The sequence below is a fragment of the Ictalurus furcatus genome, chromosome 5 (genome assembly GCF_023375685.1).
Source record: "Ictalurus furcatus strain D&B chromosome 5, Billie_1.0, whole genome shotgun sequence".
Classification (NCBI taxonomy): Eukaryota; Metazoa; Chordata; class Actinopteri; order Siluriformes; family Ictaluridae; genus Ictalurus; species Ictalurus furcatus.
Genome location: NC_071259.1, coordinates 7980396 through 8124574, shown reverse-complemented (window position 1 = coordinate 8124574; position 144179 = coordinate 7980396). Strand labels below are relative to the sequence as shown.

General features: G+C 38.6%; 7 protein-coding genes and 1 pseudogene across 13 annotated transcripts; 5 read left to right on the top strand and 3 right to left on the bottom strand.

Moving 5' to 3' along the window:
- Positions 1-28018: 28018 nt before the first annotated feature.
- Positions 28019-45333, top strand: trh (thyrotropin-releasing hormone). Of its 6 annotated transcripts, XR_008385918.1 has the most exons (4): positions 28019-28203; positions 28990-29140; positions 33486-33518; positions 35230-35720. XR_008385918.1 is itself a non-coding variant. In XM_053624585.1 (3 exons), the coding sequence occupies exons 1-3, from the start codon at positions 28151-28153 to the stop codon at positions 42599-42601; spliced, it is 813 nt and encodes a 270-aa protein (XP_053480560.1). In that variant the 5' UTR covers positions 28019-28150; the 3' UTR covers positions 42602-45333. The 6 variants fall into 6 exon arrangements, 2 of the variants coding, with proteins under 2 accessions (XP_053480560.1, XP_053480561.1); XR_008385919.1 differs by lacking the exons at positions 33486-33518; positions 35230-35720 and adding an exon at positions 33441-33465; XM_053624585.1 differs by lacking the exons at positions 28990-29140; positions 33486-33518; positions 35230-35720 and adding exons at positions 40974-41167; positions 42036-45333.
- A 4567-nt stretch (positions 45334-49900) lies between these two features.
- LOC128607602 (rabenosyn-5) lies at positions 49901-68431 on the top strand. Its single transcript, XM_053624583.1, has 12 exons — positions 49901-50354; positions 53796-54105; positions 54858-54989; positions 55157-55257; positions 55457-55502; positions 55599-55760; positions 55877-56139; positions 57962-58032; positions 58350-58436; positions 59948-60050; positions 62225-62329; positions 64021-68431. Exons 2-12 carry the CDS (start codon positions 53943-53945, stop codon positions 65068-65070), a joined length of 2283 nt encoding a protein of 760 aa, XP_053480558.1. The 5' UTR covers positions 49901-50354; positions 53796-53942; the 3' UTR covers positions 65071-68431.
- mrps25 (mitochondrial ribosomal protein S25) lies at positions 68417-72079 on the bottom strand. Its single transcript, XM_053624584.1, has 4 exons — positions 71475-72079; positions 71032-71138; positions 70142-70229; positions 68417-68857 (listed from the first exon to the last, which is right to left on the bottom strand). The coding sequence occupies exons 1-4, from the start codon at positions 71606-71608 to the stop codon at positions 68665-68667; spliced, it is 522 nt and encodes a 173-aa protein (XP_053480559.1). The 5' UTR covers positions 71609-72079; the 3' UTR covers positions 68417-68664.
- A 5753-nt stretch (positions 72080-77832) lies between these two features.
- Positions 77833-99675, bottom strand: nr2c2 (nuclear receptor subfamily 2, group C, member 2). 2 transcript variants are annotated; one of them, XM_053624581.1, is made up of 15 exons: positions 99520-99608; positions 95738-95868; positions 94041-94142; positions 90395-90595; positions 89828-89933; positions 89543-89722; positions 87949-88096; positions 87286-87376; positions 86983-87119; positions 86671-86845; positions 84432-84553; positions 81577-81716; positions 81293-81430; positions 78706-78811; positions 77833-78622 (listed from the first exon to the last, which is right to left on the bottom strand). In XM_053624581.1, the coding sequence occupies exons 2-15, from the start codon at positions 95795-95797 to the stop codon at positions 78448-78450; spliced, it is 1881 nt and encodes a 626-aa protein (XP_053480556.1). In that variant the 5' UTR covers positions 95798-95868; positions 99520-99608; the 3' UTR covers positions 77833-78447. The 2 variants fall into 2 exon arrangements, with proteins under 2 accessions (XP_053480556.1, XP_053480557.1); XM_053624582.1 differs by lacking the exon at positions 95738-95868 and having other exon boundaries at positions 99520-99675.
- Positions 99676-100733: 1058 nt separating this feature from the next.
- b3galt4 (UDP-Gal:betaGlcNAc beta 1,3-galactosyltransferase, polypeptide 4) lies at positions 100734-105587 on the top strand. Its single transcript, XM_053624580.1, has 2 exons — positions 100734-101046; positions 101669-105587. Exon 2 carries the CDS (start codon positions 101854-101856, stop codon positions 102952-102954), a length of 1101 nt encoding a protein of 366 aa, XP_053480555.1. The 5' UTR covers positions 100734-101046; positions 101669-101853; the 3' UTR covers positions 102955-105587.
- Positions 105588-108005: 2418 nt separating this feature from the next.
- On the bottom strand, positions 108006-117194 carry wdr46 (WD repeat domain 46). Its single transcript, XM_053624579.1, has 14 exons — positions 117094-117194; positions 116487-116648; positions 115590-115670; positions 115241-115353; positions 114592-114679; positions 114362-114423; positions 114164-114268; positions 112670-112820; positions 112305-112540; positions 111959-112112; positions 111694-111844; positions 110790-110980; positions 108553-108666; positions 108006-108459 (listed from the first exon to the last, which is right to left on the bottom strand). Exons 1-14 carry the CDS (start codon positions 117148-117150, stop codon positions 108343-108345), a joined length of 1782 nt encoding a protein of 593 aa, XP_053480554.1. The 5' UTR covers positions 117151-117194; the 3' UTR covers positions 108006-108342.
- A 3042-nt stretch (positions 117195-120236) lies between these two features.
- Positions 120237-124855, top strand: LOC128607598 (cytosolic sulfotransferase 3-like; annotated as a pseudogene).
- Positions 124856-130061: 5206 nt separating this feature from the next.
- On the top strand, positions 130062-140940 carry LOC128607597 (cytosolic sulfotransferase 3-like). The gene is made up of 8 exons (XM_053624576.1): positions 130062-130215; positions 130656-130794; positions 133239-133367; positions 134539-134639; positions 137832-137958; positions 138036-138133; positions 138475-138649; positions 140501-140940. Exons 1-8 carry the CDS (start codon positions 130192-130194, stop codon positions 140611-140613), a joined length of 906 nt encoding a protein of 301 aa, XP_053480551.1. The 5' UTR covers positions 130062-130191; the 3' UTR covers positions 140614-140940.
- Positions 140941-144179: the final 3239 nt, after the last annotated feature.

The following is a 144179-nucleotide window of genomic DNA, read 5'->3' as shown; positions in this document are numbered from 1 at the left end:
GCTGTTCTGTTTCACACCTGTTTCAACTGCCTGGGGCGGTGATACCTTCTTGTGCATGTACACACACCTGCCATGACCTTCTAAAGCTATCTAAATCTAGAAATGACTGTATGTCATAGTATTTTATATAAATACTAGCCGTCGTTTCACCTTCTTCCTCATACTTGGCGACATAAAAAGTCGTTGACCTCGCGATATAAAAAGTGCATACAACCCTGTTAAATGTGCAGGCTCTTCTTATTCGGAAAATGAACCCAAGATAAATCATGGCAGATTTTTTCCCCACCTGTGAAAAATCAAAGAGAAATGTGTTTTTTTTTGTTTGTTTTTTTTTGTTTTTTTTGGGGGGGGGGAGGGGGGGGTAGTCAGGGAGGGAGGAAAAAGAAAAAAACTTACAATAACCTGGTTGCATAAGTGTGCACAATCCTTAACTAATATTTTGTTAAAGCACCTTTTGCTTGAAATACAGCACTTGGGCTTTTTGGGTAAGTGTCTACCAACTTAGCACATCTTGATTTGGCAATTTTATTCCACTCTTCCTTGCAAAATGCTCCAGATCTATCAAATTGTAAGGGGATCTCCTGTGCACAGCCTCTTTCAGGTCATTCCAAAGGTGTTTGATAGGATTTGGTCTGGGCTCTGACTGGGCACATTGATCTTCTTCTTCTGAAGCCATTCTTTTGTTGACTTGGATTTGTGCTTTGGGTTATTATTATGCTAGAAGGTGACATTTTACTTCATCTTCAACTGCAACAGAGGTTTTGTGCCAGAATAGATTGGTATTTCGAGCTGTCCATGATTCCCTCTATCTAGTCCAGAAAGGTTCTGGCTGCTGTCCAGTGCACATTTTTTCCCTCTCACAATGTTGAAATCATGCCATGGTGTGGAGTTTTCACTATTTATTTTGGTTAAAGATAACTTGACAGTTAAAGATTGGAAAAGCATCTCCAGTGATAGCTGGTGTGTGATGGGCGTTTTGACACACTATGGCTGCCGTCGCATCATCCAGGTGGATGCTACACACTGGTGGTGGTTGAGTAGATTACCTCCCCATACAATGTAAAGTGCTTTGAGTGCCTAGAAAAGCGCTATATAAAACTAAGGCATTATTATTATGATTATTATTATTATTATTATTATTATTATTATTTATTGTTAATATAAATATTATTATTACAACCCCACTTCCAAAAAAGTTGGGACACTGTGTAAAATTTTAAAAAACCCAGAATGCAATGATTTTCAAATGTCATACACCCATATGTTATTCACAGTAGAACATAGAAAACATATCATTTTGAATTAGATTTCCGCAACATGTCCCAAAAAAGTTGGGACGGGGGCAACATAAGGCTAGAAAAATAAGTGTTACTAAAAAGAAACAGCTGGAGGAATATTTTGCAACTAATTAGCTTAATTGGCAACAGGTCAGTAACATGATTGGATATAAAAAGAGTATCTTAGAGAGGCAGCGTTTCTTAGAAGTAAATATGAGATGGAATCTGGATAGAACCATATGTTGCTCTAAAACCTACTGAGGTACAATTCCTCAGTTTAAACATTTGATATGTTTTCTATGTTCTATTGTGAATAACATATGGGTTCTGTTTTTATTTACATTTAAAATAGCGTCCCAACGTTTTTGGAATTGGGGTTGTATTAAATGACTAAACCATCTGTTTTGATATCTAGTGTGCAAATTTCGAATATGTGGTATGAGTTGGTTATGAATAAGACAGTCCCCTTTTAATTCAACTTTTCCCATTCTTATTTCCGCCCTCTTCCCAACTCTGTATGCATTCAGCATCTCATCAGTTCCTAGCCATAACTTTTTTCAGTTTTACTATGGCGTTTCATCTCTTTGGTACACTGCTTACCTCCACTTTCTTTGTTCTCGTGTTTATCTTTGTGAAAAGGTGTCATCTCCATCTGTACAGAGACAACACCTTCCTATAGTTTCCATCTCCACATCGTCTTCCATCTCTATTTGTTTCTGACCCTGTTTTCAGTGGTAAATGTGCTCAAGTATGTTTTGTGTGATCTCTCAGTTCGTGCTCGAGGATAAACAAGTGCGTCATTCCAAGGTGCAGGGCCTGAAAAAAACTGCAAAAGATACTCACGAAAACCACCAGGAAAGGACAGAAATGGAGACATTAACAACTGCTTAGCAGCTCAAAAAAAAGAAACACACATTGCAGCAAAAAATCGAATGAGTTGATGACAAACAGCCCCCTCATCTCATCCGTTCCCTGACATACACATCTACGCACTGGCACACTTGGAAGCCATATCCATACTCACACTCCAACAGGCTGTTTTTCTCTCCCACATTGAAGAAAGATAATGGAAAACATTAGTGTGAGTGGATGTTTCTCAATCTCCTTCTATGCTCAGCTCACACACACACACACACACCCCACATGCACACACTCCCCATGGCTCACGCCAATTACACTTGCCCGTCTGGCCACAGCGCGCTAATGGAGAACAGGCGCACACACAGGATCTGTGACCAGGCCATCCACTCAGGAAAGCCTGAGGACTCTAAGAGTTCTCTCTCTCCCTCTCACACACACACATATACATTCACACACAAATTAAACACATATTCAATGACTCATATCAAAATCGCACACTCTCGGATACTACTTGAGAAAAGATGAAGTAGAGTACTGAGTACAATAGCTTAATTAAAGCAGAACTAGGGATACACATAACCGCATTGAGAGTGTCCCATACCAATAATAGAGTATCACACTCATGAATGCATGTACACACACCAAAACAAAGATACACCAAAGTGAAACCTGTCTGTAAGTACATTCATAACACCTTTGACCTGCTGTAATATGCAACCATTTTAGATTTGAGAGCTTAAAAGATGCATTTGCTCAATCTTCAAGGAGAGAGAGAGAGAGACGGAGAAGGAGAGAGCAGATACATAACCAGCAGGAAAAGTAGGAAGGTAAAAGGACAGGCAGGGAAGACTGCCGATGCGGTCTCCCAGGGTGCCATCAATATGGAAGCAGCAATTAAAGCTGAGTAAACTCTTCTCTGAAGAGAACACACAGACAAACTGCTGGGTTCTTTTTTTAGCACCGTTTTTTTTTTTTGTCTGGCAAAGGGTTATTGTTTTGTCTTGATAGCTTATTAACAAAGAAGAAGCTAATAATTATGCATAATAATAAGCCTACTGATAAGACACATGCATGTACTCAAACACACACACACACACACACACACACCCCAAGCTATTGAAAAGTGAAAATCCACTGGGAGAATAGAAAAGAACCTGTTTCAAAAATACCATACTTTATGTCTTGTAATAATTATTATCTGCAATTAATACAATTACACATATTACACTTGAAATTTTTCTTGAAGTTAGATGTCATTAGATAGCTATAAATAATTATTTCAGTAAATTTTTCGAAAACCTTTCAGGCAGATACTTCCAATTCATGGTAGAACATGTAAGTTTCTTGATAGGTGTTCCTCAGGGAGCTCTTCGTTGCCACTGTCACCTCTGGCTTGTTCAGGGATCTAGATCTACATCTGAATTTCTGTTGGTAAAAGTGCTATACAAGCTCCCGAGTGGTGTAAGAGAAATAGGATGGTATACTCTTTCCCCTGTCAATCACAAGGACACCCGCCTCACTGTTTAAAAAACACACAATGTTGGGTCCCTGTTCCTCACAACAGTATTACAATATGACCAGAGTAAATGAGACGATCACAGATAAGTCAGTCATGAAGAAATCCAGAACTTTCCAAAGGGTTTGCAAATATTTTTCACACAGCTCCAGACAGCTCCCTGTTGTATGCTTCATTTTGTTTGCTCTCTAGATCAGTATTCAGCATGTGCTAAGTGCAGTCATAGATTGAAAAGATCAGGACCTCCTCACACTGGGCTGAGGTGACACTGTCATGGTGGTCAGCATGCTAATTAGGCTATTTGTTGTGCAAAGCAGCTAGGGTGATGGAATCTCCCAGAATCAATGCTGACGCTGTAGACAGACGCATCCTAATTAAATATTGCAAAGGAAACAGGCTGTCACCGAGGCAATGTTGATAGCTTTCTGATAGGAATCCTGTGAGGTCCTGTGAGATATAGTGTATAAATATGCACACAGAACCTCACAGGATTTCCATCAGAGAGAACCGAACAGCCATAACATTAAAACCACTGACAGGTGAAATAAATAACATTGATTATCTCATTACAATGCCACCTGTAAAATAGTGAGATATATTAGGTAGCAAGTGAACAGTGGCTTCTCAAAGTTGATGTGTTGGAAGCAGGAAAAATGGGCAAGCGTATGTATGTGAGCAACTTTGACAAGGGACAAATTGTAAGGGCTGGATGGCAGGTGTTGTGGGTTAGGTCTTGTGGGGTGTTCCCAGTATGCAGTGGTTCTTACTTACCAAATGTGGTCTGTGAAAGGACAGCTGGTAAACTGGTGACAGGGTCACGGGTGCCAAAGGCTCATTGATGTGTGTGGGGAGTGAAGGCTAGCCCATCTGGTCCGATCCGTCAGAAGAGCTACTGTAGCACAAATTGCTGAAAAAGTTAATGGTGGCTGTAATTGAAAGATGTGAGAACACAAAGTGCATTGCAACTTGTTGCGTATGGGGCTGCCTAGCTGCAGACCAGTCAGAGTGGCCATACTGACCCCTGTCCACTGCCGAAAGAATCCTACAGTGGGCATGTGAGCATCAGAACTGGACCATGGAGCAATGGAAGAAGGTGGCCTGGTCTTATAAACCACATTTTCTTTTACATCATGTGGATAGCTGGGTGCGTGTGCGTCGCTAACTTGGGGAAGAGATGGCACCAGGTTGCACTATGGGAAGAAGGCAAGTCAGCAGAGGCAGTGTTCTGCTGGGAAACCTTGGGTCCTGGCATTCATGTTGATGTTACTTTGGTGCCTACCTAAACATTGCTGCAGAACATGTACACCCCTTCATGGACCTTCATGACAACACTATTGACTAATGGCAGTGGCATCTTTCAGTAGATTAATTCGCCCTGATGCACTGCAAAAATTGTTCAGGAATGGTTTGAGGAACATGACAAAGAGTTCAAGGTTTTCCTAATTCCCTAGATCTCAAGCATCTGTGGGCTGTGCTGGGCAAATAGGTCCAAACCACAGAGGCTCCACCTCATACAACTTACAGGTCTTAAAGTGTCAGCTGCTAAAGTCTTGGTGCTAGAAATAACACAAAATAAAACATAAAACAAAGGCAACCTGAGTAAACACATAATACAGTTTTTACACATAATTAAATAGATTTTTTTATTGAAGCAAAAAACGTTATCCAACCCCTACCACCCATGTGAAAAACTAATTGCCCCCTTAAACTTAAAATCTGTTTGTACCACTTTTAGCAACAATAACTGCAACCAAACACTTCCAATAACTGCAGATCAGTCTTTCATTTCTAAGACTAGGACTTACTCCTATGATTTGGATCATTGTCTTGCTGCATAATCCAGTTGTGCTTGAGTTTCAATTTACGGATTGAAGAACGCACATTCTCATTTAGGATTTTCTGGTAGAGAACAGAATTCATGTTTCCGTCAATTATTGTAAGTTGCCCAGGCCCTGAAGCAGCAAAGAATCCCCACATCATCACATTTCCACCACCATGCTTGACCGTAGGTATGATGTTCTTTTTGTGGAATTCGGTGTTTGGCTTACGCCAGATGTAATGGGACCCCTGTCTTCCAAACAGTTCCACTTTCGACTCATCAATGCACAAAACATTCTCCCAAAAGGTTTGTTTGAGTATCATCAAGGTGTGTTTTGGCAAAATTCAGATGAGTCTTAATGTTTTTCTGGGTTAGTAGTGATTTTTGCTTTGTCACTCTTCCATGGATGCCAGTTTTGCACAGTAAATATATTTTCACACAGGCCCAGTTCGTATTGGATAACATTTTTGCTTAAATAAAGAAGACTATCATTTAAAAACTGTATTTTGTGTATACTCAGGTTGCCTTTGCCTTTATTATCATTTTTGAAACAATTTAGTAGGAGATATACACAAAAAACCTTTTCACAGCACTGCATATATTTGAGTACCCCCACTCCATGTTCAATACTTCAATCATTCTTTAAACACCCTTTTAAGTTGAAAGTGTTTCAAAATAAAGAAGAAGAGAAACTCCTTTGTTGAGGAATGGAAGAAATGGAAATCGATTTTACACTCCACTGAAGAGTTTGCCCTAAAGGCACAATGGTGCTTAGATATTTGGATTGAAAAGGCCATGACAACATTAGACTGGTGTTTATGAAACCAGTCCTGAATTTGTTTACCAGTGAGTATGGGTGCATAATCGTCTAAACACATTTTAAACCTTCCTGTGAAATGATTTCATATTCTTTGAGCATTATATGAGCATGAAGTAAAAGGATAAAACATAATGACTCCCCCAAAATGATCCAGTGGATATTGTGGGCTAGAGATATACTATGGAAATATACTCTAAACTTAAATATATATAGATATTGGGAAATGGTTGAAAGGTAAGCATTTTTATGCACCTTTTTATACTGCGTAACACTCCAACTAACAATTTTGAGCAGATAGTTTTCTGAATGCTACAGTTGTAGGAACTTTCGGTTCCTGGTACTGTGTGTTCAATCTCAGATGTTTTCTTTGTGTTTTTTTCCTTTTGTTTTTTTTTTTTTTTAAGAAACATTGCTGAAACATATTCAATCTCTTACCGAAAAGATACATGGAATAATCACATGTGGGGATCGCACCACAAACACACACCACTGATAGCTGCAGTGGTTTTGGTCTTGTCTGTGAGACAGTAATAATGAAGCTCAAATTCTAACCGTGTATAGGATAAGCAGTATAGAAAATGGATGGATGGGAGGATGGGATATCTAATACTTTTTAGCCTTGTTAATTAGTTTTCCTGGCAACAAAAACATAAGACAAGAAAGCACACTGCTTCCACTTCCACTTACCCAGTGATCATGCCCCATGAGGTTCTTAGATTCGTTGCCTCTGTTCAATTCAATTCAATTCAATTTTATTTGTATGGCACTTTTAACAATGGACATTGTCTCAAAGCAGCTTTACAGAAATATATAAACACAGGAGACAGATTTTAAATGTGTGAATTTATTCCTAATGAGCAAGCTGGTGGCGATGGTGGCAAGGAAAACTCCCTAAGATGATATGAGGAAGAAACCTTGAGAGGAAGCAGACTCAAAAGAGAACCCATCCTCATATGGGTAACAACGGATAGTGTGAAAGTAAAGGGAAGTTCATTATGGTTTTTATATGAAGTCTGTTTTGTTGAACGAATCCACTGTTCACTAAAGGAGACAAGTGCAAAATTGTATGTGGTAATTGCAGTCCTAAGGCCATAGCAGCAACCACACTATAGTTCCAGCACCAAGCACAACTGTTCTTGTGAAATTGAGGTCCAAAACCATTTCCATGGTACTTCAAGCGGCACCATCCTCAGCAATCTCCAGGCTGCACCGCTTGGGGTCGTCCTCAGTAGCAGGACGTAGTCTTCAGTTGGTGAGACACACCTACACACTGTGCACAAATGAGAGAATGGTGTATTGAAAATTCAGTCTTGCTAATTAGACACTCCACTCTAGCACTTTTTAAACTTTTTACCTTGTTAAGGTGCTCCCTTAATACCAGCAGTTTGAAAAAAGAATTATATATATATATATATATATATATATATATATATATATATATATATATATATATATATATATATATATATAATAGATAGATAGATAGATAGATAGATATGATCACTGTCAGAATCAGTTCACACTTTTATGGAGCTCCCAACTAGGAGTTTTACACACCTTTTTAAAATGCTATATATCCTAAATTACAGAGAAATGTCAGCAGATGCCATGCATCTTAATGTTTTTGTGCAAATCTAATTAATTAGTTATAACTATTACCTTTTAGGTTACTATCAATTTTGGTTGAATAAACATTAATATCTACTGTATCTCACTAATATTGATCTGACTTTACATTTTCTCTCAGTGCGCACTCATATCCATTGCTTTCTACCATTCGATGTGTAAGAGAGAGAGAGTGAGTGAGAGAGAGAGAGAGAGAGAGAGAGAGAGAGAGAGAGAGAGGCGAGAGGGGATTTGTAGAGCAGATGACACACATCACACTTAATTATCCCAGCTGGTGCAAGAGAGACTAAAGCTTGTTAGACTATTGATTTTCTTATAGTCCTTAAACATTCAGTCCAAAGCCCTCACTCTAGACAATACACCTCGTATTTAATTTCTAAAGGCAGCATGGTTAAAACCTCGAAGAGCCACATAAATGTATTACAAGGATCTATAATCTCTGTAAACCATTACCAAAATTACAATAGCATGGATGAATGAAAATGGAATGTGGATTAGTTAGACGTTTTCCCTCCACCGTAATTAAAATACCATTTAACCGAATGTAAAACAGAGCGATATCCCTGAGGGATACCCCTCTAATTAATATGGATTAAACTGGGGGACATCCTTTGCAGACTAAATATAAACACATATTGCCTATGTGACCACACGTAATGTTTAAAGTTATAGATCCTCCCTATACGTTATAGATTTTCTCTTATACGAGCTACACTGCAAAACAGTCAAATGTATCTAGTATTCCCTCTTATAAGATTACAATAAACCAAACAAAAGATTATTAAGCCTATTTCTCTACTTTTTTTGACTAATTTTGAGCTTGAAATAGACTTGTTCTATTAGATAATTTTGCTAACTTTAAGCACTTATTTCTAGAAAGAAACAAAATCCAATAGTATAAGAAATTTGAACACTTGAATTTATTAATAAATAAATAAATAAAGTGTCTTGAAATTTGTTTAATAATCTTATATTTTGTTTATGGCAATCCATGTCATAGGAAATACTAGATACATTTGACTATATTAAAGAATATTTGTATTGAACCAGGATCAAATAAATATTTCATATATTTCATGGCTTTCAAAAATACTTTATTTAAAGCATTAGGAAAACAGTGATACTTTATCAGTCATATGGTGTTGGGTGAAAAAATGATATTAACAGACTAACAGTAAAATTTTTATTATTAACTAGACAGTTATACAATTCTACATATTTAGGCCTGCTTATTTTAAATACATAAACCAGAATCTTCCGTGAATTTAAACTGAATAAAATCATTTATTTGAAGGGAGATTATGTTTTCATATCTAACATCTAATACAACAATCAGCTATATCATTAAAACCACCTGTCTAATATTGTGCAGGTCCCCCTTGTGCCACCAAAACAACTCTGATCCGTCGAGACATGGACTCCACAAGACCTCTGAAGGTATGCTGTGGTATCTGGCACCAAGATGTTAGCAGCAGATCCTTTAAGTCCTGTAAGTTGTGAGGTGGGGCCTTCATGGATCGGACTTGTTTGTCCAGCACATCCCACAGATGCTTGATCGGATTGAGATCTGGGGAATTTGGAGGCCAAGTCAACATCTTGAGCTCTTTGTCACGTACCACCTATCAAACCATTCCTGAACAAGTTTTGCAGTGTAGCAGGGTGCATTATCCTGCCAAAAGAGCCCACTGCTATTAAGGAATACCGTTGCCATGAAGGGGTGTACTTGGTCTGCAACAATGTTTAGGTAGGTGGTACGTGTCAAAGTAACATCCACATGAATGCCAGGACCCAAGTTACCCAGTAGAACATTGCCCAGAGCATCACTGAGGAACACCCCATAAGACCTGCTGTTTTGAAGATGCTCTGACCCAGTCTTCTATAGCCAACACAATATGGTACTCGACAAGCTTGCTCAGATCCTTACATGTACCCATTTTTTCCTGCTTCCAACACATCAACTTTGAGAACTGACTGTTCACTTGCTGCCTAATATATCCAACCCCTTGACAGGTGGCACTGTAATGAAATCAATGTTATTCACTTCACCTATCAGTGGTTTTAATGTTAAGGCTGACCGATGTTTATTTACGATATGTTGTGCTGTAGAGATATTTTACATCATTGTTATGTCCCCCCCCCCCACCCAACCACACACACATCTGTAACTATAAGCCCTGACCCCAGTTTTTTTTTTTTCTTCTTTTATGGAAAATATCAACATGCTCTGTTGCACAAATTCAATGTGATTTTGGGTCTAAACTGATTCTGCATGGGCCAAAACACCCCATCTCTGTTTCTATGAAAACCTCACATTTCCTCACGTTCAGTGAAATGTAAATACTCACTGATTTGAACAAGCCACCTTAATGTGGTTGACATACACTGCCAGTAAAAATGTTTGGACATTATTTTAGTATTTTCAGTTATTTTATAATATAAATAATAACATTAATGCTCTAAAATGCCATTTATTGAATTATTCATTGACAAAGAGAAGTGTTAAAGACATTTAAAAATATATATTTTAAGTTCTTAACAGTATTTCTGATACTGGGGAGCAAGTCTGTTGCATTCATTCATCTTTTTTTAATTAATATTGAATTATTTTTAATTGTTTTTACTTTTTTTTCTTTTAGCACACATTCTATAAGTCTAGAAATCAAATATTCATGAATCCAAATCTGAAAAAAATGCCTACTGCAGTACAGTTCACTCGAAATACAAGTAGGCTTCTCTACAGGCTGTTCTCTAGAACTTTATTCCATTTTAATAAAAGATTTTTTAAAAAAGGATCAACATATGGAGAAATACATTTTGGGTAATTAAAATATTCTTAAATTGCAGCACCTATCTGCAATAGTAATTAGCTACCCAATAATTGCTGATACAGTACACATCTGTTGTTCATTTTAACCCCAACATGAATTTGAAATAATAATCAAACAAAGGAGAAATATGAGAGCTTTTTGTAATATTTATTGTTTTAAAGACAAAAACCTTAGTGTGTTTTACCTCTCATTTTCAAGGAAAGAGTTTAATTTTAAAGAAGATGTACTTGTTTTAAATAAACTACATTTGATTCAGAAATACATGTATAAATGTATACATTTGTTGATATTTATCTTAGAAACAAATTTCAACTTTAAGCTTCTATCAAAATGTCTTTAAGACAATGGAAATATATTCAATCTTCTGTGTTAATAAAATTATGAGAATTTGAAAAAATGAAGTGTTCCAATGACTTGCTGCCTATTTTGCTCTGTGTGTGTGTGTGTGTGTGTGTGTGTGTGTGTGTGTGTGTGTGCATGTGTGAGATAACTTTTAACATTAAATTCTTTCTGAAATCATTCCCTCTCATATCACACTAGTGTAGAATGATATTTTGCTACGCGGGATTGGAAAGACGATGAAGAGAAGAAGAAAGACAGGCAGAGAGAAGAGTAATAGTTATAAGAAAAGAGAGAAAAGGTGAAAGAATTTCAGAGATATGGGGAGATATATGTTGTTGAACACAATATTCCGAAAGCACAGACAAGTAGAAGAAGCCAGGTGAATCCACCATATGCTCAAGACGGAGAGAAATAGCTCAACTTTGCACTAACTAAATAACAAGGCTATGTATGGTTAACATTCCTCACAGAAACCTCATTCGTGTTCAGTACAGTCATCTCTGGTATGCATCATCTGCAGCAGATTGAATCACTGTGTGATGGCTCGTATCTTTCAACCAGTTAGAGATTAGTCCAGGCTGTTCAGACAGGTTGATCTTAGGTCTGATTCATCCAACACTCCTAAATGTGAGGCTTCCCTCACACGCTCAAACTCAATTTCTAAACAGCATGACATCACACCCATGCAGGCACAGAAATATTAGTTGCATATGAACTTTGGATAAGGCTGAGTATGTTACAGTGGATTGAGTTGAGAGAGCAGATTATCAGATTCATGGGCCATCTATTCAAGGATAGGAATATTTATCATTTTTATCCTAATGAGGAAAAGTGCATCTGTTTTAAGACTTAAAAATTTCAAACCCCACTCTTTACGAGCGGGGTTAGGGTTAGGGTTAGGGCTCAAAATGCACAACATGCTGGACCTTGAGATGCATGGGTTACAACAGCAGAAAACCACATACGGTTCCATTCCTGTCAGCCAAGTCCGGTGCACAGTAAAAAAGGTTTCGGCTCACCAAAACTACGTAGACCGTTAAAGATTGGGAAAAGACCTGGCAATGTTTTTCCAGTCATTAATTGTCCAATTTCAGTAGCCTCAGATTACTGTCCTGGGCTGACAAGAGTAGAACCTCATGTGGCCATCAAATATGGCCTACCTGCCTCAAGGTTAGTCACTTTCTGCATTTTGAGATGCCTTTCTGCTCAGCATGGTTGTAAAGAGTGGTTATTTGTGCTACATTTGGTCCCCACAAGGAAAACTGCCCCCCCCCCTTTCAGTTTCTAAAGTTTCAGGTTAGAGTTAGGTATAGCATAGCATTAAGTAACTACATTAATGATTATGTAAATGAAGGGGCCTCACAAGTATAGTAAGATACACATCTGTGTATCCTGAAACCATCATAACATGTTCCTAAGATACCCATCATACCAGTGATACTGGCATTCTACGGTACGGCTGCTATTCATACCCAAGCAGATGTGCAACCATCTGTCTATCTTTTGTGTTGCCGTCTCTATCTGTTCCCTACTGACATCGCTGCAAATCCCTATTGAGGGGGCGCGTTCTCTGTGCGTTGTCTTGAAGAAAGGTCTCAGATCAAGCTCGGCCTACGCTGCCACGAGTTGTCTTCAAGGCACAATCACCCCAATTAAGCTAAATCAGGTCTATTCACGGAAGGCATGGAGGTTGTTAAAACAGGCTACTGCCTCCACCTCAGTGGGATTTTGTGTGTTTGTGTGTTAAACAGAGAGAGAGCGAGAGAGAGAGCGAGAGAGAAAGAGAGAGAGAGCAAGAAAGAGAGAGAAAGAGAATGAGAATGAGAGAGAGAAAGAAAGAGAGAGAGCAAGAGAGAGAGAGAGAGAGAGAGAGAGAGAGAGAGAGAGAAAGGCTACTACACACTGCATATGATATCCAGTTTACAGGGGAAAAAATGAATCCATTTAGCATTATTTATTAGTCAAGAATGTTAAATTATTTTACATTTTTATTCTGTTTACTCTCAGAAACGTTTACCACAAAAGGTTCTTTGGCTCATCCTCTGCGGGGTCTAGGTAGAACTTGATGGTTGTTTGGATAATTCAATGTTCTTTTCTTCCTAGAAGCATTTGACTTTGAACATTTTTCTGATAGGACAAAACAAAAACAGGACCTGAAGGACCTAAGAGCCAGAAGACCTTTTAATGGTTCTAGAGATTTAACCTTTTATACAAGAGTACATTTCACATTGTATAACAAGCTGGGTGTGTGCGCTTGCTATTTTATTGCCAGCCACACTACACCAGGTCTAAGAAAACATGAATTCTCCTTGGAAAATAACCCCCAAAAATGGAAATGAATTCACTTTTTGACAGTGCACACGTAGATTTATCCTCTGATTCTCTTTTAGTGATTTTTCCCCTCCAAACACTACCCATAATTCCTTCTTCCAGCGCATGGTACCTGATAGAAAGCAGTTTAACCAGTCGGGGGTGGCTGAAGCAGGTGTGTTAAGCTGTTGCTTATTTGTGGGATGTGGGACGGAGCACGATCAGCTGGTTATGGTGGTGGTCGATTTGACGTACAACCAGAGCCGAGGCCTGCAGAGAGGAGAAGAGCTGACAGATCACCCTTTCTCCGGCACACACTAACACCATGCAAAACACACACACACACACACACACACACACACACACGTCTGAAATGCTCCAGAGCAAGCTGGTACACAAATACTTTCTTCCAAATGTATACTGGAGCACATACAGGGTGAGGCCAGGCATCACAACAACATAAAAAAATTCCAATCTGAATAAATCAATACACATATATACAACCCCAATTCCAAAAAAGTTGGGACACTGTGTAAAACATAAATAAAAACAGAATGCATTGATTTAAAAATCTCATAAACCCATATGTTATTCACAATAGAACCTAGAAAACATATCAAATGTTTAAACTGAGGAAATGTACCATTTTAAGGTAAAAATAAGGTAAAAAAATAAGGTACTTTTGAATTTGATGGCCACAACACGTCTCAAAAATGTTGGGACGGGGCAACAAAAGGCTGGAAATGTAAGTGTTACTAAAAAGAAACAGCTGGAGGAACATTTTCAACTATTTATGTTAATTGGCAACAGGTCAATAACATAATTGGGTATAAAAAGAATATCTTAGAGAGGCAGAGTCTCTCTGTAGATGATGAGATATTCATAGTCATAATTTTACGTTGAGGAATATTATTCCAAAATTGTTCCACAAATCGCAGACACAGTTTTTCGCAGATTGCTGAACCTCTGTTCATCTTTACTTCTGCAAGACTCTGCCTCTCTAAGATACTCTTTTTACACCCAATCATACTGACCTGTTGCCAATTAACCTACAGCTTGTTTCTTTTTCGCAACACTTACTTTTCCAGCCTTTTGTTGCCCCGTCCCAACATTTTTGAGACATGTTGCAGCCATAAAATTCAAAATTACCTTATTTTTTCCTTAAAATTTCCTCAGTTTAAACATTTGATATGTTTTTCGATGTTGTGTTGTGAATAACATATGGGTTTATGAGAGTCCCAACTTTTTTGGAATTGGGGGTTGTACAGAACACTGTGGGCCTGGCTATGGCAATCTGTCTCCAGTTACTTCATGGGAAAACTACTCAGACCTGAAGAAAAATGACTCACTTGGGTCATTTCCATCAACCATAAATGCTCACAAAATGTCCATTTGATCAGTTCCCCAAACATCTGTCACTTCTATAGCAATAATAGCTTTAAAACTTTTATCAAGAAACCTTCAACAGTGCCTGGTATTTGTTTAGAAGCATTTTGCAAGTATAATTGTCGAAAGTTAGACATTTTAGACGTCTTTCTCTCACATAACACTTTATTGCTATGACATTTACTTTGCTTTTTATTCCAAAAGAAGGATTGAAAACGCTAACGGAGGTAACTGCTGTAAAACAATGACAATGATTGTGCCTTGCTTCAATCTTTGTCCAGATTACGCACACAGTCACTTGCGACAAAGGCAGCAGCTGCGAACAGATTTTATACTATGACAGTCTGAATGTGGTTTATAACTCAATGCCACCTGACCGGGCCATGAGGAAATTCTTAAAACATCCAGAAACTATAACACAAGTCTTGTTTCAAGGCTTTTGGATAGACCTGTGGTTTAGTGGATAATAACAGTGAGTTACGCTGATGAATTCAAGAACAACAATAAAGGCTGATGACCAAAGGACTGCTCATTCAGTTGTATAGAGTTTGAGCAAAAAAGGATGATAGGACACTCTAACTCCAATATTCACATGGTAATAGATAGATAGATAGATAGATAGATGGATGGATAGATAGTGTTAGAAGTATACTAAAAGTAATTTAACATCATAAATGAAACAAAATAAGAATGTGTATAAAAACAGAAATGAATACAGTGTAAGAGTGTGATGTGGTAGTGCAGTGAGTGTAAACGCTGTAGATACAAGCAACAGACTTGAGTGGAATTATAGTGGCAGTGCAGTGCAAACAGTGTTAAGACAGAAAAATGAATGGACATAAAGTGAGTATATTGAGTGTTCTCTTTTCCACCACCACCTCGAAACCATCCAGAGAGCAGCCCAAGACTTAGCCGGCCTTCTTGATCAGTTTGTTGAGGTTTTTTGCTTCTCCAGATCTGTCGCCACCACCCCAGCATATTGCTGCAAAGAAGACTGCACTGGCTACCAAAGACTGGTAGAAGATCTCTAACATCTTGCTGCACACATTAAAAAGACCTGAGCTTCCTCAGAAAGTAGCTGACCAGGTCCCTGTAGTCCTCTTCCTGTCCATCCCTGATGTACCCAGAGTCATGAAAAGATTTCTGAAGGTGGCAGAGATCCGACCTGTACTGAAAATCTGCGGTGTACAGGGTGAAAGGACCCCTTCCTTCAGAGCATGGTTTCCTGTGGTGCTCCAGTGCTGCACAGCAGGTGCTCAGACAGGCAGGTTCCCAGCCACACAGCCTGGGGTCTGTCCAACAGGTAGTCAGTGACCCAGGAGATCATGGACACGTCCACCAGCATACTTCTCATCTTCTCTCTCAACAGGAGAGGGTGGATGGTGTTAAATGCACTAGACAATTCAAAGAAAGTGATTCTCACTGTTGTATTGTTGTAGTCCAGATTGGAGTGAGCCTTTTGCAGTAGATATATGACTGCATGTCCATGCTTACCTGTGGCTGGTAGGTAAACCACAGGGGAGCCAGAAAAGAGCTGACCTGAAGTCTGAGTTGGAACAGCACAAGTCTCTCCAGGACCATCATGACATGTGACGTGAGGTTCTACTTTTCTTATATTCACAGGAAACCCAACTGAATCGTTCATATTAATTGGAAGTCATATGAATTATGTGAAATCAGGTTGGTTTTACATTTAAAGTGAACACAGCAAATGTGTTAGCACGTTCATACTTACTCACAATTTACATTGTTAAAATGTCCATTCTCTATGGAATTGTGTAAATACCATGTGTAAAAAGAAATAAGTAATGCATAAAAGTTACACGTGAAAATACGTAAAAATACACACTATATGTAGAAAGTCCATTACATGTAAAAATAATAATAATAATAACAAATTTAATTAAAGTGTTTAAAATGACACATGAAGTATCTAAAAACCACATGTGATTCACATGATTATTGACATGTGAAGGTCATGTGATTTTTTTGTAAGGGAGTACAGCATTTTGAATTGAAAATAAAACACTATGACTATGATATTGGAGTACCTCAGCTTTAATATAAGGGCATTTACATTTATATTTGGTGAAACAGGCAGAAATCATAGCCCTTGAATCCTCAGGCTCTGTATTTTAAAGGATCATAAATGATCGTCCTCTGTCGTGCATTTGTATTTAAGAAATAAAAGGTGATGCAGGTAGGCTCGCTTTAGTATATAAATATACACGGTCTGTCAGCATAAATTGTCAATAGTTGTGTGTTTACATTCTGTGTACCTGAATTTATACTGGGAGGCAGAATGCAGTAAAATGTATCATACCACAGTGCTATTGAATTCTTGAATTTGACTGGTTAGAAGTTGTTGTTTACTTTTCTAAAACAGCAGCTCTGATAATATTGTCGACTGTAATTCAAATCACAGGTGTATATTAATGCACTCATTCTAATATGTTATGTTTCTATAGTAACAACTCATTCACAGGGACTTGTATTGAGGATGGTTCACGCACTCTAAAAATAATGATGAATGAATTTAAAATAACCACAATATTTAACGAGGAAAAGCATATAATCATTGATACAGTGAAGTTTTCTGTGAGGAGATGTTTATTAGCATGTATGGAACAAGATTCTACTGTCAACGCTTTGAAATGGTGAATAGGTTTTTCACTATGATTTCTCCATAACATGATAATGTGTTTTTTGTCTTCTTAAGAGAAATAATAGAGGGTGCTAAGGGAAATATAGCCATAATGATTAAAAAGCATGATGTATCATTCATTAAAGTAATGTCAAAACGGTTGCTAACAATCAAAGAGTTCAAGTTGTACTGTTTATTTATTTCTATAGCTTTTTGTGTACATTCTGTCAAACTGAAGTTATCTTGTGAGACAGAATAGAATAAAATGTAATATTGAGTGATTGTTATAATTGCACTGTAAGGATACAGATCCTTTACGAAAGTCAAAAATCTCTTTGCCTCTTTCTTTCTGGTGTATGCGCATGCCAAAGTTATTTTCTGGTAAGAACAATGCATGTGCCTGTCATGCTCTGAAATCTTCCATGCCATCATCCTCTGTTCCTTGTATTTATTTCTCTCTGTAATATTATAATCAAGGCTTGGCTTCATCATCTGTAACCTCTTCATACAAACTGTCATGGCAGCCATATTGCAAAGAGCAGAGTTGACAGCCTATTGTTTTAGAGTGAGATGGGAATGTTTGATAGATGTCTGTAAATGTTCTAAAGGTCAGACACAAAAAAAGGTTAATAGACAGTTGAGGCTTTTGTGTTTATTCGATAATGAAAACCTTTCAAACAAGGGACTGCCTCACATTATTTCAGTCATTATTAAAATGCCAGTAAGACTTAAAGCAGCAGTATGTAGGTTTGCAGAAAATTGACAGGAATTTGAGGAAAAAAAATCACAGCACCCTTCCATGGCTGCCATTTTACTCCATCTATCCATCAATTTTCCGTACCACTTATCCTTCACAGGGTTGCAGTGGGGAAAACCCTGGATGCTGTGCCAACCCATTGCAGGGCACAATCACACACACATTTACACACCCATCAGCCTACAATATATGCTTTTGGACTTGATTAGGAAACCAGAGTACCCAGAGGAAACCCCTGAAGCATATTGAGAGCATGCTTCGAACCCCCAACCCCGAAGATGTGAAGCAGCTGTGCTAAGCAGTAAGCGACCGTGCCACCCAACTTTATACTCTTGCCTCAAATTTGACATTTTCATCTTCAGCAACTGCTTTATCCTAGTCAAGGTCATGGTAGATCCTGACCCAATCCCCAGGAACACTGGGTATGTGGCGGAGACACTCCCAGAGTGGGACACCTGTCCAATGCATTCACTAACCTGAGTTTAGAAACAAACCAGGGACCCCGAAGCTATGAGAAGGCATCACTGCTGCAACATTTATATGCACACTATATGTACATTGTTTTCACATGTAGTGCATGTGTTTTCATTTGAATTTTTTGACATGTAATTTTCTCACGATTCGTTTATTTTCACATGTTCATTACTCACAAGTGTGCTTTTATATTTTTCATGTGATCACATATTTTTCACCTGGTATCACATCAAATCAAAATGAGCAATTTCAGGGCGTAACATGGTGCGATGCACCTTCATGTGTTTTTCACACCTCATCACATCACTCCCATAATCTCATGTAAAAAAAACATTGAGTATGATCGTGTGTGAAATGCATGTGATAAGATAATAATAATAATAATAATAATAATAATAATAATAATAATAATAATGTGGCTAACAGCACACAAAGGATGCAAGAGGACTTTAATGTTTATAATGTTGACAACCTGAACCTAAGAGATGTTCACACAAAGTTGTAAGCAAGTATACTAATACGTTCAGAGAGACCAAGAGGTCCACATTATGTAATGTCCAATTATATCCAATTAATGTCCAAGCTTTACATCAGTGCCTGTTTGACCAGTATATTTCCATGGTAAATTGTTTCAGTAAAAAAAAATGACTTTATGTGCACCTGTGGGTTGTCTATTTTATGATTTGCTCACACATCAGCCCAACACTGGCACATACATTTTTAATGAAAGTGATGTATAATCCTGCCAGTGTTGTTTTATTGCTTCTGAACGTATGCAAAATGTCTTAGCCTGTGTTGAACGGCAAAATATGCCTTCATATATCATCTGCTTCCCTCTAATCTTTCTGACACCCTCTTGCAAATACCCGAGCGCTGAAATAAAAAACGTAAATCTTTGCATTATTTATGTGCTAAATGCCATCTGTGCTAAACTCTTGCTGCACACACTACATCTCCCAGGACATTATCTTTCAATAACTCACACAATCTGTTTTGTCACTGTAGTTTAAGTCTGTGATTACAGCACAGCCCCACCACACATTGCACTGCTTATACAGCTCATACACACAGTGTGAGCATCTTTTCTCTCAGCCTGTCTTTACAGTCTCTGTGTCATATTCTTGCAAGCTCATAAACAAGTTTTTTACTCACATAAAACTATACACAAACACACCTCTCTCTTCATTTCTCTTCTTTTAATCTCTCTTCCCTCTCTTTATGTTTCTCTTGTGCTTTCATTTGTTTTCTCTCTCTCCAACCCTCCTACCATTCCACTATTACTGGCTGGGTCTGTGTGCAATAGTGCCAGATTGATCTGATAGTTCTGTATCAACGCTAGAGTTCAGCCTTCACCGCTGCCACAATTTAACTTCATTCCCATGAGTGACCAACCAGAAAGTCTGGTAATTTAGGGTTTCACAAACTGAAATAGCTTTAAAGAGACTTTAATGTCATTTTTCACTGAGCTAAACTCATCACAATCTATATTTTGTGAAACTGCAAGTACCCCTGAGTATAAATCAAAATCAGTAGCATGCATGGCACAAAGACATTGAACAGCCAAGAAAGCACCAGGGCTTAATTATGCCATGACCTAGCTGTTATCATGGAAATATAACATGATTAGTTATTTAGTTAAGAGGTGTTATGCCAAACTGGGTTCATAGAAAATTCAAAGATGTGAGAATGGTTTTATTGAACTCCATAGGAATGAAGTGGTAAGAGGAATGAAAAGTGCTAAACCCTGACCTTCACCCTATCCTTAACCATTCAAAACTTTTTAAACCAGTCGGCTTGAGTGAATTCACACACATTTGCAATGATGAGACCGTGTTGGGATTTCACTGCGTATAAAAAATTGTGGAAAAATCTATGTAACACCATACTGTGTGTTGTAGTTTCAAACTAATAGCAGTAATAAAATAGAACTAGCGAAACATTAGTGAAAATACATCAATTGGTTGGGCCAATTGTTGGGGCCACTAGGGCTGACAGACTTAGAGCTACCTTTAATTCTACCTTGCCAGTCAAACATTGTGTGGCCCAACATTATCCCAACATTGTCAGTATTGTTATGCAAAATGTGCTTTTGGCAACATTGGCCCAACATTGGCAGTGTGGCCCAACATTGGCAGAGTTGTTATGAAAAGTGTCCCTTTGCCAACAAGAACCCAACATTATCACAAAGTGATTGGGCCAACATTCCCAATTGCTACCTTGGAGACAACCTTGGATGTATTTCCATTTCTCCTGTTAGTCCTGTTCTAGATAAGCCCCCATTTTTACTACTTATAAACACAAACCTGATAGAATGCAGTGCAAAACAGCCAGCATTACCACATACTATTGTAGTGAGAGGGAAAAACACAATTTATTGCCAAAAAAAAAACCCATCATAATGACTCCAAAACAAATACAACAAGCCAACCTGAAAGCTGCTTTTCAAAGATGGAGAATTAGTTACATTTCTCTTGGACAGTTTATAAGTTACAGTGGGTTATTAACTATAAACTAGTAAACACTGCCTACTGCAACAAATCAGTATATCACTTGGCGTATCAGTATTTCCCCTTTTTAGAGCTAACTTTATCCAAAGTGGCCAAGTTAAATGATGAAGCAATACTTATAGACTACTTAGAAACATTGGGTAAAGAAGTATCATCCACCAGTGTGCCTAAAATAATCTGTAAACTCAATAAAGGTTCTCTGTTCTCAGACATTCTGAAACAAACTTGCATCAACACCTGGTCAAGTAAAATGAGATGATGGATGATAGCTTACTGGCTACCAAACAAATTGAGTGAAGTCCGCCAACTCATTTTATATTCTGGGAATTGGTTGCTGCATACACAGACATGGATGGGAGATAGGCTAAGGAAGTAGACAAATCAGTCCATTCTGTTTAACAATAGGTTCCAATTACATCCAAATTAGTTCATATACTCACACTGGTAGAACAGTGAACATTTTCTTTACTAAAACTTTCTCCCTAATGTTTCCATTTTGTGGATGAATGAATGTGGCAATGAAAGTATGTAATTGTGGAGTGCTGTTATAAAGGTTGTGCTGTGAACAGGGTCAGAAGATCTGCATTCTACATGTGAAAACTCATTAGGGGTTGTAATACTGGACTGCCCCATGAGTCGGATAAACATAATCAGATACTTAAAGATTCTGAAGGCAATAGAGTTGATCGATAAACTAAGAGAAAGTGAGGTCTGTTTTTAATCATGTTTGTATGTTTTGGTTGAAAGCAGTACAGATTTGACTTCCCTTGGGAAATCGAGATGATATCTTTCACAAATGTGTCATTTCTTTAGGCTCATATCTGCAGAACTGACCCAGAAATAATGCCCGTTTTATTATATGGCAGTGTTAAACTAGAGGTGGGATGATTAATCTAGAATTATATTCCAATTCCCAAACAGTCTCATATAAGTCACATGCCTTGATCTTTACAATTAGATATAAATGTATTCATTTCATACAGTATCTCACAAAAGTGAGTACACCCCTCACATTTTTGTAAATATTTGATTATATCTTTTCATGTGACAACACTGAAGAAATGACACTTTGCTACAATGTAAAGTAGTGAGTGTACAGCTTGTGTAACAGTGTAAATTTGCTGTCCCCTTAAAATAACTCAACACACAGCCATTAATGTCTAAACCGCTGGCAACAAAAGTGAGTACACCCCTATGTGAAAATGTCCAAATTGGGCCTAATTAGCCATTTTCCCTCCCCGGTGTCATGTGACTTGTTAGTGTTACAAGGTCTCAGGTGTGAATGGGGAGCAGGTGTGTTAAATTTGGTGTCATCGCTCTCACACTCCCTCATACTGGTCACTGGAAGTCCAACATGGCACCTCATGGCAAAGAACTCTCTGAGGATCTGAAAAAAAGAATTGTTGCTCTACATAAAGATGGCCTAGGCTATAAGAATATTGCCAAGACCCTGACACTGAGCTGCAGCATGGTGGCCAAGATCATACAGCGGTTTAACAGGACAGGTTCCACTTAGAACAGGCCTCACCATGGTCGACCAAAGAAGTTGAGTGCGCGTGCTCAGCGTCATATCCAGAGGTTGTCTTTGGGAAATAGACGTATGAGTGCACCCAGCATTGCTGCAGAGGTTGAAGGGGTGGGGGGTCAGCCTGTCAGTGCTCAGACCATATGCCGCACACTGCATCAAATTGGTCTTCATGGCTGTCGTCCCAGAAGGAAGCCTCTTCTAAAAATGATGCACAAGAAAGCCCGAAACAGTTTGCTGAAGAAAAGCAGACTAAGGACATGGATTACTGGAACCATGTCCTGTGGTCTGATGAGACCAAGATAAACTTATTTGGTTCAGATGGTGTCAAGCGTGTGTGGCGGCAACCAGGTGCGGAGTACAAAGGCAAGTGTGTCTTGCCTACAGTCAAGCATGGTGGTGGGAGTGTCATGGTCTGGGGCTGCATGAGTGCTGCTGGCACTGGGGAGCTACAGTTCATTGAGGGAAGCATGAATGCCAGCATGTACTGTGACATTCTTAAGCAGAGCATGATCCCCTCCCTTCAGAGACTGGACCGCAAGGCAGTATTCCAGCATGATATCGACCCCAAACACACCTCCAAGATGACCACTGCCTTGCTAAAGAAGCTGAGTGTGAAGGTGATGGACTAAGCCCTATTGAGCTCCATGATGTCATCATGGAGGAGAGGAAGAGGACTCCAGTGGCAACCTGTGAAGCTCTGGTGAACTCCATGCCCAAGAGGGTTAAGGCACTGCTGGAAAATAAAATAAAATATTGACACCTTGGGCCCAATTTGGACATTTTCACTTAGGGGTGTACTCACTTTTGTTGCCAGCGGTTTAGACATTAATGGCTGTGTGTTGAGTTATTTTGAGGGGACAGCAAATTTACACTGTTACACAAGCTGTACACTCACTACTTTACATTGTAGCAAAGTGTCATTTCTTCAGTATTGTCACATGAAATGATATAATCAAATATTTACAAAAATGTGAGGGGTGTACTCACTTTTGTGAGATACTGTATGTGGAATTATGCAATGTTTAATCCCACAGTTTTTTTTAATCAGCTTTTTGTAGTGTCTGCTTGTTATGCTAATATTAGTTAGCAAGACTAGGCACTGAAAATAATTGTAAAGTCATCTGTCATCCCATATAAGAAGAAATGAAAACTGTGTTTTGGAAACGTATAAAACATTTTTTAAAAGCACTAACGCCACATAGGTTTAAAACTAATAATAATAATGAATAAATTCATCCTGGACTGGGACATTTTTCACTAATCATAACACTAAAGATTCAGGCTGTAATACAAGCAATTATTTGTGTGAAACTGAAGGCAGCTACATTGAGCTGTATCATGTCAGTGCTTTGATGACTTATGAAGGCACCTGCTGGGCTTACACTGTATGATGAGAAAAATCTTGTCTTCGGACTACTCTCAATGTGTTGTCGCAAATCACGTCACACTCATACTGCATGATACCTCATGACACAGGTGTGCTCACTGCGGGAACAAAAAAAATACTAATGATGTCACTAGTCATCTTAGTCTAAAACTGTTGACAAGCAGGCAGTACTCATATTGTTCTATGTGCTGAAACCTAAAACAGAAAGTAAAAGAATATAGACACAGAGCATTACTAGATTCAAACCATTGTATTCAAACCACCATGAATATGGGTACTGAGCAGTCACTCCACTACGCTGAGATGAGCTGCAGTGTTAACACATTTTAGTTGCATGTCACAGTGGCATGTCAGGGTAGGGGAAGCCCACTTATAGACCATGGTGATGACGTCTACCACCGGGTGGACCAGGCTTTACGTAGACAAGGGAGCCTCTCATGTCTTTCGTCCATGACAGAAGAAAAGGTCTCCAGCACAAAGAGAAAACTTCACCCCAGGTTCTTGGGGAATCCTGGAAGATCCTCACCCTTTCAAAAAGGTCATAAAAAGTTTATGAGCTCCATAGAGATGTTGTAATGGCTGCCACATAGAACTTTAGAGTAGATGGAGACCACTGTCTAGAAGTCCATGGAGAAAAGTTAGTGCTTTTGCAAATGATCCAGTCCATTTCTAGAACAGCTTCCACTCACGAATATAAAAACCTGTTAACTATGGCCTCTTGCATTTAGGAGTGTTTCCTAGACTGCTAGGTCATAGTACTCAGTTTGGATTCATTGCTTGTGGTCAAAACTGTAGGCACAAATGACCTGGCTGAAGGTGCCAGATCTTTCCATCAATTTATGACAGCAAATCTGCTTGGGTGGAATCCAAAAGGGTGATGTGATCACCAGCAAAAAGCAACAACTTGCCAGCCATCCCAGTGCCAGAAACAGGACTCTGAATTATGTGCAAGGTGGGAAGAAAAAGCATAAAGGATATGGTGAAGCCAGTGGTGGGCCAATGCATCCTGTCCAAGTGGACTTTCCAGCTCCACTGGGAAGCTCCACCAGGAAGAACTGTTGGCTGATAGACCACTTCTGAAAAGCTCATACTTCCAGCAAGCCCAAGAGGCCTACAGATGTGTCTGCCTTCAACAATCCTAGAATCCTCAACAGGAGTTAATACAGACACAGACAGCATAATAATGTCTGCCACATACTGAAGTGAAATGGTGATTGGCATTCTCAGTCAGTCTAGCTGGTGGCCATTTTCAGTATTAAGGACCTCTTTACTGAGTTCATCATAAGATGAATGTGTGATGAATGGCTTGCTCATAAGATGATGATAAGATCATAAGATGAAGATCATAAGATGCATGTGTGATGAATGGCCTGCTCCTTGGTAGGGGCATGTAAAAGCCAGATGTCCAAGTACAGCAGTATTCTAATGCCTTTGGCCATCAGGGAAAACAAGGCCATTTGCATTGTCTCAAAAACACTCATGCTGCTAGTACTATTTTCTTCTTTACAGGCTGGTGGATGCATATGATTTTGAGACAGTGTGTAGAATATAGGATATTTTGACAGTATGCAGGACAGTGAATGAAGTATGTAGACTGCCTTTAATTTTGTCCGGATGAAGGTACATCAGAACACAGCATTCAATGCAGACACTCAATACAGACATGACTTGACACCTGCCTGACTCTGAATACAACCTTATTAGGCAGCATTTACTACACCCTATGGGTTTGTCTGCTAGATTTATTTGAATAGAACTATCGCAAAGAAAATAATTCCAGGCTGAAATGTTAAGAAAATGTTTTATAGCAGATGTTTGATGGCTTAGGTTTAAGATATATCGCTACCGCTTACACACTTTCCATCTGTGAAAGGATAATGTGACCCCATTTAACTCAGACTGAGGCTCTTATAAGTTTAAACACACTGAAAAATTTGCATAGAATTTGCCCAAAGTTACCCAGACTTTATATATATATATATATATATATATATATATATATATATATATATATATATATATATATATATATTTATATATATATATATATATATAGTTCATCAATACATTTTACAACTTTACTAGTTGCAAAGGTACATTTGACATTTAACATTTAACCTGGATGATAAACAAATAGTTTTTATGTTTTGTGATAACTGCTCAGGAGAAACAAGGGACTCATGAACAATTATCACAAAACATAAAAACTATTTGTTTGTCATCCAGGTAACAACACACAGTAAAAGAATATAGTTTCAGTTCATCTGGGAATGCAAATTAATGCTAGTTCAATTGTGGATAAGGTAACACATACTTGCTGGTTAATGCTAATTGCCATCCTTTAGTGAGTTTGCTTAGCAGATATCTTAGAAGTACAACCTTGCTTGACTCTTAATTTTAGCATAAATCTGAGTAGTAATGCACCAGGAGAGGTTGCTAGGTTAATTATTCTAAGCTAGCTGCTAAGCAAACTGTTTCTCCTGAGCAGTTAAACTGCCCAGTGTTCTTCAGAAAAAATCCTCCAGGTCCTGCATATTCTTTGCTTTTCCAGCATCTTCTGCATATTTGACCCCTTTCCAACAGTGGCTATATAATGTTGTGATCCATCTTTTCACACTGAGGAAAACTGAGGAACTCATACACATCAATTACAAAAGGTGCAAACATTCACTGATGCTCAAGAATCATCCTGTTCAGAATTTTGTTAAATAAAAAACAAAATGCAATGTTTATGATCACTGTTTTTTTTTTTTTTTTTTTTTTTTTTTTTTAAAGTATTAACATTTTACAGATCATTTTTACAGTGCAACCACAACAGAACAGAAAGCAAAGCAAGCTAGCTTTACATTACATTTAACCCTGAAATTATGTGGCTTAAACTGTATATGACCTCATGCTTATCTGGCCCCTTGTCCACAAGCAATGTGCCATCTCTTCTCCCCAAAGAGTTTCTGAGCCTATTGCTGTCAGCCAGCATTGGCATGAGTGTGTGTACTGAAGGGTGACCGGGTGACTAAGCGTGTATCTTGTCTCCAGGAGAGATGTAGCTCACCCCTTGACCTTGCCATGTTGTCATCAAGTTGCAGCTGTCAGTCAAATATCATCATGGTGACCTCTATCAGAGAAATGAAAGGAAGGGTAAGAGGGAAATGTAGTGTGTAGGGATATGGGCTGTGCATTGACAATGCCTTTATTTGTGTCTGTTTTTCTACTTTCTGTCAACGTGATTCATATTTTCCAGCTCCCCATCATTGTGTATGTGCTACACCTGTCATCCAAGTCTGGGAGTTTTGTTGGACTAACCACTTTGTTCCTAATAAAGTTTATGAACAATGATGCTCACAAACGTTTTCTGAACTTGGCACAGAAAACAAAAAGCACACCATACAAAATTCATTCAACCGTTAAAGTTTGATCTGTCCTTTATTTGTTATTTTTCTGCGGCTCCTGGAGCATGTAATAGCGATCAAGCCTGTTTGTATTTGCATTCATGCAGACAATCAGCAACACTTGACTAGAGACCCAGAGAAATAATAGAGTATTTTTTTGATTGTGAAAAAAATTAAGTACAAACATTTTGTCATTACTTAAATGTCACAGGCACTTATCATACCAGGCAAACTTAAAGGTGGAAATTTTGTCTCTTTTTATTACTATTACACTTTTTAGCTTAATATTACATGTAATGAAGTGGTAACTATCAGAACACAGTGGAAAGTGGATATTAAAGTGCACAAATCTCTGACTTTTATGTTTGCAATTTGAAACCTATGGTTGTTAGTGTAAGTTGATATACCACTGTTCTATTTATACAGTATTTAGACTCACAGAACCATGTCATAGATGTGAAATGGAAGATTTTTTGTCATAAGTTGCCATGACAGTTTACACCCAGTGATCTGAGGTGTCGTGCTGCCATTGTTGGTCATTGTCATGACAACTGCCATAATATTTCAGTGCTATGATTTTCTACTAAACTTTCTTTGGTTAGTATGCTTTAATGTGGATGATATGACACATACTTAATTTCGGTATGACGCAAACCATAATTTCTATCATAAAGCATGAATGAAACATATACTAACTAGGACCATGGGAAGAAATACTGCAGCAGAACCAAGGTAGGTTGGGTTTTGACTGACCTCAGAGGAGCTGAAGAGGAGAATAAACGTTTGAATTTATGTGCTAATATAAATAAATATGAGTGTTTATGAGGGCACTTGGCAGTTTGCAAGAATGAAGGCAACAAAGGACATACATTATTTTAAAATATTCTCCTCTTTCTTAAATGAGAGGGATGATACCATGTTGTCATATCGTATTCAATCATAAATGCTTGTATCACTATGTTAACTGATCAATTCAGATCAATTGGCCTTGTAGCACAGAAAGCATTTTTTGCTTTATTTTTTGTTTTTGTAGTATTGACTGTATAGGTTATTAGAAAGCTGGATTAGGGTTAGAGCATAGGGTCAGCTGTATTGGATTATGGATCAAAGAAGAATAAGGGTCTTGTTCAAGGGTTCAACAGTGGCAGCTTGGCAGTGCCAGGTCTTGACCTCTACATATTCTGATCAGTAGCTGAGCCTCTAAACACTAAGTAACCACTGCATCCATTTCAACAAGTAATTAGCAATTCAACCATGTGATTAATCTAAATAAGAATAAACAAAATTAATAATTCCACAAGAATTATGACAGAATCACTAGACTTAATTTAAACTGTAGGAAGGTGAATTACCTTTTTTCAAATTATTGTGTTTTTACTTCTCATGACCTTAGACAACACAGGTTGTTTGGGGGAAAAAAGAGTCAGAAAGAGTCTCACAGGATAGGTACTGTCTGGCATCCATTATGGGAGCAGTGTGAGATCCGCTGAATGACATCCTGTACCTGTTGTTTTTTAGAGGCAGGCACAGGAGAAGTAGTAACAGGGCCATTGAGCACCGTTTCATCATAGAGCTGCATGTTGGGGCCCATCCAAGTGGAACTATGTCACAAGACTCCCCATAGTGAACTATGTTGCCATGAGCAAGGAGCTGCATGAGGAGATTCAATGTATTGAATCATTTTTCACCTTGTCACCATTTTTTCAGCAATCTTGCACTTATTGCCTGATTTTTGACCACATATTTGTCCCCACTAAATATTTCAGCTATGTAGCTTAATAATCTTTTGATTTGGGTCTTAAGTCTCAGTTTTAATTCAGTTTTTTTTCACAGCTACTGATATATCTAATGTGATATAACTAATGCTTCATTTGTGTGTCTTCTGAGCAATACATATCCGGTTACTCTAAATCAGAAAAAACAAGGAAAAAATAAGCCGAATTTACTGCCTTCTGTATCTTGACACTGTCCTTAGGTCAAATTTACATGTGATGCGATGTTTTTCAATCATATTTCATTAAAAGAAAGAATCCTTTGTTTCCTGGTGACCACACCATTGAGTACTCGTTACAAAAAATAGATACGTAAAAACATTTAATCCCAACAACATTGTTTTTGCTTACCAATTTTACATCCATGACAAAAGCATCATGATTTCTACTTGAGAAAAGTGGGAGTGAGTGTCACCATTAAAGTCAGACTAATGAGAGTCTACAGTCTCCTTCTCCAAATACAAATCTGCCCCTTAATTGGTGCGCTTCTACATCACTGTAAGACTCCTGTGTGAAACAGGAACAAAGGGTGGCTTTAATAATACACTACTGAGTCACAAAGTCAAAGATGAGGATCTTTATCCTGCTCAGGATCACTGTGAATGTGGAGCCTATCCTGGGAACACAGAGCAGGAATACACCCAGGATGGAATGCCAGTCCATCACAGAGCATCATGCACACATACATTCACACACTCATTTACACCTAGGGGCAATTTAGAGTAGCCAGTCCACCTACCACAACATTTTTAGAAGGTGAGATGAAACCATGGAGCACACCCATGGAGAGCAGGTGCAGGTAGCTGGATGCTTGAAGCACAACCTGAAGCACTGGTCATTGTGCATGCACAATCAGCTCAGTGGGCCCTGATGACAGTGTTGCAGTGATACAAAACTTCAAGTCTGCTGCCAGCCCCAAACCATGTCAGGGCTCAGGACTTTGTTGATATCAGACCCCAAGCTTTGCTCTGAAGCAATAAGTTTGTTCTCACTATAAAGGAGAAACCACAGTTCAAAACAAGGGGTTCTATTTAACTTGCTTCCTTGTTCAGAAGAAGGATGCCAGTTTGGACTGGTTCATGTTGGTGGAACTGTGTCATGCTTAACATCATGTCCTCATCACTCCAGAACACAAATGCTTTTTATGGTTTGCATTACAAGGGGAGGGATTCCAATTCAAAGTTCTGCTCATCAGAAGATCACCTCTGTCTAGCGCCATGGGTGTGTTCAAGTTGTGTCGCCTGGATCCTGTGAGCCCCCACCAAGGAGTAAGCCAGTGGAGACATGTGCACCTTCTTTGCATATATTATGGTGCTAAATCTCAGGGTGAAGTCAGAAAAAGGACCCCTAATAATGAAGCAGGACACAATTAATTGGTATGAGCTTACTGAGAGTCAGTGAGAATGCTAGCCACCCTGTCATTCCAACATGAGGCAGACATTATGCTTGCCAATCAGATTGTGGTACCGGCTTCTGTTCAAGATGCTAGGACTGATGACATCCGCAGTAATTTTTTGCTGAAGACACAAGGCTTTCTAATGAAAGGAGTCAGATTGGTAGCTGTGGCCTACGAGAGAGAGATAGTCACCTTGGATTCTTCCTGTACCAACTGGGGAGCAGTATAGTGCCCGAGGGGACAAGGGGCAGGAGACCTTCTTGTGTAAGATAAAAACTCATCAACTAGCTGAAATTGAAGGCACTTCATCTAGCCAGTGTGTTCTTTTTAATGGCACTGACAGGATGCACTGCACCCATGACTGGCTTTCCCATCTGCAATACATGTTCCAGACTCTATAGGGAACCCATACTTTCCAGGTTGATTATAAATCAATACTCTTCAATACATTATATACTATAAAGTCAAACAGTATTAAATGGGTGGCTGTGGCTCAGGTGGTAGAGTGGGTTGTCCACTAATCGTAGGGTTGGCGGTTCGATTCCGGGCCCGCATGGCTCCACATCCCGAAGTGTATGTTGGGGGCAAGACACTGAACCCCAAGTTGCTCCTGATGGCAAGTTATCGCCTTGTATGGCAGCTCTGCTACCATTGGTGTGTGAGTGTGTGTGTGAATGGGTGAATGAGACAGTGTAAAGCGCTTTGGATAAAAGCGCCATATAAGTGCAGACCATTTACCAGTTAAATGTGCTGAAAGGATGTTCAGTATGATGACCATAGTCTGTATAATTACAACAGTTCTTAGGTACAAATATACAGTATCTATGCAAGATTATCCACTAAAGAAAGGGCAAGAGAGGCCACAACAGTAAAAGTGAGTCGGATCAGGCATCGTCATCACATCAGGTATCAAGAGTGCGAGTACAGCTCGGTAGGATAAAGGGAATCTGTGATATAAGGGATTGGAGCGCGATCAACATCAAGCGGTGTCTAGATGGGTCTGAATGTACAACAAAGGACATTTTATTTATTTTTATTTATTTATTTATTTATTTCAATCTCAAGGAAATAACTCAATATAATGGGTTAAAATCTAAGAATAGTCACAAGCCTGAAAATAGTTATCATCTCAGACTGGAAATGACAAAATAACAGAGGTATGTCTAGAGTGTTTGGCTAGAGTTATTTCTCTTTTTTTGGTGAAGCATCAGTAAGGATTGCTAATAATGATTGCTGGTTTTATTTATTTTTAACAACCTCCAGTTTTCAGTAGAGCAGTCATCGAATTCGTATGCAATGCGTGTTAGAGATCTTGCATTAACATTCTGTTGCAGTTAAATCAGTTTAAAAGTACAAGTTGCCTGGGGATAAAGATGCCTGTCTCCAGAGAGCTGAGTATATTTAGTCAGCTAATTAAGAACTCAGAAGTAGGCCTACATTTTAGACAAGTGAAAAGGATGGTATCAGAAACAAGTGGGAATAAAAAAGTTTTCTGTCATGGGCCGCTCCCGCAGGACATGATATTTTTAGTTTCCACAGAAAAAGACAGAACTGTGACACTGTCTCTCACACACTCATAAGTCACAGACTTGATGTGGAGGAAGATGTGGAAATTATCATATAAGCTGCTTGTTAGTGTCAGACCAAACAAATACAGTACTGTACATAGGCAAAGAACTAAACAAGCTGCTTGTTACACAGCCTAGCTGGCAGTACAACCTGGCTCCTTCTACTCTGAACTCTTGAGTACATAATTAATTGGGGGGAGGGGTGTGTGTGCGCATGTGCATGTGTGTGTTCTTGTTGAAGCTGTAATTACTGTCTCTGGAGCATTGGCCCCTCAGGTCATATGTTTTTGCCTGCTAATTGTACCACTATAAATGCGGGCATGTGAGATGGTGACACTGTAAAAGCAAGTGTGTGTCTGTGACTGCATCTTTGTGAGATTTTTAAAGCTAAAGGAGGAGATGCACTTCTGCTGCTGAGGATAACCCCATAGAGTTTATGCCTAAGACTCACTTGTGCTTCAGTGGATACTCTCACCTGGATACTACACACTTGTAATTAAGATCTGTTGCTGTAATCAAGACAGATGTCCTGTGCTCATCCCAGACCCACAATATCCTATATGTTTACAGTATCTATGTAAGATTACGCACTGGCGAAAGGGTGAGACTTAAACTGTTTTTGGAAAGTGCAAATGTTTAGAATATCCATGTGGGGAAACCCCAAAGCAGCAAAGAGTGAGTCCCAAGTGCAGAAGCTCTAACCAGACACAACCAAGACACAATATTCTCATACTGAACATCCTTTCAACACACTTAATCATGGCTGACTTTATAGTATACAGCTGTAAAAGTATAATGATTTATAATCTGGTGTCAACCAGAAGAGAATGGGTTCTCTTTTGAGTCTGGTTCCTCCCAAGGGTTCCTCCTCATGTCTGTTGTACTGTACATATCATGACAACGTTCCAGAAGAAATGGACACATTCTGCAAATGCTGGCAGTCAAAACACACACCATACTGAATAACCTAACTTTGGCACTACTTTATCTTATCAATACTCTATTTTCCATAGTCAATTGATCATATAATAGGACAGGGTAACAAATAATACATTTGACATCTGTAAAAAAAAAAAATTATGTTGGTCAGAAGCAGTTTTTTTTATTTTTTTATTCCAATGTCTCATATAGGCTCATGCACACACTCTCCAGTAGCCTACCTATGCTAACTGCTACTTAGGATAATGTTGTTACTGCCTCACTGTTTAACAAAATGCAAGTATCTTTTAACAGTCCTTCTTTCTGCCTTTCAAACTGCAACATGGTGGATATTGACAGTTTGAAACATTGGATGTGACAGCGAATTTAGAGGTAATGATTTACATCGTTACGTGGTCATTTCCCTTGCTGCTCTCCTCCATTCAGCAGCACAGGCGTTTGCCAGAATTTAAAAGTGACTGAGCGTGTATAATTTGCTCATTTGGGCTTTGAGGAAGATGAATGCAATGTTATTTGCTTTATGTTCTGGAGGCTTGTCGGTCTCAGTATGATTACAGATTAATAGTCAGAGAGGGTACTTGCGGGACTGCAGGAGGATATCACGATAATTCAAGGATGCTTATAATAGATCACATTGAAGCACTCCATAATCAAGGATTGCTGTCTGATCTGACAAGCCAAATTTAGATGTTGTAAATGAAGGTTCTGATCATAGAATTCCCCTGGGGCGAAGTCCTGCCAATCATTTCAAATCAGTCTATATTTCCCTTAATTTGTACTTACCGTAAAATATCCATCTCATTTTGACTGTTTTTTGGGGGGGTTTTTTTGTACCCAAACATTTTCCACAGTCAAACCACTTTTGAAAAGGCATCCCAGTTGTTGTGGTATGAAATCACCTTATATTTACTATATGCTTTAATAGGTATACCTGCTTATTTATGCAATTATCAATCAGCCACTCATGTAGCAGCAGCACAGTGCATCAAATCCTATAGATACAGGTCAAGCACTTCAGTTAATGTTCACATCAAACATCAGAATGGGGGGAAAAATGTCATCTCAGTGACTTTGGCATGATTGTTTGCTGGCTAGATGGGCTGGTTTGATATTTCAGAAACTGCTGAAAGTAAATGAAGAGTAACTTTAAAACTTCAAAAACTGTAAAACAGAATAGAATTAGACTTTGAGGAAAAGCAGAATTGCATTTAATGAATGAAATACGATGTCAATTGCAAAACAAATCTAGCATTAATATAAGCAGAAGACAAAACAAGTTTAGACTAATATGATATGCAAGTTATAAGGCACATATTCAAATAAACATGTAATAGTTACCCAGCATATTAAGAATATATTGAGTCTGATTAATTTGTGATCTCTGCAAACTTGCCTTGGTTTAAAAACATGGGTTCTGTCATTAATTGGCTGGCAGCCTATAAAGTATCCCTCAATTTAACAGATGCTAATATTCAAGAAGTGGGCCTGACATGCTTAAAATGAGATTTCCTTTGAGCACAGACAGTACCAGACATGTAAAGTTTTGACTGGGATTAAAAACACCACAAAAATTCTCCAGTCTTATCAGTTAAGGATTCTTCCAGTGTTTTGCGTTCCTACCAATTTAATGCCACTCTTTCACTGACTTGTTTTCCTGTCAATGTTATTCTCTTCCTCTAATATCTGTGAGTGCAATTTCATGGCCTGTTTTGATGCTTCTCCTACTATTATAAATACTATTAATCCCATAGTTTTTCTATATTCAGTGATATTACAGGCCAATCAATTGCCCCACTGCTCAGTCAAACTCATCAATTAAGTAACACAAGAATTTCACCCAATACACCTTACAGTCATCATCCTGAAACATAGAAGTGTCAGTGTTGTGTTCTGCTTGGACATGAAGAACAAGACCCAGCGTCTGACCAGCTACTGACAATTTGGTTTCATGCTAAATTACATTATAAGTATAACCTATTGTAGCATTGCTGAGCTTCCATAGAACGAGTGCTAATTTTCTTACCTGTGAGCCCCCATGCTTGCCCGTTATTTTGATGGTTTATGATTGTGTTTTGTCTCTCAGTAAGGGTGAGGACTAACATGTGCTTCCTCCGAGATGCTGCATCACAGGGCATCATAACACACTATCTGCCTACTTCCACGTACATGATCTCACAGACACTCATGATTGGCCAGTGTCGCTGTGATTGACAGGGGAGAAAGAGTATTCCACCCCTCCCACCCTGAAAGCACAGCCCGTTTTGCTCCCTTGGCTCCTGGCATCGTTGGGATTCAAACATCTGATCTCCTGATGATAGGACACTTGATGATGAAGACTATTCTGTTGCACCTCTCTGGAACTGTGTTTTGTTAGATTGTCTGACGTCAGAGTACAAATGTATTGCTTGTGTGTCCGATATTGGCATGCTATTTTGCATTTGCTGTGTTCACCATTTTGCAACAGCCTGGTGGGATTTGTCACAACTGCCATTTCTCCCCCCTTACTGAGTCTGTACAGTGGCTAACTACCAAGCCTGTGTTTATGAGTTTCACAATAAACATGTTTTCACAATGCTTCCTGATCAAGCTTCTTCTTTGCTGACACTAAAATATGTATATGTAAAGTTATATCACAATCTGCAGTGGCACTGCATTTGTTTGAGAGTTAGCATTAACATTATCATACTTCGCACGGTTGAATGAACAAGTCTCATTTTAGCCTGCAAATTACAAATAGGACTAAAATATTTGGTGCATTGGAAGCAGTCCAGGCTCTAGCCTTTTGGGAGTCCTGCCCATCAGAATGACTCATTTACCCTCAACTCCCTCCTCAGCTCAGGCTGAGATGAAGGCAGAATGAAGGACTGCACCTGTCTGTGGAATTGCCACTGCATAAACAAATTGAATCTAGTTTTGCGTGATCTTTCCATGAACCTGATTAATAAGACCTACTCTAACTTCTGCATGCGCTTGACACAAATCCCTCCCGCGCATGTGCAAATTTGCAAACTCTGAATAAATATTCCATTAACTATAGGTAATAGGATGCTGAGATGTATTAGAGTTTCTCATTACTCATTGATTATTTGAAATATTTCATTATACAGTAATACTGATTACACAACACAAATGCTTGCATGCAATACAATTGAGTGCAAATGTGTGCACCCCCTAGTGATCTCTGTGTGGAAAAAAAAAGTAGACATACACTCACTGAGCACTTTATTAGGAACACCTGTACGCCTACACATTCATGCAATTATCTAATCAGCCAATCATGTGGCAGCAGTGCAATGCATAAAATCACGCACATACGGGCCAGCAGCTTCAGGTAATGTTCACATCAACCATCAGAATGGGGAAAAATGTGAGCTCAGTGATTTTGACCGTGGCATGATTGCTGGTGCCAGATGGGCTGATTTGAGTATTTCTATAACTGCTGGGATTTTCACACGCAACAGTCTCTAGAGTTTACTCAGAATGGTGCAAAAACAGATAAAACATGCAGCGAGCAGCAGTTCTATGGACTTAAACGCGTTGTTGATGAGAGAGGTCAATGGTGAATGGCCAATCTGGTTACAGAAAGGGTACAGTAACTCAGATAACCACTTTATACATTTGTGATGAGAAAAAAAAAGAATCTCAGAATTCACAACACATTGAAACTTGAGGTCGGATGCGTTACAACAGCAGAAGACCAAATCGGGTCCCACTTCTGTCAGCCAAGAACAGAATGCTGAGGCTGCAGTGGGCACAGGCTCACCAAAATTGGACAGTTGAAGACTGGAAAAACATAGCCTGGGCTAATGAATTTCGATTTCTGCTAAGGCACACAGATCAATTCAATTCAATTCAGCTTTATTTGTATAGTGCTTTTAACAATGGACATTGTCCCAAAGCTGCTTTACAGAAATATATAAATTCAGTATATAGATTTTAAATGGATGAATTTATCCCGTAGAGATGGTAGGGTCAGAATTTAGCCCCAACAGCATGAATCCATGGACACAGCCTGCCTTGTGTCAAGGCTGGTGGAGGTGGTGTAATGGTGTGGGGAATGTTTTATTGGCACATTTTGGGCTGTTAATACAAAACAATCATTGCTTGAATGCCACAGTCTATTTGAGTATTGTTGCTGACCATGTGCATCCCTTCATGGCCACAATTTATCCATCTTCTAATGCCTAATTCCAGCATAATACCGCACCATGTCACAAGGAAAAGTCTTCTCAAACTGGTTTCATTAGCACGGCAATGAGTTCAGTGTTCTTCAGTGGTCTTCCCAGTCACCGGGTCCGAATCCAATAGAACACCTTTGGGATGTGGTAGAACAGGAGAGTCGCAGTATGAAAGTGCACCTGAAACATCTGCAGGAATCGCATGATGCCATCATGTCAACATGGACCAGAATCTCAAAGGAATGTTTCCAACATCTTGTGGAACCCATACCACAAAGAATTGAGGCTATTTTGAGAGCAAATGAAGGCCCTACCCAGTATTAGTATAGTGTTCCTAATAATGTGCTTAATGAGTGTTTCATCATTCATTCATTCATCATTCATCATTCATTCATTTCTCTTTAATGATTTATCTACAAAAAATAGAATTAAAAAATATAACGTGGGTATAAGCGACAAGAAACAATTCAAAAACATAAATCAAAAAATAATTCATCTCATTTTGTCCTATAGTATGCAAATTATTGTACTCAGCAATTTTAGCTACTCATCTAAGCAGCACCTTCAGCATCTGTAGCACTTAATTATTTTAAAATATTCACGAGTTTAAAAGTACATTCAGCAACGTAGTACAGCGAAAGTGTTATGGGGGAAAATGATGTACATTGGCAGCACTGCAGAAGAGGTTTGATCAGTATCAACACTTTATACCTTGTTTGGGGGTGAGGAAATATGGAAACTATCTTAGGCTGTGAATTAATGTCTCGCAATTCAGTTTCAGGTTTAAAAAAATATCTTTTATATTTTCATTCTCAAAGGTTATTTGAGGTTATTAGTTTGTTTATAGACGTTGGTGAGGACCACCCAATTGTTATTTAGGCCCTGATAACTAATATCATTGAACAATTGGAGGGTGTACTTTCTATTTCCCATGAATGTATACGCGTTGTTTGTAGGAGTTATTCAATAAGAGGTTATTAGCATAGTTAAAGTAGCACATGAAAGTGCCTTAGTCTCAGTCTTCGATTATACACGATCACCACAAAACCAGAAGTATTATATTGCTCCAATACTGGAATGTATGTGTGGATTGTCAACATATGCTGGTGGAGTTTGTTGTGATATGATGCTGGAGCCAGATCCTGACACATCCTTATTCTGCTGTGGCTCCTCACACACTCTTGCCTGTCTGATTCATCGTGATTCTCTACTTCTGGTTGCAGCTTTCTGCACTTGTGAGTCACCTCCTGTAGCTGTGGATGATCTCACATGGAAACCCTAAAGCCAACCAAAATCTCTCCCTTGCTTTAATGGATAATCTCACTTACGTATTGTAGATTTGTACCTTATAAGAACTGATGCTGTATTCATAAACATTATGATGTTCATACTGAATATACAACACACTTACTATAATACTATCTGGTATCACCCAGAACAGATGATGCATTCCTCTCAAGTTTTCTTCCTCGTGTCCTCTCAAGGAGTTTTCCCCCTGCAACTGTTACCTATGTCTTGCATATTAGGGATTTCTATAGTATGAAGCGCAATACAAATAAAATAGAGTTGATAAATTGATACTAACGGTAATGCTACGATAGCATTAGGACTGCAATTGCCATGAACAGTTTTGCACTCAAGTCTCTATCAGTGAACAGTTGATAATTTCAACAAAATGGACTTTGTGTTAAAACTAGAATGAATTTCCTGGTTACACAATTGCACTTTTTGACCATGTAGTACACAGATATAGAAGGGAATTCATTATAATCACACTATTCGGTGTCACCCAGATGAGGATGGGTTTCTCTTTTGAGTCTGGTTCCTCTTAAGGTTTCTTCATCTTATGTCAGGGAGTTTTTCCTTGTCACTGTCGCAGCTGGCTTGCTCATATTTACAGCAATCGTCCTGTTCAAAAGTTTACACCCCCCTGGCTCTTAATGTATCGTGTTGCCTTCTTGAGTATCAGTGAATGTTTGCACCTTTTGTAATAGTTGTGTATGAATTCCTCGGTTGTCCTCAGTGTGAAAAGATGGATCTCAACATCATATAGCCGCTGTTGGAAAGAGGATGCTGGATAAACAAAGTATATGCAGGCCCTGGAGGATTTTTCTGAAGAACAGTGGGCAGTTTAACTGCTCAGAACAAACAAGGGACTCATGAACAACTATCACAAAACATAAAAACTATCATACAGGTAACGACACACAGTATTAAGAATCAAGCGTATGTAAACTTTTGAACTGGTTCTTTTGTGTAAATTCAGTTATTATTGTGTCTTGTGAACTAGATGTAAACATCTGTTATGTGAAATAGCTGATTCGGGGCAGCACTAAATAAAAAACAAAATGCCGTTTTATTGATCCCTCTTCTTTTTAATTATTATTATTAACATGTTACAGATTCTGCAAGTGGTATATAAATTATGAGCACAACTGTAAATTCATAAAATATAAAATTTACATGTTGAATTTATATATTTCTTTAAAGCTACTTTGTGATATTGTTCATAAATCGTAAAATTTCTGTACAAATAAAATTGAACAGAACCGAAGTGAAGTCAATTTTTCAGTACAAGGAAACGTGTATATATATATATATATATATTTTTTTTTTCTTTTTCGTTATCTCTTTGTAAGGAGATACTGTGCTATTACCCAAGGAACTGCAATTCACTGAAATTTTAAGAATTCGTAGATGCTTAAAAAAAAAAAGTACTGTTTTCAGATAGTGTTGCAATATTTCAGACACAGCAAGAATTCAGTGGATTCTTGACATTTCTCATCAATAACATGACATAGTGTCATATTACAATACCTAGGCTACATATAACAAAGTCTAGTCTGGATATGTCTAAGCATCCAGTCTGATCCTGCATGCGCCGTGAAAATTTAGCTCAAATCTCTTCGTGAGATGTCGGTGTATAAACTCATAACTCTCTGATAAAGCATATCTCTCCAAGGCTTTCCATTTTATGAATGAGTCCCTTCGCATTAATCCGTTTTAGCACCTGGAAAGCACTGCGCCCTCCTCAGGTTAGAGTCAATACACACACGCACACACACACACACACGCACACACGCACGCACGCACGCGTCCTCAGTGATGAATCGGTGACATCAAAAAGAGACGAAACTTCCGCTCAACTGTAGACGGTGTGACGGGGGCTCGAGCGCTTATATAAACCAAACTTTACAGATGCTCATCGTTAATCCCGGCCTTGCAGGTCAGACGTGGAGCAGAGAAGATTAAAACAACTTTTTTTTTGCACAAGGTCGCGATTGATAAACAGGTTTTTACGCATACGGTATCAACTTCGTGCAAAACAGGTGAGGCAAAGAAAAGTTCCTGCATGAGAGCGCGTGCTGGTGTTGTGTGTTCTTTTATTTGTTAAGTTTTTTGTTTGTTTGTTTGTTTGTTTTTTTAAAGAAAAATTCGTTTTGCAGGACTGATCTTGGATTATATGACCTTTAATATTTTGAACTTTGTGTTGCATATATCAAAATGCGTGTTGAATTGAGAAGGGCGTCACTGTTTAATAAAAAAAAAGGAGAATATAATATATACTACATATATTGTCTAAGAACATGTTATGCATCCTTGCTGTTTTGATGCACGTTATGACTTTTTCGATGCACTTTTTTTTCAGGGAATCCGAACTTGCAATGAGGGCAGTGTGTCTCTTCGTCCTCGTCTCATTAGCGGTGTTCAGCATTCAGTGCCAAAATGTCCCGAGTGACTCTGGGGGAGAAAATCCGACTCTGGACGAGGTGTTACAGCGCGCCGAGGGCCAGCTCCTCCGCTCCTTCCTCCAAAACCATCAGGACAACGAGAGCGCAAACGGTGTGCATTATAGATTTTGAATCCGTGTGGGTTGTTGTTGTTGTTTTTGTTGTTTTTGTTGTTTTAACCACAGAGTGTTAAAATGGGCGAGATGTGTAGCTCAAAAGCATCAGCATTACGCACAACCCATTACGCAAGCCACATTTACTTCAATGTGATTCTTTTGAATTATGAGATCTTATTACAGCACTTACTGTATATAGGATTAAATCCAAAGGTGGATTAGATTGAGGCTTGTTGCTTAACGCAATAACAAACAACAAAAAAAAGTTGCTTAAATTCTTTTTAAACACTTTTTACGCATCCATCTTACATCTTGGTGAGCAGGTGAGGTATCCGGTTAAAAAGATTTCATCTAAAGAATATCTCCTCCACTTTTTGTTTAAAAAGAAAAGACAATCAACTATTTTGAACCTTTAATGGACAAATAAACCGTGGGAGGGAAAAAGCTTCTACACTCTCAGGAATAAAGGTACCAGACTGTCGCAGAGGTGGTACCCTCAAGGGGGCATGCGTTCTACTTTTAATAATGTATTATTTATTTATTTATTTAAATTAACGCTTTACAGCTTATTAGTGGTCCAGTTATGCATCTTAAGTTGCTTTAAGGTATAATATGCATACTCACAAATTATGCACCGTTGATTGTACCACTTCAGTAAAAAGCAAAATTACAGTTTGGTACCTTTCGTTCTGAGAGTGTTTGCTTAGTTTCTGTTTTCTCTTGTAATCTCCTTGCATATGAGGTGGAAATGAGCTCTCTCCGGACATGAAACTTGCAGAAAAATACTGAAATGCACAACTTCTGCTGAAACCGTCTTACGATTTCCCCCCCCCCCCCCCCCCCCTCCATGTACCCCGTCTCCAGACCTGTTTCCGGTACAGCCAGACTGGTTGGTAAAAAGGCAACACCCAGGCAAGCGGCAGCATCCCGGTAAGCGCGACGAGCACGATGATGATGATGAAGAGGAGGAATACGCGGAGCTTCAAAAGCGGCAGCATCCCGGAAAGCGCTCAGACGCGTCGGAATTGTTCGTCGCGCTCCAACGACGGCAACATCCGGGCAGGCGCTCGGAGCTGGAAGGTCAGACCTCGGTACAAAGCGACCTGCTGAGCGAGTTTTCCAAGAGGCAGCACCCGGGGAAGCGGTACGACGCGTACGACAAGCGCCAGCATCCCGGCAGGCGCGATGCGGAGGAGGGCGCAGCCAGCTCGGTGGACTTGTGGGAACTGGACAAACGGCAGCATCCTGGGAAAAGGTCCTGGGACCCTTCGGAAGTGTCCAGCGGAAGCCCGTGTGACGTGGCGGGCTGCAGTAAAGCCAGTCTGCTGCTCCAGCTGCTCAATGAAGTGAAGGAAAGTCGCGCAAACGAGAAACGCCAGCACCCCGGCAAGCGGCTGAGCGCGCCGGAAGAGCTGGAGGAGATGCAATAGGCGACACGTGCACTGTGACGAGAAATGAAACAGTTACAAGAAAGAATAGTTCATTCATTTCGACACATGGGTACATTTCCCTTCCATCTTTGCCCTTAAACGCGCCACATGAGATATATGCCAAAATACCAAATTTGGCATACAGCATCGTGATTATGTCTAACTCTAAAACTTTTAATTAGTTAAATATGTCTGTCAAGTGGGATCATTTACAGGTTAATTAACACCTTAATTAAACAGTAAAACGCAGTTACGCGGAGTAACGCTTTGCGTCCATATTACGCACAACTAGTACTGTATATTGCAGCTCCTTCTTCTCCTAGAACTCGTTGATCGCGCATCTGAGACTTCTCTGCACTAGTTTAGCCAAAGAGCCGACGGTGTTTACGTCCTCTTTCCAGCAAAATCGGCCACATTCAACATGTTACATCTCTTATATACTAATGTAAACTACGGTAATATCTCATGTGGCCACGCACCGCTCAAACGGCACCACTTTCCGCTTCTCACTCACCAGTCCTTGTGTTAGTAATGTATACCTTATATAAAATTCGAGTGAATATTCCTTTGCAAGACGGAGTCGTCGAATTATTTTTCTACACTATATGCCTGCATGAGTTGGAGAGCTTGTCAATCTGTAAATTATTATTTTTTTTTGTTCCATGGATATACAGCACACATGTAATTTGCAGTTATTGCTGTACAATAAAATGCTTTCGATGCGAACGACTGGAAGCGCGCTGAGAGCCAAAAACGAGCAGTGTGTGTGTGTGTGTGTGTGTGTGTGTGTGTGTGGTCAGGTTTCTATTTCTTGGTGGGGATCAAATGTCCCCACAAGGAAAGGAATATCTGACCGTTTTGACCTTGTGGGGACATCAGGCTGGTCCCTACAGAGAAAACTACCTTTTAACAAAAAACAAACAAACAAACAAAAAACTGCAATGATTATTTAAAAAGCTAAAATAACCTAAATGTTTTAATTTGGTTGATGAGGTTAAGGTTGGGGTTAGATTTAAGTGTAGCATAGAATTAATAAGCCGCAGTAATAATCAGTGGAAGGTCCTCACAAGGATACTAAGAAAAACATTTATGTGTGTCTTAATATTGTAATATTGACTTATATCTGTAAGATGAATTCCTGTCCTAACAGCCCAGAAAGCAAATGTTTGATGAAATGTTTGATGTTTTCATCTGGCCCCCATTTGGTTGCCTAGTGTTAATAGTGATAAACAACCAAACCAACTATGAACATATCTCAGACATGATATGGACCAATATTTGGCCAAAATATTTTTATGGTTGGTCTTATTTGGCCATTGTTGGCCCAGATTCCAATCTTTAACATGGTTTTAACAATTGGGACACTTTTGGCTCACTGTACACCATCCTTTGCAATAACTACTTTTACTAACCCTCAAGTACCTATAAGCTCAAACATATCTGGTCTGTCTGCAATCCAAAGAGGCAACAAGGAGAGCTTGTTCCTGTTATGATAATTAGTTCAAATCAATTCAAGTCAGTTGATAGATTTTGTGTTGCTTCCACATAATAACACCCAATCCCAGTAAATAGCCTGTTCAATCTTTTGTTTTTGATCAACGATCACTCATGAGTCGGCCATTATCCAGGAGTGGCATATGGTATTGAGGGGGGATGATTTAGTGAGTAGATAGGCAGCCCAACCCAAGCAGGCCCTCAGAAACAAAAATCGTCCTGGATGAAATAAATGATCCAGTGTGGGAGGCACAGTGCATTAACCTATCAGGCACTAGAAATTTCTACTACATTCACATTACTGTATTAAGTTAAATGCACTGTTAAGGAAAACATTAGTGTTTACACCCAAATCTGTGCCAGCAGATTTTTCAGTATCCCCAATGTTTCATCACATGATCACTCAGATGCTTTTATTCCCTCGTATTTAGCATCACATTTCCACCCACTCCTTATAGCTCTTTATCTTTTCTGTTTTTCCATTCCTTTTAGCTTGGATTTAAGCAATTGAGGCTTTGAAACGAGCGAACAGTAGCCATACAGTGTGACTAATGTGAGATCTGTGCCAGCACGGCTGACGTGTAGGCGGTAACTAGCTGAGCCTTTTTTTAAATTTTTTTTTTACTTTTGTTCTTCCTAATAGACCAAAGATGTTTCATGTAGCCTAACGAGGGCTCCGTTTCACAAGAATCTAACCAGCATGGCTCACAAGTTTGCCTAATCATTCTACACATCTGTCAGGATTAATACAGATTCCAGCTCTTCCTGTGTTGCAGCTGTTTTAAAGGCACAGTGGGTTAACAAAGCTTTTTTGTGTTAAACAAGAATCAAATGCAGCATCAATTTTCAAACATATTATTCAAATCTAGCATAATAGTTAAGAAATGTGACTTTAGTTTGGGTGTGGACCAATTTTGTGCTTTATTAGTAGAGGAAAGTGCTACAGTTTTTTATTATTATTATTATTATTATTACTAAGCTCAGTTTTTAACAGTGAAAACTTTATTTTTAGCATTTGAAAATACACTTATCTAAGGTAACAGAAAATAACTAAAATATAAAGAAAGTCAGTTTAAGGAGCTAAGTCATTCTCAGAACATCTCTCTACAAGCAGTTGGCTTATTTCATTCTTTAAAGACAGTCACACAAAATAAGAGTTAAGAATAAGAAACAACAATATTTCCAGCGGGGGAGCAGTTTAATAAACTCACTTCCAAAAAGGTTCCAATTAGACCCAAAAAGTGTTTTTTAGCCTGATGCCATAGGAGAACCCTTTTGACTTGCACAAAGAACCTTTTACTTTCACGTTCTTCAGAGAACCATCTATTTACTGGTGCTTTAAAGAACCCACAAATGGTTTTTCATAGCAGTGCCACATGGAACCATGTTATCATAAGTTATCTAAAAACCCTTAGTTAGTGCTTTAAGGAACCAAAGAAAGGTTCTTAAAACTGATGCCAGGAGAACGTTTTCCAGTCCCACAAATAAGTTTATAGGGTTCATGTTAACCTGTTAAGGGATGATACCATGAAGAACCTATTCACTGCTCTGAAGAACTTATAATGAACCATAAAGAACTTCTTTAATCTCCAAAGTACCATATAGCTCAACTCAAGAACCCTATACAATAAAAAATGGTTCTTGACAAGAAGAAGGTTCTTTGCAGAACCTATGATGCTGTAAAGAACCATTGAAGAACATTTATTTTTTAAAAGTGCATATTAAACATTCGACCTAATTTAATAGTTTTCTCTAAATTTGACCTGGTATGCTTCTTCTTTATGTTTTAAAAAGACACACCACACCTACAGTCTTAGAAAAACAGAAAAAAAAATTTTCATGGATTCTTTTAAATTATTAAGGCTTCATAGCTTCCTTAAAAGTTTCTGAAAGCTCTAATAAGGCTCTACAAAACAAACCGTGATCATGTTTGTTTTTGTCTGAGAACAAAGTATAGGCAAAATTACTGTATGTCCTCTCTAACATGTCCGATAAGGGATATAAAACATTTATGAGTGTTAAATCTTTTGCTCTTTTTTTTTTTACTAAGAGAGTAGTGGCAAGGGAGAAGATGTGTGAGGTTGAAAGAACAAGGCTCTGGAGGAGTGTGAAGGCAGTGGACTCACGACTGCTCATCAGTCTGGCACATTCTGATCTGCTCGTGCACAATGAGACAAAGTCATAGAACCCTTAGAAGTGTCTCTTGGGAAGCAGAATGAACTGACTCATTCAATGAAGTTTACTGAAGGAGCACTATGGTATATTCTAAAATATAACCTATACACAAAATAGATAGAGGTTTGTTTTTTTTTTTAAAGATACACACACTTGGAGAAACCGTTCATCATGCAAGCAGGACATAATATGTACCAAAATTTCTCGATTTTCATTTGGTAAAGAAGAATATCTATCCTTCTATATATCTTGTCTGTGGTCATGTTTGAGTAGAGGGTGTTAGGTAATGATCATCTGATGCAGGAAAAAAAAGGGCTGTCAGTCCCCTTGAAGAAAACTCATAACAGGAAATGACCTATATATATAATGAGAAACCACAAAATGTGTGTGTGTGTAGATCATTTTCATAATCATAACAGCAGGATGATAATTTTCATAATCATAACAGCAGGATGATCAATTTCCTAATCATAAAAGCACAAGAGATATGATGAGATATTCATAGTCTTCACAATTTTACATTGAGGAACATTATTTTGAAATTGTTCCACAAATTGTATACACAGTTTTTCGCAGATTGGTGAACCTCTGCCCATCTTTACTTCTGAAAGACTCTGCCTCTCTAAGTTACTCTCCAGCTGTTTCTTTTTAGTAACACTTACTTTTCCAGCCTTTTGTTGACCCCGTCCCAAATTTTTTGAAACGTGTCGTGGCCATCAAATTCAAAATTACCTTATTTTTTTCTTAAAATGGTACATTTCCTCAGTTTAAACATTCAATATGTTTTCTGTGTTCTATTGTGAATAACATATGGGTTTATGAGATTTGCAAATCCTTGCATTCTGTTTTTATTTACATTTCACTCTTTTGGAATTGGGGTTGTAACATGGGACGAGTTAGTCAGTCCCTGTTAGCACTTAAGTTAGCAGTTATAAACAGTTGTCCTCTCACCAGCCTCTATTTTAAGTTAATAAGACCAAAAAAAAAAACACAGCTTGTCATATTACCAAGAAACTGCAAAGCCCTCTTTCATGAAGACTTTCCCATGTCATGACTTTTACAAAGCACTGACATTGGAGATTCCTTCCAGAAATGCTAAATTTACATTTACATTTACACAAGACGCCTTTATCCAGAACGACTTATATTTATCTCTTTTATACATCTGAGCAGTTTAGGGTTAAGTGCCTTGCTCAAGGGTTTCAACTCATGACCTTCCGATCAGAAGTCCAATGTCTTGTCCTCACAGAAAACCTAACCATATCGACAGTAACACACCTATTTACATGAATCATCTGCCATACACAACATGGTGTCCCTGTGTGTTACCATAGAAATATTAACGCATTAAAACAAAGGCTTGAATATAAACTTTGCAGTCAGAATTAATGCCTTAGCTACTATTATAGAAAATAATAACCATAAACTTTCAACTTTCATGATACCAGAAATATGAGCCTGAGCAGGAATATGAAAATAAGTCAAAAGTTAAAGGATGATCAATATCAGTGTTGTTTTTTTATTGGGGGGGGGTTAGTTGGAGAGATTATATTAGCATTACTCACAGAATAAACTAAAGCAAATGAACAAAGCTAGCTTTGAGTCAAAATCAGAGTCTTTTAATAATGACTTTGTTGCTGTGGCTTGTAAACCAAGAAGTAAAAGACTCACTGTTTTTCCATGGAGAAGTAAAGTGAGTACAAAAGGAAAGCAGGGATAGACTGTTATTCTACATATCTAGACTCTATCTAAAAAGTTAGTGGAAAGGAGCAAAACTGGCTGGCATACGCTACACCCTCTCACCTGTCAATCACAGTGACACTTTCCTCTGAGTGTGTTGTGCTGGACGGTGGGTGGGAATTAGCAGGAGGGAAACGTCTCCGATTTCCTTCTATTAAAACATAGAAAAAGCTGAAAAATTTAACAACCAGTCAAAAGCAATGGGCGTCTAAGAAAAGATGCTGGGATGAAAAAGAAATCAGATTCCGTGTAAACTTGTGCTTTGGTTCACCAGGTCTGAGATCTGATTATTATCAGATTTAGTAGCTGTATTCTTGAAATCCAAGCAGTAAATTAAGTTTCTATAATGAATTCTTCTGGAAAGATGAGATGACGAAGGTATTAAAGAAAAGATAGTACTGTTAACTAAAGAAGTGCTATCAGTAACTGCAGTTCTCTGCTTTGGGTTTGATGTTTGACCACCCTGTTTTATAAATTCAATTAGAATATCATTGTTACCCCATGTACTAACTTGTCTATTGTATGTTTGGGGGAAAATGTTCATCTCTGAGGTTAAAAATAAAATGATGTAGTAGAAGAAATGTAGACAAAGGCTTTACGTAAATAATAATCAATATTTATTCATTAATATGATAATATGTGTTTAGTCAAATGCATAGCAGTCTTTTTCCAGCTCGGATGCACTGTGTCCAGAAACACACCCAGGCTGATTTTTAACTTTTTAAGAGGAAAGTTTCATCCTAAACAACCAGACATGTTAGGTGGACATGTGTGTGAGAACATCACACCTTCACTCTCGTGTCCAGACGAGTAAAAATATCATCAGTGTGTGCTTGTGTACGTGCATGCTCAATATCAACACACCGTGCAAATGCCCTCAAAACAATCCACAAGACTCTGAAGAAGTGATTTATGAAAGAGTGTTTCTGTTCTCCGGCAGCACGAAGCAACTTGCCTGCTGAGGCTACAGATTAAGCAATATAAATGATAATGCGAGTCACACCAGTGTTATAGCTGAGTGTCTGTCTGACACTGAAACCTCACACTAACATGGTTTATTGAGGATAATGTCAGAGTACCACCAAAATGTACACTATGTCCCTTAATGTTTCCATGTTTCTTAAAAATGACTAAACTAATTAACTTTATTTACTAAAGAAACACATAGTATGGAAAGTCCTTTTGTATTATTATGTATTCCTATTATTATGTATTATTGTGTATTCCTATTATTATTGTAGAATGTTCTTTTGTATTATTATTATTATTATTATTATTGAATGTCATTTTGTATTTTGTATTATTAAAATATTACATTTATTTTCTTTACTTAGTGAGGTTTTTGTGTGAAAAAAAAGGTCTGTCACAGCAAGCTGATATATAAAAAAATGGTATTTAGTTATAGTATAGAACTGAGATGTTAATTGTTTTTAATATGATTTATTTACTGTTGAACACAATTATATATATATATATATATATATATATATATATATATATATATATATATATATATATATAAAGACATTCTATTGTAGGAAAAAGATATTACGTACAATAATGAGGAAGAAAGTGGGATTTAAACATTTCTAGTGTGTACTTTTAACAAAAGACAGACGACCCACACCGTCACGAACTGATTATTTGAGTATACAGCGCCGCCTCGTGGATTGACAGCTTTAGCATAGTATATAGCATTTATATTCATACTTTAGCATATATATATATGTGTGTGTGTGTGTGTGTGTGTGTGTGTATATATATATATATATATATATATATATATATATATATATATATATATATATATATATATGTGTGTGTGTGTGTGTGTGTGTGTGTGTGTGTGTGTGTGTTTCAGATTCAGGCATTATTAATTATCTAATAACAAACTGTGGAATGTTGTAATAGTACAAGTCTTTTCAATGTAAAGACTAATGTCCGAGACCTTTTGTCCCTTTCGTTCCGCCATATCTGATGTTGATCACATGACCCCCATGTGACAAGCCTGGGCCGCTACCCTTTCCTCAGCACGATAATATTTTTTTTAGCTACCCGTTTAATGAAAATCCCACCTCCTGCACAGGGATTCGCGTACCCTGGCGTGCCGATAACTGTTAACCAATCCAAAACAAAAACCGGGGCAGTATTAACCAATCACACACAGGAGGCGTGGTTTGCCATAATACAGGTAGGGGAAAAATAACTCTCAGTCTGACCCAGTTGGAGTTACCTTATTACGAGCTGTCAGATATTTACGGCCAAAAGTAGCCATTGAAGGACCTCGAGATTTATTTACTTTGGTAAGATATCCATTGTCACCGAGGACGCTCGTTTGTGTGAGGTGGGTTTTTACTTATTTATTTATTATTTGCCTTGTTTACAGTTAGCAGCTGGCTCAGTATAGCGCTAGCTTTATTGTCGTGTTTAATTGTAACGGTATCAAAATACAATGCCAGTTCCAGTCTTACCAATTTATTCACTTTATATGAATATAATATAATATAATAATATACTTCAAGCTAAATTTAGAGTTAACAAGATAGCATAAATGCCGTTTTCTCGAATTATAATGTAACTGTGTTGATCTTCTCTAAGATAGCCGACATTTAGCTAGCTGGCTAGTCATCATGGACAGGTCTTTATAGGAGCTCAAACAGGAAAGAGTGTGAAAATGAATGTTATGTTACCTTCAGGTTGTTGAAAACCGGTAGAAGAGAATGAAAACACAACGTCTTGAAAGATTTCTTTTCAAATCTGGGGCGGGGGGATCCTGAAAATGTCGACTGGACTAGCAGGGTTAAGCCTTTATGTGTTTAAAATAAATAAATGAAAACCATCAATAAAAGGTTTCATTTCTGGCCTCCACATTAGTTTATTTGCTGTTCAATTTTTTAAAACATATTATTTAGATTTTGTGTGAAATCTGGAGCAACAGTGTCAGTGATGTTTGTAAGAAAAATGAACAGGATGGTATGAAGAAGCGAGGCTGGGGCTGATTTCTTTCACTCCCAGACTGTAGACTCATGCAGACTGTCAGTAGATGTGCTTCCAACCAAGTAGCGGATTTAACTTATGCAAAAAATTGGAATAGTGCATAAAACGTTTGCAAATAAAGCAAGAGAAACCTTGGAAACTGGCACATCTCCCACTGATATTTTTACTTTTCTGAACTAGTCATCCAATCACATGACTTGTTGAGGCAAAGGCGCGGGACTTGTTGAGGCAAAGGCGCGGGACTTGTTGAGGCAAAGGCTTGTTTGTTGTGCATCGAGGTATTTATTCAGTAAATGTGTTTCCTTCGTAGTTTATGGGGAAAAAGTCCTGCCTCAATTGAGCGCATAAGGTTTTTATGCACAGTTTGGAGATTTTATTCGTGCCTGGAGTTTCCATCCAGCATTTTTTTTTATGCGGTAATGTGACAAAACTTGCATAAAAATATGTGGATGGAAGCGTAGCTAGTGACTGTTGTGTCAGGTGATTATACAGATTGAAACGCCCTCAAGATTCCAGTACTCTTCGGTGCAGAACCAAAAGTCCAGGGGGTGGAGTCGGACTGGATCAAGCTCCTTCTGTATGGGCGGAGTTGAGTCAGCTTTGCATGTTTCCGTCTGGAGAAACGTGATTGTTGTTCCATGTTGTACACTGGATGTCTCCTGTATTAGGGTTGAGTTGATGGGAGGAGTTGGAGCAGGTCCAGCTCTGGAGCAATGATTATAATTCTAGATCTGACCTCCATTTGGGCTGATGCTTTTCAGCTAACACATCCATAACACATCATCAGCGGTGATGTATTTCACATGTGAAATACAGTCGCAGGTGTAATGAACGTGAACAAGGTGGATTATTTACTCATTACATTACTTCTGTTCCGAAAACACGCCTCGGAGAGTAAATACTAAAGTCGTGTCCCAAATGAAGTACTCTGCAGTTACACTATGCACAGCGTACCATCTAGTCTATGAATTTTAGAAAGGTAATATCGTCTCAAATGGAACACAAGCGGTTTTTACTAACCGGAAGTATAAGCCACTTCCTAGTCAACGGCACATGACGTCATATGCACGTAACGCGATGCCGCTAGCTTTAGCCTAATACCCAGAGTCACCAGAATTACCTTCTTCAGTTTACTGTTTGTCAGTGTTACCTTTTATTCCAACATGACCTCAGTCACCATCAGATGGAGGAGAAGTGACTGAGGAAGTCCTTAAAGGCAGAGGGGCATTTTATATTAAACACCACGGAAATTAAACAGTGCTGCGTGAGCACAAAGTTGTTTATATCCAAAATGCTCCACTGTGTGTAAGGGGCAGGGGAAACTGGTGCAAGTTGCGTAAAAGGTTTAATTTAATTTGTTTCTGGTGATTATATGCTGTATTTGCACACTTGCAGTGTAACTTCTGTCGTTTATTAAATCCTTCATTGAATCCTCAATGAAGGATCGCTTCATTGAGGTGGCAAGGTGGCACCTTGCCACCTCAGCATGGCAAGGTGCCATGTTGAACTTCCAGTGATCAGTATGAGGGAGTGTGAGAGTGATGACACCAAATTTAACACACTTGCTCCCCATTCACACCTGAGACCTTGTAACACTAACAAGTCACATGACATCGGGGAGGGAAAATGGCTAATTGGGCCCAATTTGGACATTTTCACTTAGGGGTGTACTCACTTTTGTTGCCAGCGGTTTAGACATTAATGGCTGTGTGTTGAGTTATTTTGAGGGGACAGCAAATTTACACTGTTACACAAGCTGTACACTCACTACTTTACATAATAAAGTTTTTTACGTAGCACTTTTACATAGCAAAGTGTCATTTCTTCAGTGTTGTCACATGAAAAGATATGATCAAATATTTACAAAAATGTGAGGGGTATATATACAATACACAGTATAAATACACAGTATATATACTGTGTGTGTGTATATATACTTATACTTATATATACGTGTATATATTATACTTAAATAATGAAAAAAATAAATTATCCCTATGCCTCTACATGTACTTTTCTTACTTACTTATGTTATGGATAGCTACTTGCATTAGTTCTTTTTATGCTTTTGCATGAAATTTCTGCGTTTTCCGCATCTCTTTTTACTGTACTGATGTCTCTCTTGTAAGCTAGAGGAGCATGTCATGTGACTCATTTTGGTGAATCGCATCGCCATAAATGTACTTTACACTTCTGTCTCCTGGTTTACATCCGCATGTAGTTTCACACTATTAGCCCTAGAAAGGAAATGAGTGTATTTAGACCAGCTGTCGTGACACTCGAGGAAATAAGCCCAATGATACCAAACGTTATTTCTTTTTGTTCCACATCGGATTCCTTTAAACCAAATTGTTTCCAAATGGTTTAACCTTTCTTGTCGACCAAAGGCACTCTTTCTGTCATCTTGGCTCGAGCTGAACTAAAAATGCCGCAGCCTAGCGGGGAGCGAGGTTGGCCTTTTAGGGAGGAGCGAAAGCGCTCCACTGTAAAGAAAAATGGTGTGCAGTTTTTAAAAAAGACAAAACGAGAACGTTGCGAAACGGAATGTGGCACAATAATCGTTTTATCTCAATTATTTTGTGTTCATAATCGTCGGAGGCCATAATTAAAGATTCGATTAATCGCACAGCCCTAGAACCAGTTCTGCAGAATAGAAAACCACAACCTGTAGAACATTACAACTTAAAACTTAAGACATTGTAAGTAATAAGGTTAGTGATCACATGATGTACAAAAGGAAAGCATTGCTGGTCTTGATGGAATCTGTATTTGTCTCCTCCACATTTAGATTTCCTGTGCAAATGTTTGTCACCCCCTGATCTTGGTCATACAACAATGGAGAGGCTCCGGGTTGTTCAGGTGTGGCACGATCTACCAATGCCGTCTTCTCCACTATAACCCACCCGGCACATCTGTTTTGACCTCCACCGACCTCATGGCTTCCAGTTACGCTGCTCAGTTGGACGGCTCGGCCGAGGTGAAGGAGGGCTTCCTTTGCCCGCTGTGTCTGAAAGACCTGCAGTCCTTCTACCAGCTGCAGGATCACTACGAAGAAGCGCACTCCGGAGACAACCGCCATGTCAGCGGCCAACTCAAGAGTGAGTGCTGACTAAATGGCAGTTATTTTAAGCATACAGTTGCAATCAATATTGTTCAACCCCTATTGCAGATTAGGTTTATTGTCAAAATTTACAGACTTTCAGCTGTTTGCAATGAACAAATCAAACAAAAGCAATTCAAATAGTTCAAGACAACGAATTCAAGTGGTTTCCCCAAATTCAACTGAAAATGCAACTTATAATGACCTCTCCAGTGTCAAAATTATTATCTATACCACTTAGTCAGATTTGATCAGTGATTTTAAATTACAGCTCCATGATCAGTTTTGGTTTTGTAAGTCTTTGCTGTGTGAATACGAAAATGGCTTGCTCAGTAGTAAGATTTAGCTGTAAAGACTTGTCATCCTTTTGGGGGTTGACGTTTATGGCTACCTTTCTGAGATGAAGCCAGTGCCACTTCGGAAGGCAATATAAGGGTTTCTCATCCAGGCCAAATAGCAATCCCATTCTGTTTAGCATGTGAGTCCCATAAAAATACAAACAATACCTGGTATCATTTAGAAATGCGTTTATGAAGGTACCCATCTCAGGGCCCACAGTCATGCATCGTATTTGTGTATATGGGTGAAGTATTCTGTTGAAATTGGAATTAAATGCTACTTTTCCATAAACATACCCCATGAACACTTAAGCTCAGTGTAAGTAGAAGCAGTTTGAATCATGTTGTATTTAAAGCTAGTAAATGCTGAAGGAGCTTTGAAGATGCTTCATGTTCTGATATTGTTACTTAGGCCTGGTGCAGAAAGCAAAGAAAGCTAAAGACAAACTACTGAAACGGGATGGTGACGAGAGAACCGAGAGCAGTTATGAGTCCTTTTACTATGGAGGTGTGGATCCATACATGTGGGAGCCTCAAGAACTCGGTGAGTCGGCTTATCGTCATCCCATATGGACGTGTGTTTTGAGTGGGACGAAAAACACGGGCACTGTGTACACACTTCAACAGAAAATCTGACTAGTGCAACAACTAATATTACTTAACTTTTGTCCTGAGAATTGTAATGAGTTTGTTGATTGTTTGTTTCCCCAGGAGCCACTCGGAGTCACCTGGAAATTTTTAAGAAACACAGAGCTGCTAGGATTGACCATTATGTCATTGAGGTCAACAAGCGCATCATCAGGTTGGAGAAGGTGAGTGTTCGGTCTTAGTGTTGTGTATGCACTACATTTTAGCTCTGTTAATGTATAAACATTAGGAAACCCATATAAAATAGTTTTTTGTAATATTAAACTGCTAATGATATTCAGCTCTTCAGATTAAGCATTCACTTAAGCATATATAAATGGTCATTTCTTATTTATTTATTTATTTATTTGTATCTTTTTCTAGCTTATTTCCTTTGATAGAACCAATATGGATGGTGGGAAGATAAGAGGTGGGTGAGGGACAAGAACTGAACCTCTACAATGTTACCGCCACCATGAGCTATATACACTGATATAAACAGAGCATGTTTTGGTTATTTGTGCAGCACTAGAGAAGTCAGTTGTGCCATGGGTGAGCGATCAGGACGTACCATTCTGCCCTGATTGTGGGGACAGGTTCAGCATCAGGAACCGGCGTCATCACTGTCGTCTCTGCGGTTCCATCATGTGCAGAAAGTGCATGGAATTTGTGCCTCTCCCTCTGGCGTGTAAGTTACTACATGCACAGACCTTTTCTGTCATTGTAATTCAGGTTTTATTGTAATTATTATATTTGGCTTTCTTGTTACTTTAAATTATAATCCACTTGTGTGTTTGCTTTCAGATAAGTTAACAAGTGGCACACGAGAGGCCCTGTGTGTGCCTGGCAGTCCCAGGCAGGGTGCATCCCCTGGTGGAGGAGGCCCCACTGTGCAGCAGACCTCGCGGCGCGGCTCCATCACCAGCCTCTCCTCAGTGAGCTCTGTGCTGGAGGAGAAAGACGAAGACCGAATTCGTTGCTGCCACCACTGCATGGACGCTCTGCTCCGTTACCAGCACAAACTGGAAGAGAAAGACCACGTGCCAGACATTGTCAAACTCTACGAGGTAAGCATACAGGTTTATTTATTTATTTATTTATTTATTTTTGGATATAGGGATGGAACCAGAGCCAGAGCTTACTCTTTATAGTTTTTTGTACTTGGAGAAATAAGATCAAGTGTGTTCTGGATCCGTAAACCTGTTTGAATCAAAGGTGTACTCGGTAAGATTCAGTTCAACGTTTGAATGTAGGGCTACACAATTAATCGAATATTGATCTCGATCTCAAATCAAGCGCTTCCTAAACTTACAGCCAGTCACCATAGAGTGGCGCAGGGATGATGATGTTTTGTAATGCTAAAACCTGGAAACAAGCATTTTAGCGCTCGCGCTGTGAGCTTCACTTCAGGTTTCAGAGCGTGCTGTGTGCTCCAGAGCTTTGTGTGAGGGGAAATCGTGACACTAACAAGTTGCTAAATGGGACTACGGACGTTGTCGGGGATATTAAACGTCATCACGCCGAACAGGAAAAAACTTTGCAGATAAACTGGTTCAGGTATGCTGTGCACAATTCCCAAAAAAACGTTGCTGAAGATTCATCCACAAAGTAAATCCGTATTATGGAAAATGTTTTAAATCATGTTTGGAAAAGTTATTGGAAGCTTGGTGATGGTGATGTTGAAGTCGAGCGACCGTGGTGTAGTTCGTGTATAGCATACGGTTAGCTGTTTATTTCTGGCGATTGTATTTAGGCTTCAAACTTCATAAAAGTTGTGTTCATATGTGAAAATTATCTTGATGGACAAAACATTTTAGTATTGTAAACTTTTGTTGATCACAGAGATTATTTTTTGCGATAATCCACTCTATGTGAAAATCCTATTGGGTTTTTGTCGAGGGAACCAGTGTGATGCCAACTTCTGGGTTCCGGTACAAAATGACGTCATCCCTGCACCTCTCTGTTGGGTGATTTGGCTGCGTCTCTCCTCCTGTAAACACTGTTATTGCCTTTTCTGCATACGCCTGAATTGTTTTCATTTGGTTCCATATTGTTATATTTGATTTCATATTTTTATTTGGTTGATGGCATTTTTATTTTTACTTATCCTATATTTTGGGTACAATTTTATTTATATGTTGCTTCTACGAGATGATGCACTTTAAGGATCAGTCTAATTTGATGCAAAGATTTGTACATTAGCAGGAATGTAGCACAACATGGAGGTGAAAGCAGCAGTCTGTTTATTTAAATGTGAACATGCAATAAACATGTCCCTAAAATCAGTGAATAATCGTGATTATCATTTTGGCCATAATCGTGCAGCCCTATTTGAATAATTTTTTTTTTAAGCACACTTACTCCTTGAGACCACCCCCCATTCCCCACCCATGTTCCTGAAGCCCCGCCACCAGGATCTACAGTAGCCTGTTGAGTGGATTGTCTATAAAACGCACATCCAAACTAAACCAACCCTTCCAGACCAGAAATCAGTTTTCCAGTCAGGTTTTGTGGAATCTTTTCACTACTAATAGTATGGTTTCTTATTTCTCCTCAACAAACAATAGCAGGTGAACAGTATCTTGTCTCTGCTGCATTGTCAAAAGTTGAAATGTTTACTTTCTTTTAAAAATACTATATCTGTGTGTGTGTGTGTGTGTGTGTATATATATATATATATATATATATATATATAAAATATATATATAATATATATGTGTGCGTGTATATGTATAAAAAATGTAAAAAAAAAAAAAAAGGCAGACGTGACACTGAACATATGAATATTTTTCAGCATATTACATTCATCATTCTCTTTATTTGGAAAGCGCTTTTAGTGTTTACATTTCATCAGAAATATTACGGTGTTCACTCTGTGTGTCTGTATAGAGGTTAAGGATGTGCATGGAGAAAGTGGACGAGAGGGCGCCGGAGTACATCCGCATGGCCGAGTCACTCAAGTAAGCCCTCAGATGTTTGGTGTAACAGGAGTACTGTGCATTTTAAACTTACTGGGGTCAATTTTCAGTCAATAAGTTCTCCTGCCATAAGGAAACGCACCTGGTACCAAATGTAGAATGTGGAGGCGGATCATTGATTGATTCTTTGGGGCTGTTTTTGTGTCCAGAGGTTCAAGGGCTTTTGTGTCAACTTTTTACGGTAAAAGAGTTGGCCTTGGTTTGCACTAGTTTTTTGGGGGGGTTTTTTGTTCATTTTTGGTCAATTTGGTGTATCTCATTGAAATTGTCACCATAAATAGCAAGTCTTTCTTTTGCAGTGCTGGCGAGACCGCCTATGACCTAGAAACTGCTGCTGGTCTCCGGAGGGAGGTGCAGAAATACTATGAGCACATTGATGCTCTAAGGTAGGCTACAGTTTTTATATACACAGACTTAATTTTTATGTAGGTCAATATAATCTGTGAAGTTCTGTATATTTGTTTCTATACACAGTACCGTGCAGAAGTCTTAGGCACATGCAAAGAAATGCTGTAGAGCAATGATGCCTTCAAAAATAATTAAATTAAATGTTTCTCCTTTAAAAAAAAAATACTATAAAGAGCAGTAAACAGTAATAAATGAAACAAAGGCAGTATTTGGTGTGACAACCCTTTGCTTTAAAAAAAAAAAAGTAGCCTCAGGTAGAATTAGTACAGTTTTATAAGGAGCTGTAAGTTTTTTTTTGAGCATTTTGCAGAACCAGACACGGTTCTTCTAGAGACTTTGACTGTCGCACTTGCTTCTTAATTTTGTAGCAAAACCCAGCAGCCTTCATTGTGTTGTTTTTTTCTGAAAGGTGTCTCTTACCACTTAATATGCGGCTTTCTTTACTGACATACAAACATTTTTCTCTAACATTTAACTATGTTTGGAAATCTAAAATGTTTTTGTACTGACTCAATAATGTAGAAGTCTTAAAAAATGTGTGTGTGTATATATTATGTGTGTGTGTGTGTGTGTGTGTGTATATATATATATATATATATATATATATATATATATATATATATATATATATATATATACATACATACATACATACATACATACATACACTTGGCAAAAATTTTACACTTGGCTTTTATTTCCAGAAAATTTCTTAACATGTGTAAATATTTGTATTAACATAAAAACAATCAATAACTGAGACATAAACTGAACAAGTTTCACAGACATTTGATGAACAGAAATGGAATAATGAGTCCCTGAACAAAGGGGGAGTTGATATCAAAAGTAACAGTCAGTATCTGCTGCTTTAAGTACTACGGTGCATCTCATCCTCATGGAATGCACCAGATTTGTCAGTTCTTGCTGTGAGATCTTACTCCACTCTTCCATCAAGGCATTTGCAAGTTCTCCATTATGTCTGGGGACACACACAGTTACATGTCATTTTCCACTGCAAGGACAATCAGCTGTCCTTCCTGTCTCCCTGTAGCACTGTCTTAGGTGTCTTACATTACAGACATTGCAATTTATTGCTCTGGCCACATCTGCAGGCCTATGGCATGTTCACGTGAGCAGGAATCCTAGGCAGCTTTCTTCTGGTGTTTTTCAGAGTCAGTAGAAAGGTCTCTTTAGTGTCCTAAGTTATTGTAACTGTGACCTTAATCGCCTACCGGCTGTAAACTGTTAGTGTCTTAAGGACTGTTCCACAGGTGCACGTGCAATAATTGTTTATGGTTCATTGAACAAGCATGAAAAACAGTGTTTAAACCCTTTCCAATAAAGATCTGTAAAGCTTATTTGGATTTTACAAAATTATCTTTAAAATACAGTCTCCTGAAAAAGGGACGTTTCTTTTTTTGCTGAGTGTATATATAGAATATATATATATGTGTGTGTCTCTGTCTGTCTGTCTGTCTGTCTGTCTTAGTAAGAAGATTTTGACACTTGGACTAAAAGATGAGGTCCCACCATATCCAAAAGCTGTCCAGCTGCAGAAGATGGTGCGCTACTCTGCAACGCTTTTTGTGCAGGTGACACTGAGACACACCCAGTCTGCATAATTCATCCTTAATCTAGCTCATTTGTTCCAAGGAGATACACTATATTGCCAAAAGTATGTGGCCACCTGACCAATCACACCCATACAGTCGTGTGGAAAAAATAAAGTACACCCCATGGAAATTGTTGGCTTCTTTGACATATTTGGACAAGCAAACATTTGATCATCTTTGAAACAGTGCCTATTAGTGACATTGATATACTTGGACGAAACCACAAGGAAAATTAGCTTTTTCAATCAGTTATTCAACAGAAATCTCAATAAATGTGACATTCCTCTGTTGAAAAAGTAAGTACACTCTTGGCCTCAGAAGCTAGTATTGCCGAAAAAATGTCTTATAGCAGAAAAAATGTCTTGTAGGCGTTGAGCATAATTGTCCACCAGGATTTCTGGAATATTTGACCACTCTTCCATGCAATATTTTTTCAGTTGCAAGATGTTTGAGGGTTGCATGTACTGCCCATTTTAAATCCCCCCACAACATTGCAATGGGATTCAAATCCAGGCTTTGACTAGGTTATTCCATAACCCTCCATTTCTTCTGATTGAACCATTCCTTGGTGGATTTGCTAGTGTGCTTAGGATCGTTATCCTGATGAAAGGTTCACTTTCAGTTCAACTTCAACATTATCTTCAAGCACTCTTTGATATGATGCAGAATTCGTAGTTGAATCAATGAATGCAGGCTGTCCAGTCCCTGAGGCAGCGAAGCAACCCCAAACCATAACATTCCACCACCATACTTCATGGTTGGTATGAGGTGCTTCTCCTGAAAAGCTGTCTTTGGTCTGTGCCAACCATGTCTGCTGTTACAGTGGCCAAACAACTCTATCTTTTATTCATCTGTCCAGAGCACATTATTCCAAAAGGCCTGGTCTTTACCAATATACTCATTGGCAAACTATAGTCTTGCAAAGGCTTTTTCCTGACACGCCTCCCATGCAGGTCAAACAGTTTCAAGACTTACTAGCAGCTCCTGTGATGAAATTTTGGAGTTCTTGGAGACGTCTTTTTGCAGTAGATGATCTGCTCATGGGCTGAATTTGCTGGGACGGTCAGTCCTGAAATCTGCACCATTTATAGATGATTTTCCTTACAGTGGAATGATGTATTTCAAATAATTTGGAGGTCTTTTTAAATCCCTTTCCAGACTCCTAGGCATCCACAACATTTTTTTTTCCTTTGTCTTTTTTTCTTTTTCTGAAGGCCTTACAGAGCTCTTTAGCTCTTGGCATGATGACACCACACACCTCAGTAACAAAGGGAACACCAGACACTAGATATAAGAGGAATCTAAGTAAGTCAGGTTCCACCTGCACTCCCTAAGCAGGTCATGATCACTGGCACCCAACTCTGAACGCCTGATTCTAATTTTTTTATAAATTTCAAGGTATGATGATTAATGTAGGGGTATACTTACTTTTACCACATGACTGATCTGTTTTTGTTCATTTTACATTGTGAAAATCACTCCAAAATATCAATTTTATGTGTCATTTGATAGTGTATCAACTTTCTTAATAAGCACTGTTTCGAAGTGGATCAAATGTTTGCTTGTCTAAATATGTCAAAAAATGCCAACAATTTCCATGGGGTGTATTTTTTTTTTTTTTCTTCCATACGACTGTATGTGCTTGTTTTACATCCCATTATAGATTCGTTCCTCTTCCCTGTTCTAATAACCTCTAATAACCATTTTAGCAGAAGGTATTCCACTACATTGTGGAACATCACTGTGGCGATTTCTGCACATTCAGCCACACAAGTGCATTAGTGAGATGAGGCACTGATGTCAGATGAGGAGGCCTGGCATGTAGTCGGTGTTCCAGTTCATCCCAAAGGTGTTCAGTGGGGTTGTGCTCAGGGCTCTGTGCAGGTCACTCATGTTCTTACACTCCAGACAAACCATGTCTTCATGGAGGTCGCTTTGTGCACAGGGGCATTGTTGTTCTGAAACATGGTTCAATGAAGGAAAGTCTGAATGCTATAGCATACAAAGTCATTCTTTACCATTGTGTGCGTCTATCTTAGTTGCAACAGTTTGGGGAAGATCCACATGTAGGTGTAATGGTCAGGTGCCCACATACTTTTGGCCATATAGTATATTTACATGTGTGTTCCTTGCCATGTTTCATGTTTGTACAGGAGAAGTTATTGGGCCTGATGTCCCTTCCTACAAAAGAGAAATATGAGGAGCTGAAAGAGAAAAGAAAAGAGGAACAGGAAAAGAAGCTCCAGCAGGAGAGACAGGTGACGAGCTGCATGATAAGACCAGATTTTAAAATAGACATGCACTTCATATCAGCACGGACACTCCCATACTTGATTCTTTTTTATGGATCTGTTTCAGTTATGCATGTGATTAAAAACCTCATTAACCAACATGATAGAAGTATTCAAGTTTCCCCCCCGCCCCCTATGAGGTCCACTTTCAGGTTATCTGAGAACTTGGGTACGCTGCGTAAAGGACGATTGGCTCATCTGCTGTTTTTGTTATGAAAAAAGGACAGATGTTTTAGCGTATTTTTGTGTTCCAGTACTGTTAGATTTCCACGTTACAGGGATCTCAGATTATGCCTTATGCCCGTCAGATCGTCCGTCATGCCTTCCAGCCTGTTTTACCGTTAACTTCTATTAACTTTTAGAAAGCGTGGTTTACCGTGGAGCGTTCAGGCCTGGGGGGTCTAAAATTAACACACACTGACTTCTTGCATGCTCATAAAGACATCCCACTTTATTCATGCAAACCAAAAGTATTTATACACTGATAACAGCAGTGCGTGGACGGTTTCTACTGGTCCAGGTGTCAGACAGATTTAAACAAAACACACAGCATATAGTCATAATACAAAATAAGTCCTGTGTCATGTTGACACGGAAATACATAAGATAATCAAGGATAGCAGTTGATCAGCTTATTTAAAGAGGTAATTAAATGAATACAAGGTAATTAAATGATTACATTCATCATAGGTATTTGATAGCAGTTCATAATATAAGAGGGTACATGATATAAGAGAATTTCCTTTCAAGTACAATGCACAAAATGCATAAAAAGGTCTTTAAATACCTCTCGTATAGACTTCTAGTTATGTTCTATATTAAACATTGTTCTGAAACATGCATAATAACAGTATTGTAATGTTTATTTATTCTAATGTTTACTATGCAGGTATGATTAAGTATCTTCACATTCTAATATGTCACAGTGTAAGCTTTTCACAATGACTCATACAGTAATTTGATGTTAAGGTAAAAAAAAAAAAAAATTTTTTTTTACAAATTGTCACTTACTGCAAGATTTGCTTGTTTAGTAGTTGTTTTTTTTTCACTGAAGTGACGAGCCTAGTATAGCTAATAAGAAAAGTTGTCTGTAAATACTATATGCCTTGATCTGAATTCAGTTGGTCAGTAATGTCACATGCATTATTGCTATTAATATTTAGGACCCTACAATTTACTGTAATACATAGAAGTAGTTAAGGGGCAGCTATCTTGTACAACTGAAATCAGTTGGTCTTTTTTTTCCCCTTTAGTCAATTTTGAATCACATAAATGTACCAAAAGCATTAAAGATGATAATTTGTAAATATGACCCGTGCCATTCTGCAGATGTATTTATTTACATATTAGGTTATGTAGCATAATAGTGTCATTTGGAATGAACATTTTTGAAGGCATTTGTTTATTGAAAAATTTTGGGGAAATATAATAAACAAAAAGTACTTTAACTTCTTGTTAGCTACATTACCCTCGCGGCTCCAGTGCGAAACTGAACATACAAATGTTACACACCGTAGTAGATTAAGGTATTATTGTTCTGAGTCCTGTGAAGTTATAGTTCACATTCAAGTGTCTCGTGTGTCTATTTAAAAAAAACCTCCTTGTTCTCCTTCCTTGTTCTCCAGTGTTTGTTGTATGACTGCCTGTTGCTGTTTCAGGTGGCCCTGGAATCACAGAAGCGTCGAATGGAAATAGAGAAGAACCGTGCAACCCACAGTGCCAACGGAGACGCCCCTCGGCCCGCACCAGGCCCTCGCATGACGAAAGGCGGTGGCTGGTTGCCTTCTTCGACTTCTCACTCGGCCAACGAACTGGACGACCCTCTGCTGCAGCAGATAAACAACATCGAATCGTTCCTCCAGCAGGCACAAGCAGCAAATCGCACCGATGAGGCAGCCATGTTAGAGGAGAACCTGCGACAGCTTCAGGAGGAGTTTGACGCTCAGCAGATGAGCCGAGCCATTAAGCTTTCCCAACGTCAAGCCCAGGAGGAGGACCTACAAAGAAGCCAGATCCTTCATCTCCAGCAGAGAGAGCTGGAGAGCGAAATATCCAGAATGGACTCTTCAGATTTGGGGGATTCAAAGAATGTTGAAGAACACTGGGAAAAAGAAGGCGAGAGTGAGTGGGATTTGGAAACAAGTCCACAACACAAGACTTTGTCGATAAACTCATTTCCACGTTTGCCGGGCAGTTCGCCACCTTTACAGCGAGATGAATGCACTACAATTTCCCCTGACGGAGAGGCTTCACTAAATCCGTTTGATGAAGAAGATGCCACTCCGGTTGAGGAAGACTCCACAAACCCTTTTATTGAAGAGATCCAGAGAGAGCAGCAGCAGAAACCTGTTGGAAAACCCAAAGAATACAACCCTTTCGAGGAAGGTGAGGATGAAGTGCAGGAAGAAGATGCGGGGAAAAAACGTTCTTCCAGAAATCCCTTTGAGGACGATATTGAGGACCGTGTAAAAGGTAACAGAGCAGGCGAGACGCCATCCGCCTCAACCAATCCCTTTGAAGATGATGATGACAGTCCAGCACTGGACGACATGATCGAGGAAGAGCTGTTGCTTCAGCAGATCGATAACATCCGCGCATACATATTTGATGCCAAGCTCAGCGGACGCACAGATGAAGTCGAGCTGCTGTCCCAAAACCTGAGGGAGCTACAGTGCACTTTACAGGAGCAGAAAAGAAAAGTGCACTGACCACTGTGTCGATTTGTTTCCCTCTTACAAGTACTGTTTTTTTTCTTCTGTTGGGATCAGGACACTGGAAGTAAAGATGCATTTTAAGTGTTGTATGTTTCGCCATTTGTTTCAGTCGCTAGTACTGGCTGATGGCATGCACCTATCACTGACATACCTAAAGCTGAAGAAAGCTGAAAAAAAACAAAGACTTAGACGCTAACATTTATACATAGAATTTCTAAATGTTAGTCATACATGAACACACCATTTTGTCATTATCTTGGTTATATTAGGTCATAAAGATGTTTATTTTAGCTCTAAGGTTTATCGGGCCTCATTTATCACTCTTTAAGTGAAGTGTGTAAATGTTTTCGTAGACCAAACCGAACTAAAAATGCCTTCCAAGATTGACAATTTTTGATAACACTATTTTTTTTTTTTTCCATATTTACGTGCACATGTTGATAAATGCGTTCACAGCGGAGACGATTTACACTTCGTGACACCCCAAGACTAAATGTAAAGCTCACAGGGTGCTGAAAAACAACAAAATGACGACTAAACAGCAAGTGCACCTTCTAAGAGCAGAGCACGCTAAATCTACCAGTAATGCAGCTCAGCCACTGCAGCGCACACACTAAGGCCTGTTATATACTGTACTCCACGCAAACCAGCACATGCAACAACAAAATGGGGCTCCACAAGGAGTGTTCCTGGGCTACGCGTGTAGAAATTGTGTATGGTCAAAATGTGTACCACGACGCATTGTTCCACACGATGGCAATAGCGTCGCTGTATATGAACAGAAGAACGCGTTTCCGTAAATAGTAGCCATTTCAAATCTCTGTTCTGCTGTTACCTTTACTCTGATGCCCTTTTACAGATCAGGGCTCCAGAACGTGCGTGCTCTTGCGGTCTCGTTTGCCTACTCGAGCCGAGTACGTCACAGGCGTAACTCTTCTTAATTAAATAGCTAGTCTTATTTGTCTTCATTTATGGATTCGTTTTAGATTGATGTCTTTTCAAGTCATTAACGTGAAATGACAGTTAGACAAAATCGTCATTAAATTAGTGTGTAATTGAAAATTTATAACAACGTAATTCTTATAGAAAATTTCAGCAACCAATCACAATTATGCAATTAAAAGCCTCACATGAATGAGTCTCCTTATATATAAACCTACACAAACATAGGAGCTTTTCTAGGACATAAACCTGCCTTGTTTTTTTGTGTTTTTTTTTAAATTCATGAATTTTTCACCCATTTCTTGTGTAAATGCTCCTGCAAAGACTTCGTAGGCAGTTTGATAAATGAGGCCCATTGTTTGGTAATGTTTGGGAAACTTAGGCTTATATGTAACACGCGTGAGCCAAACCAACAAATCTATGTTCTAACATAAACAGACATAAAGAACACACAAAGGTCACCACAAGGAAAGTGAAGGCTGACCTCAGGTTTTCCTCATGATGTATATTATACAGGTGATTTATATTTAAAGGATACTCAATGACTTAACAATATTGTCATCATAACACTATTATCAGCACATCAGAAACGGTGCTTTCTCCAAGCGGTGCACAACATGACCAAATACGATCGTGATTATATTCCTCCGTGTAAATTTGCTGATTCATCTTGATCGCAAAAACGCTCACATAGAACACGTGATGGGTCGGGATTGACCGATTTGCTCGAGGGCTCATTTGTATGGCAGCGCATTGCTGTTACACGAGAAGAAAAATCTCATCAGCAGCTCATAATGATAAGAAAGCATCTTGTTTTTACGGAAAACCATCTCGTTATTATGAGAAAAATATCTCGATATTACGGGAAAGCATCTTATTACAAGAACCCATCATGTCAGCTGTGCAATTTGTCAGAACCTATCCATAGGGAAATATGTAGGCTATATTGTAAAAAGGATGTTTATATTGAGTTCATAAAATATTTCTCTCATAGTAATGTTTATTGTAATAAGATATTTATATCAATAATGAGATGTAGAGCTGGGCGATATATCGCTATAACATCGAGATAAGTGATACACTTTTCTGAGATATCGTTGGTATGGTGATGTGTATTTTTTTTAACGTTTTTAATAATTGCAAATTAAATGGTACCATTGATTTTGAGGTCATTTTTTAATAACTTTATCCTCTTTGTCTATGTAGGCATTAAAGATGAGTATCAGCAAACTCCAGTTTAACCTGATTTTTTTTTTTATTATTATTTACTACTCTTTTGTGGGACAGTTTGTTAGCTAAATTATATATCGTGATATACATCGTGCATCATAAAAATGTCCTCAAGTATCTCATGATATTTTTTGTCATATCGCCCAGTCCTAATGAGATGCTTACTTGTAATACCGAGATGTTTTCTCTTAACTAGATTATTTCTAATAGTAAATAATGTGTTTTAAGTAATAATCATAATTATTGCTCTCCTCATAATAAGGAGACGCTGACGGTGATTGGTTCTTGCGTGGCAGCAAAAAATCTGATATCTTTGTTGGAAAGGTGTGCATGCCATGATTAACAAATGATATAATGATACACTGGGTAGCCATTGAGTTCTGACAAGGAAATCTGTACCAGGTGGGTATTCAATTTTCAAGATCTATGTGCCTGCTTTGTTTCCTTGACGAATGAAAAATGTCAATCGAATGCAAAGAGCCCCTTCGTGTCTGGTATAACTGCTTACAGATACTGTGTACAACAGTCATGGGAACATGCTCCACTGGTTTAACACTTGTATGAATAATCTCAAGTCGTTTGCTGAAATTAACAGATTTTAGTTAAAAAAAAAAAATTAAGGCATTTTCCCAGCTTGTCAGACCCTTTCCATCGTTTCTGATCGATTTCCCACATGAACTGTTAATGCAACTTACTGTTGTTGAATCTGTTTGAATAGCTTTTTGACGTCGTATGCTGCACCTTCTGCAATCTCTTCTTAATTCAATGCCGATGTTGGATGTCTGCTTAAATATTTTTTCTCCATTTTAGTTACAAAATGAACAAGTTGTCTAACACTAAACCAGTTGTGCACTGACAGTGCCATCCTATACATTTTAGGAGAGAATCACAATACATATACAAAGTTGCTTTAACTTTGCAGTTCCAAGATTTATTTATCATGAATAGGCAGTATTTCAATTTAACTGATTACGGAGTATCACTAAAAACACGTCTGCATAGGGCTAAATGCGGAATGAGGTTGTTGTTTTTTTGGTGATATTTCTCTAATAAGTATGTATAAATGATGTGTTTGTGGCTAATGTCAGTGGAAAGTCTGGTCGCATTTGATGCCTGTTCACATTCAGAATGCAAACTCAGCACTAATAAAACTGATCGAGTAAGAATATTGCGGTCAAATGAATCTTTACTGTGGTGTCATTCATTTATCATCATGTCTTAGTGAAGACCAAGTAGTAATCAAACAGTCCATTTTATATTTTACAAAAAAAAAAAAAACCCACACCATGGCTGCTTATTATTTCCACAGTATGAGGAAAGCATTTTCACACACTGACTGCAGTCCATTTGGGCAGAAGAACTGATTAAAGGATGAAATGTTACAATCCTGTCCTGTCCTTTTTCCTGTGACCAGGTTTAGTCCTCAGAGCTCGCAGCCATTTTGGTCCTGTATTTGCCAGTCATCTCTTTTGGCAAAGGCACGCGACCTGGGTGAGGAACCTGACCTTCCACTTCGCTTATACACTCGCGCAGGAAGTATTTTTTGGGCCCGAAGTTCGCAGGGTTTGAGGACTCCATCTTGGCTAACGCCTCCGCTTGCAGAACTTTACTGTGAGGGGAAAAAAACACAGGGAGCGGCGTGTTAGAGTCTTGCGCATGCACACAATGTATTTGTATCTCGGGCCTAAATGAATAGACAGCAAAACCTAGGAGTTATGTTATCAGTGTATATTTGCAGATGGTCACATTGTGCAAGCCCCAAAAAATAAGTGCAAGCAACATGCAGAAATATGTGCTGAAAATAAATCCAAGATTTCGTATCCTTAGGTCTTGCTGTGAGCTAGAAGCATTTTTAGTGGTGTTAATAATTTTGTCATGTTTTAGTAACAAATCTGAAAAAATGATGATTCAGTGTTCGATGCAGTCGGGACGAAGAAACGGTGCGTTTATACAAAGATTTCCGTTACTATCCGTATATGGACAGCTTAGAAGTCCTTCTCTGATTACAACTACAAATCTAGACAGCGAGTGCATTTCAGTATGGCATGACCAACACACTGATGAAAGTGAAATGCAACGCTACAGGGAATTCCATTCACTTCGGACACGAGCCGTCGCCATTTCATTCTTAAAAAGCAAAGTGCTGATTGTTTTGTTTTTTTGTTTTTTTTACCGAAGAGCTCAGGCAATGCAGTGAAGGTTTTGCTTTTCAGTTTAGCATGTTTTCCATGTCGATAATGAAAAGCAGTAACGTTTGTGTGTGGCATTTCCCATTTTTGTCCACAAACGTTACTGCTTTTGACTCGGGCATGGAACCATCTTCAAAAATTACGCTGGGACTGGTAGTGAAAACTTTAATAAGTTAAATGTAAAATGTATTCAATTTAATGTCCTCTGTGTTCGAATGCTTGACTGCAATTTCTTTTAAATACACATGTAATTCATGTAGTTCGAAGTTTTCAAACTTTAGGTTTATTTTGAGGTTTTTAAACATGTATTCATAAGACATTCCTGAATTCCAGCCATGTACAGCTTTATGTTAGGGGTTCTCTTCTCCTCAAGAGAAGAGAAGAAATTAGAAGAACCTTTATTCTAAACGTACATCAGCAGACACTGGTTGTGTGTTTGAAGCCATTTTGGAGGCACAAGGCTTTGGCAAAGGAAAAAGTACAAAACAATTTGTAGCCTAAAGAATCTACACTGGATTAAAAAGGAGGGCTAACGAAGCTCCTCGAGCGCATGGTGAAACATCTACATTATTTATTTTAACTGTCTTGATTTAGCAGAGATAGATGACTGATCAAGGACATGCTTCAACAATACAATAGTGTTTCATGAACTGAAAATAATAATAATAAGAAGGAGAAGAGGAAGAAGAAGAAATAACACTTACTCTGACTTGCCCAGGATCTTCTTGACATGCTGGGTTATTTCTTTATAGTCCTTTCCTTCTACGTCCACCAATACCTGCTCACCATCACCTACCAAAACAAAAATATCTTGTGACTTGTGACAAGTCTTTCCAATGGACCTAATACTCAATATATATTCATTCTTCATGCGCTCTGTTTATGTGTGAGTTTATTGTTGTCCTGTTACGAGTACACTGAAGCCAGTTCCTAAGAACTACGTTGGTAAGGCAGTTTCGTGGTCGTCAGCACGACCACTAGGTGAACCTTAGCACTTTAAAGCACACCTATTATGGTTTTGAAATGTGCCTAATTTTGTTTTAAAGGTCTCATACAATAGATTTACATGCATCCAAGGTCAAAAAACACTTTAATGTGCTCATAATTTAAACGGCAGCATTACATTTTCCCCCCAGTGTCAAAAATGACTTGTTCAATGATCTGTTCTGAAGGATTCAATCTAAACTCCTCCTTTCAGAGAGCATACTCTGCTCTGATTGGTCAGATGTCCCAGTCTGCTGTGATTGGTCTACCGCTGTCAGCCCGTTTCAAAAAGGAAACGCCCACTACCATAACGAGTTTCAGCTCCTGTTTGCAAACAGCCAATGAAGACCAGAGGCGGGTTTTCTGTTACAAACCTGCGTAGGTTTGTACAGGAAGTAAAGTCTGGAATTACTAACGACTCGTTTCAGAATTGGTTCCTTCTTTTGGGAGTCAATAACTCCATTTGTAATGCACTTTGATTTTTTAAACTTCGCAGACTTTTTACATTCACAAACAGCTCTATAACACACTACATGAAAGGTAATATTTGAAAAACATACTAGGTGCACTTTAAGTAATAATCTAGACTAAGAAAACAACATGTATTTACCCAGGTAGAATCGGAGAAAAGGTGATGGGGTCATATTTTTGAACATCATTATTTGAACCCAGGGATTTTTGTACTGGATTTGTGGCACAGAGAAGAACACAAATTTCCTGCAAATGACACCAACAAAAAAATTAATAAATACATTTATTCAAATAAAACCCATCGTGACTAAAGCAGACTATTTCTATGAACATGGACTGTAATGTCAGCTCAGCATCTTTTAGCTTCATTGTAAGAGAACTAGCCACCTGAGAATGTTTTTATTTAGGGATATTTACAGAAACATTTCACACCAATTAATTCGTACTCTTTACACAGTTTATACGATGAGAAGGGGTGCAGCCATGTAGTTTAAACGTTCAGGAAAGGATTTTAGCTGAGCCACATGAACCAGCAGCACTGGAGTTGGTGGAGGTTAGCTAGCAGGCTAAAAAGTGTCTGACCTTGCGCCTTCGCTCAGTTCTCCACGCGTGTTGTAATTCACAGTCATAATCTTCACCGAGTTTTTGAAGACCACTTCTCCTTTCTGCAGATATTCTAACGTCCTCCGTATGGGGAACCTTCCTTTCATCGGCATGATTAAATGCGTTTTAATTCACACGCGCGTGGAGAATACGACTCTCAGCACCACCACCTCATTACTGGTGTGTCGTTCATGAACGATTCGTTCATTTTGAGCGAATCCTTAATATGACTCGGGAACAACGAGTTGTCTCAGAGAGTGATTCGTTCATTTTTTGACCGTGCATGCGCAGAGACATCCCCATAGGTACTGTACATGAAACGGAAATGATTAGTTCACGTCTCGAGTCTTCGGGTTTGAGTCGTTCGTTCTTCCGGTGGCCGCCCCATAGGCAATGCATCATGCAGTACCGGAAACGAGATGAAGGAACGACTCGGACCCGAAGACTCCAGACGTGAACTAATCAAAGAATGACTCGGATCGGGAGGTGAGGTTAACTAACAGATAGCCCGAAGATCCAGCTAAACTATTAATTAATAATTTCTGTTTCTCATAATTCGGCCTTGGTCGCATTAGCCTATAGTATATTTTATAGTTTATCAAGTACTAGATGTGTTGGGGAGTTTAACATGTAACATTTGAATTATATTCTGCTGAAATGAACGAAATGACATGGAAAAAGATTCGTTCATTTTGCTGAACGAGATTCAAAGATCCGAGTCAGTAAAATGATCCGAACTTCCCATAGCTACGGCTCATGTTCTTCTTGTTCTGCTCTGTTTACTGTGAGGAGGAAACCAAATTTACTGCCACCTAGCGACTCGGAGGAGACTTTCATTTCACACTACAGTGAAATAATACTCAAGATTTGTATTTCTCTCTCTCTTTCACACACACACACACACACACACACACACACACACACACACACACACACACCATAAAACACAGTATACAACTTTGAAGTGAAATGAAAACCTGGCCTACTCCTCTCTAGACGGCGCATTAAATACTTCATTACAATAAAAAAAAAGATCAGAATGAATAAAAATAATCATAAAAAAGATAAGAAATATGAAATATAGGTAAAGGAACATGCAAAACGCCCTGAAGGTCAAAAAGGTGAACAAAATAAGCAGGAAATGTGCAAAAAATGGATGGATAAAACATACAGTGTGTTATGTGTAGTAATGATGCAAAGTGCAGCGTACAGCGTGTACAGTGGAGTGCAGAGTAACCGTACAGTAGAGTTTTGATAGCCTGAGGGAAGAAGCTCCTCCTGAGCAACTCAGTTTTAGCTGTCTGTTTTTAGGAAGCAGACAGTTCCCGGTGGGTGTGTGCAGGCCGGGATTAGGAATTCAGAGGCCCCTGGGTACAACGTCTTGTGGCCCAACCAGACATTGCCCTCTGTTTTCGGCACTGTAAAAAAATATATATTCTTCCCCTCACTTGGGTCCCATGTGTGCATGGGTCCCTGGACCCGTGCCCATAATGACCATTAGATAATCCAGACCACGGTGGGTGGAATCCCTAACTATTTTAGCAGCTCTTGAAATGCATCACCTGGTGTAGATGTCGTGCAGAGAGGGGAGAGCAGACCCGGAGATGCGCTCAGCAAAGCACACCACTCTCTGCAGGTCTTTGTGTTACTGGATAGAGCAGTTTCCATACCATGCTGAGATGCCCTGAGTCAGTCAACTTTCTACAGCCCCAGTATAGAAAGTTTTCAGGATCGCTCGGGAGACCCTGAATCTCCTGAGCAGTCACAGGTGGTACAACCGTTGTCTGGCTTTGATCACCTCAGGGGGGTACCCTGGATGGGGTGCCTGTGCCCCCGTCCAATGAAGAGTACATTTCATCCATACATGTTCTGTACCGTTTATCCTTCACAGGATTGCAGGAGAGCCTGGAGCCTATCGCAGGGGACTCAGGGCACAAAGCAGGGGACACACCCCAGACACAGTCGCACACACACACTCACACCCCCATTCACACACCACGGACAATTTAGAGATGCCAATCAGCCTACAGTGCATGTCTTTGAACTGGAAACCAGAGTACCTGGAGGAAGCTCCCAATGCACAGGGAGAGCATACAAACTCTACGCACACAGGGCGGAGGTGAGAATCAAACCCCCAACGCTGGAGACAAACGTGCTAAGCACTAAGCCACCGTGCCCACCAATAAAGAGTACATTTCATTTTTTAATTAATAAAAAATGTATTCACTGGCGAATTTCCTGTCGGTTCCACAAAAGTTTTGGAAATTTCCTTTGTATGTTGATGAATGCGTACATGCATACAGATGCATACATGGCACAGCTTATTTGCATTTGGTGATGCCCACAAAAATTCCATAAAAGGCAAAGCTCACAATACTAAAATGACAAGTAAACAGCATTCGCAGAAGAAAGAAGTGGAAGTTATTTTGACTCGCGTCTAAGCCAATTAAAATGCATAATATTGAACAGCATAAGCAAAATTCAAACTGTCTCAGACACCAAAGCGAACTCCCCAATGCCATTTTGGAAAAGCAGGAGGGTATGAATCATGGGAATAGAGTATCCAGGAATAGGAGTATATGGCACACTGCAGCTTGAGATGTAGCGGTCACACAGTCACCGGTCACTTATCAGTTACTTAGTGCTGGCTCGAATGAAGTGTTGCACAGCATCAAAAGATGATGTTGTGGCAAATTGAACCAACTTACATGCCGAGTCATTGTAGCCCGTCCTCTTTTTATGCAGCAGCATTATTAAAGCACACCTGTTATGGTATTTAAACATGCCCAATTTTGTTTTAAAGGTCTCATGCACTAGACTTGCATGCATCCAAAGTCAGAAAAAAATTTAATGTGCTCATAATTTAAATTGCAGCATTACATTTTTTCCCCCAGTGTCACAAATGACTCGTTAAATGATCCGTTCTAAAGGATTCATTCTAAACTCCTCCTTTCAGAGAGCATACTCTTCTCTGATTGGTCAGATGTCGCAGTCTGTTTGGTTGGTTGGCTGTCTGATTGGTCTACCGCTGTCAGCGTGTTTCAAAACGGAAACGCCCACTACCATAACGAGTTTCAGCTCCTTCTGTTTGCAAACAGCCAATGAAGACCAGAGGCGGGGCTTTTTGTTACAAACCTACGTAGGTTAATACAGTAAGTAAGTCTAGAATTACTAATCGACTTGTTTCAGCTGTTCAGAATCGCTTCCTTCTTTTGGGAGTCAATAACACCGTTTGTCATGTGCTTTGATTTTTGAAACTTTGCAGACTTTTTACATTCACAAACAGCAACATAACACTACATGAAAGGTAATATTTGAAAAACCATAATAGGTGCACTTTAATTGAATTACTGGTTTTATTTTTGTCTTCATTTATGGATTTATGTTGGCTTGTTTTCTTTTACTTTAAATTTTTCTTTAGTTATGAGCATCAGTATGAAATGACAGCATTAAAAAAAAAACATACATAAGCAATCTAAACTTGACAGCGTAAATCCATATATAAAGTGCAGTAACTCGTCACAAATGATTTGATACCTGTCAGTTACGTTACATTAGTTAGTCTTTTTAGAATTAAAAAGGACACATCCAAGACAACTTGTTTATACATGTATATTTTTAAAAAAGGCTTTTGTTGACAAGACACTGAGGTCATTAGTTTCTCTGCAATTTACATAAATGAGTTAAAGTCAAAAAAAAAAAAAAGAAAGAAAAAAAAAAGATTACTTGCTTACTTTTAGTCTCTGGCAGATAAATATGTATTTCTACGCCACAACATTTATACGCCATCTTGGTACAGCATTTAATAAAATGCATTAACTATTCCATGCATTATATACAAAAACAAAGTTTAACATTTTGTTGCCAGAGAAAATAAAACGGTTTAAAATAGACATGCATTCATTTTAATGAAATTACATGTAGTATAAATCTCATTGAACATAATATCACAACAGCGATTAAAAACAGTCTGGATGGGTTTTAAACCCAAATATTTAGGTAGGCTTTTATACAGTACATATACATATTTCCGGTATGTAGATATTCATCTCCTTATATTTTGAAGCTCACCCTAAAAATGGTAAATAGGTGTATTTCACACTTTCATATAATATTCATAAGTGCATGATTGTACTTTGAGTACGTTTCACAGAAGACAGCTGTCATGATTTCATATGGCAGAAAACACTGAGCCACAACGGCTTGTTTATAATGAATAAGTTAAAACATAATGATAATGGAATACTAACTGTGTGAAACCTGCTGGTACAACGGAGCTCACTACATTATTTACCGCAGTCACCTATCAGAATTCCTAGGAGTGATCTTAGATCGTGCTATAAACATGAGACTAAAATAAAAATATTACGGATTAACGGAAAAGAGTGGAACCGATATATATAATGAGGAATCGTTCAAATAAATACAAAAAGGTAGAAGGATGGAGGAAATATTATAATTGGAATAACTGATGAAAACGTGATATCCAGGATGAATGCATCATCCGTTTATATGCTGATTGTCTGAACAGCAGAGGTGTTGTTTTGTAAATCAATACCAAGGGCATAGCAGTCATGGATTCAGAGCTCACATATAATCAGGTATTTGTATGATCTACACACCCCTGTTAAAATAGCAGGTTTTTGTGATGTTCAAAAATAAATAAATAAATGAAACCGACCTTTATTGTGAAATTGCAGCCTATATATGAAAGTGAAAAACAATGAGAATCATTTTAGGGTGGGAAAAATAAAAAATAAAGTACATTAACCTGGTTGCATAAGTATGCACACCCCTAAACTAACACTTAGTTGAAGCGCCCTTAGATTTTATCATGGCTTTCAATTGTTTTGGGTAAAGAGTCAGACAGTTTGGCACATCTTGACTCGGCAATATTTTTGCTATGCTTCCTTGCAAAAGCATTCTAACTCTGTCAGATTGGCAGAGTTAGATCTGGACTTCCAAAACCTTGATCTTATTTTGGTGAAGCCATTCCTTTGTTCTTCTGAAGTGTTTTAGCAGAAGCCTTACGTTTTTGAGCCAAAATTGTCTAGTATCTGAAACTATTTATTATTCCCTCCACCCTGATTAAAATTCCCAGTTCCAGCTGAAGAAAAACAGCCCCAAAGTATGATGTTGCCGCCCCATGCTCACTGTTTGGATGCGGTCCTTTTCATAATGTGCCGTGTTTTGTTTTGTTTTTTTTGTGCCAAACATATCTTTTGGTATTATAGCAAAAAAGTCCAACTTTGGTCTCATCAGACCATAACATATTATTCCACATTGTTTTAAGAGATTTCTTTCTACTGTAGCCAGGCTTGGATGTTTTATTTATTTATTTGTTAAAAATAAGGCCGTCTTGCCACCCTAGCCCATAGCCCAGACATATGAAGAATTTGGGAGATTGTTGTCACATGTAGGGAGCAACCAGTACTTTCCAGAAATTGCTGCAATTCTTTTAATGTTGCTGTAGGCCTCAGCAGCCTCGCTGACCAGTTTTCTCCTGATCTTCTCATCACTTTTAGAGGGACGTCCTGTTCTTAGTAATGTCACTGTTGTGCCATATTGTCTCCACTTGTGGATTATTGTTTTTACAGTGTTCCATGGTATATCCAATGCCTTGGATTTTTTTTTTGGTAACCCTCCCTGATTGATATTATTCAACAACGAGATCCTGTAGCTGCTTTGTAAGCTCTTTGAGGCCCATGGCTTTTCCAGTCAGAAAAATCCTATTGTAACAGCTGTATTTTATTTATGGGTAATCCATCATTTTAACTGATGGCAGGTGTACACTAATTAGTATTTAACAGGAGTTTGAATGTGATTGGTTGATTTTGAACACTGCCACATTCACAATTATAAAAGGATGTGCACACTTATACACACTGGGTATTGGAAGTTTTTTTTTTTTCTTTCTCTTAAACACTGGGTGTTTGTCCCTTGATTTTTATATGTTGCAATTCACAATAAAGGTGATAAAGGTTCTGTAATGACTTCATTTTTTACACCGCAAAAACCTGCCATTCTAACAGGGTTGTGTTGACTTTTTATAGCCATTGTACATTAAGCCTAAACTGTGGCTTAAACTTAAAAATAATGGATCACCCATGACATTGCAATTTAGTGCAGCGCTAGGCTTAATGCATGTCCGGGAAATTGATCCTAGAAATAATAGTGCCTGTTTATCAGGATATTTATGCAAGAGGCTATATATCTTTTTATATATATATATATATATATATATATATATATATATATATATATATATATATATATATATATATATATATACACATACATATATATATACATATATATATACACATACACACACACACACACACACATATATATATAAATAAATGTAGGAATATTCAATACACTACGGAAGGCAGAAAAAAGGTCCTAGATTAGGACCCAGGGTCACAGAGAGACCCATGCATCTCTTGCATAAGAATTCAAGATGAGGTTATTTTCAGGATCATAGGTGAACACAGACTCATTAACATTACACTTCTACTACAGTTGCATGAGGAGGAGTCAAATCCTTAATACACTGATCTTAAATAATACAAAAAGCGTGTGTATGATACGTTTTCCCCTTAGCCAGCACGTTTCTGACTGGAAAACAAGTGCTTAAAAATAGCTTGTTGAATAATATTTTTTTTTTCATTTTCAGAAAATGAAAACAATATTGAGTTTCAAAACTCAAAGTCCCATGGTGCATGACTCTTAGAGAACTAAAATGCAAACCATATTAAGTAACATTCAGTCAGACGGTATCACTGTTACGGCTCTTTGTTAGGAAAATGAAATGCTCGACGCAAGGGGGGATAAAGAAAAAGAAAACGATGGTCCTAACTTTTGCATTGCTTTGCAATGAAGGCAAGTGATGACGGGAGATTGTAGGATTTCAGTCTGCACCTGTAGCTCAAAACAGGCCACTCTGGAGTCATGCAGTAGGACCACTGATTTGGCTATTGTAGTCGGCGGTCTCCATTTTGAGGATGTACGGGATGATGCTGTCAATGGGCACGTTTCCAATCAGCCCGGTAAAGAAAAGTTCTTCTGTTATGCTGGAGCTCATCAGACGCAGCGCTGGCAGACGCATCAGGGTTCGCGCCAGTCTGCCAATTCAAACAGAGGAAGCAATTAATAAAGAAAAGAGTAAGAGCAGAGAGGTGAGCTAAGCGAAGATCAAAGTACGGACCTGTAAGTGTCATCTGGATAAGTCTTCTGTACATAATCCTGCAGCTCCATCTGCGCTTTCTCCTGAAACTTCTCGATCTGGCTGCTGCTGTTCAGGCCTGGGTGGTCTTGTAGAAAGAAGGTGGAGTTTAAACTTTGTGTTGCTTGGTAATACGACAAGCATTTTTTTTTTGTCTTATTAACTTCCAAGATAGCAGTGAGCGAATGACTATTTATCCCTAACTTGTTTTGCAGACATTCCATGCCACTAAATGTAGATATAAATGAATAAAAAGTAAAATATTTGCTTGTGTATAAGAGGAATAAAACACTTCAGGACGGAATGTCTCCTTACATAACAATTGAGCAGTTTAAATAAGGAAGAGACATTGCTATGTGGGATAAACTTTAGAAAACTATGAAATATGTATAATATTAAATTGGTTTTTAATTCAATTTCATGGCTTTGGAATAGTTATTGCTATATGTGTTTCCTACACAGTTTTATTCTTTTATTCAATAATAAAGTCAAGTATATATTTCAAATGAGATTAACAGAAATTCTGCCCACTGAAATGTCATTCAGTCAGCAGCTAATTATATAAAATCACATGTTTCTGTAAAGTAAAAAATAAATAAATTTCCAAGATAAAATCATGTCAGAACTTTTTCCACTCTCAATGTGAAATTACAACATATAAACATTATGTGAACAACAATCAGAAATATTTTAGGGAAAAATAGGAAAAATAAAAAAAGTTACAATAACATGGTTGCATAAATGTGCACACCCTTTTAAAAATTTGGGATGAGGCTGTGTTCAGAATGAACCAATCACATTCAATCTCATGTTCAAAACTATTTATCATACAGCTGTCATCAATGAAATTATTCTGATTAATCCTAAATAAAGACCAGCTGTTTCTGTAGGATTTACTCACAAAAAACATCCAAGCACAACTAAATCACCCCAAACCATGTGGCAAATGTGTTATGGTCTGATGAGAACAATTCCAAAAAGGTATAATAATTCCAAAAGGTATGTTTGAGGCAAAAAAAAAAAAAAAGGCACATCACCAAAAGAACACCATATGCATAGTGAAGCACGGTGGTGGCAGCACCCTGCTGTAGGGTTGCTTTTCTTCAGCCAGAAATCAGGCTTTGATCAAGATGGTGGGAATCATGAATAGCTACAAATACTATTCAATTTTAGTGTAAAACCTTCAGGTGTCTTCTAGTAAGCTGAAGATGAAAAGGAATGTCACCTTTCAGCACAACAATGACAAATTAATGACAATCCAAATCAACTAAGGAATGGCTTCACCAAAAGAAGATCGATGTTTTGAATGACCTAGCCAGAGCCTAGGGCTGCACAATTAATCGGATATCGATCGCAATTACGATTTTGACTGCCCACGAATAAATGAACATGATCGACTGCGATATTAACGTTTAAAGTTCGTCCTCCGCTAATAGAAAACTCCGCTGCAGATCAAATCAAGCGCTTTCTACACTTACAGCTGATCACCATAGAGCGGCGCAGGGATGACGTCATTTTGTAGTGCCAAAACCCCGAAACGGAAATAGCATTTTAGCGCTCGAGCTGCCAGTTTCGCTTTGCGCGAGGAGAAATCATGACATTAACATGACGCTAAATGGCACTGAAGAGGTTGTTGGGGACATTAAATGTCATCACGCTGAACGGGAAAAAAACTCAGGGCTTTACAGTGCGACCATTTCACTTGCATTTGTGACTGAAAAGTATTTGTGCGACTGTGAATAAATATTTATTCGCACCAGTGTGAGTGACCTGTTCAGAGTTGTATAATACAATCGGGATAAAAACTACAGGAAGTCCAAAATGCATCTACACCGAGCAACAGTTACTTTCACACTGCTTTTCATCACCTCAGTCAACCGAACAAGTGTGGAAATACTGCAAAGAGCCATTGTGATGAGGAAAGTAACTCTGTACATCATCTGCTTCAACTTCCCGATCGCACAACCGCCATCTTTTATTGATCCCGCAAAATGACCTGAACTTGCACCTGCTCGTGTAGAGACAGCGGCTTCGCATGGAGTAAATTAATAATAATGCTAATGCTACAAGGTGGGTTTAATTCAAACTTCTTTATTAAAAAATTCCTCACCAATCATAATCAAGAGTAGCAACTGTTCAGTCTGTAAACATACAGTACTGTCTAGAATGTTTTTGCAAGAAAGAGTGGGAAAATATTGCCAAGAGTGTTGTAGTAAATTCAAAGGTTGCTTCAACAAAGTATTAGTTTAGGGGTGTGCACACTTATGCAACTAGGTTATTAAAGATTAAAATAAAATAAAACCTTTTTTCTCTGAAATGTGTCAGTTTGGTTTTCAATGGCATTGTCCAGGTTGTAAGTTTTAAGGTTATTAAAGGTGGAATTGTTGTGATATGATTTATCTTTTTTTCATTTTTACATCACAAAAACCTGCTTTTTTAACAGGGGTGTGTAGACTTATTATATGCAGTGTATATAAAGCTATCTAACATAAACAGACAATAAAAATGCGGAAAATAAGCATGATCTAAAATACCAGTTGTAGGAAGAGTGTCAGGAACATGTGTTTACCTGGACTGAAGAGGACGATGGCTTTCAAGTAGGCATACTCATAGCCGTCCGTCTCCAGCTTGGCCATGCTGTTACAGAACTCCTGCAGCTTCCAGATGTGCTCCATCACCAACTTCACTCGTTCCCCAGACAGCTTGTCTTTAAGTAATAATGGAGTGATTAGTTACTGGAACATTAAGGACTGTCACATTTCTCCACCAAAAAATGACTAATCTGTAACAACCAATTTTTCCTTTTAAACCACAAGCTCCTTCTCCACTTGGGGCATTATAGAGCTGACATACCCTCATGTATGCTGCTCTGCAGATGGTTGACGATGGCAGCCAGGATGGTGGAGAGGCTCATGACCTGAGCACACTGCGCCAGACCGAGAGTGAACAACTCATTCCAGCATGCCCGTACCAGAGATGTGTTACACTCCTGCCTACAACACACAAATGCAGATACATATATAGAGACACATGCTCAAGAGTGAAATGCATGGGCCCATCAAGAGTGCACAATTATACACAATGACTGATGTTTACACTGGCTTGTTTGTTGTTAAGGTGGCGTTTGTTAGGGCTGGGCGATATGACAAAAATATATCATGATACATTGAGACATTTCTACAGTAAACAACTAGGTGAATATATTCATTAAAACTGAAAAGGGAAACAATTAATGCTTATGATAAATTCTACGATTAGATAAAACAAAATTTCTTGACATATTTAGCATCGAATCAAAGTCTGTAATTGTTTTAAACAAAAATGAGCTAGAAAAGTTAGAAAATAACTGAATAAAAATTAGTTAGATAACAGTTCAAAAAATGTATCACCATACCTGTGATATCTCAGAAAAATTAATTGTGACATAATTGATCACAATATCAATATTATATTTATTAAACTGGCCCTTGTCTCAGTTACGTTTGGTTTGACTGTCGCCCACCTCTTCACTGTGGCAAGATGTGCTGGTGCTTCATTGTCCGAGTAGTTGTTAGTGATTGACAGGGCTAAAAATGAGGTCATCTCAGTACACAGAGTACATACAGTTCTATAACAGACTGTGAGATAATATGTCTTCATCGCATCAGATTCTACAACAAAGCTCGTCTAACAAAAAGCCCTGAATTAAAGAAAATTACTACAGTGCTGTTAAAAAGTATTTTCCCCATTCTGATTTCTTCTGTTTTTAGTATATCTTATACTAAAATAGTTTTAGATTTTCAAATGAAATACAACATAAAACAAAGGCAACCTAAGTAAACAAACAGTACCAGTTTTTTTTTTAATTGAAGCAAAAAAAATAATAATTATCCAACGCATATTACCCATGGAGGGTGCACGGTGGCTCAGTGGTTAGGACGTTTGCCTCACACCGCCAGGGTCGGGGGTTTGATTCCCATCGTGGCCCTGTGTGTGCAGAGTTTGCATGTTCTCCCCGTGCTGCGGGGGTTTCCTCCGGGTACTCCGGTTTCCTACCCCAGTCCAAAAACATGCACGGTAGGCTGATTGGCATGTCTAAAGTGTCCGTAGTGTATGAATGGGTGTGTGAATGTGTATGTGATTGTGCCCTGCGATGGACTGGCACCCTGTCCAGGTTGTACCCCACCTTGTTCCCTGGGATAGGCTCCAGGTTTCCCCATGACCCTGAAGAAAGGATAAGCAGTATAGAGGATGGATGGATGGATGGATATTACCCATGGGAAAATCTAATTGTCTCCTTAAACTTTAAAGCTGGTTGTTCCACTTTGCAGTTATTGGCAGCAATAACTGCAACCAAATGCTTCTGATAACTGGCAATCAGTCTTTCACGGCACTGGTGGAATTCTGGCACACTCGTCTATGCAGAACTGTTTTAGTTCAGCCATATTGGAGAGTTTTTGAACATGAATTGCCTGTTTAAGATCCTGCCATGGCATCTCCAATAGTTCAAGTCAGCACTTTGACTAGTCCACTCCAAAACTTTAATTTAGCTTTTTTTGAGCAATTCAGAGGTGGATTTACTCCTATGCTTTGGATCATTGTCTTGCTGCATAATCCAGTTGCGCTTGAGTTTCAACTTACGGACTGAACTTATTTTCTGGTAGAGAGCAGAATTCATATTTCCCTCAATTATTGCAAGTTGCCCAGGCAGCAAAGCATACCCACATCATCACACTTCCACCACCATGCTTGACCGTAGGTATAATGTTTTTTTTTTGGAATTCGGGGTTTAGTTTATGCCAGATGTAACGGTACCCCCGTCTTCCAAACAGTTCCACTTTCAACTCCTCAATCAATAGAGTATTCTCCCAAAAGGTTTGAGGTGTGCTTTGGCAAAATTCTGGGTTACTGGGTAAGTGCTTTTAACCAACTTCATGCTGTTGAAAAAGTTATATTTAAGTGCTGATATGATTGAACAGGGTTTGCAGTAATCAGGCCTGGTTGCATCTAGTCCAGTTGAACCCCATTATGAATGCAGTTTCATAGATTTGGGGAATCAGTAACTACAGGGGCAAAAACATTTTCACACAGGCCCAGTTGGTATTGGATAACGTTTTTGCTTCAATAAATAACATTACCATGTGAAAACTGTCTTTTGTGGTTGCCTTTGTGTTATCTTAGATTTTGTTTTAATTTCTGAAATGATTTAGTATGAGATACACACAAAAACAGAAGAAATACTTTTTCACACCACTGTACATTCTGCTTACGTCATAAATCAGTATGATCTGGGCTCATACAGAAAACAAGACTGCATAAACAGAAACATTCCTTAACGTCAGTTTGAGGTAATAAGGTTTTTTTTTTTTATGTCTATTAACATGTTTCCTTTATGTTTCACCATCACCACTACATTATTTCCAGCTGTCCCATGAGTACGGCGGCATACTATGCCGTCCTGCTATTGTTGGCTTTTAGACAAGCATCATAGCAGCGGTTACACTTAACCAAAAATTTCTCCCACTGCCAGAACTTTGTCATCAGCTCCCTTTGAGCACTACATCAACCACTGATGAGCATGGCACTTTGTGTTCTTTTATAGCGTGCAATGTTTTTTGTTTTTTTAATAATGTACGACATACTATCTGCTGTCCACTTGTAATCTGATCACTCAATATGGATGTTAATGCCATTTCTGAAAGGAGCCAAAAACATACAGTGACTCTCACCCAAGAGCTAGGAAGGCTGGGATGGAGCGTGCCCAGTGCATGGAGAGAAACAGCAGACGGGACGCAGACTCGCAAATATAATGGACATTCAGATACTCAGGCATCGGACTGGGCATTGTCAGCTAGAGAGGGAAGGACACAGAGACAGAGATTCGTACACTCTTCCTTTCTGAACTGTTTGGTTCAGGCTGGTTTACACTTGTACGTTTAAGCGCATTTGCGTCTTGATATATAGAGTAAGTGTGGGGTTATTGGGTTATGCGTTTATCACTCTGTGTCTGGTTGCTTATGTGGAATCATTGTGACGAGACAATCGTTGTGACCCTACTTTCCCTACTGATAGCAAACATGGCATCAGACCAATGCAGCACTATAATAAGCATGAAGAAGCCAGGAAGTGCTGATGTATAGCAAGATAAATAAAGACACAGAGAGAGAGAGAGAGAGAGAGAGAGAGAGAGGTGTCAAGCTGCAGCTCTGCTCATCAGCGTGGGCATGAAATGTTCATACAAAGCTATATTTACACTATATATTAAAATAAAATGTACATGTTTAGCAATATTAAATTATATTTAACAAGCTAAAAATAGTGTTTAGGTTTATGTTAGTTAGTGAGTTAAAGTGTTGGGGTAGTTAAGGTAAACGTTTGTTAGTAAAATATGTAGAAGAACTGTGTCAGTAATGGTATGCAGGAGGGGCTTATTATACTGTATATTTTCTTTTATTATGCAATATCCACACTCGTCTTTGACTCTTCTTTTTCGGTGGGAAAAAAAATCTACAAAAATTACAAACTGTTCTCCACCTGCGTGCTTCTAATAGATAACAAACAACGTGGTATATTGCTTCACCTCTTCTGCATTCACTCTCAGCTTTTCATGTTCAGGTTACATGCAATTATGGTAAAAAATCTGACGTGTTCACAAATACGCACACGCAAAAGTATAAACCAGTCATAGAATCAGTAATCAGTCATGCAACCAGTAAAATTTTAGGGCAAAATTTCTATCACAGCTAATTTGGTTTAATGGGTACAGTGCTGTGAAAAAGTCTTTGTCCCCTCCTGTTTTAGATCTTCAGACAAAATACAACATAAAACAAAGGCAACCTGAGTAAACATAATACAGTTGGAATTTTTTTATTGAAGCAATATTATATATCTCCAACACCTATCACCCATATGAAATACTAATTGCCCGCTTAAACGTAAAATCTTTACGTTAAAAACCCAACCTTTAGCAGCAATAACTGCAACCAAACACTTCAGATAACTGGAGATCAGTCTTTCAGAACACTGTGGGGGAATTCTGGCCCACTCTTCTTTGCAGAACTGCTTTAGTTCAGAAGCACTGGAGGGTTTTCTAGCATGAACTGCCCGTTTAAGGTCCTGTCACAGCATCTCAATTGATTAGGACTTTGACTAGTCCACTCCCAATCATTTCTGGAATTACTTTCAACTTTGGCATAGTGTGTTACTGGGTAAGTGCTTTTAACCAACTTCATGTGGTTGAAAAAGTTATATTTTAGTGTTGATTTGATTGAACAGGGTTTGCAGTAATCAGGCCTGGTTGTGCCTAGTCCAGCTGAACCCCTTTGTGAATACAGTTTCATAGATTTGGGGAATTAGTAACTACGTGGGCAAATACATTTTCACACAGGCACAGCTGGTATTGGCCCAGCTGGTATTTGCTTCAATAAATAACATAATCAGTTAAAAACTGTATTTTGTGTTTAATCAGATTGCCTTTGTAGTATCTTAGATTTTCTTTTAATTTCTGCAACATTTTGGTATATGAGATCAGAAACAGAAAACAGAAATCAGGATGGGGCAAATATTTTTTCACAGCACTGTATATAGTTATACATTTGCAAACATATTATTGTCTTTTTATTTTTTACCTTACTTTACACGGTTACTTTTTTCCCCCCAAACCATTAGACTTTTTTTTTCTTTTCTCATTTTGCTTGAACTCTCTTCCTTTTTTTTGTTCTTCTGCACTGTATGGATGGTGTTGCTTGGACACCATTTGGTCCATGTTTATCTAAGAATAGCTCTCTATGTGGATGATAGTAATGCAAGAAATAATAATGGTACCATGCTCTAATAATCTCAGGTTTGGTTCATGAGTAGCCATTGTTGTTCATTTATTAAGCCTTTTAACGAACATAGTTCAGTAATTAACAGTTTATAAACACATAACACATGGCAGCAATATTTTACTTGTGTTTAGAGACGCACCTTAAAGTTGACGTGTGTGTCCGTGAGCAGAGGGCCTTCCACTTCTATAAGAGGCGTGACCTGATCTCTGCTGATGACCTGTATAGTTGCTCCACCCACACACTCCGCCTCCGACAGGCTCTGCCCCTCCCCCTCCTCATTAGGGTTTAATGCTTTGGCCAGAGTGTCAAAGGCACTGTGTGCACACATATACAGTCATTTCAGGACAAACATTAATACATACTGTCAGTATATGCCTTAACAGTACAAACATGATCTCTCTCACTCACTCTTTCTCTCCCACTCACACACACACACCGTGTCAATCAGTACCGTGTGATTTCACTGACAGACTCCTCCTGCTGGCTGGCTGAAATGTCCCCGTCCCCGTTATTGAGTGATTCGCTAAGACTGGCTAATGATGTCACCACATTGGCCAGTGTGCCTAAATCCCCATGACCGGTCTCTGTCTAAAGGTCAAATCAAATCATCATCATTAATTCATACAAATTATACAAGTTAACCCAAGCTAAGACCTGACCTAATAAGATCTGACCAATTAGCACACTGGTATCCATGATTACAGGTACATAAAAATACCCATCTATAAAAAGACTGTATTGAAAAAGATGTTACCTTGGTGTCTGTTGCTAAGAGTAACGTGCCATCGGCTTGGATAACAGGCTGTTGGATGTTCACCAGCATCCCGGGGTCCAATAAACCAGAGCTACCAAAATGATGTACCATTTAAACAACCAATCAGAGTATGAGAAATTCCTAAGAACAGTGACTAAGATAAGACACAAAATCGTTGCTATTATGCTATCATGGAGCTCTACAATCCAAATAAAGAGCTTAAAGATATGAAAACATGCATCGGTCAATTTGACTTTGAACCAGCAGAGATGAAAACCTTCATAGTTATTAAATTTACACCATGCATTAGAAACCTTTTATTACAATAAAATAAAAAATAAAATAAAAAGATGTAGGAGAGTTACTGTTATTGTTGAAATGATAACTAAATTACAAAACAACCATCTTGGAATTGCAAGAAAATGACAAGAGCTAATGCTAACTTTCTTTAAGCAACTCCACACACGGAATAGGCGGGTATAATAAATAAAAACATGTATCTTGTATGTAGAATATTTGTTTTGTACTTTGTGCTATGTGTAGATTCTGAAGTTTGTGACTTTTTGGGTGGTGGTACTGTGGTACCGGTGTTGGTACGAAATGGACCATGAGACAAAGTATGTCTTTGTGTTTCACACAAGTTTAGAAGTCAGTGTGTGTTACCGTGTGCCATCTTTGTCTGTGATGAAAGTTGGCGTTGCTATTAGGGGACTTCGCAAATCTTTTCGGATGTAGATCTTCTCAGTTGAGGCAGCACAGTTAACAGGTTTTTCTCTGGGCAGGTCTAATGGCTTTCTCTCACTCTGCACAGCTGCATTATCACACACAAGCACACAGAAGCAGGTCAACTACTTCAACAGAATACACACACACACACACACACACACACACTCTCAACGAACACTTTATTAGGAACACCTGTATACGTACTCATTCATGCAATTATCTAAGCAGCCAATTGTGTAGCAGCAGTGCAATGCATAAAAATCACACACACATGGGCCAGCAGCTTCAGGTAATGTTTACATCAACCATCAGAATGGGCAAAAATGTGAGCTCAGCGATTTTGACAGTGGCATAACTGCTTGTGCCAGACGGGCTGGTTTGAGTATTTCTATAACTGCTGATCTCTTGGGATTTTCACGTACAGCACTCTCTAGAGTTTACTCAAAATGGTGCAATAAAGAAAAAACATCCAGTGAGTGGCAGTTCTGTGGACGGAAGCACCTTGTTGATGAGAATGGCCAATCTGTTTTGAGCTAACAGAAAGGCGACAATAACTCAGATAAGCACTCAGACAACCAACACTTGAGCCGGATAGGCTGCAACAAAAAATCATGTCGGGTTCAGCCAAGAACAGAAAGCTGAGGCTACAGTAGGCACAGACTCGCCAAAACTAGACAGTTGAAGACTGGAAAAACGTAGTCTGGTCTGATGAATCTCGATTTCTTCTCAGGCTCACAGATGGTAGGGTCAGAATTTGGCACCAAGATGAATCCATGGACCCAACCTGCCTTGTGTCAACAGTCCAGGCAGGTGGAGGTGGTGTAATGCTGTGGGGAATGTTTTCTTGGTACACTTTGGGCCCATTAATACCAATCAATCCTCACTTGAGTACTATTTGAGTATTGTTGCTGACCATATGCATCCCTTCATGGCCATAATTTATCCATTTTCTAATGGCTACTTCAAGCATGACAACACACCATGTCACAAAGCAAAAGTCTTCTCAAACTGGTTTATGAACATGGCAATGAGTTCAGGGTTCGCGGGGGATTCGCAGTATGAAAGAGTACGTGAAAAATCTGCAGGAATTGCATGATGCCATCATGTCAACATGGACCAGAATATCTTTAACATCTTATGGAATCCATGCCATGAAAAATTGAGGCTCATTTGAGAGCAAAGGGAGGCCCTATCGTATAGTATAGTCTTAGTATACTGTTCCTAATAAAGTGCTCAGTGACGTATATGTTTTTGTAATAAGTGAGTCTGAGCCAGTGCTGTTCTAAGTAATCATAGTATTCATTCATACACGCTACACACACACACACACACACACACACACACACACACACACACACATTAGCAGATCACTTCAAACGATCAAACGATCAATCAAAAAACACACAGCAGGGGTAATTCCTCAGTTCAGCTGGGACTTTTCATACACTTGTGTGTAGCTTTAAGTCAGTATGTTTCAGGTGGAAGCAAATCTAAGGAAAGTGCAAGTATGTGTAAAGAAAAAAACACCCACACTCCATCTTCATGCCCATCTCAAGGCACTTCCTGAGGCGGCAGAACTGGCAGCGGTTGCGGTGGTGCTTATTGACCACACAGTCTTGGTTGCTGCGGCAACTGTAGGTCAGACTCTTCCTGACACTTCGCTTGAAGAAGCCCTTGCAGCCCTCACAGCTAACAGCTCCATAGTGCCTCCCTAACCACACACACACCCACACACACGTATTAAATGTATTCTTCCGATGTAAGTAAACTTGCAAGAGTATGTAAGTTGTTCTTGTAAATTTGTATTTGTTTTTACCCGAGGCTTTGTCTCCACACACAACGCAGTACTCGACAGGCTGCGGTCGGCCCACCTCCCCACCTTTACCCAGAATCCTCTCTACCGAGACTGCATCTGTGACAAACTGCACCACCACACAAGGGGAAATGTCACCATCTTTGTTCAACACATCATCACACTTAACACCTATACTGAGTTACCAGATTATTAGTTATAGACAGGAACGGTTGGTATACATTAATTATTATAAACTGACCACTTCTGACCAGATATTATTTGTGTAATGGATTATTCTCAGCACAGCAGTGACTACTGACATGCTAGTGACATGGCAGTGTGTGTGTGTGGTGCTGGTACGACTGAACCAGAGGCAGCAGAGACACTGAGATGTTTAAAAACCCCAGAAATACTGCAGTCCCAATACACTTGTACCAGAACATTACCATGCCTCCATCATGTCAGAGTCACTGCTGTGCTACAAATAATTCACAACCCAAACAATATCTTGTTGGTAGTACTGGATTGGTCATTTTCCATTGATTCTGACAAACAGGTATGTACTACACACTGTGTTACTGTGTGTACCTGTATTCGACCAGGTACCAGGCTGTCTGCTGTGGTGAAGATGAGCTGTTTAGTGCTGGGGTTGTTGGGGGACGCCAGGATGACTTTGCCTGTTGGTGTTCCATCATGAGCAGCCAGGATAAACTGCTGCTTGGGCACGCTGACCGGATCCACAGCCGTCACAATCTGGATCTTCTGTCCTGTCTGCTGATCTGTCACAATCTGAGAAGGAGGATCAGATGCATGCTATTAGTATGATCAGATTCATTCTTCAGTGCAACGCCGATTAGAGCTATTATGTGCATAGAACAGAGTGCTACTACATTTTAGGAATTCATTTGAGACATTTTCCAAGACATACAGCGCTGTGAAAAAGTATTTCTTCTGTTTTTGTGTGTCTCTCATGCTAAATAGTTTTAGATCTTCAAATGAAATAGAAACATAAAACAAAGGTAACCTGAGTAAACACACACTAGGGTGTTTATTTATTTATTTATTTATTTATTGTACTGAAGCAAAAAACGTTATCCAACACCTATCACCCATGTGAAAAAACAATTGCCCCCTTAAAATTAAAATCTGGTTGTGCCACCTTTAGCAGCAATAACTGCAACCAGACGCTTCCAATAACTGGAGATCGTTCTCTCACTTACTTCTAGGACTAATCCAGTTGCGCTTAAGTTTTAACTTACGAAATGAAGACCATACATTCTCCTTTAGGATTTTCTGATAGAAAGCAGAATTCATATTTCTCTCAATGAATGCAAGTTGCCCAGGCCCTGAAGCAGCAAAGCTTCCCCACACCATCACACAGCTACCACCATGCTTGACTGTATTTATGATGTTCTTTTTATGGAATTCTGTGTTTGGCTTATGCCAGATGTAACGGTACCCCTGTCTTTCAAACAGTTCCTCTTTTGACTCATCAATCCACAGAACATTCTCCCAGAAGGTTTGAGGATCATCAAGGTGTGTTTTGGAAAAATTCAGACGAGCCTTAATGTTCTTCTGGGTTAGCAGTGGTTTTCACCTCGCCACGCTTCCATGGATGCCATTTTTGCCCAGTGTCTTTCTAATAGTGGAGTCATGAACAGTGACCTTTATTAATGCAAGAGAGGCCTGTAGTTCCTTTGATGTTGTCCTTGGCTCTTCTGTGACTTCCTGGATGAGTAGTGCAAGATGAATTTTGGAAGGTCGGCCACTTTTGAGTTTTTCCATTTGGAGATAATGATGCTCACTGTGGAGTCCCAGAGTCTTTGAAATAGCTTTGTAACCCTTCCCAACACTTTCCCAAGTGTTGTTGAAGTGTTCAACAACACTTCATGTGTTGAAAAAGTTCTATTTCAGTCATGATTTGATTGAACAGGGTTTGCAGTAATCAGGCCTGGTTGCCTCTAGTCCAGCTAAACCCCATTATGAATTCAGTTTCATAGATTCAGGGAATCAGTAACTACGGGGGGTAAATACATTTTCACACAGGCCCAGTTGGTATTGGATATCTTTGTTGCCTCAATAGATTATCATTTTTAAAAAATTATATTGTGTTTACTCAGGTTGCCTTTGTTTTATCTTAGATTTTGTTTTATCTTAGATTTTGTTTTAATTTCTGAAACAATTTAGTATAAGATATACATAAAAACAGAAGAATCAGGATGGGGGCAAATACTTTACATACAGCACCATACAGTATGTGTGGCAGCCTGGGAAAACCCTTCACATGGTGAAATTTTGACATTTTCAAATATATATCACGCTGAAAACTACAGACTATAGTACACCTGAACTGAAGTATTTTTTCCTGCTGTATCTCAACTAGAAGTTAAGTTATAGCATTTTGAAGTCTGGTTAACCCCAAAAGTGAAAAAGGGAACACTAATCTGAGAAACACCAAGACACTTGTCCAAAATCGCTGCTATTTACTGATTTAATCTAATTTAACTTAATTTAATATGTAATAGCATATAAATCATTTATAAATCACCAAGATCCAGCAGTCATTCCATCCATTCATTCATTTTCTATACCGCTTATCCTTCACATGGTCACGGGGGAGACTGGAGCCTATCCCAAGGAACTCAGGGCACAAGGCAAGGGACCCATCCCCTCCAACTCATCGCAGGGCACAATCGCACACACATTCACACATTACAGACAATTTGCTAATGCCAATCAGCCTACAACGCATGTCTTTGGACTTGGGGAGGAAACCGGAGTACCTGGAGGAAACCTCCGAAGCACGGGGAGAACATGAAAACTCTTAAAATCAGTAATACAGCGCGTAATTACTCCTTACTGACTAACTTGAATCACACATACAGACGCTTATAGAACCCTCACATCAACCAATTATCATTTGATCACACGTTTGAATGAATTATTACACTCTGACTCACTGTAACACACCAGTGTGCTGGTTAAGCTTTCATTAGTTTCATTAAATCCCACACCAAAATAATCAAACAGACTAACCAAAGCTTCGATTGGGGTCAAATTTCCGATTCTGCAGTCTCTTAATTAGCTCTCCTTTCTGAAAGAGGTTCTACCGTGGTGGGATTCTCCTGGTAAGATGAAGGTAAAACAAATACATTTAGCTAAAACTAACTCTATGGGGAAAGGGTATTCAACTAACATTTGTGAAGGCCCAACAACGTAAAATGCTTTGCTTACAAAAGGTCTGATAAGCGACTAACAAGCCCCATCCCTTTTTTTTGCTTAACCACAAGTAATTCGTTCATGACTATAAATAAGACAATTTGAAGTTGTTATATTTTGTTTCCTAGTGGCACTTCATGTTACCTCTTCAAACTTACCTTGCAGCATACCTTGCAGTGGATTGTAGTTGGTTCTATTTCCAAAAATATAAACAAATGCATTTTAAACAGTCATTTAACCCTTTGTGGATGTGATCAGGGTAAAGCATTTACCAAAGATGAACTGAATGAATGCAGGAAATGTGTCGCATTAAAACGCCACACGTTCCGAATGCCACACATTCCCCTGAACGTTCCCTTGTTAATGAACGTGACCTTTCTTTGCGCCACAAGCTTCATATTTGAAGCATGTTTCGGTGACTATTTCTGTCCCGATGCACACCTCTACTCAGAACAGAGGGAACACGACTGTTCGGAACGTGAAGCGAGGAATAAATGCATGCTGTTATGCAATTCGGTTTGCATCGCATTGCTTTTTTGAGCAAGTCATGTCGTCACTGCATTAATCAGAGCAGAAAGAGTAAATGAAATAAAAGCCCTCTCTAGCTCTCTCTGGTCTGATTAGCTCCCTCCAGGTAAATAATTTAAATGAATGCATGCGATTGGCCACAGCAGAGGAAAACTGAAGTCACTGACCTACGGACAGTTTCTTTCGGCTCTACTACAGGACGTCCGGTGACTTCCTCCAATCTTACAAAAAATATACGAGCTAAGATGGAAATATACCAAACCATGTCATTTCATTTACCTAAAAGCCCATTTTTACACTTCTACTTTTCCAGCACTTTACTAATATTTCCCTGACATTTTAACCATTTCCACCCATGTTCCTCCCATAAGCTGAATACAAGTCTACACATTTCCAGATTTTCCAGGAAACATGAAACTCGTTTTATTTATATTAACTACAAATGTGACGCATGTATGTTTGTGTCGTCTAAATAAAAGTCATGTACCTGTATCCTCTGTGGCGCGGTGACGGAGGAGTCAGTGGAGATGATCTGAATGCGCTGTGGAGAAGCACTCATCACCGGACTGTCTGTAGGAGATGCCTGCGTCTGCAAGGCACACAAACACACTTAGACATTTAAATCACAACGTGCATATCACACACACAGAGCAAATTAGAGAATGGGGGCAAGATGTCCTCTCGTTAAACTCGTCCTTTGCGGGTCAAGTGCCGTGTTTCCATGGAGACCAGTCGTGCAATACAAAGAGTCACAAAGAGCCGTGTAAACACACCCTGGTGACTTTCACACAAGGTAGAAGAATACGTATTTTCCCAAAGAATTTTTTTTCCTTCAAATTTAAAATAAATCATATTTTAAATGTCACGTCAAATGTTAAACAGTCAAATACCAGTCATGGTTTCGTTGGCTTCTGGCGTGTGGATTCTCGGAGCACCGTTTCCTTGATAGGTTGGAAACCACTTTCATAACTTATACCCAGGAACAAGCATGATTTCTGAGACAGTTTAAAGAGGAAATATTGCAACAAAGCAGATCATGTGTCTGGTTGATCCGACAGGCCCATCTGCCCTTAAACACTAATGTCTCTCCTACTATTACAAATATACTCTGCAAAATCTATTACAATTGCACCTGTAGATAGAGTTGTAATAGAGTAGTGCACTAAGACTGAAATCCCACGGAACCCAACAAAAGAAGTCACAAGAGCACTCTCATGTGGATGGGAACAGGCTGTGAGATATGAAGCTCACAGGATAAAGAAACGGCACATTCGTTAACTTGGAAGGGATTCATCAAACCCTCTGCTAGAGCAGCTGGCATTGATTAAACTTTCTGCTAGAGCAGGTGGGACTGATCAAACTTTCTACTGGAACAAACAAGATTAGTCAAACTTTTTTTTGCTGGAGAGAGAGAGCAATTAGTAAAAATATGTGCTGGGGGGATGGGGGGGGGGGTTATTGCTCAAACTCTCTGCTGGAGCTGTAGGAACTGATCAAACTTTCTACTAGAATAAACATGATTGGATGACTCCAAACTTTCTGCTGGAGTGAGAGGTACTGATCAAACTTTTTTGGCTGGAGGTGGTGGGATTGATCCAATTTTCTGCTGGAAAGAACAGGATTGGTCATACTTTCTGCCGGCGCAGGCGTAAAGGATAAACATTTCTGCAGGACTTATCAAACTTTCTACTGGAGGGGTGGGATAAGTCATACTTTCTGCTGGAGCAAAAGGCATTCTAACTTCCTTCTAGAATAAACGTGATTGGTCAGACGTTCTGATGGACGGAGCAGGATTAGTCAACCTTACTGCTAATACAAATGGAATTGGTCAAACTTTCTGCTGGAGCGAGAGGGATTGATCAAAACTTTTTGGCCGGGGGTGGGATTGATCAAAATTTCTGCTGGAGGGGACAGGATTAATCAGATTTTTTTTGTTCATCCTAATAGTGCTAGAGTGTAATGATTTTGTAGTCTCCTATATTTTAAACATTTCTAGGAATTGGTAGTTGCACATAAGCTACACATGCGGTGGAAAGTGAAAAATTTGGAAACACTGGTGACTTCTTATTCAAATCTTCTATTTCAAGAAGTTACAAGATGGGACAATACTGATTAAGACACACTTTAAACAGAGGCTCGTGTCTCACGCAGTTTTGCTCTCGGATTTACACAAAGGTTGCTCACCTCGGCTACCTGCTCAGTGGTCACTATCTGCTGAGCCAGCATCTCCAGGTTGGTTGTCATGCTGATTAAAGGGCATTAGCAGTGTCTTACTGGAGCAAGGCCACTGCTGCATCTGTTATAACAAGCTGGACCTGCGCACCACATGAACAACACATCAGACCATGATGTGACAAAGAGTACACTGCACTCATACAGCTATGTACACAGAAACACTCACTGGAACATCTGACATTGGTTAGCATGCTCACAGTACACCATTTAAAGGTTTCGTCAGCATATTAAAGCTTTCTTCAGCACCAGTATTTTTTTACCCAATAGTTGGGTAAGTATAAACAATACATTGTGCATATAACTATTTATAAGTAAGGAAAAGATGGTCATTAAGATTAATAAGATACCAAGACCAATAGCAATATTGCAAATGATAGTTTTCTAAGATATCTTTGAAATTACATACAGTCATGTGAAAAAATAAGTACACCCCATTGAAACTGTTGGCATTTTTGACATATTTGGATAAGGAAACATTACATCCTCTTTGAAACAGTGTCTATTAATAGAAGGTGATGCACTCTATCAAACGACACATAAAATCAACACTTTGTAGTAATTGTCACAATTTACATTAACAAAAAAACCCCCAGATCATTCACATGGAAAAAGTGAGTACACCCCTACGTTAATCATCACACCTTGAAATTAGAATCAGGCGTTCAGGATTGGGTGCCAGTCATTAGAACCTGCTTAGGGAGTGCAGGTGGAACTTGTCTTTTTTATTCCCCTCTTATATCTATTGTCCGGTGTTCCCTTTGTTATTGAGGTGTGTGGTGTCACAATGCCAAGATCTAAAGAGCTCTGTAAGGCCTTCACAAAAAAAGTTGTGGATGCCTATGAGTCTGGCAAGAGATTTAAAAAGATCCCCAAATTATTTGAAATACATCATTCCACTGTAAGGAAAATAATCTACAAATGGCGCAGATTTCAAACGACTGCCAATTTGTCCAGGACTGGCCGTTCCAGCAAATTCAGCCAAAGAGCAGACCGTCTGATGCAAAAAGAAGTCTCCAAGAACCCCAAAATTTAATCACAGGACCTGCTAGTACGTCTAAGTCAACTGCTGGTGTTAAAGTGCATGCTTCTACAATCAGAAAGAGATTGCACAAATTTGACCTGCATGGGAAGCGTGCCAGGAAAAAGCCTTTGCAAGACTACAGTTTGCCAATGAGCATATATGCAAAGACCAGGCCTTTTGGAATAATGTGCTCTGGACAGATGAATCAAAGATACAGTTGTTTGGCCACAGTAACAGCAGACATGTTTGGTCCAGACCAAAGACAGCATTTCAGGGGAAGCACCTCATACCAACTGTGAAGTATGGTGGTGGAAATGTTATGGTTTGGGGTTGCTTCGCTGCTTCAGGGACTGGACAGCTTGCGTTCAATGATTCAACTACAAATTCTGCATCATATCACAGAGTGCTTGAGGATAATGTGAGGCCATTTGTTCAAAGGTTGAAGTTGAACCGAAAGTGGACCTTTCAACAGGATAATGATCCTAAGCACACTAGCAAATCCACCAAGGAATGGCTCAAAAAGAAGAAATGGTGGGTTATGGATTGACCTAGTCAAGGCCCGGATTTGAATACTATTGAAATGTTGTGGGGGCATTTGAAACAGGCAATACATGCAAGAAAACCCTCAACATCTTGCAACTGAAAAAATATTGCATGGAAGCCTGGTGGACAATTATGCAAAACGCCTACAAGAAGTTATTTCTGTTAAAGAGGGCAATACTAGCTTCTGAGGCCAAGGGTGTACTTACTTTTTCCACAGAAGAATATCACATCTATTGATATTTCTGTAGAATAAATGATTGAAAAAGCTCATTTTCCTTGTGGTTTTGTTCAAGTATATCAACGTCACTAATAGGCACTGTTTCAAACATGATCAAATGGTTGCTTGTCCAAATATGTCAAAAATGCCAACCACTTCCATGGGGTGTACTTATTTTTTCACATGACTCTCAGATTATTTTGGATCTAGAAACACGTAGAAATTGCAGCAAAATTGCAAACTGTACCTTTAAGCTGGCACACTATACCAGAGCGTGAGGACCCTGAGGGGTCCATGAAGCACAGATTTATTAATGTTTGTTTCTTTGTTTGTATGCTTCTTTTCTTTCTCACCATTACCAAAGTTATTATATTTAGAGGTCCAAGCACCAAAGTCAGCTCAGACCTAATGGGTCCATGAAAAGCCCTACATAAAATGTACTTGCTGTACAGCACTTTCCCTATAACATTATGAAACAACTTTAAACTAAATGTAGCAAATAACAAATGTCAACAAAATGATATTTTTTAACCATTCAAGGAAGAACAACCGAATTAATGGTGAAATTATGTGCACTTCACTGAGGGTGCATTATGGGCAAAAGCACAGACAGCACGCTTGCACACTCACCATTTAGTAAATCTGTAGTGCTTTTAATGTTTGATTTTGCATACAAATTGAATGAAAAAAAATTACTGCCACCAATGATCTGACCTCCAGGGTCAGACTGATTCATTACACATCAATATTCAATCACTTTATGGATATAAGACATTATTTTGAAGGCACAAAGAATTTTAAAGGTACAGTGCATTATATTAAGGGTACAGAATATTATTTTAAGGGTACATGACATCATTTTAAAAGTACAGTACGTGATGATGCCCTTGTATACAACAGCAAACTGTCATTTTAAAAGGCGACATATTATATTTGAACCCACACAAGTAATCAGTCCTAATGACTTAATGTTCCTGCTGCTCTTGAACACTGCATCCTTCACTCAGCTACTGAACTTAAAATGACGTCGCAGAGCATCTACGGAGTCTCAAACGCGGTTTTAAAGCAAACCTTGCCCTTGAATCTATTTTTTAAAAGTTCATTAGGTGTTGTTTTATTTTAAACCGCTGACTCAATCTGTACTATAACAGCAAACAAGCTACAGAAATCCTCAAACTCCTCTCAAAATGGAGAATCTGGCGGAAAGCCAAAATAAGGACAATCGAGTACTACATGCGGCTTCTTCAAATCAATTTCAAACATCTGTTGTTGTTGTCTATCGTCAGGGATTAATTCATGCAACGTCTATTAGATTATAAACTGATTCGTGTGTCCTATATATTCAGACCGGGAGGGGGGAAAAAACACCCACTGTCCCGAGATGGCAAAGGTAAAAGGGTCGCCTCATTCCCCCACCCATATTGCGACAAATCCCGCCCCGTGTGACATGATTGGTCAGTGTTTTGCAAACTCCTGCATTTTGATTGGCTACAAGACTGTCCAATCGGCGGATAGTTTGTAATAGCCAATAATACTGCAGAAATCTGGGTTTGTCGAAATACGGGTAGGAAATGAACGATAAGAACAGTCGGGTTCAGCAGCACACCAATACAGTTAGCCTACTAGCTAGCAGGCTAATTCTCGGTCCTCTTTGTCGCGCGCATTTTTCGTATAAACCCCACCACAATCTGCATGAGTGCTTGTTTGTAAATTGACAGCTGCTGAGAAATGTGTGTGGAAATGGCTAAAAGTGACCGACACGCGCTTTTTTCTTGCAGTCGGTGGATAATATAAATGTGCGGTCTGACAGCACGGCACGGCCTGCCGTTAAGCCTCGGAGCCGGGCTCCTTCCCCGAGCAGCTAAACAAGAGAAAAACGCTTTTTATCTTGCCGGTTTTAAGCACCGTTCATGGTCGCGGGAAACAAATTTTAAAAAATATTCGGCTTACCTGCGAAGTTAGTGAACGTAGTTTTACAGTCGTTACGGTTAAAACAAATGATTTGTTATTGTTTTTCTCCTGTGAAAGGTCATAGTTCGTGACCCCGTTTCGGCCTGCTGGGAGTTTTTTCCTCTTCCTCCCTGTCGCGCGCTCGCTCTGCCCCCCTTTTCCTCTCCGCTCGCGCGCACCAGCCACGACGACCAGACGGGACTGACGTCATCCCGTCTGCCTCCTCAGACGCGCGCTGATTGGTGGATCTCCACATGCAGTTTAATACCGCTGTGCGTGTAATAAACAATCATGTCGGAGTAGTGCTCTACCCGTGACCCCGTGTAATAACCTCCGGTGCTCTCATTTGTTATCGTTGTTATCAGTTGACGTCGGGACCGTGATGTAATGCCTGTAAGAAATGTCGGTACATGAAACAAACCACCAAATACATTAAACTACAAAAAAAAGCATTCCCTGCTGAAAGATCCAGCTGCCAAAACACAGACCATCAGACTGGTAGACCATCTTTACCAGCTGGTAGAAAGGAAACTACCAAATTCTGAATTACTGCTAATGCAATATCGTAGTCAGTATTTGCAAGAACATAATACAGTAGTGAAGCAATTAGATGAAATCTCAAACATTTCTTGCCCAGTGTAGAGAAGTACTATGGAAGTTGGGAAATACTCTTCCCATCTGACAAAGTCTTCCACACATAATAAACATATTGACACATAATAAACACACATATTGTATCTCTCTCTCTCTCTCTCTCTCTCTCTCTCTCTCTCTGTTGCTCTGTTTATGTAGTAGGTAATTAAAAAACGCTTATCAGATAATGTAGTGTAGGGGTAAAGCAATCTCTCTGTGTGTGTGTGTGTGTGTGTGTGTGTGTACACAGTAGGAAGTAATCAAATATTCTAGGCCATATTTTTCCCATTTTCCCTTCAAATCAATAAAGTCCTGATAAATGATAAGAAGTTTTTGAGACTGGCAAACCAAAATAGTCACATAGGATATGCATGACATTTAAAATAATAATAATAATAATAATAATAATAATAATAATAATAATAAAACTATCTTGTATATAATTTGCACACTGTTACATATCAAGTGGCAATAAAAGTGCAATCACGCGTAATAATATGCCATAAAAGGCACTAGCAGCTTTTTTGTATTTTCAGCACAGCGATGCAACACTTCACCCCTAGATGGCGCATGAACACAAAGCAAAATGCAGGATACCCGGTTTACCACAACAAATTCTGCTTGAGTAAACCATCTGCACATCATCGCCATGCTCTTATTGGAGGATTATATGCGTTTCTTGTCTTTCTTACGATATAAAATCACAACCGATGCATCTGAGAAGGAGATGGAGAATACATTCTTAGTCCTTGACACTGAGATTCCCATACATATTGAGGCCGTGTTATTTAATAGGCGGGTTTGGTGGAAATGCACACTGGAGACGAGGACATAACCAGTTTCAGTCCAGAGAACTTGGGCGGATGTGTGTGTCGGATGTTTCACAAAGATAAGGTGCGTTTCGTTGTACCGATCTCATAAGAAATCATAAAAACGTATGTAGTTGTTGCTGTTTGCTTACAATCGACCTGAATGATGAGATACATCAAATATAAAGACTGTATTTTTGTTTATATGACGTGTTAGGTGTTCATTTAGCTAGTATAATTACAACACCCAGTAATACTAATAATAAAAAAAACAACGTTTGTTTGTTTTTATAATGTTGTGGCTAATGAATTTGGCCAAATGACATTTCCGGTGACTGCAGCTCACGCGGTTAAACTGCAGGATTTCCTCTAAATAGCAGTTCTGCTCCAAGTTAGCTACAGTATTATATTTACAAATACACTTTTGAGTATAGCTCAAACATAAGTCTTAACTGAAATAGATTTTTCTCTCTAGTTAATGTCTATCAGTGTGTTTGTTTATTTGGAATAAAAGTGGTGGTGTAAACAGAAAAAAAAAAATGCTACTTTGTTTGGCAAGCTTTGAGACGAAATCCTTGTATAGGCCTATTAAACACACCAAGTGATGGTGTAGATGATGATGATGTTTGCACCTGATTTCTTCAATCTGATAATGCCTTACTGGATTAATGTTCACCAAATTGTGGTTTTGTTGTTTTTGTATACAGACAGAGTGAAGACGTGTGGAGTCTCTGATTTGGCTATGCAAATGCTTTTAGGCTCTTTCGGGTGTAAGCTTCGACGCCAGACACTTCTTCTCAACATTAGAAACGGACGTGAGACTGCGTAACAAGACGTAAAGTATAAAGAGACACATTTTAGATGGTTTGCGACTGAAGTTGCGTCTGCAGGAATGGTGATCCGTGGTTTGTGGGTTTGTAAAATCCGTGTGGTGAAGCACTTTGGGCTGGCACAAGTCCTGTGCCTACTGGTCTTTGCCTGCCTTTTTGCAGGCCTCTTCTTCGACTACATTGAGTCATGGGTTACTTCTCTAAGAATGAGTGGAGTCGGGGGTGCCCACGGAGGGATTCTTCTTCAGAGCGTTCCTCCTACACGTCCAGAAGAATACCTCCTTATGCCAAGTTCGCTTGTTTGCCAGCGCGCAAAGCCCTACCTCATCACCCTGGTGACCTCGACCCCTGCTAACGCGAAAGCTCGTCAGGCAATCCGTGACACCTGGGGTGGTGAAGTGCAAGTCCGAGGTTATCGGGTCATGACTTTGTTCATGGTGGGGCAGGTATCGGATCCCGTTCTGACCAAACAATTGATAGAGGAAGCACGGGAACACGGAGACCTAGTCCAAGGTCGCTTTTTGGACTCCTATGCTAATCTGACCTTAAAGACCTTGTCCATGTTAGCTTGGGCCCGGCGCTTCTGCCCTGAAGCTCGGTTCCTAGCCAAAGTGGATGACGATGTGATGTTCAACCCCAGTGCGTTGCTTCAGTACATCAACCTCAACTGGAGGACACCAGAGAGGGAGCTTGAAGAACTCTACCTTGGTCGGGTTCACTTCAGGGTTGCACCGGACCATAATCCAGCCAGCAAGCACTATTTTTCTAAAGATGTTTTCTCGGGGACAGTCTACCCTGATTACTGCAGCGGAACTGCGTACGTGCTTTCCCGTCCCGCTGTCCTAAAGCTTTCTCTGGCAGCTGCTGCCACACCGTTGCCCAAGCCCCTGCCTCCTGAAGATGTGTTCGTAGGCTTGTGTGCCCACACAGCTGGCATCGCTCCCACCCACTGCCCACTCTTCTCCGGAGGACCACCCGTGCCGTATGCACGCTGCTGCTACCAGGCCATGGTGTCCGTCCATCATACTACACCTGAGGAAATGCTCCACTACTGGGCAGACATGCATTCCAACGCTCCCTGCTCCTGGGTGGGAGTCCGGACTTCACTTGGCATTTGTAAATTGAAAGCGTATCTAGGACACTTGTTATGGCATAGATTATAAACACAAACATATGGAGACTGAAGAAGATTATGCAGTATTTCTCACGTGCTTGTAGAGCCCGAAGAAGCCTAAATGGGACTACATGACAAACTACCATGTATAATTGTTTTATTGCTTTATCTTAATAACGTGCCAGTTGTCAAATACTTGAATGTCTGTGCTGTTTATTACACCCCCTCGATGTACCAGCACTTGGTAGTCAAAAGTGTTTAGTGTTTCGAACACACTTCATAAACTCCTTACACTGTTTATGCTTCACTATAACGTAGTTTAAATTCTTTGCAAAATATTTTTCATGACTAATGTTTTACAAGTAGGGTGTAACAAAATTTTCTTGATGCAGCTGAAGTGAACTTGCTGGACATGACCACTCTCTTTCAACTTTCATATTTATAAGGTTAAACGATAAAACTGAGAGTAACGTATATTAATTAGGCAGAAAGATCATGTTTGCGAGAGTGCAATGGACAGTTTAAAAAATGGGAGCGTAGCACTTGTATGACCTTGCTCTCAAACACGCATATGTGGCCTTATGCAACAGAGGATACTGAACGATGAGAGTGATTTTGACTAGACTGAATATTTTTAAGTGGAACTTTTGCATAGTTCGATTGCTAATATTTATATAACTGAATGCAGTGTGTTTTTAGGACATTTTTTTATGGCACAGGCTGGGCACATTGTCAAAATGTGACCCAACATGACTGGTAGATCGATGCTTATCAATAAGGCTGTAAAGCAAAGCAGAATGTAGGTTGTTGTAGTTTTGCCCACTATTTATACTCCTTCAGTGTCACATCTCATAAACCTAAAACATAGCTGGGCTCTATGATGTCAGGATATAGAGTTCTATTCAGTGACATTTAATCTGTTTACCCACCAAACAAAAGGCACTGAGATAACACTCATGTTTGCGGGGCAAGAAAAGCAAACATTAGCTACATAATTTACACGAAGCAGAGAAATTTGAAATTATGCAACCTCTGACTAAGAAATTCCGAATATATGTGTAGAGATATGCAAATTCATGAAGTGGGGAGAAAGTGGAACGGGATCAGACTCCTAAAGCTATACTTTTAAATGTTAACATTGTACATTTCAGTACTGGCCAAATTAACATTATGAAATTGACGCCCATACATTTTATAAGCCTTATTAACTAGGACTAATGTGTGTGTGTGTGTGTGTGCGTGCATAATACTTGGGGATGGTCTAGCATCCCAACCAGGGTGTATTCCTACCTCCATATCCACCATGAACCTGACTTTAATTGAATGAATTAATAACACTGCTAATAATCCGTGGGATAGGTGATAGCACTGCATATTTATGCGTACAAATTTCCATTATATTAATTCATTGTTGGTTATTTTGAGTAAAGTATTTATTAATACCATAAGGAGAAAAAGTCAGTTCTCGGCATCTCCTGTGGGAGGCACGGTAGCTTGGTGGTTAGCACGTTTGTCTCGCACCTCCAGGGTTGACGCTTTGATTCTCACCTCCACCCTGTACACGCGGAACTCACATGTCCTCCCTGTGCCCCAGGGGCTTTCTCCAGGTACTCTGGTTTCCTCCCCCAGTCCAAAGACATGAGTTGTAGGCTTATTGGCATTTCCAAATTGCATGTGGTGTGTCGGTGTGTGCGTGTGATTGTGCCCTGCGATGGGTTGGCACCTGGTTCAAGCTCCCCACAACCCTACATAGGCTAAGCAGTACAGAAAATGGATGTTGTGTTTTCCTAATCCATTTACGATTTAACACAGTAGCTAAATGTAACAGAGCAGCTATGATCTCTGGGACTGCAAAGCTGTATTTGTTGCCAAACGTATACTCCTTCCATTTAACAAGTAACTCAACGTCCAAAGACTGTCACTGTTTGTAGTCTGAGCACGATTTTATGCGATTGAATGCTTCTGCATTAGTGATCCTTTATCATGGTTTTTCTTAACAACGAACCTTTTTCTTCACAACGAACATGTTATTTAAGATTTGAGTAATATTTATCTGTAGAACCCATAATTGAGACACTGACAGCCAAATAAATGGTTTGGGGGGTTTTTTGCAGTCAATTTCATATGTTTGTAGATCTAGTACATCTTTTGTTCCATCACCATGTAACTGAACAGATGGAATCCAACATGCTCGTGCTTTCACGTTAGCCACAGCGTTTTACGCACACCATTAACAGAAGCATATGAAACTGGATGTGTAAAATATAGCTTGTAACCCTATGATATGCCAATTAAATGGTGTAGTGTGTCCTCTTGTCCTCTTGGTTAGTACTGCTTGCTTTGTCTTATCTAAAGACCTCCTGTGACTTTGTGTTATCAGCTCAATACAATGAGATTACATGTAACAGATTTCAAATAAAACTGTATTACAGTCTGTGAGCTTATGTATTATTTGTGCAATTCATCTGACCGGGGAAATGTGAAGACAAGAATTTCACTGTACTGTACACACATCTTTATGGGACAGTACACTGTGTCTGTATCTTAGTCTATTTTTACTCTACTTATGCTTTGAAATTTGTTGCTGTTAAATGAGTTTTAAAAGAAGACTGCTACAGCCTCCTCCTCCAGACTGCTACAGTATTAGAACAGCAAGGCTAATTCTTTTGTTTTTGATATACACCGAAGACATTTGAGTTTGAGATCAAAAGATGAATATGAGTTGAGAGAATTTCAGCTTTCATTTCTTGATATTTACATCTACATGTATTAAACAAATTAGAACATGGCACCTTTGGTGGCAGACCACCCAATTTTTAGATGAGCAAAATTATAGTAGCAGATAGTTTTAAAGTAAATAACACTTGATATTTGGTTGCATATTCCTTGCTTCTCCCCTCGATCTCCTTTTCATGAGGTGAAATGTATGTTCAATTGGGTTAAGATCTGGTGATTGACTTTGCCAGTCTAAAACTTTAATCTTTTTCCCATGATGAAGTCCTTTTGTTGTGTTTTGGGTCATTCCTTCTCAAGTGGTCCAATGCAGGTTGCTCGACCATAATTTTCCCCTCAAAATTTGAATATTATCTCTATGTATTGTAGAGCTGCAACAACTAATCGATAATAATCGATTATGAAAATCGTTGTCAACAAATCTCATTATCGATTAGTTGGTCTGCGTGCGGCACGGAGTACATTTACTCATTACGTTACTTCTCTTCCGAAAACATGCATCGGAGAGTAAATACTAAAGTTGTGTCCCAAATGACGTACTATACGCTTACACTATGTACTGTTTATGGATTTTATTTTAAATAAATGAAAAATTGTACTGAAAGTTGCCCCCCATCCCAACCAATTAATAATAATTAATTATTATTAATTAATTAACAACTAATCGATTATGAAAATAATCGTTAGTTGCAGCCCTAATGTATTGACATTGCAAAACCACCAGTTTTTTTTTTTTTTTTTGGTTTAAATATGACAGCCATCTTTTTGTCATGGCACACAACAAATTTTGGTTATATAGCTGTTCACAGAAACCTCAATATCTTGGCTCAGGATGGGTCTAAGCTCCTTGGCACAAAAATTAATCCATGACACAAAGATGGCCTTTGTATTTAACCAAGTAAAATATATATATATAAAAAAAATTCTAATGGTTTTGCCAATGCAAAGAGGTAATCACTCAAACAAATAGGAAAATTTAAAAACTGTCAAGCAACCAACTTTACAATTATTGGTCCACCTTATATGCTGCATAATGAAGTTCCTCCCAATTAGATGAATTTCTCTGTAAACTGCCAGACAGAATGTTTCTGTAGACTTCTAAATGAATTCTGCTGCTATCATCCTGAGTTACATCATCAATAAAGATTAGTGAGCCCGTTCCTGAACCCGCCATGCAAGCCCAAGCCATGACACTACCTTCACCATGCTTGACTAGTCATGAGCAGATCCTTTCTTTCTCCACACTTTGGCCTTTCCATCACTTTGGTAGAGGTTAATTTTGGTTCCAGAACTTTTGTAGCTGGTCTCTGTATTTCTTTGCAAATTCCAATCTTCCTTTCTGATTCTTACTGTTGAGTGGTTTGCATCTTGAGTGGTATGGCCTCTATATTTCTGCTTTCAAAGTCTTCTTCGAACAGTGGATTATGATACCTTCACCCCTGCCCTGTGGAGGTTGTTGGTGATGTCACTGACTGTTGTTTTTGGGTTTTTCTTTACAATATTAGTCACCAGCTGCCGTTGTTTTCGTTGGCCGATCCGCTCGGTGTCTGGTTGTCAGTGGTTTCTTTCTTTTTCAGAACATTCCAAATTATGGGATAGCCAAAATATTGTCTATGCACAATGCTTGTGCAATGGCTCTGATCCATTTTCAATGCTTCAAAATGACTTGCTTTTCTCCCATAGACATATCTCTGGTATTTATGTTGGTTTATAATGCTTGTGCAATGGCTCTGATCCATTTTCAATGCTTCAAAATGACTTGCTTTTCTCCCATAGACATATCTCTGGTATTTATGTTGGTTTATCCTTTTTAACAGGTATTCACAGGTGAAAACCAGGGCTCAAACCAAGAGAAGACATTCAGATCTATTAACTGTGTAAATAGTCAATCTAACAGGCCACATCTGGGAAACAAGAAAGACCTGTCAGTTAAATGGTCCAATATATCTGATCACTTGAAAAATGGGTGGTTTCAAACAAAAGGTGCCATGTTCTACATTGTTTAACACATCTAGATGTAAATATCAGGAAATGAAAGATGGAATTCTAATGCCATCTCGTATTCATCTTTTGATTTGAATAACAAGCACAAATGTCTTCAATGTATAGCAGAAACAATTGGCCTCTCTGTTCCAATACTTTCAGGGGGAGAATGTATATTAAATATGAAGAAACTTCTGAAGATTGTGTCCATGTAGGTTTTCTCCCACACTCCCAAACACATGTTGGTCAGTGGTTTGGCTCCATTAATTTGCCCCCAAATTGTGTATCTAGACCCCAACTACCATATTTTCAACTGGCTTTGCACTTGTTGCATACTGATAATTGGAAATATATTATAGGTGTTATACAGAAATAGTTTGTGGAGTTTTTGTGAAGGAGTCATCATGGGTTTCCCAACAGATTACTGACGATAAATGAACTTACATACTGTATACCACATATACACTTGTACATTCTACGGGAAAAAACAGTCAAGATAATTATATTAAATTACAGCATATCAGTTTTATTAGACATTCCTCAGTACAGAGATATTTGGTACAAAAATGTTTTTTTCCTCATGATACTAAGAAAATCTCACACAAAAGATGGAAAGTAGTCCAGGTGTTAGAGGACACTTGGGTTACAGGGTTCTACGACACAGTGTATGTGTCTGAATAAGTCCTTTATTTCTGTAAAATCGTCAGCACAAAGCTTCTTCCTACTTCTTGAATCGGGCCAGTGCAGTCTTCCCCGCTTGCTCAGCCAGCTGCTTGGAACGCTCCTTCCTCTCCTTTTCTCTCTCCATTCTCTCCTCCACTGTTTTCCGAATCACGTCCTACAGAAAGACAACGTTACAGATGAGAAACAGCCTGCCTACTATAAAAGCCTCAAGCAAAAGAAAAGGTTGTGTTTGTGTGTTATTAAATACCCTCTGATCCTCGTGGCCCACTTTCTTCTTCCTCTTCTCCACAGCACCAGCTGTACTTTTGCCTCTCTTTTTAAATCTTGGCTTAAACTTTTCATTTGCTAGTGGATCGTAGCCCTGCAAATAAGTAAGTAAATAAATAAATAAATACAAAAGACCACTTGTAAAATAAGAATGAATTTTAAAGAAAGTGGGAAATAATTTAATGCTTTTTGGCTTCACAATGCAGATTGCCTGGCTGAGGCAAAGCCAGCAAAAGACGATCATCCAACAGAGCAGGTGCAAGCTCAGTGTGAGGCTTCTCACTCACTCACACACGTTTTTTCTCTCTCTCTCTCTCACACACACACACACACACCTTCCTCTTATACAACGAATGATGCCTTTAATACCGACCCAGCAGAGCATCACGAAGAATGACAGGAAGCATCTGTGATTGTATCGCAGACTGCATGGCGCAATCACATGCAAACAAGCAGACTGGTATGAAATACCATACAATGTTCCGATGAGAACCTGAAAGGCTGTTATTTCAAATTGTAAGTGCTAGATCCCTTGTTCTCAAGCCATTTTGCCCCAAGATCTTAGTATGATTGGTGAAGTGCTGAAAGGTATTTTCGAGCCAAGAAGTGGTGCAAAGAAGCAATCGCTGGGGGTCACTTCTACTAAACAATGGTACAGATTACATCTGGAACATCAATTACATCAAGTTACTTTCTGTTTTAAGTTTCGTGATGGCAGAGAAAGCGTTGTTATGGTCAGCAGATGAGACAGAACGCTTTACTGATTATAAAGAACCAGAAATTCACAGGCCTGGAACACTATAATCGGCTCACCTTCTGGCTAAAATCTTCTTATATGAGAACAGCCCCTCACACATGCATTGTATTGCAGCATGAAGATATTCCGTGCATTCAAAAAGTGTTGTTCTTCACCGCTTGAGTGTTGGTACCAAATGAGCCCAGAATCGGTTTTGGGTACATAATCATTTATTTGGGGCCAAATGTGAAAATGCCCATAGACAAGAGGCCTAAGATTTTTTTTTTAACACAATAGTTTTTACAGTGGTTTTGTTTGACTGTCACAGCATTTATACATGGTGTCCCAAAAGTCTCCATACATTGGGGAAATTAACACTTTTTAGCAAAATGTCTTCCAAAATATTTCATACTTAGTTTATATACACACACACAGTTGTGCTCATAAATTTTCATACCCCTTGCAAAATCTGCAAAATTTTACTGGGGGGGGGGGGGGGGGGTAGAGGAATCATAAAAATTGCAATTTGTTTTTTATTTGGTACTGCCCTGAATATAATCTATTTCACATAACAGATCTTTACATATAGTCAGGATAAATATTATTTTGTCTTCAGGGAAACATAAGTATTTATGTAGCTTCTGAAGGGCAGTACTAAATGCAAAAAAATAAGATCTTTAATCAAAATCATTTACACTGATCATCCTGTTACAAAGTTTACGCCCCTGCACTCTTAATGTATCGTGTTGCCTTCTTGAGCATCAGTGAAGGTTCGCACCTTTAGTTAGTGAAAAAACGGATCTCAAAAATCATACAGCCACTGTTAGAAAGGGATCAAATATGCAGAAGATGCTGGAAAAGCATAAAATGTGCAGGCCCTGGAGGATTTTTCTGAAGAACAGTGGGCAGTTTAACTGCTCAGGACAAACAAGGGACTCATGAACAACTATCACAAAACATAAAAACAGTCATGGATCATCCAGGTAACGACACACAGTATTAAGAATAAAGCGTATGTAAACTTTTGAACTGGTTCATTTGCGCAAATTCAGTTATTATTGTGTCTTGTGGACTAGATGTAAACATCTATTATGTTAAATAGCTTATTCAGGGCAGCACTAAATAAAAAATGCTATTTTAATGATCCCATTTATAATATTACAATTATAAACATTTAGCAGATTCTGCAAGGGGAATGTAAATTTGAGCTCATCCACTGACGAAGGCATGACCGATGTGGTGCTGGCATACATAATCCCCTATGTATGGAGACTTTTGGGACACCCTGTATGATACAAACCTAGACCTAGTGACAATTTTCATGTTGTTCTGTGTATGGAAAGTTTATTCAGCTCTATGGCTGTAATAAACACATGGATGGATGGACAATTGCTACACAGATGTGATGTCAATTCTAAGTATCTGTTACTAAAATAGAAACACGTGGTGTGTGTGTGTGTATATATATATAGTGAACTCACCAATGCCTCCACTCTTTCTTTATGCTTTTGCTCAAATGTGGCCTGGTCCACTTTACCCAGCAGCCCTGGGTCCAGACCAATCAGTTCGGGCTGCACTTTCTCCAGGAGAGCCTTGACCTCCCATTCCTGTCTCTGCTTTATGCTGCGGTATGGGTTCACATCCAGAGCATCAAAGTTTGGTTCACCCGCACCTAACAAAAAAGTGCCACACAGTTAAAAACATAACACTTCACTTTTCAGTTACTCGCAGCTTAATTATTAATACTAGGCTAATCTGAAACTCAAGCGAACATGGAGTAGGACAAAGTCACAGGATAGCATTTTATATCCAAAGCCTTTCTTGTACAGTAATACACACGTTACTGTAAATTTGAATCAATCTTCTGTTCCCTAATCGGATTCTGGACCCCAATCTCTTTCAATATAGTTACAATAAAGATAAACATTTTATAATAGAGTACAAACTAAGTGATTTCTGTGATTGTTTTGATCATTTTTTTCCATGCACAACCTAATAATGCCCCAGGAATCAGCTTGGTATTGTGCAATGTCATTGTTCCAGGCAAGAGAGAATACAAGATTATTATTTCTGTTACACAAGTTCCTAATGTGAAAATCCAAAAACAGAAATAGACTATGAAATTAGTCAATTACAGGTTACGTGAAAGCAAGAACTTCTGACAAAAAACTTGAACACATTTTACCGTGTATGTACACATTAGGCCCAAGTTGCCACATGTGTATTCATGTATGTGGATCACAAATCAAAAATGGATGTTATATTACTGACACTGGAATTAATACAGCTTATATCTACGCATTAAGAACATCCTCATGTTTCTGCTTGCATTCCATTTAGATAGTAATGAACTAAATGTACCGGCATTTTGTCTGCTCTACTAACCTGGCACAATCATACTTGTGAACCCTTCTCCATGTCCAATACCAAGGACGTCCTCGAAGGGGCAAAACCCAACGCCCCATACTGAACCTCTCACACGATGTGCCATGTAGGGCTTGGATACCGGCCCGCCTCCCCAAACATCCCGGTACACCTGAGGGTGATTGTGTACACACACAAATTACTTTAAGCCAAACTCAAGAAATCTTCCTGTACCTGTACTACAGCTCCAGTAGGAGCACAGAGCTGTGTTTGTGTGTGTGTGTACCTGTACTACATCTCCAGTAGCAGCACTGAGCAGTCCTTTCTGACTGAGGGAGAGGCAGGAGGCTCCAGCAGGCAAGAAGTACTTATGAAGTGGCTTAAATGCTCGAATGTCATAAACTTTCAGCCTCCTGTCCAGTCCTGACGTCACCATGTACCTGTCTCACACACACACACACACACCCACCTTGGACTGTTACATTCTGCCATAGTTACTCAACATATTAGCAAATTTCTGGAAAAAAAAACAAACTTCAAATTCCATAAGATGAAACCATTTTCCTCTATATACTGTAAGCCAGCTATGAAAATCTTATGAAAATCATTGCCACAAAATGAGCAATACGTACGTGCCAGTTTTGTCCACAGTGAGTGAGCGGACTGCGCCCCTGTGGCACAGCATTTTAACTAACGGCTCTTTCTGATTGGGAGACCACAGGCTGACAGTGCCATTGGGATGACCCAGGTGGATGATGGCATTGTGGGGATTCTGTGCCATCACGTCAAGCCTGCCTGACCTTGTGCAGATCGCTACCACCTCCTTTCCCACGGACACATCCAGGTACTGCAGGAAACTTGTGGCGCTCTGGGAGGAGTTGGATGCACATGAGAACACGCATACTAAAAACACCACAACCTTAACATGACTTTTTTTCTATAAGGAAGGTTGTGGAATAACAACGAAGCGTGCACCGGCACATTTGTACTGACGTACCGCTGTGGCAAGCAGGAAGTGGTAGGGGAGGAATTGCATGCGTAGGACATCGTTGAATTTTTTGATGCAATGCAGCTCTATGCCTTTGGAGTCATAGATGTAAAGCCACTTCTTCTGAGCCACAGCGAACATGGACTCTGTGTGGAGCCACCTAGTGGACGGCAGCGAAAGAGCAAATGAGGAAAGCAAAATTGCATTTGTTTTCAAAAGACAAAGCACATAATTGTGCACTTTTATCATTACGGTCATGTGAGCATGAGGGACGTAATATGTTATTTGGAATAAACAGATAATACGCACTAAACTGATACAGATACAAATGGGAGGTAACTCTTCAGGTCCACATGAAGCTAGATATACAGGGTTTGCTTCAAGGGAGCTTAGATGCCAAAAGTTCTATGTGTGAATGCAACCTACACCTGGGGCTTAGTGTTGAATAATACAATGGGTTCAGTAAGAGATAATCCACAGATAGGTCTGCCTTACAAGATTTTAATGCATGGCATGGATGCAAAGAAACACGAGACATGAAGCGGGTGCATTAAAATCATTTATACCACAGCGCTGCTGAATTCTTGATTCTGATTGGCTGACAGACGTTTTGTGGTGTGCAATTATTTTTTCAGTAAACGCACAGCTAAAATAGCTCCAGTCAGGTCTTAACCGCATTACAGTTCCGTATCACTTCACCAAGGTAACTGAAATAACGAAAAGTTAGCATACTGTCCACCACAGCACACAGATCAAACAACAAACAAAATGACAATTTCAATTTTCCAGAAATAAGTAAGGAATAATTGGCTCTGGTCCGTTGAATTATAGGAAAATATTTTCTAATAATTCAACAGCCCGTCGTCAATTGTTCCTTACATAATGCACGCCTAGTCATGGATTATCCCACCTATACCGTGGACACTTGCCAGCACTGACTAGTTAAAGCTGTCGATGATGTTTGCAGTGCAAATTCTGACTGAAAGGATAAAAATAACAGTTCATTTTCGTTAGTTATTTTATACACAGGTCGTTAGATCTAGAATTCTAAATCATACACCGAGATAAAGTAGAGCGAGAAGATTACATTTATTTGACCTGTAACTGTATGTTACTATGGTTACAATTGTTATAGGCAGCGCAATAATTTACAACAGAAATTAATCTGACTGGAACTACTTGTGCATTACATGGTTTGAACACAAACCTTCCATCCAAATTAGAATCAGGTATTCAGACAGATCATGGTATAAGCTTTAATATGCTCACTTCCGTCATGCACATGTTTGTTAGTCATTGTGTCATCATTTATTTGAAGTAGCTGCTTCCATTAACAGTTTTCCAGCCCAGTCATGTGTAAAAAATTATTGCAGTCTTCAGGGTTTTTTTTTTTTTGGTAATCCCCACTTTTCATTGAGATTTTCTTATGGGCATGGATGAAGACTTTATCTTTCTGTGTGCATTAGTGTGTGTGTGTGTGTGTGTGTGTGTGTCTGCACTCACTTGATATCTTGAACCGTTTCCATGACATTCATCTCGCACATAAGGTGTTTGGTCTGCCAATCTATGCAACTCACATGACCTCTCCTTCCACCTAGTAACAGATGCCTGAAAGCAACCATTTCAACACACTTACGACATTTTGAAACTGCACAAACAATATCAGCATCAGAAATACAGTCAAACTGTTATGGTACTGACCGTCCAGTTCTGCTGTAGTCTAGTCTGTATGGTCCAAACTGGGTCAGATGCAAGTTAAAGTACTGTAGAGAGAGGAGGAGAAAGAGAACGAGACCATGCTTTACAGACAGAAAGCACCAGAAGACAACGAAAAGCCTGGGCAATGCACTGGACAATTAAAAAAACAATACTGTTCTTACAGAAGTGTTTACAGTAACCTTTACATTAAAAAAATAATATACAAGTGTTACCTTTGCACCAGATGTAATATCAACAGCCTCTGCTATGTCTTCCTGTGATACAGTGCACGTGTCCTCGCCCTCATCTCCCTCCAGGAACCTGGAGGAACAATGATTGTGTGTAGGTGTGTTAGGATGTGCTTAAATGATAGAGCCATATCTCCCTGCAGTTCTTGCCTGGTTTCCCACTGAAGCTAAGCAGGGTTGAACCTGGCCAGTACCTGGATGGGAAACCTCCTAGAGAAAACTAATGTTGCTGCTGGAAGTGGTATTAGGAAGGCCAGCAGGGGGTGCTGTGGTCCTAATGCACCAATATTGTGATGCTATACTGTAAAAACAGCACTGTCTTTCAGAAGAGACATTAAACCAAGGTCCTGACTAGCCATGCTGTGGTCATTAAAAATCCCAGGACACTTCTAGTAAAGAGTAGGGGTATAACCCAGGTGTCCTGGTGAAATTCTATCATGGCCCCTGTTCTGGCATCATCCATGGATGCTACACACTAGTGGTGGTTGAGGAGACCCCACCGCAATACTATGTAAAGCGCTTTGAGTGTCCACAAAAGCGCTATATAGTTGTAACTAAATGAACAAGTGACAATCGTCAGTGTCAAAACTGAAACTGAAATGAAATGAGCAGTGCTCAGAATCAGGTGCATTACCCAGCATCCTCTGGGAGCAGGAGATCATATCGTGCAGCCTCTTTCTGTGCTAGCTCAGAAGCCGCCTCGCACTTGGTGATGATCTCTTTCGCCTTCATTCTGGTGTTGTTCAGCTAATGAGAAAACAGGGACACATCAACAAACAAATTATGACTTGGGGATTCTGTTAGGCTCGTATACCAACGGAATTTCGTCCTTCGACATGCAGTAAAACTAAATCTAAGCTCATTTTCACCCTTACAAGAAAGTACTTTTTTTTTTTTTAAATCAGTAAAAGACAACATTGTGGGCAATATACACAGAGAATAACATTCTCTCAATATATAGCTATGGGACTTTTGCAACATACCTTCTGCAATTTTTTGCCTCGCTCGAATTTCTTCAACTGCTGTTCTGGGATAACGGCCTCGCCAGGGAAAGGGTCCTTTTTCTGAGGAAATGACATCAAATCAATGAGCTCTGTTGCGTCCAGGTTTTGCGTAATACACAACTCTGCAGATTAATCTTAATACCCACAGTCATGCCCCAAACCTCACTATGTGTACGAAGTAATCATTACACCAAGTAATTATACCAGTGGCTTATGGACATGCCATTTATTATGGTGGTAACTGCACAAATTCCAAAATTGGGCAATAAATACAAATTCCACAATAAGGACAAATCAGTTGCCATTCACTAGTGTCCCACCTAATCAAATTAGGGAACAAACTAGGGAACAAACAAATTCAGCAAGAAAAATTATGAAATGCAGCCAGTCCCAAAACCTTTTTCATTATACTGTAGTAGTATACTGGACCTTCGCTCATACTCTCCCGATTGGCTGCTGGCTCTCATATAGTCAGACTACTTTCCAGTGTAAATATGGGGTGCAACGCTGTTTAACGTATCTGTGCTTGCATACAAATTTCCTGTCTATTCCTATATTACTTTTATAGGATTGACTCGACATTTCCAGAGCATCATATTATAGAATATTGGTTTTCTCCCCAATGATGTTTTAACAAACTCTTACACACTGTAGCGTTAATTAAAATGAGGGCGTAAAAGACTAAATGTGTTCTGATTCGAATAAATTACTTCCTATGACATATAACTGGATATATGTGAATATGCTGTTTATCATCAGATGGAAATGGAAATTAAAGCAAAACCACTTTTCGAATCACAATCGAATCCAATATCAATTCAATTCCCACAGATCTCACCTTCCATCCATAGTCCAGAAAGTATTAAATATACGCACCCCTGACATGATCGTTCTCTCAACTCTCCTTTTCCTCTCCTTTCGTCGCTGGTAAGGTTTTTTTTCTGTCACTTCGTGCGGTGCTTCAACTTCACTGTTTTTGCCTTTATCTGTAGTCTTATCATCTTCAGTTTTCGTTTCTTCCCAGTAACGCTTAGGGGGCTGAGGTAAACAAAAACAGACATGACAAAGCCTTGACAAAGTACAAATCTCACATCAGATATCTCAATGGCTTGACTAAGAATGATTTTACAGGTACATGCGCAGTATGCACAAACAGAGTGTTAAATTCACAGTTCACAATCAGTGTTGCATGTGCTTAACCAATCACAGCTCCATCCGTCATTAACTACAAAAAAAGATGCATTTATTGTATAAAAGTGCTCTCTCTCTCACATATACATATATACATATATATGTATGTATGTATGTATGTGTGTGTGTGTGTGTGTGTGTGTGTGTGCTATAGTAGCTAGCCTGTGTTACGTTATATTTGTTTTACGCGGTTTTCAAGCAAACATCTTTTCCAGTCGTTGACAAGCTAACCCCTCACTCTAACTAACAATTATAAACATTCACCCAAATTTAAACTGAAATACGCTCGTACCTTTTTCTTTTTCTCCACGTGTGTGCTGGCCAACGCTTCATGCGCGGGCGCCGCCATCTTTGTTATAGTTTTTATATTTCCGCCGCGTTAACGGGTTCTTTTCCGGCTGAATCCAAAATGACTCTATGTAGTCTATGTAGTACACACTATGCAGTGCACCTACAAACAGGAAGAGGAAGCCGTTTGGGCTGCGTCCAGGCTCAGCCTCGGTGACGTCAAACGCACTGCAAAAGTTTGGTGTGTTATAATAATAATAATAATGTTTTCATTTCATATTTTTTTTTTGAAAAAAATAGCCTGCATGTTTACATGTTACAAATTTTGTGTAAGTGCTCATTACTCCTCTCCTAAAGAACAACACAGTTCCATCTCAGCTTCTTCAAAAAAAAAAGGGGGGGGGGGTTTAGTATTTCTTGTAATAGAATTAATACAATACAGTCTGAATTATTCATCAAAAATAATTCATATATGTTTATAATATCAACACATTAATTTGTGTTACTAAGCCCATCGATTTGCATATAATAGATGCATGAAAAGATGCACAAGACACCACAACACAAAAATGGTTCAAGTAATTTCATGTGTTTATTGCATTTAAAAACATTTGTCCAGGAGGAGACTCTGTCGACGTGCTCAAAAACTGTGTGCTTGGTTTAATTTACTAGACTTTCGATTTAAAAATATACACTACCAGTCAAAAGTTTAGACACACTCATGCTTCATTTTTATTTTTTTCCCCCCACATTTTAGAATAATAATAAAGTCTTTCAAACTCTGGAATAACACTAATGGAACTATGGGAATTATGTTGTGATAAAAAAAAAAAATAAATAAATCAAAATAATTTAGTATTTTATCATTTTCAAAGTAGACACCCTTTTTGCCTAGAATTTCCAGAAATTCCTGAAGTATTCTTGGCATTTTCTCAACCAATTTGTTCTCCTGGACAAATGTAAAATGTGGGGGGGGGGGGGGGGAAATAAAAATAAAGAATGAGTGTGTCTAAACTTTTGACCAATAGTGTATTAACATTTGAATGACCAATTTATCAACATTAAATATGATCCACTTTTTACTTTATCTGACTACAATTATGAAGGATTCTAAGAGATATTAAAATTCCAATCTCTATCATTAAATTTATCTCGACATTTGTTTATCTTATTTAACCAATTACTTAGATTGTGCTCATTCATTTGGATTAGAGTGTGACTTAGAATCCCGTGCCGGCCGTGTACGCAGATCTCACGGTCACAAACTCACCAGTCTTGGTCATTAGACAGAGGTAATTGACTAATACTATTTATATGGCTGCCCATAATTGCCTTTTTTCTAAAAACTACTTTCTTTAGTCCCCATAGATCTGTACACACTTAATTAGAAAAACATTATCTCTAGTCAGAGGTCATGACCACTAGGCCTACTATCAGAACAAGTCAACCAGTTTTACTTCTCTATAACAGTAGCTTTGTATAGTCATGCCATGGTTTCCCATGTACACTTAACTAGATTAATATTACAATAATCAGAGGTCATGGCTCACTCTATTTAGATTGGTCAATCAACACAATGTTATTCTGAACCAAGATTCCTTTTAGCATTTAGTCAGTACAGTAAGTACACTTAACTAAAGCCAAGTTGTTAGCCTGGACTCTAAAATCTCAGTTGGCATGCCCCGATGCTCCACCTAAACCTGGATTTTAGCCTGCACTAAACTGGTCGCAGATTTGTGGTGACATGGATTTAACGTAATCTACTAGAGCCAATCATTTCAGCGTAGGTCTGAATAGATTAATAGGTTAACCAATTTATTATTCTTAATCCAATTCAAAAGATAACAAGCATTGATCAATAACATAAAACATCACATAAAACACAAACAAGAGAATTTGAGATGTTTTCCTGGCAATGAAACTACACACGACAATTGTGCGGGAGATCTGCCTACAGATTCCCTGAATCTTTGGCCAGCTCTCCCTAAATACACAGATACTCTGTAGGTCCACCAAATGGTGTTGTTTGTGATTATAATTCAAATTTGGGCCCACTATTCAGGGGGTCACTTAGCATTTGTGATTGAATGGGTCTTCGATGTCTGCAGAAGGATATACCTTAGACCTTGGGTGAGTTCAAGATGATCTCAACACAGAGAGAGAGAGAGAGAGACAGAAGGGTGGGGGGGGGGGGGAGCGAGAAGGGAGCAATTCAGAAGAAAAATAGTGAGGTGTGATCTTCCAGTCTTCTCCCAATGTGGTGTGTTATCTCGGATGAAGATGCTAATTCTGTGGGAGAGAGTTCAAATGTTAATTTTTGTAATCCTTTGTTTTCTTAGAGAGCAGTTCTCTCCAGATTCAGACATCTTGGCACCAGTCTTACAGAATCTTCCATCTTCCACCTGTGCAGTGCCACACTAACCCAAAGCATAATAGAGCTACCTCCACACTTAACAGTTGTTCTTTTCATAAAATGCTGCTTCTTGTTTCCCTTGAATGTACCTTTGGTGGAAGTGGCCAATGAGTTCCATTTTAACTTCACCAGTACACAGACTTCTCTGAATATTATTTTGCATATATCAGACGTTCGCTTTTGTGATGAGGTTGCAGGTAAGGTTTCCTTCCATGCAGATCATGTTTGTGCAAGCAACACTGCAAAGTAGAATGGTGCGCCACAACTCCTTTTTTGTTGTTGTTGTTGTTGTTGTTGTTTTCAGCCTGCATACATGCAGCTCTATATAAAGGTTTTCTTGGTCTTTCAGCTCATGCCTTGTCCTTTTATAGCATTCCTATATGCAATAAAGAGATTACAAGCAGACACAGAAAGGTGGAGAAAGAGTTCATGGTCAGTGTTACCTGATCACAATTACAAAGTTTATGTTTAAATTGTGTTGGATAAGGTAGGGATTGCATCAAAATATATATCAGTATTTTCCACACTTCAATAAATAATTTGATTATTTTGACTATTAACTGAATTTTTTGTTATTTGACAAGTGTGACAGTCTAAAAATTGCACAAACACACTCAATTCTTTATTGCCCTCTTCAGAATCTAAGGTTATAAAGTTCACTGGAGAGATTGGTCATTAACAGAATGCAGACTTTATATGCCCTGTGTATTTGTACAAATTTGTGGTAAGAGTGAGATGAGATCTGCAGTGATAAGTGAAAACATAGAGTGAGAAAAACAGTACCACTTATATTATAATGGAGGGAGTTAACATTTCTTTGGTAAGTCAAGAACAAATATTTTTTTAAGCTGGTTAAATGTATCTTGCATACTACAATACTGGCAAAAAGCAACTATTTTTGATTAGAATATTAAGAATACCTCAACCATTAATTTTTAAAATCTTTTTTACTTTACAAGTGGGCATATTCAGAATTACACATGAAGTGCATAGTATATTTTCCATTGCTTTTGTTTTGTGAAAGTGGTGGAGGTGAAAAAGTGAAGTAAAAGGCTTATTGAGTTTGCATAGATCAGATGCTTATAGCTTCCCTTGTAGAGGGATGTCTTAGCAGCAGTCACATTAGAGCAAATTATCAATAGATGAGCAGTATCGAGTTGTGAGTTCCTCCACTTTATCTGAATTTCTCCAAATTATAGACTCTTACAGTCTACAAGATAGAGGGCAGAGGAGGGCGGTGGGTGAAGTGAAGATAAAGTATTTGGCGGCTGATTGTTGTTGAGAGGAAAATGAGTTGTAGAGAAAAAAGGAATCAGGTTGTGGTAGGGTTGTTAGGATGTTGGAAGCTTGAGAGGAAGGCGTTCTATGCCTGGTTGGACTGTAGATTTAAAAAAAAAAAAAAAAAAAAAAAAGAGCCAAGCCATACCCAAGCCAAGCAAAACCCCTCAAAAAGCCAGACGCCTACCTGACCAAGCAGTTGGAAAAGCACTTAGATCAAAAACAAGCCAGAGTTTATCTTTAAAGTGGTAAATGAGTGAATTAGCAACAGGTGAGAACAGTTAGAAAAAAATGTAAACTTGGGATGACTGGATGTGGTGAGAGGCGGGGGATTCTAGGACTGGAGTTCCTAATGAATGAATGGAGTGGTTGTGACCTGTTCCAGATTCAGTTGAAAATTGGTTGTTTATACCCATGCTCATGTTAAAATTAGGGGCACGGTGGCTTAGTGGTTAGCACATTTGCCTCGCACGTTAGGGATCTGAATCCCACTTCTACCCTGTGCAAGTTTGCATGTTCTCCCCATGCTTCAGGTGTTTCCTCTGCTAGTCCAAAGAAATGCACTTTAGGCTGATTGGTATTTCCAAATTGTCCATAGTGTGTGAATGTGTGTGCAATTATGCCCTGTGTTGGGTTGGTACCACATCCAGGGTGTCCCCTGCCTTGTGCCCCAAGTTCCCTGGGATAGGCTCCAGGCTCCTCTTTAACCTTGTGTAGGATATGGTAAATGGATGAATGGATTTCATCTATCAGCATTAGTTCCTTTCCTTCTATTCCATTCCAACTAATGTTGAGTCAATACTGATGTCATCACAATTTCTTTTTCTATGTGGATAACCATTGACTTAAGGATAGAATTGGCACAAATATCTGTCTGTTAATCCAGACTCCTTAAAATGTTTAAAATATAATCATTTAAAAAGTGTTTTACTTTAGATTTGTTTCGATTAGTCATAAAATCAGGGGACGTTATTGGCTGGTTGACTGAATTAACTTTTAATCCTACAGATGAAGTCAACATGTCGACCAGAATTGTTTGATTTTGAAGGCATTTCTATGGTCCATTACTTCACTGATAACTGGGAAAAGGTTCAGAAATTTCAAGCAAGACCAAATGATATCCTCATTGCCACTTACCCCAAAGCAGGTAGGCTATTTTTTTTTTTTGCTTCTTAAAATGAATTATTTGATCAAGTATGCTAGTGAGGCCTTTATCCTACAGGTACTACCTGGGTCTCCTACATTTGGACCTACTCTATTTTCACAATACAGCACCAGAGCATCAGACCTCTCTGCCCATCTTTGTAAGAGTGCCTTTTCTTGAGGCAGTCTTTCCTGAGATGCCTACAGGTCATTGGATTCCCTTCTATCATCCTTTTCTTTACAGTTATAAACAGGTATAAGTAAACCATATAATATAATGGCTGAAAATGAAAAATTCCATGAAGAGCCTTTCTTCCGTATGCAGGGGTTGATCTGGCAGATAAATTGCCCAACACACCACGGCTCATCAAAACTCATCTACCTGTTCAGTTGGTGCCCAAGTCCTTCTGGGAACAGAACTGCAAGGTACAGTATATGGTATTTCTTAACTATGCGGTCTTGTTTACATAAATGCACTTTACAGTGTGTGAAATTTGTTAACTATGTGGTCATCAGTGGAGTGACAAATTCATTACTGATTCATTAATGTGAATCAACACATAAGATATCTATAGGGATAGAAATGCTATTGAAGTGATTTTTGTAGTATATATTTATGTATTTTATATTGTGGTAATATGAACTGAATCAACAACAACAACAACAACAACAACAACAACAATAATAATAATAATAATAATAATAATAATAATAATAATAATAATTCATTCATTCATTCATTCATTCATTCATTAATCACTTTTTATCCAGGTCAGGGTCATGATAAATCTAGAGTCTATCCTGGGGATAGATGGATGCTAGTCCATCTCAGGCACCATTCACACACAGATTTATGGCTAGGGGCAGTTTAGTGTAGCCAGTCTAATGTGTGTTTTTGGGAGGTGGCAGAAAATCCAGAAGAAACCGGCGTGAACAACACGTGAAACTCCACAGAGACAGTATACTGAACCAGGGATCCTGGAGTTGGCTACTCGGCTATTACCGTGGAAACAGTGACAAGAGGCCGACTCTGACTATGACAAACGTTTAGAATTATACTGTGATCCATTTCATAAATGCCATTAAAACGTTACATTTACATATTGAAGTTAATGACAGAAAAAAATGAACTTAGCCCTTCAGTGGAACCAAATGTTGTGTACTGCTTTTTAAAAAATCTTTCTTTCCATACTTCTGTAACTGTTTGTGTGTCTCTTACTAGGTTGTTTATGTAGCTCGCAATGCCAAAGACAATGCTGTGTCTTATTTCCACTTTGCTCGTATGATCAACTTACTACCTGAACCGGGAAACTGGAACACTTTCTTACAGAGTTTCATGGATGGAAAGCGTGAGTTAGTGAAATTGATATATACAGGTCTGAAAAGGACAAAAAAAAAAAAAAACTGCAACTCTGTTATACTGTGGGGGCATTTTGCTACCATAATTTGGGTTCCTTTATAGGTACCTGTCACTGCAAATTAATACAAAATTATGACTGATCTCATTTATTTGATCTTTTAGTGGTGTTCGGACCTTGGTATGATCATGTGACTGGCTACTGGGAAAAGAAGCAGACATACTCTAATCTTCACTACATGTTCTTTGAAGACATGGTAGAGGTAAATACAGTAGAAAGCATGCTCGGTTGCCCCTGTTTCATGGAACCCGATGTTCATTTTAACAATAAAAAATGTTTATGAATGAAATAATGAATGAATTAGCTTGATGCTGCTTAAGGTGGGATTTTCTTCCCTTCTTGTCCAGAACACCGAGCATGAGTTGGAGCGACTGTGCTCCTTCCTCGGTTTCTCTACACCAGCGGAAGAGAGGGAGAGAATTACAAAAGGCGTTCACTTTGATGTTATGAAGCAGAACAACATGACCAACTATTCCTCATTCTCACACATGGACTTCAAGATCTCACCATTCATGCGTAAAGGTTCATATGCCATTAATAAAGAATGTGGGGCATTTTCAAACAGTCGACACAGAAAGGGTGTCTAATGAATGGAGCAAGACTGTTTAGTTACTAGATCTATATTAGATACGGCATGTTTTTATAAACTACGGTAAGATCTACTGTGTTTTAAAATGGCCAGCAAGTGAGAAAGTAGCACATCTGAATGCTTAATTATTCAATTACAGCTAGATTATTCAGTGAGGTTTTAGGTCAGAATTTGATTAATTTACATGTCACACTGTATTTAAGATGTACCTGAATAAAAAACAACAGATGATGCTGGAAGAGAAAAGCAAAGGCAAAAAGAGAAATGGGGGGAATATAAAATAATATACCATCAAGTGTTTTGTAAGAGACTTTCAGTAATAAAATAATAACCGATGTGGTAGGGAACCACTTTTCCTGCATTCCTACTGGGAGGGAGAGGGGTAGTCAGTATGGCCAGAGAATTGGGGGAAGGGTTGTGGCAGTGAGTGAAAAACTATTTATTTTCCCTAGGTAAAGTTGGAGACTGGAAGAATCACTTCACTGTGGCTCAAAATGAGCAGTTTGATGAACACTACTGGCAGAAGATGAAGAACACAACCCTACAGTTCCACACAGAGATTTAAGAATATAATTTACAATATATTACACAGCAGTTTAGTCAAGATTTTTTGTCCACATGTGCTTTACATAATCATTAAAAGACATACTGAAAGGAATGGGTTTTTTTTTCCACTCCAGGATATCAATTCAATTAAAATACTTATGTATTATGATGTAATTAATACAAAATTATTACTCTGAGGTATTAAATGTCTACAGATCACTAACAAAGACTCAGCTTATTTATGTATATCAGCAATGTATACAATCCTAGAACATGACTGAACTGCCCTTATTGATATAAAATGTTTATGTCTATGTAGTGCTCTAGTGAAAAAGTGGAATGTTACAAGCATGCTCAAGCAGAAATAAAGCTGCTTACTTGATTGTTCTTGTCATGTTCATGTTGTAAAAGAAAAACAGTGCTGGAAGAGTAAGCTGGTATATTGTATTCCTCTGGATCCATTATGTACTGTATGTCCATTTACGCCTGAGATCCTGTGATGTTGGTATACTTTTCTTAGTATTTTGTTAGATATGCTACTGGTGCCCAGCTGTCTCACTGTGTGATCATTTTGTGATAAAGTCGTTGAAAGGTAAACAAATACAAATGTTCAGACACACGCTCTCATGGGAACTTTCATGCTGTGAAAAAAAAAGAAAAGGCTACTTTCTTGGGCTTTCCTGTATCTGTGACCAGAAAGGATTTAAATAAAGTAGAAAATTAAGGGATGGGATTTGTTGTTAAAGTGTGCAATGTAGTGAGTTGGGAAAACCTATCATTTTGTAGGCCAATATTAAATCTCTGGCGAGTTTGTTCCTGTTGGTGGCTGGTAGGCAGTGAAACTGACGGAATAATACGTAACAATGGCTACGGTTGCTTGCACAGCAAATTCCGTTTAAGGTCTACATTCAAGTTGCAGCATCGGAATATTCCTGTATACCTGGTAGTTGTAAGTGTGACTGAGTTGCCTTTCCTAAATAATTAGCCTACAGCTAAGCATCTGTTAGCACCCACAATTCTTTGCAAACTAAGCATGCACATATATCTCCTTTCAGTGGATTTTCTGAATAAGGTGTTTACATGCAACAAATTTCCATTTAAAACAGCCATATTACAGGGCTGCGAATCAGAATTTGAGAATCAGAATATTGTCTTAATCTGAATCGGGCAATCGGACTGTGGCGTTTACATGACTCAGTGACTCGGTACTAATTAGAATATTGCCAAATTCCGATTAATATCGGAATATTGATGTGCATGTAAACGTAGCCATTGTATTTTGTATGACAGTATGTTAAGAAGATTAAAGCAACATGAAGTGTTGCCAGTTTCTGGATCTTTGTTAGCAGCTTTTAAATTGGTTATGTACTGGTTAGAACTGGTTTTATTGTCAAAAGTGATTTTAAGACCATCTATATTTCATCGGCTGATTCTCTCTTTTGGTTTGGTCTAGAAACTAGAAAACTAGAAAAATCTAGAAAAATCTAGCTGTACAGAAAAAAGCATAGGATGAAGTATATGATTCTTACGAAAGAGCATAATTAAACATTTAATTTAAATATACTTGACATATTTCATTGCTCTTAATGCTGCTCATCATATTCTTTTTTAATTAGAAAAGATCTCACTGTTGCTGTAGCTGACTGCTTTGCTAATTTTTTGAACGTTAAATTATAGGTTGTGCGCTATAAGAGAGAGTGGGATCAGTTGTAGCAGGGGTCAGTTGTAATACTATCAATTGCTCCAGTCAGCAACAAGCTACAGTGGTGACGCTCAGGGGCCATTTACACGACAAGGTTTTCAAAACTTTTTATGCGGTTTGGCTGTTCGTTTACACGACAACGGCGTTTTGGGGCCTGAAAACGCAAACTTTTGAAAACGGCATTCAAAGTGCGAGTTTTTGAAAACAGTGACGTGTAAACATGCAAAAAACTGAGAATTTGTGAAAACGATGACGTCATGTGCACGCGTATTATGTGGTTAGTCTATAGGCATGCACGCAAGTACTTCAAAACAACACGCAAGACATTCAAAACTACAACGGCGGAGTACAGGACTGTGTTTGTGCTGCTCAGGATTTTGAGTTTATTGACGCTTCTCCAGCAAAGTGTGATTTACTGCATCACCATTATGACCTGTGGAGACGCATTTGTTACATACGCCCAATCATTAACCCACATCTACGCCGACGAAGGGTATTAAAATCTTATAATGATCTTTGTAATTGTCTCTTTTGGAGTATATCTGTATCCTTTTATTGCTAATAAAATATAGAAAGGAGACTGACTGCCAGTGTCTCACTATTTGGTTTGTATTTGCAGATTTTGTTCTATTTTTTACAACGATGGTCAATTATTAGTACTTAAAGATGCACTATTTTGATTTTTTTTTTCAGTATTTAAAAATGAATGAGCTTTGTTAACAGAATTCTGACCTGGAGCACAAGAAAAGCTAAAAAATGAGGTTGAAAATCCATTTCCACAATGAAAAAAAAAATTATTCAATTTCATGTACATTAAATTAGATTACATTAGGGACGTCTCAGCATTTATCAACCAAGAAAAATAAGCCAAATCTATGCTTGACAAGAGTGAGTTCTCACAATTCTTTATGACAATGAACAATTTTCCAAGTCTAACTATCGAGATTCTAACTGGTGACAGAACTTTTTTTTTTTTTTTTTTAACTCTATGTAGATCAGAAACCATTGAAATCGTTTGAGAAATGTAAATGTTATTGTGCTTTTTATCCAGAAAAACCGCAGCTCCCCCATTTACTTGTATTTGTTTATAGGGCAGTCTTACTCGGATCAATATGACAGACACGTTGATGTGAATGCTTATGTGCGCAGACGAGTAGTGTTTCTTTACAAAGTGACCGCCAACTACTGGCCTGGCATGCATAATACAGCGTTTTTAGTCATTTTCGCGGATATGTGTGAACGGGAATCGCTTTGAAAACATTACCCGTACGCGAATCTTTTCAAAAACGCAAAGGAAAAACTTTTCAGTTTTTAGAACATCGTTGTCGTGTAAATGTACACTCAGTCTGCACATGCTTAGTAACTTCCTTTCACTATCTGCACAAGAGCAGCAAATTAATCTGAAGAATGTCTTAGAAAGTCTTAAAAGTCTAAAAATTCTTAAAGTTGTTTTCCTCATCTGGAGAACTTTTTCTCCATCCCCAAACATTTCAGAGTTTGGGCATGTCCCTTCTGTTTTAAAAAATGTTAGAAAGCAGGGGTGCAACCTGCGGTGCTATTTGTAACTGCACCTTGTTTCAGGGGTGTCTCAAACTGTTAAGAGTAACACAAGTTGGCAGCACTGAGACAGAAAAGATGCACCCAATAATTTTCATGCTTAAAATCATAGAATGAAAGCCAAAATGCAAAAGAAATGAAAATCAAATGAACGCAAAATGCGCTAGTTTTGCTCACTGGCTAATTCACCTGATAGCATGACTGATAGATGACAATGCTAAATTAGTTAGCTATCATGTCAGATTTCAAGATGGATGAAAGTGGGGTCAGTTGTGGCAGTGCTACCGATACAAGTATTTAGGTTTAACTAAGTAAGAAGTTTCACTTAGTTGAAAATTGGCTTCCTTACTGGAAAAGGAACAAGGAAACTTAAACAACTCATTTATTATTTATGTGATTGAACTGCCCAATGTTTATACACCACTTCAGCATACATTTGAGCTAGATAGTACTTTTTCTGATGCAAACATTGTACAACGTCAGTGACTCTAGAAAGTAATAACCCCTTAGTGATTATTTTTCTTTGTGCTGTTTTGCAATCTCAAATGTAAGCACATTGGATTTTTTGTATATATAATTATTTTTTTCTGCCTTTTTTTAAATGACTTTTAAATTAAATAAAGTCTGTGGTTATTCAAAAGTAAAAAAAATAAAATAAAAAAAATAAAACTTTGACACTGCTTAATTAATACCCCACGAAAATTATGCTACCACCACCATCTTTGATATGAAAGAATGTTGTTTCCGGGATGTTGGGCTGTATTTGGTCTGAGCCAAACATAATGCTATGCTTTTAGACCAAATGGCTACAAAATAATGTGCCAAATGTAAGAGGAGCGCAGTTAAAATGTAACATGGGCATTTAATTTATTTATGCATAGGCAAGGAATTTAATCATTCATATGCTGCCCTCTCACAGTTTTGCATAATGTGGAAAACACAGCACTGCCAGGGTTGGGAGGGTTGCTATTTTTATGCCATATTGTTTGGAACTAGTTTGTGGGTATGAAAAGGTAGTCCGTGGGTGTCATTTCTTGGCAATTCTTTCTTTATATTAAACATCTTTAACATTTAGATTTATCCAGACCCAACAATGCAGACGAGCTGAAGGCCGCTGTCAAAGCAGCTGGGGCATAAAATTAACATACTTTTCAGAAGGTCGAAATTTCTGTATTATAAATTCTTTATTCTAATATTTTGAGATACTGGATTTTTGATTTCCATGAGCTGTAAGCCAGAATCATCGAGATTAAAGCAAATAAAAGGCTTGAAATATTTCAATTTATGTATAATGAATCTGGAATATGTAAAAGTCCCACTTTTTGAAATAAATTACAGGGGAAAAAATGAACTTTTCCACAATATACAAAATTTTTGAGATGCACCTGTGTGTGTGTGTGTGTGTGTGTGTATATATATATATATATATATAGAGAGAGAGAGAGAGAGAGAGAGAGAGAATTACTGATAATCACTGGTAAAATATACAGTGTTACATCACCATTTAGCTTGCCTTCTTTTGCCACTCCCTCTGGCTTGCGTGAGAATACTTTGTCATATCTACAGGGCATTGTCACGCACATTCCTCTGCAACATCTCTACTTACATTTATTCTCACGCACACAACTCAGATGAACAACATTTCTTTTACATGTAGTACCCTTCAAATACTCTGGAAAACTATATAATCAATTCCCCTATACTTTATATTGTGCTGCTCTTCTCAAGGCATTACTAAATCAGCTCAGTACAGTGTTCTAATCTTCTTAGGTAATCTGCACTGTAAAGATGTTGTGGATATGTTGAGGGAAAGGAAGCGGTTTTGTTGGAGTTTCGTGCCTGATTTAGCACACGTGACAAAAAGCAGGAAACCCGAACAGAAAGAATATGCCAGGAATTCCACTAATCCTAGAAGGCACACTAAAACAACTGTTGAATGATGGGTCACATGACAAGATGTTAAAAAAAAAGTGTATATTCACAGAGTGCGCTCCTATTACATGCTGTCCCACATTTCAGTGAAACCACGTTTGTTTGTTTAAATGGTATTTCAATGGAGTAATGACCACTAAAGATATATGTAAAGATCTGACTAAACATTCTGACAGTGTGAAAATGTGCATGACCAAAAAATTGACTATTCCCAGCCAAAACTGTGTATTGCTGTGTCGTTGGGAAGGATGCCACAAAAATGTATATTCATTTATATATAAATGGCAGGCATGGACATTGTAAATTCAGGTATATAATTTGGTGTCCCTTTGTGAGGAACACTGTTGGGACACATCTGTGTCGGGAGGAGCCAAAGCCAAAGGAGGGAAGGAGGGAGGGGAAAAGTGAGAGAGAGAGAGAGAGAGAGTAGTAAGAGAAGATAAATAAGTGCTCTGCTGTGATACATACAAGAGGAGACTCTTAATAAAAAGCAAAGAAGAAAGTTTTGTTCAACTTGGTTCATCATGGAAGGAGTTGATCTTTCTTTCGTAAGTCGCCTGCATATATTTTCCAGAGAATCCTAAACATTTGAGTTTACTGCATACTGGAATACTGTGATATAACTGATGGACTTATATATAGCAACATAATAAAGACAACTGCTGCTGCTAGATCTATCTAGCAATATTAATTAAACCTAATTAATTTGCTCTCTTTCTGTCTGGTGCTTGACCTTATCCCTGCAAGCTTTTTATCCATAAACTGAAATTTGATTAATCCTCAGTAACTGTTCATCTCATCAGAACAGTTTGTATATGGTTTTTAGAAACAATGCAATTTGTTAACACTAGCAAACATCCCTTGTGATTTATATACTTCAGCAACACATTGACATTTTTGAGCAAAGAAAACATTTGTTGAGTTTATTGGGATTATTTACAGAGCCCTAAAGAATTACGTGAATTAACAATCCTGTTTAATACTGCAGCTGAAATCGATCAGTCGGCCAGAAATGTTTGAATTTGAAGGCATCTCTATGGTTCATTACTTCACTGACAACTGGGAGAATGTTCAGAACTTCCAGGCAAGACCAGATGACATCCTCATTGCTACTTACCCCAAAGCAGGTAATCTGACAGGGACCATAGTGATTCATTTTCTTAATTTTGGGGTACTGTGAACCTCCAGGAATTTTAATGTTTCCTCCTGATTTGATATTTCCAATCACCTACCAACAGTTTAGCTATTGTAATTGTTAGTCATTTTAACAATGTGCATTAAAATTAAATACCTACATACTGTATATGCAGATGGTAGATTTGCCATTGTAATATACAGGGAGTGTCTTGTAGTTGTATGAAGATGAGCACCTGGAAAAGTGGCCATCTACATCAAATATAACAGTCATCAGCACCATTGGCAGCACCATCTAATACAATTCAATTCGATATAATACAACACAATACAATGTTAATGTGTTTAGTCTGGCAGTTTCACACCAAGTCACACCACCAACCATAAGAACTGAAGCCCTTCAGACTCGTTTAGTATGTTTAGTATATTATGAGATATTCAACACAACTTAGATGACTGAAAACCTCAGACGAATACACAGGATGTGAACAAAATAACAGAACCATCTAACAGTATATGATTACTAAGTTACTAGGGAAGCATTTGATGTTTACCCAGAAAATAGCTTTAGTCATTGCCTTAATGTATTTAACTGCTAAAAAAAAGATTCACTAATGCCTAATCAAGTAATTTAACATGAACCTGGAGGTCAGGTAGCAGGGTGTATGGTGCATTGTCATAATGTTATGAACATCTTGAAAGAAAACACCCAAAAAGTGCAGTTGGTCCAGCAAAATAACAAAGAAGTACATCTGACTTTGAAGTTGTGTTCTTTAGCTTGCTTGAGTAGTCCTGAGAAGAAAAAAAAACAGGCTGGAAAATGTCAGGTTCTGTTCAGGATTTCATGATTTTGCGATCGCAGAAATTAATGTAAAGTCAAGCAATATTCAGAGGAGCTTGCAATTATTAAAAAATGACCACCGATTTTCCACAGATTTGGGGTAAGACGCATTATATGACGTCATCACAATGCACATTCAGCCAAAGCCCTCTTCGAATACAGCTAAAAGGTCTAATTTACCAACAAACATCAATGCGACAGGCTGTGCAAAACAATTTCTTGCAATTGCAATTTTGCCAATTCAAGTAGTTTTCAAGTAGTTATCTCAAATTTAGAAAAAAGCCGCAGCAAAATTAAGCATTTTTTTTGCCACAACAATCCCAAAAAAACTCTGCGAAATCTTGTACAGATTGGTTTGTACAGTACACAGTGCTAGTTGAAGGCGTACTATAGCCATTTTGATAAGGTGGATTCAGTTCCCAAACTATTAAAGGACAAGTCCACCCTAACTTAAATATCACTATTTATAATCAAGTTTACTTTACAGGTTTACTATTTTTGGCTGAAAATGTTTCACTGAGTTAGGCTAAAGGTTTTCTAAAAAACCCACGATGTTGTTTGACTGCCGGTTGATAGTGGCGTCAATGTGAATTTATCACTACCTAAAGTGACTCTCACCTCCTTATCTTTACACCCTGCTCAAACAGATCAGGTTTCATAGTTCAAATTCCACGCTAATGCTTACACACTAACGCTTGTAGACTGCTAACTGCAGACCACTAGGCTCAACCATGTCTCAACAATACGTCCCCTGGTGTGACCCCTTTCTGCAGCAATAACTAAACGTTTCCGGTAATTGTTGATCAGTCCTGCACATCAGCTTGGAGGAATTTTAGTCCATTCCTCAGTACAGAACAGCCTCAACTCTGGGATGTTCGTGAGTTTCCTCACATGAACTGTTTGCTTCAGTCCTTACACAACATTTCTATTGGATTAAGGTCAGGGCTTTGACTTGGCCATTCCAAAACATTAACTTTATTATTCTTTATTGTTCTTTTGTAGAACGACTTGTGTGCTTAGGGTTATTGTCTTGCTTCATGACCCACTTTGTCTTGAGATTCAGTTTCTGGGCAAATGTCCTGACATTCTATAGAATTCACTGGTATAATTCAGAATTCATTGTTCCATCAAACAACCAAGTACAATATTTTGTCTCATTTGTTTAATTGTCTTCTCTTTGTCTACTTTTAGGACTTGTGTGAAAATTTGATGATGTTTTAAGCAGATATATAGAAAACTTTCAAGCACCACTGTACATGCGTATATATATATATATATATATATATATATATATATATATATATATATATATATATATATATATATATATATATATATATATGAGACTAGCGGGGTAGTGTGCATAGGCCATTTTAAATTTATTAAGCAATTTATTATTTTAGAAAGATTATTTTAATGTAACAAGACACAGGGTTATGCTCTGGAGTACAGTTTATGTAGTATGTAGTATTAGTAATGAATCATTCTGTTTCTCACACAGTGAGAATGACATGAAAGGCCTATCAGCTATTTTTAACTATGCCACTTTGTCACACAAGCACCTTCTCTCTTACTTATCTTTTTCTTCTCCTACAGGGACCACCTGGGTGTCCTATGTCTTGGAACTTCTCTATTTCGGCAATGTAGCACCTGAGCGTCAGACCTCACTGCCCATCTACATCAGAGTGCCTTTCCTTGAGTCGCAGTTCCCTGGGATACAGTCAGGTTGATATGCACATTCATGAGTAACGCAGACACCAATCAACCAAAACATTAAAACCACCTGCCTAATATTGTGTAGGTGCCGCCAAAATAGCTCTGTCCTGTCAAGGCATGGACACCACAAGACCTCTGAAGGTGTGCTGTGGTATCTGGCACCAAGATGTTAACAACAGATCCTTAGAGTCCTGTACGTTGCAAGGTGGGGCCTCCATGGATCGGACTTGTTTGTCCAGCACTTCCCACAGATGTTCAGTCAGGTTGAGATCTGGGGAATTTGGAAGCCAAGTCAACACCTTGAACTCTTTCTCATGTTCCTCAAACCATTCCTGAACAATTTTTGCAGTGTGGCAGGGCACATTATTCTGCCGAAAGAGGCCATTGCCATTAGGGAATAACGTTGCCATGAAGGGGTGTACTTGGTTTACAGTTTCTTCCTATAGTGCATCCTGGTGCCAGCTCTTCTGCAGGTAAGCCACGCACATGCACCAGGTCATGTAAAAGAAAACGGGATTCCTCAGACCAGGCCACCTTCTTTCATTGATTCATGGTTCCAGTTCACGTGTCTCATTGTAAGTGCTTTTGGTGGTGGACAGGGGTGAGCATGGACACTCTGACTGGCCTTTGGCTACAAAGCCCCATACATAGCAAGCTGCAATGCACTGTGTGTTCTGACACCTCTCTATCATGGCCAATATGAACTTTTTCAGCAATTGTGCTACACTAGCTCTTCTATTGAATTGGACCATATGGGCTAGCCTTTGCTCCCCAGTTGCTCCCGGTTGTCCTTCTTTGGACCATTTTTGATAAGTACTAACCACTGCATACCAGAAACACCCCACATGGAGATGACCAAGTCGTCTTGCTATCACAATTTGTCTCTTGTCAAAGTTGCTCAGATTTTTACACTTGCCCATTGTTCCTGCTTCCAACACATCAGTTATGTGAACTGACTGTTCAATTGTGCCTAATATATCCCACCCCTTGAAAGGTGCCATTGTAACAAGATAATCAATGTTGTTCACTTCACCTGTCAGTGATATTAATGTTATGGCTGATTGGTATATTATAAGTTATATTATATTACAAATTATAAGCAGCAATGATACTTGCAGACAGATTCTGGAAGTAATTCTAACAATAAAAATATCATAAATAGCTTTTCTTTCTTGTGCAGGGGTTGAACTGGCAGATAATTTACCTACCACACCACGACTCATTAAAACTCATCTACCTGTTCAGTTAGTGCCCAAGTCCTTCTTTGAACAGAACTGCAAGGTACAGTATTGCTGTGTCTTAAATTCAGTGAGCTTTAACCAGATCTGTTAATTTAGATACACCAGGCAAACAAGCACAATGACTGAAGATGCATATCTGCTGAACATTCCAAAATTGTAGTACAAATATTAAACAGACAGTAGCAGTAGGGGGGAAATACAGAGAGATCAGGCCAAGGTAAATAAACATGCATGACAATACTCAAGCGACAAGCCAAGGCATAGATTTATTGAGGAAGAGATAAGACTTGACATATCTTACCACAACCACTGGTCAAACAGACCTTCCATGCCATGCAAGCAAGTATTAGATTAAATGACTAGGAATAAGATGTAATATACAGTTGAGTGAAAAAATAAGTACACCCCATGGAAATTGTTGGCTTTTTTGATATATAGGTGCATCTAAAAAAAGTTGAAAATTGTGGAAAAGTAAATTTTTTCCCTCAATTTAATCCAAAAAGTGGAACTTTCATATATTCTACATTTATTACACATAAAGTGAAATATTTCAAGCGTTTTTTGTTTTAACCTTGATGATACAGAAATGTCGACCTGAGAAGATCTCTAATCAGCTACTTAACTCAAAACACCTGCAAAGGTTTCCTGAGCCTTTAATCTCCCAGTCTGATTCAGTACACACAACCACAAAAAATTTTCAGATTAAAGTTTTGCATTTCATTTGGAAATCAAGGTCCCGGAGTCTGGAGGAAGAGCAGAGAGGCACAGAATCCAAGTTGCTTGAAGTCCCGTGTGAAGTTTCCACAGTCAGTGATGATTTTTGGTGCCATGCCATTTGCTGGTGCTGGTCCACTGTGTTTTCTCAAGTCGAGAGGCAATGCAGCGTCTACCAGGAGATTTTAGAGCACTTCATGCTTCTATCTGCTGACGAGCTTTATGGAGATGCTGATTTCCTTTTCCAGCAGGACTTGGCACCTGCCCACAGTGCCAAAACTACTAGTAACTGGTTTGCTGAACATGGCATTACTGTGCTTGATTGACCAGCCAACTCGCCTGACCTGAACCCCATAGAGAATCTATGAGAGACACCAGACCCAACAATACAGACGAGCTGAAGGCCGCTAACAAAGCAACCTGGGCTTCCAAAACACCTCAGCAGTGCCACAGGCTGAGTGCCTCCATGCCACGCCGCATTGATGCAGTAATTCGGGTAAAAGGATTAAAGCCCTGACCAAGTATTGAGTGCATAAATGAACATACTTTTCAGAAGGTCAACATTTCTGTATTATAAATTATTTACTCTAATATTTTGAGATACTGGATTTTTTATTTCCATGAGCTGTAAGCCGTAATCATCAAGATTAAAACAAAAAAAAGGCTTGAAATATTTCACTTTATGTGTAATGTATAATATATCTAGAATATATGAAAGTTCCACTTTTTGAATTAAATTATGGAATAAAATGAAGTTTTCCACAATATTCGATTTTTCTGAGATGCACCTGTATTCGGACAAGCAAACATTTTAGTAAGGAAAATGAGCTTATTCAATAATTTATTCAACAGAAATATCAATAGATGTGGAAAAAAGTAAGTATACCCTTGGCCTCAGGACCAAGTATTGCCCCCTTTAGCAGAAATAACTTCTGCATAATTGTCCACCAGGCTTGCTGTAAATTTTGACCACTCTTCCATGCAATATTTTTTCAGTTGTAAGATAGTTGAGAGTTTTCTTGCATGTACTGCCAGTTTCCATTCCTTGGTGTATTTGCTGGTGTGCTTAGGATTGTTATCCTGCTGAAAGGTCCACTTGCAGTTCAACTTCAACTTTCAGACAGATGGCCTCACATTATCTTCAAGCACTCTTTGATATGATACAGAATTTGTAGTTGAATCAATGAATGCAAGCTGTCCAGTCCCTGAGGCAGCAAAGCAACCCCAAACCATAACATTTCCACCACCGTGCTTCACAGTTGGTATGAGGTGCTTCTCCTGAAAAGCTGTCTTTGGTCTGCGCCAAGCATGTCTGCTGTTACTGTGGCAAACTATAGTCTTGCAAAGGCTTTTCCCTGTGTAATCTCTATCTGATTGTTGACAGATGCACTTTGACACCAATGGTTGACAGACTTACTAGCAGATCCTGAGATTAAATTATGTGGTTCTTGGAGACTTCTTTTTGCATCAGACAGTCTGCTCCTGGACATATTGGCAGCTGTTTGAAATCTGCGCTACTTGCAGATGATTTTCCTTACAGTGGAATGATGTATTTCAAATAATTTGGAGATCTTTTCAAATCCCTTTCCAGACTCATAGGTATCCACAACTTTTTTCTGAAGGCCTTAAAGAACTCTTTAGATCTTGGCATGATGACACCACACACACCTCAATAGCAAAGGGAACACTAGACACTAGATATGAGAGGTGTATAAATAAGACAGGTTCCACCTGTACTCCCTAAGCAGGTTCTGATCACTGGCACCCAATCCTGAATGCCTGATTCTAATTTTAAGGATTTGAAGGTGTGATAAATGTAGGGGTGTACTTAATTTTTCCATGTGACTGATCTGTTTTTTGTTAATTAATATAGTGAAAATTAATAGAAAATGTTAATTTATGTGTCATTTGATAGTGTATCACCTTTTATTAATAGGCACTGTTTCAAAGAGGATCAAATGTTTGCTTGTCCAAATATATATATATATATATATATATATATATATATATATATATATATATATATATATATATATAAAGCCAACAATTTCCATGGGGTGTACTTATTTTTTCACAAGACTTTATGTAGACATAAAAAAACAAATATATTTGATTGACATTAAATATAAAAGTAAAAAAGCTGAGTTTACGATATATTTTTAAAAACTGGTAGAAGAGGGAGCCATGAAGAACTTTAAAAACCAATAAAAGGGTGGCAGCAAGCAGAGATATGATAACTAATATAGTCTTTCTTTCTAGTCTGCAGTAAAATTTTGTTTCAGTGTTTTGCAAGCTGTATGTATTACATATTTAAGGGTTTTCCCATAAACAAAGCATTAGAATAAAGTGGCTATTGAAAAATGAATCAGTGAATGAAGGCCATTGACATGAAAAATTGTAGTTTGAAGCCCTGTAGTGGAGCATTTGTGCAACCTATCAGTATCTCAAACACATAATTTAAATTATTGACATTAAGCATCTATGTATATTCTCTTCTATATATATATTCTTCCTTTAGATTGTCTATGTAGCGCGCAATGCCAAGGACAATGCTGTGTCTTATTTCCATTTTGAACGCATGAACATGGGACAACCTGACCCAGGAAACTGGAACAACTTTCTTCAGAATTTCATGGAAGGAAAGAGTGAGTGAGAGAGTTACATTTAATATTCTTTATTTAAATATGTCTCACGTTTATATAAATACCATTTTACCTTGTAGAGGTGTTTGGACCTTGGTATGATCATGTGACTGGCTACTGGGAGAAGAAGCAGACATACTCTAATCTTCACTACATGTTCTTTGAGGATATGGTGGAGGTAAGAAAAGTAGAAAGTATACTCACTTGGCCAAGGAAATGAAATAGGCTACCATAATTATATGGTAAATTGCACTGGTATTTTATTATAGATACTTGTTATGGTTCACTTCAGAAAAAAAGAATAGAAAATGTAGTAAAGGAGTCATACTACTTAAACTTTAGTAATTTAGTATGAACCCTACAGTATGTTTGTACTGATACTGTATCTGTATTCAGTTGAGTTAATATTTACTCTTCCATACCATCTAATTCCTAAATCAGGATGGCAATAAGTCAGTATTTTAGTATGATGTTCACTATTGTATGTCCAGAGTTGTAAATTTTTTTCTGCTTTTCCAGGACATGGGGTGTGAGATGGAGCGCTTGTGTTCCTTCCTTGGTTTATCTACACCGGTAGAAGAGAGGGAAAGGATTATTAAATCCACTCACTTTGATACCATGAAGCAAAACAAGATGACCAACTATTCTACAGTCCCAATCATGGATTTTACGATCTCACCGTTCATGCGCAAAGGTTAATATGCCATGGATCTCTGTACAAACTCTGTGCATAATAATACCTAGAAATGATTGGTGTAGGCTTATGTAGCTCATCCACATGCTAGATATGTATGTAGGTCTCAGATCGCCAACTACATATTATGGCTCTGGTTCTGGGTTTTTTTTCTAGTTGCCTTTCATTTAGTTGCTTATTTATTCAATTTCAGCTATATAATTTGACAATGTTTTAAGGCATTACTATGTTTTATTTTGTTCTGGAGTTAATCTGTGTCTCTCATGCCATTGAAGGCAATACAGTATCAACAATTCCACCACCCTCTGTCCTAGAACTAGTGGTATTTACCTCTAAAACCAGATCAGTGGCTGATCTAGTCTGGCAAGTGACCTGGTGCACAGGGTTGTCTCAAGTGGTATGCGGGGGTCAGAATAGTACTTTTTGATGCTGGGCCGGGCTGAGGGAATTTCGCTTGTGTTTGTTGTGCTTATACAAGACAGAGATACAGAGGGTTGAGAAAGTATTCAGACCCCTTCATTTTTTTGCACACATTATTGTATCATAGATTTAATTTAAAACTGATTAAATGTTCTTTTTTGGGCCATAGATCTACATACAATGTCTAATAATGACAAAGCAAAAAACATGAAATTTTTGTTAATTTATTAAAAATGAAAAACTGAAATCTCTCATTTCGATAAGTATTCAGACCCTTTATTCAGTACTTTGTAGGAACGGTGTTGGCAACAATTACAGCTTCGAGTCTTCTAAGCTTTGCATAACTGCATTTGGGCAGTTTCTTCCATTCAAGTTTAATCAGATTGGATGGGAGTATCTATGAACTGCAATCTTTGGGTCTCTCAGCGGATGTTCTATGTTGTTCAAGTCTAGCCTTTTTTTGGGCCACTCAAGGATGTATGCTTTGAGTCATTGCCATGAACCTTCACCCCAGTCTGATGTCGTGTGCAGATCTCTCAGAAACACTACTGCACCATTGCACATTGCAATTGCAATTCATTTTAATGAAAATGTGAAAAGCCTAGAAATATGCTAGTATGAGAATGAGATCAGATGCCTACATGACTAGGATTGAGAACCCTAGACAAATATGCCCCCCAGTATTTCTTTAAGATTTTATTATTACTTGAATTTAAACTCTAAAAGGTCATCACAATTAAAAAAAAAAAAAAAGAATACAATTAAATATACTACACATACAACAGATCCACCAGTTAAATACTGATTTGGTCGTTGTTTTTTCATTCATATCATCAATAACGTTAATTTTTAACACTCCTCATCATTGTGTTTAGTGCTTGATCTATTAGATCGATTAGTGAATGATTTATTGCAGAATTCTATCTCAACTATCATTTTAGCTGATTCATAGTCAGTGTGGGAACCTTCTTGTGCCTAGCTGAGGACACACCCAGCCCAGAACCACACTGTTAAAAAAGACATGTAAATGTTACTATATCATATAGTAATTAAATTCATTCTACAGTTGACTCAGCTTTAACTTTTGGTCACAGACATACTTTACAAAAACTTGAACAAACCAACCGTGCTTATCTCAGCTCCAATACATTCAGCCAGTTGGTGTTACAAGCCTGTTTTCTTCAGATTCATAATCACTGAGTGCTCCAGTCACAGCATTTATGTATTAGCTAGTTCCTTACACTGTAAAAAATGCTCACAAAAGCTTCTGCTTTTGGTGGATACTATCAGTGTCAACTTAAATTAACCACATTGGGTGTGGTTAAAAAAAGGATCCTTGATAGAACCAGGTGAAACAGTGCTTTAGTAACCCATTTTGGTTCTATCCAATTGATTTATTCTCTATTTTCCCCTCTATACTTGCTTCTTCAGGTAAAGTCGGCGACTGGAAGAATCACTTTACTGTGGCTCAGAATGAACAGTTTGATGCGCACTACAAGCAGAAGATGAAGAACACAACTGTACAGTTTCGCACAGAGATTTAGGACATCAATGAGGTCTCAGAATTTAAATGTGAATATTAATCCAATTTATACAAGGGCAGCCATGACCATGTATTGAGCACTTCATGTATGCAATATTATCAGAAATTGTGTTGTTGTTTTTTTAATGTTTTTTTTTTTACAATACAATACTGATTCAAATAAATCTTTTTGGTTAAATATTTTAGTACAGCTGTTCAAAGCAACATTGTTCTTAGAAATAGTTGTTAAATGCCTACAAGAAGGGGTGACTGGAGCACATGGACTAACAGGGCTAAGTGTTGCACACATTAAAACGAGTAATGCATGTTTGGGCTTCTTTATTTTGCTCACCGTTGTCTTTATGTTCTGTAATTAATTACATATTAATCATTAGAGAACAGAATACATACGCTGCAACAGTGCAGCTCAACACCCTGAGCAGTGGTGTTCTAGCTCTGTTACAAAATCAATCCGAACAGTATGTACACACATTAATAGAGAAACAAAACAATAATTATAACAACAAAAATTACAGGCCTCCAGTCTTACTGATTACTGTCAATACCAATAACCAAAATAATATGAGGGGGTGTCTTCTTATTAACAGTTTCCGGGGGGTGTCTTCTTATTAACAGTTTCCTCACATAAGCCCCCTGTCTTTCAAAGATAAGAACACTTTAATATAAGATTTTGTTTTTGGCATCCACATCAGATTTTTTGGCCAGGAAAATACAGAATGCAGATTATTTGCTCGGGAAATGGCATGAAGAAGTGTGGCTGGGGCTGATTTCTTTCTAGCCTAGACTATAGATTCTTGTGAAATGCCTTCTTATATTTCAGCCCATCTCACTGGGACATCTGTAACACATCATCAGCAACTGCATGTGTGATGAACACAAACTAGGTTGTCAAAGGTTAAAACGATATCACATCTTGAGGCTTCTGTCTTTATGATTGTAATGGACATTCAGCTAGCTAGGCAAAATCTAAACAGAAAGATGAAATGTTAATTCAACACAAATGTTACAAATAGTAAAGCAGTAAAGGAATAGTAGCCCATATACACTGTATATGCTCATGTTATCACTCGTTCACTTGGAATCTAATTGGTCCATACAGGATTTCACTTAGTTTTTTGTGATTGTTGATGAAAGTGTTTTGCGAGGTCTTTCACAGTGATGTTTGTTGGTAAATGAGACCTTTTAGCTGTGCTCATGTTCGACGCACAGCAATCAAAGGGGACTTTGACTGGCGTTTCTTCCCCCAAATCTGCAGAAAATCTGCGGTAATTCTGAAAAATATTGCAAGCCCCAGCGATCATTGAGGCGTTTCCTTGATTTTGCATTCATTTCTGTGATCGCAAAATCCTGGATGGACTGTGTAATACTAATAATAAAGGCAGCTAATCGATTTTACTGTACCAAGACGCTCCCTGGCAATTTGAACTAAAATATTGTTTAAGCCGTGTGTCAGGGCAGGACTCAAAATGTCACGTTAAAAGCCTGTTGTCCAATGAGCGTTAATCTTTCTTCCCAGTAAAACAGCAGGTACTTACAGTAGGCCCCAAGCAGCCATGTATTATTCATTTTTTTCTTTATTGTTTTCTCGTGATCTCGATTTAATTTTCCTGTGTGCTGGACATCCATCATCCCGAAGGCACTGGGGTTTTTGAATGGGTTTTTTGTTTAAAAACCTGAAATAAGGTTTGAGGTTAACTCTAAGCTCTAGATATGTTCACGTGTTATACTATGACATAAAATACTTCACGACTTGGATCACGAGAAAACAACAGAAAAAGAATTAATAATGCATGAACGCTTAGGGGTTCCGTACTCGAACACCTAACACATGCTAATTGATGCATGGACTGTTTGTTAGTGCTGTGTAAGGGCTTGGGGGTTTCAGTAGAGATTCTCACGCAGGCTGCTATGTCCACCGAAAAGAGTTTGAGTTTAATCAAAGAGCAGCACGAGATTGCACTGATTGATTCGCTAAAATATTAAATTCAACTAAAATTGATGAATTATATAGACACTTTAATAAACATTTCATTGCAAATTTTAATGAAAATTTAAGGGAAGCTAGACGTCCTGTGCAGTCCTTAAACAGACAGTAGCAGTAGGGGTGATCTAAGGGCACACACAGAGATCATGCTAAAGTAAATAATCATGGTTGACATGAAGCCAAGGTTTAGATTTAGTAAGGGAGAGATAAGATTTTATATAGAAGGAGCACTTGATCTCTGCTTTTAGAAGTCTTACTGTCAACATGCTAGAATGCCTTATCTTATCACAACCACATGTCAAACAAAACTTTTGTGCCATGTGAGCAAGCACCAAATTATGAATAATTATATATAATAAAGTATCTTTTAATGTGGTTTTTTAAACTGGTAGTAGAGGGAGTGTGAAGGATATAAAAAGGTCACGAAGAGCTTTATATAACAATGAAATGGTGGCAGCAATCGGAGTGTGTGCTAAAATATCAGTTGCAGTGTTTTACACAAGCTATGTTCTGCCCTGTTACACTTTCAGGTCTTTCCCCTAAACATGGTATCACAATAAAGTGCTTATTAAGGACATTTTATGACATGAAAAAATGAGGCCTCTAATGCAGTGATAAACTTCTGTTTTGCAACTTTCCCATATCCCCAGGATTGAATTTACTTACATTAAACAGGTAGCTATGCATATTCCTCATCCAGATACTAGATATGTACAGTTGTGCTCATAAATTTACACACCCTTTGCAGAATCTGCAAAATGTTAATAATTTCAACAAAAAAGAGAGATCATTAAAATTTTGAGTTTTACTGCCATGATTAAGCTATTTCACATAACAGATGTTAAGATATAGTTCACAAGACAGAATAGTAACTGAATTTACACAAATGAACCAGTTTAAACGTTTACTTATGCTTGGTTCTTAATACTGTGTGTTGTTACCTGGATGATCAACGACTGTTTTTCTGTTTTGTTCATGAGTCCCTGGTTTGTCCTGAGTAGTTAAACTGTCCATTGTTCTTCAGAACAAGTATTGCACATTATTTGGTTTTCCAGCATCTTCTGCATCTTTGACTCCATTCCAACAGTGGCTATATGATTTTGAGATCCATCTTTTCACACTCGTACACAACTATTCCAAAAAAAAGGTGCAAACATTCACTGATGCTCAAGAAAGCAACATGATGCATTAGGAGCCAGGGGGTGTAAACTTTTGAACTTTTGAATCGGTGTAAATTGTTATTATTTCGTCTTCTGGGAATCATGTAAATATCATATGTAGCTTCTGAAGGGCAGTACTAAATGAAAAAAAATATATTAATAAAAATAACAAATTACACCTATAATCCTGTTCAAAATGTATATCCCCCTGTCTCTTAATGTGTTACCTTCTTGAGCATCAGTGAATGTTTGCACCTTTTTAAATAGTTTTGTATGAATCCCTAAATTGTCCTAAGTGTGTATAGATGGATCACATCATCATCTAACCCCTGTTGGAAAGAGTTCAAATATGCAGAAGATGCTGGAAAAGCACAAAAAGCACATAATCAGGATTTTTCCGAAGAACATTGAGCATTTTAACTG

Coding starts and splice junctions, on each gene's coding strand:
- trh (XM_053624585.1), top strand. CDS start 28,151: ATGAAACATATACTAACTAGGACCATGGGAAGAAATACTGCAGCAGAA. Junction 28,204..40,973: donor AATACTGCAGCAGAACCAAG/GTAGGTTGGGTT, acceptor CTTTTTTTTCAG/GGAATCCGAACTTGCAATGA. Junction 41,168..42,035: donor GGACAACGAGAGCGCAAACG/GTGTGCATTATA, acceptor CCCCGTCTCCAG/ACCTGTTTCCGGTACAGCCA.
- LOC128607602 (XM_053624583.1), top strand. CDS start 53,943: ATGGCTTCCAGTTACGCTGCTCAGTTGGACGGCTCGGCCGAGGTGAAG. Junction 55,503..55,598: donor GGATGGTGGGAAGATAAGAG/GTGGGTGAGGGA, acceptor TTATTTGTGCAG/CACTAGAGAAGTCAGTTGTG. Junction 58,437..59,947: donor GAGCACATTGATGCTCTAAG/GTAGGCTACAGT, acceptor TGTCTGTCTTAG/TAAGAAGATTTTGACACTTG.
- mrps25 (XM_053624584.1), bottom strand. CDS start 71,608: ATGCCGATGAAAGGAAGGTTCCCCATACGGAGGACGTTAGAATATCTG. Junction 70,230..71,031: donor TTTTCTCCGATTCTACCTGG/GTAAATACATGT, acceptor TTGTTTTGGTAG/GTGATGGTGAGCAGGTATTG. Junction 68,858..70,141: donor AAGATCCTGGGCAAGTCAGA/GTAAGTGTTATT, acceptor TTCCCCTCACAG/TAAAGTTCTGCAAGCGGAGG.
- nr2c2 (XM_053624581.1), bottom strand. CDS start 95,797: ATGACAACCAACCTGGAGATGCTGGCTCAGCAGATAGTGACCACTGAG. Junction 90,596..94,040: donor CCGCGCCACAGAGGATACAG/GTACATGACTTT, acceptor CCTCCTTCTCAG/ATTGTGACAGATCAGCAGAC. Junction 88,097..89,542: donor GATGGGCATGAAGATGGAGT/GTGGGTGTTTTT, acceptor GTGATAATGCAG/CTGTGCAGAGTGAGAGAAAG.
- LOC128607597 (XM_053624576.1), top strand. CDS start 130,192: ATGGAAGGAGTTGATCTTTCTTTC. Junction 130,216..130,655: donor AAGGAGTTGATCTTTCTTTC/GTAAGTCGCCTG, acceptor TTAATACTGCAG/CTGAAATCGATCAGTCGGCC. Junction 138,134..138,474: donor TCTTTGAGGATATGGTGGAG/GTAAGAAAAGTA, acceptor CTGCTTTTCCAG/GACATGGGGTGTGAGATGGA.
- b3galt4 (XM_053624580.1), top strand. CDS start 101,854: ATGGTGATCCGTGGTTTGTGGGTTTGTAAAATCCGTGTGGTGAAGCAC.
- wdr46 (XM_053624579.1), bottom strand. CDS start 117,150: ATGGCGGCGCCCGCGCATGAAGCGTTGGCCAGCACACACGTGGAGAAA. Junction 116,649..117,093: donor ACGTGGAGAAAAAGAAAAAG/GTACGAGCGTAT, acceptor TGTTTACCTCAG/CCCCCTAAGCGTTACTGGGA. Junction 108,460..108,552: donor TGGGCCACGAGGATCAGAGG/GTATTTAATAAC, acceptor GTCTTTCTGTAG/GACGTGATTCGGAAAACAGT.